Raw genomic sequence first — 116,737 nt, 5'->3', positions numbered from 1 at the left:
ACACACACATATACAGGGCGTCTCACACACACAGACAGCATGATTCAGATGGTTCCAGCATGAATAATTGTATGTGAATGACTAATGGTGTGTGAATGATCTCACTCTGATCCCTAAGAGAGGCTGGCGAGCGCCCATCAATCCGCCGCCTGCGTGGTACCTGGGTGCTGGGACGCCGCAGACACGGCGCGGCCGAACCTCCTGGAAATTGCTTTAATTGAGTGATTAAGAGCGCTGACGTCAAATGAAAGCCTGTTTTTCACCGAATGAATGTTCACTTAGCCTCCATTCACAAACCCCCCCCCCCCCTCCCGGTACGACAGTGACTCACCGGCGCTGTGGCCTTGGGCTTTTGTGCCGGTGTTGGTGTCCACGCCGCCCAAAGACGCGCTCGTAGCGGCCGATAGAAAAAAAAAAAAAAAGAGAAAAAAGAAAAGGACGCCGGTGTAGAAATCACAACAAATTGGATTACTCGATGAGTACTCCTGCCTTTTGCGCCGTCATTTGAAGCTCCCCGTTTTTTGCGTAAACATGGCCCGGGCGATTATGATTCACAAACCTCTTATCGCCCACTTTGGTGATAAGACCAAGAAAAAAAATAAAAAAACAACACATTTTCCATTGAGCTGAATATCAAGCATTTCTATCCCCACCAGTCACTTACCGTAACCCGTACCTGAACTCTGGAGGAGCCGGGAGAGTCCTGCAGGCCTGCAGCTCGCAAAGACCTGATGGACTAAGTGAGAAGATGACAGAAAGAAAAAAAAAAAACGTCCGTGAGACACAACCGATCCTCACAGCTGCAGCTGGGCTTCCATTGCTGCCGGCACGCTTGCAACATTAGCTTTGCGCTAACGGTGCTCATTTTTGCAAGTACACGAAACATACAAGTCAAGTTCCATGTTGTTTATGCGGTGCCATGATCCTGGACCACAATCTTTTAAGATGATCTATAGAAACATCTATAGATCTATAGAAACAACATTCAAAATTAACGTGGGCGGCCTTCTGCCTCGACCGGTCGGCGTAGAAAGAGAGATTGATTGATAAAAATCAAGAGTGTCGTAGAGACAGAAGGGGTTTGAGGGTCAGCAGGAACGGCCACAAATGATCACTTACTGATAACACCAGTAGTGCTAACAGTTAGCATGCTTTACATGCTGATTGGTGAAATATTCACAGAAGACATAACAATTGTTGACACCATGGCGAGACATGAGTGCAGATAGGAGAGGAGTAGCAGAGGCAGCATCACGTGAAGCTAGGCTAACGCTAAAAAAAATGAGAGGGTTTGAAGACTCTGGTTTTTCGGACAGTCTGAAAACATACCTCTTCACCAAGCACCACCCTACTAATCGCACTTAGCCCCAAACCCCCCTGGAAAAAAAAAAAAAAAAAGATTAATGATGAAATGAATGCATGAATGTTTATGGTTCTGAGATGGCAATTTGGTTGCGTGGTCACTTCTGACTTCCAACTACTGGTACTTCGGATCTTCGGTGACTGATTTGCACTTTTTGTAAGTGGCTTTGGATAAAAGCATCTACCAAATGACAGTAACGTAATATTATATGAAGACTATTCATAAACAAAGAAAGGATGCCTGCCCTGCATCTGCTGTAAATGTAAGACTGCATGACCCAGGCTCTGCTCATAACACACATTTGGGAGCGGCTTTCCCAGTTGGCAGATTTCATCCTCAGTATTTCTGTTGACAGTGTTTCTGTTCACCACGGCGGCAGTTACGGCTCTGCAAGCACCGCAGGACTAAGCATGTCCCACATGGAAAACTAAAGTTTTACCGTATCATTTTCCTGCCGCTGCAGCCAGAACTTCGGGAGCGTGCTGAGCAGCGGGCCCATTAAGCAGCACCAGCGCTTTTAATACATAACACGTGCACCATCAGCAGTCAGAAACAAAGATGACGACGCGGGGAGATTAAGAAACAATCTCCATCGTCCGTAAGTGCGAATCGGACAGGGGATGTTCATCTTCCGAGCGTCCCGAACAGCGGGGGTTCTTCAGAAGAACGGGTGTCTCTCAGCAAGCGCAGCAGCTGCAGTTCCCTAATTGGGAGGAGGTGTCACGGATTCCCCGGCGGTTTATCGCAGTGCCGTGAAGATAGAGAGGATCGCATTGTGCGGAGACAGAAACAATGGTGGAGGTGGAGCAGCTCCGCCGCCATCGGGGTGTGAATGGGTGAATGTAGTCTAATGAGGGGCTCATCTTCACAACTCCTGACCCATCACAACCATTTCTGGGCCTTTTTAAATGATGCGTTTAATTTACCATGATCGTGTTTTACAGTATTATATTACCAACAGATGATGTGAGATGGTTTAAAATCTCATCAGGCAAATGTTGGGCTCAGGTCATAAAATCACCGAGGAGAATTTAAAGGGGAAGTTGTTTGGTGATGACTAACTTTGAGCAAAGGACATTTATTTTGGTCTAAAAACAAATTTGACCTCTTACTCCATAGGTGTCAAACTGTGGCCCGCGGGCCAAATTTGGCCCGCACTGTAATTATGTTTGGCCTGCAAAGCCATACCAAATGACTATTAGAGCTAGCTCGCCGGTATAGTCTACGGTGCATGTATCGCTAATTCTACAAATCTCGGAATTTTTCTGCACGAAAATCACAACAGGACCCATAAACGCCCTCTCCTCTGTTGAGAGTAGTCATAGCGACCTTATGCTAATACTGACACCCTGCTAGTTTAGCAGAAAACGGGATTTTGCATGTGTGCAATATTAAGTTATATACCGTATAACTGTATTGTATACTGTATACTTGTACTGTATTGTACAAGCTGTGCTTGTTCCATATTTAGTTTTTAAGCAAAACTTGTTTGGGTCCATATGAAAAGGTTCATTGTTATATCTGGAGGAAGATTTTTTTCAATAAATATCAATGTTGTCTAACCGATCGATGTGTCTTTCCAGTGACATCAACTCCAGATTATTAATTATCTTTCCTCCGGACTACGTTCATCCGTTCCCGCATAGCGATGGCGGCAAAGCTGCCATGGGAGGAACTCCGAGAGGAAGATATCTCCGAGGTGAATTCTGTTTCTTCTTCCAAATAAATCTCCGGCGTTAAAATCTAGCGGTCATAGCGGTCCGCTTTTCCTCGAGGAACCCGAGCGAGGAGGCGCCGGTCAGCCGAGGTCGTCCCGCTCAGAGAGCCACCGGGTGCGAAAGTAATGTTTCATTTCTGAGAAGTCAATCGCACAAGACTGTTTGCGTGCGCGCAAACTACGTCAGCGCCGCGCCGGTGCGTCAACGGGTCCTTGAAGCATCATCTACCTGCAACAATACAGGAGCGGAGGGAAGTCGCAGGAGGACATTTTCTAAAGGGGGCGGGGAATTACTCACCGGACGACCTACTCCTCGTCTTACGCACGCATACGTAATTAAACCGCGTTCCCGCTGAGCTGCGTGAACGGAAGCGTGCCGATGCGTCCGCGGCGGAGGAGCCGGCAGCCCTCCAGCGGTGGGGGCGGCGGCGACGGCAGCCGAGCGTAACGGGGGCTCATCGTGAGTCACGGCCTGTGAGATTGTGTGGGAGTTTGAACCAGACTGTGGCTGGAGGGGAAGTGGGAGCAAGGTTCCCCACACATCAGACCACCAGGTATATTCTCTCCTACTAATTAGGCAGCGTAGCAATGCGGGCGCTCTACACATGAGACGTTCACCCGGGACAATTAGCTAAAGGTCCCCTTCATCTGACTTTATGAAGACGCATGGCAGCGGGAGGCTGTTCTTTAAAAGCTACTGCTTGAAATGATTTCCTTTAGAACATTCAGAGTCTGTGAACGGGGAAGGAATGAGCTGAATGCGCTTCCTCGGGAACCTCAGATCCTTCATGTATGTGTCGAGATGTTGGAGATCTTTTTTATCGGTCCGTCGTCTCCGGTGTCACGGACAACCCGAACCGCGCCCTCCACCTCGCGCTGGACGGACGGCGGAGCCGCTTTTCCAGCAGAACTTTACAGCTCCGAGCTTGAACGGAAAGATACAGGAAATCTTTCCTACCTCAAGCCATAACCCTACATAATATCTCAATCTAATCAGTTACTGCACTACTTCACATAACCTCTTTGCTCATAATTATTAGTTATTATTATTAAAATTATTATTGATTATTCCTGTATATTGGTAAATATGGGCACTTTTTTTTTATATATTATGCGTTATACTTTTAAATTTCAGAGTTTATTTATTTCATTATTTCTTCACATTGCCTCTTTCCTCATTATTTATTAATTATTAATATTTTTAATAAAATTTTTATTATTTATTCCTGTATATTGGTAAATATGGGGATTTTTTTTTATAGATTATGCTTTATACTTTTACATTTCAGAGTTTATTCAATTCATTATTTCTTTTCTTGTCTCTTTTCTCATTATTTATTAATTATTATTGTTATTATTGCTATTATCATTATTATTATTATTATAACTTATTCCCTTATATTGGTAAATATGATGAGTTTTTTTTTTATAGATTATGCTTTATACTTTTACATATCAGAGTTTATTTATTTAATCATTTTTTTTACTTTTCATTTTTAGCTAGCTTGTCCTAGTATGTCTTGCTGCTGCTGCTGCTGCTGCAGTTAAACAATTTCCCAAGAATGGGATCATTAAAGTTCATCTCATCTCATCTCATCTCATCTCATCTCATCTCATCTCATCTCATCTCATCTCATCTCATTCTGAGTTGTTCTGGCTGAAGTGTTTCCAGGTCTCCATGGAGACACGGGAGTTGTCACATTTCCACGCTAGAGCTGCTTTCCAGACACCTCAATGTGAACCTCAAGCAAACAATCTCCACGTTCTCACCACCTTGTGGTTTCAAACCACCAACCTTCCGATGAGAGGAATGAAGAAAACATTCGAGAAGCAAAGAAACCAGAAAAAACCAACAAACCTCGGACGTGTACAGAAACCGGAAACGGGCGGAGACAGTCGGTCCTGATCAGGACACATAGACATACCGGATCATTAGGAGAATTTGAGTCGGAATTGAGAGGACGCCGTACGCCACGTGACGAGCGGCGCCAGAGGCCGAATCCAAAACTCTCCTACTGATACCGGGAGAATCCACGCGGTGACCATCCGACGCGATAACGGATAAAAACACCCGTACTTGTTGTGAGAGCTTTTCCGATCCTCTGAGAACTTGAACCGGCAGAAACTTTCACACGGACGGTCGGTAGGTGCGAAAAGTTCGCCCGGGTCGAAGCCCACACCCGGACAGCTTCCTTCCACATGTGTGCGCCCACCATACAGATCTCCCATAACGTGTCCTCCGCGTTCACGAGCCCTCTTGGTGAGTCATGACTCCGCCACAACAACCCCCCCCTTCATAAAGACAGATGACTCAGCGACGGCGCTCGCCGCCCTGTGCCAAGCCATCAGCTTCCTCTCATCTCCCGTCCCTCCTCCTCACCGCCGTCCCTCTCCATCCACGCCGCCCGGCCACAAAAGCGCCGTGATTCATGCGCCGAACACCATCCGAGTTTTAAAAATAAGTCTTGTCATGCTGGAGGATTTGTCCGCCGTGCTCACTGTCCTATAATGACAACAACGATACAATCACTCCCGCCCCCAGACGCACCGGGAGAGAGAGATGGAGGCTCGGTTTGCGCTGGATATTGAATTTGGCTGGTGTGCCTATAGTTCTCCCGTCAGTTATGAGCTGAGAGATTATCCCTGTTATAATAGCTTAGACATGAAACCGTATTCGTCTTAATCTTTAAGGGTGGAGGGGGGGGTGTGTGAAGGGGGTGGGGGCGTCGTGTCGCCAGAAATAGCGTCGGCATTAGACTCCGTGTCCAAAAGACCAGATACAATTCCATGTGTTTCTTCATCCAGGACCCGCCGTGTTGAAGCTTTTGTTCGTTCATTCGTTGATTTATTCATTATCTTTATATCTTGTCCCGCGTTCGGGAAGGCAGGGCGAGAGGCAGGATTCTCCCTGGCGTCACATGAAGGGAAATACAACCATCCGCCCCGTAGAGGATCCGAGCTGGAAGGTCTGGAATGAACCCTCTTCCACCTTAAAAATGTGTAGATACGGTTATGTGAATGTAAATGGTCTGTATGTTTAAGGGACAAAGTCTGAAACAACGAAGATGCCTATACAGGAAAAGGCCGTCAGCACTGCGATGGTGATATTTCTTCAAATCGGAGCTTTGCGCTGTTTCCATCCTCCTCGTGAGCGGCAAAGTTCCATCGAGCGGGCGCAATGACAAACGACGGAGCGGAGCCTCCCGCTCTGCCGCTTCCTTTTTACCCACTCGTCTCCTCGCCTGCCCTCATTCTGTCTCTTGCGTGATTAGCTAACTTCATTTTAGCCCCGCGCTTTATCAGATCATCCGCGCGGCTCGTCTAGCCTTCCGAGTTTGGACATTCCTTCCTCCCCTCACCTTGTTCTGCTGGACTGTTTACTTCGCCTTGATCGCATTGATCGGTGTTTGAGCGATTGCTAAGGTACACGGAGCGGCGACGTCAGGTAGCGCGGCGCAGCGGTGAAAATGATGAATAGCCGTAAAAGCGGAGGAATAGATCATCACATCTCCTTGAAGACCTTTCCCGGTTGATTGGGACGACCTACATCCTAAACACGGCTGTCTTCTGTGATCCATCTCTTTTAGCTGTCGCGGCCCGTATCGATCTTCTATTTATTCCCGTGGCCCCAAAAGTGCCCCTCGAATCAGTGATCGATGATAACGCGTTTTAGTTGTTACCCTTTTGCTAGACGGCTGCGTCATTCTGTGGATATTCGAAAATAGCGCCCGACACGCTACGGTTGAACCGCTTGGACCGAGAGAAAATATATTTACGGCTGCACATTGTTCCCTTTTATGTAAGGGGATTCTTCTATGACCAGGGTCATTTCTCAAGTCACGACAGCCCCTATTTCAGCCAAGGAGCTTCTTTTTAGGAACAAGACTATTTTTACTGCATTAAGACAGCAGAGGAACCAGGGACCATGGAGTTCTACTCCGAGGCGGGGTCTCTTTGCGGTTCCACGGCAACTCGACAGGTGATTGGTGGAACTCATAAGCCGTGCCCATTAGCAGATACTTCCGGCGGACTGCGGAGCGCCATTTTCAAAAAACTACCGTAGTCCCTGGTCAGATGATCTCTTGGGACAAAATGGACAGAAGCAGTGAGAAATGGAGCGCCAGAGACGTCCAAGCTCTTCTGTCCCGCTCGAAATCAGAGGGGGGCGGAGCTAGCTAACGGCTAACAGGGTTCTTCACATGGCGAAGCACTGAAGGGAAAAGGTAGAAACCGAGAAACAGTGCAGGGAGAAGACAGAAACCATCTGATGGTTCATGGTTTTTCTTCCATAAACCGTGGGAGCTTCCGCCTCCATGCCGTCCGTGTCGTCTTCTTCTTTGGTGGTTTGTTTTTTGAGTGTGGAACTGAAAGGTCCAGGTCGCAGGCTTTGCGTCCCGCCAGTCCCTCACTGCACAGCTGAAAGGAGGAGGTAGTTCCTGGAACCAAATGGAAGCTGGACGGTACATAGAACCGTTCCGTCCAAATGTGGCTAATGTCGCTAACTGATTTTCTGGGAACGGAGTTTGCCTGGTACGAGCGAACGTTCCTCCTCTGCATTCCCGCGAGGCAGAAGTATGAATACAGTTCCAGATAAAATTGCATTTGGCTCGGCGAGAAATGTTTTAATTAATTAAAAAAAAAAAAAAAAAAAGCATAAATCGCCCGGCCAGGAATGCTTCTGAATGTGGAACACAACTCCGCCACCAGTCTGAAGTCAGCATCTGATGCCACCTCCTATCTTTTGCCTCTATTGATCTATGTGCCCAGAAGACCACAATGCGGCATAAAAGCATTTCAGGACAGTCGCCAAGACGTGCCCTTAAGTGCTAATGACGCACGAGGCTTTTAAAGGCCCCTGCGTTTCTGCGAGCTCACGTCCAAATGGGGAATAATCAAACAAAGCTGAGGACGGGATGATTACCGAGCACAAATCAAACACCCGAACCTGCTTCGGCTTCCCGGAGACGGCGGGGGCGGCCGTTTTCCACCGGATCACGTTCAGAAATCACACGTTTGGCTTTCATATAAATATTTATTGCAGAGGAGGTATCTTTTATGTACATGCTATCACAATATATCACAATATAAATCTACCAAATATTTCCATATATTGATGCTATAAGCTTGTCATAGAGCAATAGTTATAACAAGCACATGATACAGTGGGTTAGAGACAGAATCACTCACTATACAACTCGTAACAGTCCATAAAATCTTTTTTTTTCTTCTTTTTTTTGATCTATCAAGGGCAGTGAAACATCGGTCCTACTAATTTCTTGAATTCATGCAGAAGCCACAAGAGCAAGATTTACGACGTTAACAGCATTGAGTAGTAGTAATAGTAGTAGTAGTAGTAGTAGTAGCAATAGTAGTAGTTGTGTTTGTCATCGGGTGACTCGGTTTGGTCACGAGAGAGAAGTCGGTTTGAAGATAAAAGCTGCTAGCCAGCGGGACGCGCCGCGCTCAGGATCTGATTGGCCGACAGAGAACAGGACGTGGCGTCGAAGACGGTACGAAAAAAAAAACCAAACACAGCTTCACGTCGAACACCCGAGCGGAAGGGATGAGTTTCAAACATTCGGCGGTTCATCGGTGGGACGGAGAAAACACCATGGTCACATCCAGAAGAGACATTTAAACGCTGGGTTTTGCTCACACGGTTACAGACAGGGGTCGTTATGGGATGGCGGGACGGACGCGACAGCAAACGTGGTATTTATGAAAAGACGCACTTTAAAAAATGGCTCGAGACGACATCTGACATGACTCCGTAGCGCGGCGGTGGAATTATCGGGGGGTCACCTACAGGTACGAAGTACATCATCTAAAGTGTACTAGTAGTACAATTTACCTCATGATGCAAATGTTCCCCCGTTCATTAGTTACGCTTTTATACGCTGCTACTACTGTCTCAATCAAAAACGTTACTCAGCCGGAGTAGCCTGAGTACGTGAAACTAGTTACTTTTCCGCCTCTGGTTGCTATTAGGTACTACACTGATAATGTTTTTTTCATTTTCTGACTCCCTCGTTTCGAGATCTCATGGCGCCAACGGTTTGAATTCAGTCGGGGGAGTCGCAAAAAAACAACCTCATTCAGTCATTCATTCATTATCGACGGCCCGCAGGTCTGGGACGGCCCGGAGCCTGACCAGGCAGGGTTCGACCTGGATCCATCGCACGGCCACATTCGGAGACACCCGATCGGGACCTTGTGGCTGCGAAGAGGAAGCGCTCACCGCCGCACCACCCGTCTTAGTAGGTGGAAAGATAAACGTACGCTTAGTCTTTGTTCATCGTGTTCATTCTCTTAATTCCATTCCATGAGCTTAGTGCTGTGAGCTGGAGCTACTGACATATTTGAGATGTTGTGATACAAATATCACCTTTTTGGTTTCCCTTTTAACATTATGGACGACGTCAATACGAGTGCGCCGAGATCGCCCCCGAACATAATATACACAGAAATCCATGAAAATTGCTTTGGCACTAGAAAGACTCGAATCTTTTCTTGAAAATGCCACAAACTATTGCTTATGTCGATGCCTTCTGAGAACTAAACGTTCAAGCTCATTTCTTTCACTGTTTGGACTCGAAAGAACCGTCACGATTGAAACTCCCGCACTTAACGACACAGATTTTCCTACAAGGACGGAAAAGGTATGTTTATTTTAATAACGCGCGACGTTTTATTTGTCGCCTGTGGCAGTAAAGTCGGACGCTGCAGTGACGTCGCAGTTACAGAGCGGAGGAGGCTTTTGCATCGTCGCCGTCGCCAGGGCTGCGAACATCCACGTCCGCTAGCACGCTGCACGTGACGGACGGCGTCTAACGGCCGACTCATAAATATCGCGCGGATCCATCAAAGCGTTACAATCAATCCGTGCGTGTTGACGGCTCCTCTCCGACTCCGACTCGGGTCCGGAGGGAGCTCATAAAAGCCGAGGTTATGACCGAACCATGCTACGAGGCAAACACTCCCCGTCGGAGACGTTTGAGATATCGGAGATATCGGAGAAAAGCCCCCACGGGTCAACGGCGACGGTCGCTGCTTCGGACGGGGAGTCGGATACGAGACGCAGAATGTCGCGGTTCAACGGAATCCAACGACAGCCACGAACGCTAATCGCCGGATTCTTTTCTTTTTTTTCTTTAAATAAACGGAACGGTTGAAGACTGTGATCACATCGAGCCGCGTCGCCGATAAGAGCGGATTATTCTGAAGTTACCTCCGACAGAGCCTGTATATTTTACCACAGGGGATTCGACAGCAACCACGTGTAATTACAATTAAGTGACGACACTCAATGATACCATGTATTTCTCACGAGATACCGTTAATTACTATATATGCTGCGGTGATACATAGTTTTAGTCACGTTACGTTATTATCATCGTTTTGAGTATAGGTCGTATTATTGTCATGTTTACGCAAATCCCAGCAAATTCCCAGCACGTGATGGATAATCGGACATTTTGATACAAAACACTCAACAAATCAAAACCTTCAGAAGGTTTAGTTTTACCATTAATCGATAAACACACGACCTAGCCTAATTCTAAAACGATGGGAATCACTATTTAAATGGACTCTACCCGGACTTGCGGAAAGAATAAAACCAACCAAAACATGCAATATGCAACACTTTTAAGGAAGGAGCCGGGTCGTTGTCCCTCCGGCGGTTTCGGTCTTTGCTCCGAGCAGTTATTATCACGTTTCACTTCAAGGCGACATTTGCTACGATAAGCCTGACGAAGCTGGAAACGACCGACGGTCCAGCCAAATTCAAAACACGTTATCTACTGGGCAATCATATTTGAGATAAGGGAGGAGGTTTATCTTCCCGGGTCACTGCCAAACGAGAGAAGCCTTTCCAAAATAGCGTCGGAATAGAAAGAACACACGACCTCCGGGGTGTTGAAAGGCCAATCTCTACTGAGCCTCGATAAACGCGATCTTGTTAATATACGAATACCATTCACTTCACATATTGCACGAATGATGAAGCCTACTTCACTATGCGGCCTACTCTCAGGACGTAAGACTTGGAGAGTAAAAAAACAAAAATCTGACTCCCGCTTCGTGTTGCCTGTGACTGGCATCGAAATATTGGTAAGAATACAAAATGTATTTTATAATCGCTGATTGTGGAAACCATATTCTAGCCTCTAATGTTCCAGCAAATCCCTTAAAAAATGTTGAACAATATGCAGATGATGTGATTATATATATTTGACTATATGGACTGTATGGACTTTGTTCTGTTTTTACCCAAATCTTAGTATTTGTTTATTCATTGTACCGCATTCTATTTATAGAAAGGACATACAGACGTAAATAAGCTTCAGCTAAACCTGATATAGAGCCTTTTTCCCCCGGGATTTGGGATTCATGTTTTTGTATTTGGTCCCTTGACAAACAAACTACTGTAATTTCCGGACGATAAGCCGCGACTTTTTTCACGTAAACAACGATGCGGCTAATATATGGACTTTTTTGGGCGGGGGACGCTAACGAGCTTCACGCCGCTAAAACATTTATCCTCCTCACATCGTACCGATGAAATGACCGGGAAATTCTGAGTCCGTTCAACTCCGACACCGCAGAAGACGACTTTGACGGTTTTAGTGCGCAGGAGGAAGCCCGAGATAGCGATCGGCTAGCCGGTGCGGCTTATATTGAGGTGCGCTCAATAGTCCGGAAATTACGGTAAATGAAAACATGTGCAGTTTCCGATTAATATGTCATGCATGTACATCTCCTATTTATATCTGTTTGCAAACTCTTTTCCCGCGCATCTCACTTCTTGTGCTTGGCGCCCCTCTGTACCTTGTCATGTTGCCCCGGAACAGTCCATTTTGTGAGTATGGCTCTGTTTGTAGAAATGACTCCCTAAATCGACGACAGATACATATTTGTTTCTATCCTCCTTCGAGTTTGGAGGTGCATGAATGGAGCTGTATACTGCTCAGGAGGTTCGGTTTTGAGGGACCGTTTTGTCTTTAAAATGCTGGAATTGTACACGCGGATGCAGACGGACAGAAAGACTGGCACACGCGCACACACACACACACACACACACACACACACACACACGAGCACGCACGGTACTTGGAAAACACAAAGATGCATGCTCGGTCGACTAAAGAGACCGGGTGTAAACTCGCTCGGTCACGACGAAGTACGCGTGACCGGTTTTGAAAAGACGTTCACGTTCGGGTGGTGCCCGTTCCCTCCGTACCATCCCATAATATTCTGTGAAGTACGACAGCAGGAAAGTAAGAGTCTCCAGAATCTAAAAATCGAATATAACGTCAGTCAACATATTTGCTGCTTTAGTTGACAACCTAGCGGGGACCATAGACTCTCAGTAGCTGGCTGTGCATGCTCTTTATATCGTTCACCTTCACAAAATGCTGAAGTAGAAACTTCAGGCGCATACAAGACGACGCTAGTTTACGTAGGCACATACAGTACATATTTGCGGACTTGGAAGCGTTTCAGTCCATCCGGAACTACAATTAACAGATCTAAAGGAAAGAGAAAGATGTCTGAGTTCCACGTCCGGTGTGATGCCTTGCCGTGAGGTTGCGAGTGGTTGCGAAATCGGTCAACTGGGGTTTGCTAAAGTGCGTAAGACTAGTCTTCTTACTGGGTTTCGTCTTGGAGAATAACGTTAAACATCGAGTAACACTGACTTCTTCATCCTACGATGTCCCTATTTGCAGTTGTTCTCTCGTTCTTTGGCTTTCACTTTTGGTCTTTTAGATTTCAATTCCGCGTTTTCGGTTTTGATGTTTTCTCGACACATTTGTTGTGACGTCACACCCTAAACCCGACACAAGACGTTGATGTGCAAGGACACACACACACACACACACACACACACACAAGCGCGCACGCACACACTCACACATGCATAGACTCGAAAGAGATGGAAAGAATCATCGTAAGAATTGTTTGCTGCTGAATCGTCAACAGATGGATGGTTATTTTCTACATTGCTCGTGAAATGAGAAGGCTGAATTAAAATTTGCATAATTAGTCTAAGATTTATCTTCAGGATTTTCCTGCAATAATCTGGAATGCTGTCTTTCTTTTTTTGTAACTTTTTTTTTTCAACTTTTGTAAAATACATAAAGTAGGAACAAAACCTCGTAAAGGAAGGCAACTTGTGGAACTTAATCAACTTTTCTTCCAAGTCACCCTACTAGTAGTAGTAAAGGGCTATGAATGACGATTTCAAAGTCAAGAAGTATACATCAATAGTGGTAATTTCAGTGGTCCATTAAGGTCGAATGTCATGCCTTCTTGCTTGATGTACTATCCTCAAAGTCCCAGGGACAAACATCTGCCTTCTTTGCAGCGCTTACGAGCCCAGCTTTAGGGTTTGGACTTCCCTGTTTCGCCCCGGGAGATCTTTTGTCTGCACCTTTTTTATCCGCTGTATCCTCAAAGTCCCACGGACAGACCTCGGCCTGTTTGACACTGGACGCTCCCACATTTGCACTTTTCCTTTTCTCTACCGTCGGCGTGGTCTCCAGACCCTCCACTTCCCAGGGGCATACCTCGGCCATTTTCTGTTGGCTTGCATGTTTGTCTGACGCTTTGCTCTTGTCCTTCGCTTTAGCTCTACTTTTCTCATCATCAGTGTCTCTGGATTTCTCTTTCTCTTTCTCAACTGTTCTTACGGAAGGAGCGACCTTCTTTTGGGAAAGGGATTCCTTGGATTTGGGAACTTGAGAAAGACCCGATGCTCTCTCAGAATTTGGAGATACTGCGGTGCTGTCAAACTCCCAAGGACAGATCTCAGCTTTCAGAGCCGGCGGCTGAATGGAGCCTTCTGTTTTGCACGGATCCGAAAGGGTATTCCTCCCTTGGCCGTCCGCAGGAGAGACGCCCTTTCTTTGCTTCGTCGTACTCGGCGAACAAGCGACTTCCGTCGATTCTTCGAAGTCCCATGGGCACACCTCTGTCCGTGGGGGCTTGGAACTTTCCACCCTACAATGTGGTTGCTGGATTTTAGAAGGTTGGCACGACTGACCGGCCGTCTGCTGTTTTAAACTGTCCTCTTTACTGGTCTGACCCTGGCTTCCACCCTCCGCCGGACACGCTTCGTCTCGAGCGGCAGTCGCCCTCTGGATCTCCTTGGAATGCCTCGCACTCAGCGGGGATTGATCAGAAGCTTTCTGCTTGGGCTGCTGACATTTGCCTCCCTTGGCGCTGCCCCCGTGCACCGTTGTGGTTTCCTTTGGCGCTATGGATACGTGCTTTTGCACCTTGTTTTCAGAGGGTGTCGGAAGATCCTCGACTTCCCAGGGACACACTTCCGAGAGATCGTAGAGGTCCTTCCCCTTGACCGGGTCGGAGCAAATTGCGGGTTGGCTTCCGGCTACCGGCTGCTTAACGTGTCTCACCTTTGTCGCGCTCGTTTTGCTTTCGACCGACTGACCGCTCGTCGTTTTGGGCTGGCAGTCGTTCTCCGATTCCGCGTTCGTCCTCGTGTCTTTGCTCTTTGGCGGACACTTTTTATTGCTGTCTTCTGTACTTTGGGTCTTTCCTGTCAATCCGAGAGTCTTCTCTTTGGCACTGGCTATGACGCTAAGCGATTTTTGCAGCATGGAGGCTCTCGGATGGATGGGTTTCTTGTCGGCGGTGAGATTGTGGGCGCTGGCAGACTTGCACACCAGGGGCACCGATTCGGTGGACTCGCTCGGGGCGTTGACATTTTCGCTGGATTTCTTCTTGACCAGCTTTTTACCCATGAGGGTATCCAGGAGGGACCCCTCCGTCACGTTCACCTCTATCTTGCTGTCCGTCGCCGAGCTGTTTGACTCCTCGCTCTGGTCGCGGACATGGTCGTAGCTACTGTGGGACTTCTTCAGGGAGAAAACCTTGTTCCTCAGCGTCTCCTCCTTCGCCGGCTTGGCCGAGTGAGTCTGATCGAATGGGTTTTTCTTCAACATGCAGATGCTATTACGATTGCTGCCGTGTTCTCCAAAGTCCTTTTCTTCGCGGCTGCATTGCCGGTGCACCGATTCGGGAATCTCGGTGATGCGCCTCATCAAGGAACGGCCCAGTCCCTTCTTGGAGCTTCGCTTCTTTTGGAGATGAGGGTTGTTTGCCAACATTTTCTTCCTCTTGTAAATCTCTAACTGGGAGTACAGTTTCTTCAGCTCCTCCTAGATGTGCGGGGAAAAGACAGGGGGAAACAAAGCGGCAAGGTCTTTAGCCAAATTCTTTCTGAACAGATGTGGTTTCGGCGTTTAGCTGGACATTTCCGATGAAAAAAAACGGTGAAGCGCTGTTAAAAATGCAGACGTTCTACTGCACAATAAACATGCTGTACAAAGTCATCACACGTAACTACAAACGGCTGTTAAATGATGCACCACTGAATATCACATGCGTGCTGAACAAAAGCAAAGACAGGACAGTCTCGGACAGCGTCAAATAAGGAAAACAGCGTGTAATTCATGTTAGGTCTGAAACAGCCTCCAAGTACAGGTGTTGAATTTACGATGTTCGTGTATTTCTGTGTTTGGCCGTCCGATACGAGATTCTTCTCCGGCGGCGGGACGTCATCCCTCCCTCTAGTACATGGGCTAAAGGTGGACAAGGTGCCAGAATCGTGTGTTTGAGAGACTTCTTCAGCTCTAACAGACAAACAGAAATCTCTGCTCACGTTGGTACGTTTTTCCCAAAGACTGTCGCAAGACCTTACGCCACAGCCATTAATAGAACTGTGATGGCCCATTTCGTCTGGTGTCTGCAATAAAAAACTGCCGCTGCTCAGAATTTGCGGAGGATTAAAAAAAAACGTATCACCAGGTTGCACTTTTACAAAACAGAAGGCATCCGCGCTCACCCGAATGTCTTCGGGGTCCAGACTGTGTTCGCTCCACGCTGACGTGATGCTGCTGTTGAGATACGACCCGGAGCGACCCATGTCCAGCTCGTCCTCGTATGCCTCCGAGGCGATATCGTCTCTCATTTGTGTGCCGGCGAACAGGAACTAGGGAGATGACATTTAAATTGCTGAATGTTTGCGCAACCTCGGTTCACTAAATAGAAACATCATCGCAAAAGAAGACACGACTTTCAACTTATTGACCGATTACGCCGTGCACGAAGCGCTTAATCCTTTAGCATCCGAATAAGGTGGTGTCTTTGGCAATAATAAACAAGTGGCTCACGATTTAAATCAATATATACATGAACATATAACATTTGGCGATTGCATTAAAATAACGACTACCAAACTTCAAAATGTAGCTGCACGGGGGTAGAAAGAACACTTATTTGATTTGCAAATCATTCATTTAACAATATGAGTGATTTGTCAAAGAGGGAGATGAACCCTCCCGTAATAAGCCTTGGTGCCAAACTACAACCCGCACCTCTCGGCGGCGACTATCAAATACGGCCTCGCGATGTTCGGTCGGAAAACACAAACTCTGACTGCGTTGTCTGCGATGTTTTGCCCGGTGAAGGGTACCTTAGGCACAAGAAGAAGACCCAGTGTGACAGTAACAGTTAAGTGGGTGTGAGTGAAGAACAGCAGCAACATCCAGTCTGGATGGAGCTCAGGAGAAAGAGTGAACCTGATGGGAGGTCAGAGAGAAAACAACAGACAGACAGCAAAAGGAAATCAGACAAAGTCGACTCAAAACCGAACCATGCACCGCCGTTCATCTTCATGGTTTGTTTGATTCGTCGCCGTCTTTGTGCTCGTGTTTTTTCATAATTGTTTCCCGCATATGGAGGGCATCATTGTGACACCTTCTGAATTAGCTACTTTTGGTTTCATGTATATTTTTGTGTCTACATATTGCGTTGTTATCCGAACGCTTACGCGCCATCTGCCGAGGCGTCACCTCGGACTGATCGAACGGGGCCACCCGTGATGTTCATCGCGGGTGGTCGTTCTGCCGCCAACAACACAATACCGTCCTCCTTTTTTGGACCGGACTCACCATAAAGTGGAGTGACCTTGCTTTGGAACAGTTTGATATAGCTTAGCCTTGTTCGGCTGTGGAGTAGTACGTGTCGGACGACGAGATCTTTACTGATAAAACAACGCTGTGTTGAGAGAATCTCCAGTCTTGGCTTTACGATTGACAAACCGGCTTTCAGCGTCATGCAATTTTGTACAATGGGTGCAAAGGAATGTCTTGTCAAAGGTTCATTCCCCAACTGAGGCACCTCCTCTTCTTTTCCTTCGGGCTGCTCCCTTCAGGAGTCCCCACAGCCGATCATCTGCCTCCGTCTAACCCCCTCCTTTTCACTCACTCCAACTAACTTCCTGTCCTCGGGATGCTGAGGTTGGAGTTGCCGGTCTTCCTCTAGACCTCCTGCCGGGCAACTCCAACCTCAGCATCCTTCTACCCAGATCTCCAACATCCCTCCGCTGTCCACGTCCGAACCATCTCGATGTGACTTTATTTGCGGAGCCTCTACCGGGCGCTGGCCGCCTGATGGACTCATCCCTGGTGCTCCTCACTTCCAAAGACATCTTCATCCCTGAACGACTGGAGTGCCTCTAAATCTCATCTACGAGGCTCATTACCTCGCTGAAGTTGACAAATGTCTAATCAAGGAGCTAATGTCACTGCAGTAACATCAGAGAGGTACAAATGAAAGCTGAGGTCCAGCACATGAAATGTTCTCCAGCTTTAAAGTCTCCCCTCCATGTTTGTTTGAGATTTTCTGTGGCGGAGAGGATTTAATAACCTTGGGCTGCTCTTTCCTCCCGGCCTGCAGCACGTCACGGAAACAATTTCCATCACTCGCGTTTCAGCCTAAAGCTCCTACGTTCACTTACGTTTCTCTTTTTGACACCTGGGCCCGACCAAGATCCGATGACTAGAGCAGCGAGAAAAAGCTGAGCTTTAACGGGTCGCTATAGGATTAAAAAAGCAGCGCGTGTTTGTAGCATAAATGGATAACTGATGCCTCCGACAAGCCCTGGTGTGCACCCGGGCCCGCGGTGGGAGCCAATCAGAAGAGGCGATCACCTCACGGGGCTGAAGGGACCCATTGAATGAACGGGCGAAGCAATCAGGACGAAACCTGTTTCCGAAATGTGATTTTTTTTTTTCCCCAAACATGCCAACGGCCATCGGTTATTTTAGCGGTGGATTTTAGCGGCTGGCAACATTTGAAGCTATCTGTGCGATTTCCTTAAACAATTCCGACACGGTTGAATAGTAAATAATGTGATGGAGCTCGGCTCTCAATAACGGTGGCGGCAGCGGCTGAAACGTCTCATTTGTAAATGGCACGGTGCAACCATTTGACGTGCACGCCGGAGGGAGAGGGTGATTTCTCTACCATAAAAGACTCGCACCCCCCGCCCACGTGAACAAAAGGGTCGAGCTTTATTGATGCCTGATGGAAACTACAAACATGGAGCAGACATTCAATCTTCAATCTTTCAGGACTTTTTACTGCGCTGATGCCCCAGATCGGGTTAGGCAGCAAGTTAGGCTATGCAGTGTGTGTGTGTGTGTGTACGTTTGTGTATGTCTTTGTCAAAAAAAAAACCAACTCACTAACCCGAGCTTACTGTTCTGTATATTTCCTGTGCTTCGTGTATTTGCAAGTGTATTTGCAGTCCCTATGTCCTCTATTGTAAGTCGCTTTGGATAAAAGCGTCTGCCGAATGCAATGTAATGTAATGTAATTCAATCATTCATCAATTCGTTCATCAACATGACCCCTGCATACATAGTTACTCACTTCAAACCCCCGTCTTCTGTTTTGAGTCCCAAACATCTCCGTTTGAAATGTAGACTACCGAACGATATAGAGCAAATTGAGGAAGTTGATGCTAATCGATGGTGACTGAGTTGACAGGCAGCAGGCATCTGCTCAGCATACGGTGAATTATATCCTGTCCATTCTGGGAGGCCGGGTTTGACATAGCCAAAACAAAGAAAGGCTCACAGCTAAAGGCGCACGATTTTTCCAAACCGAGTTGACAGCGAAGAAGAGTCGTTACCTGATGATGTAGAATATGGCTGACAGCACGAGTTCGTTGTGAACGGCGATGGCCATGTAGCGTGGCTCATGGAAGGCTGAAGGCACCGTCCTGACGGCGTAGCACAAGTACACCGCCCACAGCAGGAAAAGGAATTCGGCTGTTGAGCAAGAACAACAGCGGAGTTGGGTCAAAAAGGTCGAAATATTACAGATCCACCGCGGCTCACGTCTATCACTGACCCCCCCTCCCCCAAGTAGGCGACCCCGCGCTGCGAGAACTGAACAAAACCCAGATGAAATGGGACCATTAGCTGCAAGCGCTAACACCAACCGGACCACGGTGACGATGCGATGACAGCTTGCAGGGATTGAAATACCTCAACTGAACGAAAGGAATCCAAACGGTGCGCTGGGAGTTGATCAGATTTCGATAAGTGTTTACCCAACGATTGCTCTCCGATAGAATTTGATGCGGCTGTGATTAGGGGACGAGCGAAAGCAACTGCCAAAACAGACAGAATATAGGAATAAAATAAGGTATCCGAGCCAGGAATGTGAGGACGGCCCGTGTCGTGTCATTTAACAAAAGCGCAGAGAAAAAGTCCTGCTTCAACGGCAGTTGTTTTTATGCTGTAATTATTTCTGTCTGACAGTTTGCCTTCATGTGATATTTTTAGATTGCGCTGTCATCGTATCACAAACACTGCTCCGCACCTCTTCAGTGTTTGGACCCGGTGATTAATTATTGGTTTTAAAATGAGCCGCATGGTGTTTTATGAGGGACAAAAACGAACAAACCAGACAAAACAGTGGAAAGTACCCTGATAAGATACTGCAGGGTGCGGGCTTCTGATTTGGAAATACTTACCGATTTACGTATTTCAATACAATGTTTAGTGTCTTTGGAAAGTTCACATTTGCACCGTCACTTGGACCATGATGTTTGTGTCTGTGAAGGTTCTCCATCCACTATTGTCATAGCTTCAAGTACTGGACCGAGTTTCTCTCCTTGAAGACGTTGATGAGTATGATGCTTCTACCAACCTCTGCACAAATCGATGGCCCAACACAGGATAGCCATCTCCTCAGGTCAGGACCCTATTGTCCACCTACCCCTGAAGGACAGGGTCCACCTTCTGGCCAGAGAATACAGGGGTTTGAGAGAGGAGTCAAAGAAGCCACCTTTGTCAAAGTGGATGGGCCTTCACCGACCAGGGGAGAGGGTCCTCGACACAACCTTTCCCCTGCATTCAACGCCACGAGACAGATCAACACACACACCTACAGACGCACCTGCACCCTTACAACTCACCTGGAGAGGTCAGCAACTCTCACTTGAGCCTCAACCCAGGGGAACCAACTGACTACTTTTGTTTTACACAGCAGCTTCACAATTACCTCTTCAGGTTCTACCTCAGGTGAGTCCACGGAGTTCTTAACCCAGCAGCTGCTGCTGCTGCTCCACAGCAACTCATTACCATAGCAAACCCTTTCACCTCATTTACAGGTAGAGTTCACCTCAAAAACCTCCCTTGTCTATAGACCTGGAGAACTTCTTCAAGGAGAGGAAGTAGGTCCAGTTGCCACGATGATATTTGACATTTGACTGCCCAACTCCGATCAGCATATCCTCGAGTCCAACTTGTTCGGTTAGAAATTTGAAGACTGTTTTATACGGTCCTCTCTGGGATCGAGCCAATGAAAATAAAAGGAATGGACGGACAAACCCGATCTTACGACCACTGGCCGTGTCCGAGGGAGGTAAAAAGACCTGCCAACGTAGCATCCATCTTGAAAACAGAGTTCGACTCGTCACTCATTTCTTCATCTCCGTCTCAGTGATTTGTTTCGACTCCGAGTGCCGTGAATCCCCCCGTAAAAGCCGCGCTTCGCGGCCGCTGTGAGTGTCGTGAATGTAAATGCATTCACAACACCCCGCGGAGCCGGAGGGCAGGTGCGGAAGCTTACCGACAGCCATCATGTAGTCCCAGCGATCCAGCAGACACATGCTGAACTGTAACCCGTCAGGCGTGTAGCCAATATCGATGAGAGCCAACTTCCTGTCCGGACTCTGGCACACGGCAGATGTCCACGCCACCAGGAACCAGGAGACAATGAGCAAGATGATGCCCAGCAGACGCAACACTCGCCAACTGGTCATGTAGGGGATCCTCTGGGCTGTGCGCGACAGGAAGACCTTCAGGACCCTTTGGATGAGAGATGAGAGGGACGGCGCTGAGTTCAAAGGGAAGACATCTTCGGTTGGACCCGTGTCATTACCACACAATTACACCCTGGCAATCAAAATGCCTTTTCTTGCAGGACCAGCGCGTCCTCGTCTACTCCCGTGCTGATCGACTGTCAGATTCTCAGTATGTTTTTCCCGCGCGCACGTCCCGCGACCCAGAACTGGCTCCGGAACAGACGTGAACCACATTCATGCCGACTTCCGTCCCTATCTAGGGTATGACTGCGTCTATTCTGTTTTTGTTGCACTTTTCCCTTTAATTTAACATGGTGAGTCTGTAGAGGGAAGTAGCCCTAGATCTGCCACTAAGTCTTGAAAAACAAAAGAGGAGGCAAAGAAAAAGCAGAATTTGTTATCGCTTACTGGTGCATTGCTTTCAGAAGAAGTTGCTGATCCCAGAGGACGAGGCCTATGGAGAGCCTTTCCCAACATTATACTACATATTAATATTTGTGCATCCTTTCCCTTAAAGCCAGCTTTAGTTTGCATTGTACCTGTACTGCTCCGACTACTTCCGCTACTGCAATCATTAATCATGCACCGATTTTATGCGGATAAACAAAAAGGTCGTTACCATCATAAAAGTACTCCACTCAAGCACCGAGCCAGCCCTGGCTAATATTAGGCTCTGCCCTTCATGCACATTGATGAAGTGTCCACTGCGTTCCCCGCTAATGAGCCCGCCATCAAAAATTGATCCGTGTCATATGTTAACTCGCACCTCTTAAGGTTCGCTGAACTCCGCTTGCTTTAAATTTATCTCGCCTTATAAAAAAAAAAAAAAAAAAGGCCCGGACATAAAAGCAATTCAAGTGCGTTACCTTCAATAAACTGTGTCACACCGCGACACCCCTCTGCTCTCTTTGCGGTCTCTCTCGGTGATGTCATGTCTATCTCGGTTTGTCCGACGACTATCCAGCGCAGAAGGAGATGGCAAAAACACGCCGCGGTTTCCTGATGACTATGATGTTGCCGATCTTTCTCCTACTTAATGCGGCGGCGTGACCAACCCCAGCATCAACCATGGTGAACTCACCGGACAAAGAAGCTCCACGTAAAGCAGCGTTAGCATATTTATAGCCCTTTTATTGTACAGGGTATTAAGAGCAGACGAATGTGTACTCAAATCGATAAAGGTAATACAATAACTGTTCCCAAGAACGGCTCGTGATGATGGGCGAATGGGTTTGGCGTGAAAACCCCGCGAGTGTTTGCCTTACCTGTACAACTTCAGCGTTAGCGTTCCGTACACCGTGGCGAAGCCCAGCAGTCGAACCCAGCGTAGCAGGATGCAGCGAAACACGCTCGGATGGAAATACAAAATCCCAACCTGCAGGAGAGGGGAGGGCAGCATTAAATGGAAACGTTGGCCAAAATCACCATCCAAGTTCAAGCGGAGGACACGGTGGCGTCCAAGGCAGCCTCCGCCTGAGGTACGCAATTTGGGATACAGACCAAGGGACTGGTATGACTGTGCTACGTTGTAATCTTGTTGTCAAATGTTAGCTAGCATGGGAGGCCGGTTGAACGGGCTCCAGCTGCTGTCTTTCGTTGGGTTTTCGGACTAAAAGCCAGACGGAGCCAAACTCCTCCCTGCCTCGTCATTTCTAAAGAGCAAAAACCAACGGCTCCGGCATGGACTGTCCTGAAGTTGAAATACAAAGTTCTCCTTAGGCATACAACTCAGAACTTGTTCATCACAAACTGAATATATATAAATACGGATATCTACTTTCTATTTTTATTAAGTGCATCGTTTTTCATATTTGTGTCGTCTGAAAGGGTATATTTGTATTTGAAGGAGGGTTTTATGGGCGATGCTTCTTCGTGTACTTCACCACTCTTTCACGATCCGCCGAAAAATACCGCCAAGTATTTATCCAAGAGCACAAATTAGTTAGCTGTGCCTCTTCGACGAGTTTATCCAGAATCAGCCTCAGTCGTGCCTCCTTCCTCCAGACGCATTTATAGAAATCGGGCTCTTTCATGGCGTCACGGGCAGGTGCTCTGAAAAGAGCGGACATGACGGGAGCAAAATGAGTGGCCGGCGAGAGGCCTCTGGATACGTGTCGCGCCGGCCGTTAACGCCGACGGAAAATACACCGAAGGACTTCCAAAGACATAAAACCTGCCAAAACCAGCGCGCCAGAAAGAAAGACACAAACGTCTGAGGCGCCGTGATTATCTGTCTGTTGCAGATGTGCAGAGATTTCCCCCGTGGGATTGTTAATGTTAATCGGATTAGCCGAGGCATTAATACATTCCCCCAGGCAGCAACAAGGAAGCTGGCGCGTGGATATTTTTTGCTCACTTGGTTTGAGTCAGTTAAGGGACACGTCAGGGCCCGGAGAAAAAAAAAAAAAAAAAAAAAAAGGGGGGGGGGAGGGGGACATCCCGGCGTCCTCGTCGCCCGGACGTCCAAACGCAGAAACCGGCACTTTTGCCCGGTGACTCAGCTTCCTGCTCGAGAACGGAACGACCGCGAAACGAAGAGTCATTAGTTGTTAATCTTAAATGCGCACAAGGTGTTTCGCCCTGGATTTGGTTTTACAGGGATTGGGAACTAAATCCGGCAAGGTTGTAAAAAAAAAAAAAAAAAAAAAAAGAAAAAAAGCAATGAGAAAAAAATATCGAATAATAACGCACGGCTGCTCCGCGGTGTGTTCGCAAAATAGAGGGGAGGCGGAGGAGCTAATAAAGAGATAGCGCTGAGCAACTTGCTGACGCACATTTGGGTCCGCAGGGACAGAATAGGTCACAGAGAGATGAGCAGAGATGCAACAGGGGAAGGCAGAGCTCATGTCTCCGATTTAGACCGGCTGCAAAATAGTAGACCGGTCTCGGTCGCGTTGAGTCGCGGTGCCGCTTTTGTTTTTATCGCCAGGTGTTATTCACAGCCAGGCTCCCTCAAGTCCGGCCACCTGAGCGAGTTGTCGTTAAAAAGAAGATTCACTTTCGTCTCTTCCTTAATAGCGTGATCTCACCTCCCTTTCCACGGGTCTGAAGGAGCGCAGAAGTTCTGAGATTGAGTTATCCGAGTACCAATAAGGAAAAGTCCGCGATTTATTCTGTTTCTTCACATCAGAAGAATTGGTCTTCAAGCATCTGTGAATCCTCTGAATCACATATCTTAAAAGATCAATTATACCGAAACACCTTCCCAACCTAAGCTCCTGCTGACGGAGTGCAGAAATCTGTCCTCGCGTTTGTGTTGTTTCAGCAAGAAGAGGCGGCGAGGGCTTTCTCCTTTCCCGCAAATTAGTATCTTTTATGAGTTATTTATTCATCATTATCACGGGCTTTCCGCTGTTTCCTCAGCAGCATCCGTTATCGGCGAGGTCGGACGGCTCCCGTCTCCTCACGGGCGGTGTTTTTTTGGGGGGGGATTTGTACCTCCTTCCCCTACCGTGATGGCCTCCTCTCAACCTCATGGATTAATATTTCATCCAAATGGAGCGCTGACGATTTAAGAATCTGACCTGAGACTAAAATACATTGCAAGCAAGAGTTCACATCTCTGAAAGACAGAGGCTTCTGACCTCAGACGGTCTCTCCGATAGATCTTGAAGGAGGAGTAGGACATGCTCACCAATCTCCACCGATAACGCCCTTTCACCACCTTTCCACCGGAGCGCATTCACGAATTTGCACACACCTGAGCCGCCTTGCTAAGTAGACCTTCTGGAGTATCTGAAGTTCAGCTGCCCAAAGACACGCCAGTGGTTTTCCGGACGCCTCTGTGACTTGTTGACACCCGCATTTTCATCTTTGGACACGAGAAGTAAAACATTTCCCGGGTTTTGCTCAACCTGTGGTTTTGCATACCTGAGATTTGTCGAGCTTGCGGGTCTTATCTGTGAAAGCCTGCTCTGAAAGCATCATAAGTGAGCTATGAATATAACGAGGCTCCAGTTCCGACACCAACTGTAAATCAAAGCTGGCGGCGTGCTCCCCCCGGACTCTCAGCTCTCAGCGCTTCATATGATAGGTATATCCCCGTATCGTCCTCGGCGAGGCTCGGGTAGAACGGAGGGCTCGTATTTTACATCGTAAAAACAGCCGAGACGCCGTCCTCGGGCGTCACCGTGACCCTCGGACGACGAGCGGACGGTCGTGACGCAAGAAATCAACCGCCTCGCGTCGGTGCGTTTCTGGTAAGAGACGGGATCTGTATCTCCTACGGGTTCCTCTTAAATCCTGCACAGATCGTATCGCTCCCTGCCCCTCCTCCTCTTTTGAAGCCTTTCATTAATAATCAATGCTAAGTGCCGGGAACCTTGAATTCAGCGCTGTGGGGAAGATGGGGGATCAGGTGTTGTTTGCAGTAGCTCGTACGTGTGAGGTTCAGGGCGCCGTAGAGCCGTCTAATGGACGTCATTGCCCAGAAGACAATCATCAACACACTTACTACTCCTCAGGCCTCCTCTGCCTGCATGGGTCTGCTCTCAGTTACAGCATGAGGAGAAGCTTCTGGATGCGCTGACTCAGCCAAAAACCCATGTGATTAGTGGACTATGTTGTTCTTGTGTCTTTAGACTACATTTCGCAACCGTTTGAAGGGGAATTGGCAGTGACTCTTGGCTTTTCTTGGCTTACCGTGCAGAAAATAAAAACTTTTATTTGAATACTATTTTTTGTTTTCATTCATCAACATGGAGATGATGGCCAATGGAAGGGAAGGAACTCAGTATACGTTGCTTCAGTTTGAGAAGCTGATGGCTTTAGCTCCAATGATGCTTCCTCCCATTATATTACATCTAAATCTTTAACTTCACGCTGCTCCCTGAGGAGCCACAGCCACCTGCTTCCATCTCACCCTCAGCCAATCATCTGCCTCCATCTAACCCTCAGCCAATCATCTGCCTCCATCTAACCCTAAGCCAATCATCTGCCTCCATCTAACCCTCAGCCAATCATCTGCCTCCATCTAACCCTCAACCAATCATCTGCCTCCATCTAACCCTCAGCCAATCATCTGCCTCCATCTAACTCTCAGCCAATCATCTGCCTCCATCTAACCCTAAGCCAATCATCAGCCTCCATCTAACCCTCAGCCAATCATCTGCCTCCATCTAACCCTCAGCCAATCATCTGCTTCCATCTAACCCTAAGCCAATCATCAGCCTCCATCTAACCCTCAGCCAATCATCTGCCTCCATCTAACCCTCAGCCAATCATCTGCCTCCATCTAACCCTCTCCTGTCACACTATCTACCCTCCTGTCCTCTTCCCCTCCATCCATAAACCTCTCTAGTCTTCCTCTAGACCTCTTCCTACCTCAGCATCCTTCTTCCCTGATCTTCTCCCTCCCTCCTCTGTCCATGTCCAAACCATCTCAGTGTGATTTTATCTTCAGAACATTTGCTAACCAAACGCTGTCCCTCTGAAGGAGTCCTTCCTGATCCTTTCCATCCTCTTCACTCCCAAAGAGGAACCTCAACATCTCCATCTCCGCTGCCTCCAGCTCTGCCTCCTGTCTTCTCCTTAGTGCCTCCGAAGCAGCTCCATCTTCTCCACCTTTCTTTGCATCCCAGTGATCACCCCTAACACTTTTCTCCACCCGTACCGACCTGGTCGCACACGTTTCTCCACCTCCTCTGCAGACACTCTGTTCCTCTGGTGTGTTGCCTTTCTTCCCCCCCTTGCAGCTTCAACCTTCCTCTTGGGTTCCTCCCATTCAGACACATGTATTCTGTCTTGCGGTCGCTAACCTTTATCCACTTCATTTCCAGGTCGCACCTCCACCTCCCTAGATGTTCCTCCACCAGCTCCTTGCCATCACCAAACATCACAGTGTCATCTGCGAAACATCATAGTGGTGATCCTTGTCGAACCTCACCTACCAGCATTGAGTGGTTGCCAGCTGGTTGAAAAGCGAATACTTAATCGAAGCAGATTTGAACATCCAAGATGAATTATCCATTTCTGGGTGGTTTTGTTCAGTAGCTTACATGTGAGGCCATGGCAGACAAGCCTAGTAACAACAAGATTCATACTCTTCACCCATTTACTCATCTAGTGAGCTCCCAGCTGCTGGGCTTGAAGCTATCTTTCGATGCTAATCATCCCTCCTTTCCGCAGCTTGCTCTCCTGCTAGAGAGTGTCCCTGTTGATGTTGCGGTGACGCAGGCGAGCCCAGCTGCGGTGCTGGCAGCAGCTCTCCGGGGAGCCGCTATCATGTTGGATACCTCTGCGTTTAGCATCCACGGGGTCAAAAGTGAATCTCTGGTCCTGGTTCAGTCGTCTGATTATTTCTATCCGTGAAACAAAAATGCGTCCCTGAGTTTGGCCTTACGCGTTATGAAAGAGTTTACACTAAACTCACAAAGAGCTTGCTGCCTTTGGGCCCTTGTATAATTTTGGAAATAGAAGAATAGAGGAAAATAACCAATGAGGTAAACTATCAGTAAACAGACATGCAGACCAAGCGTACATGTTGGGGAACAAATCAGTTTAAAAATGGAAAATATGTCCATCGCTGACATCGGACGACCCCAACCTTACACCGCCTTCCTTACAGCACGACACTGGGTTCTCCTTTGCACCTCAATCCAGAGATATAACATGGAAACCGGTGTTTTATTGCCCAAAAACTGATAAGTACTTGCAAAACTGCTTTGGACTGCGAGAGTGTAACAACTCTTAATGTGCTGTTTAAATGGATGCTAATCGCTGAACCAAAGACACTAAACATCTGGGCTGAGGAACATGTACGCTTCGCTCCTTGAACACTATTTGGCAAACTGTATGATCTAACACACGGGTTCCTCCCACAGTGCAAACACATGCAGAAGGTTCACTGGTGAATTACAGCAGGGTTGTCAAACTCATTTGCACAGAGGGGCTAAAGCAGCATCATGGTTGCCCTCAAAGGGCCACATGTAGCAGTAACAGTATAAATGCAACCAAATGTAATGTAAAATAAATGTAACTACTCCTTAATATTAAATAACAGACTTTATTACTCATTGAAATCCAAATGCATAGATATAAAAATGATGTTTACGAGTTGCTCTGTTCCAAAAATAGCTTTCACCGCTGCAGTGTTTTCGGTGAACACATTGTACTGCCATCGTTGTTTGGCTTTTAATTCTTGGACAATTTGTTGTTTTTCTGGAAGGCTAACTTTAGCAGACTTAGCTCCGTGTTTGATGTGAAAATGCCAATGTAGAGTGTACTCTGACAAGCGACGCTGCCTCATAACACAAAAGACATACTGCTTTTTCTCCTTGAAGCACAAACATGTATTCATCTTTCTCAAAACAACCCTCCATGTGGTTTATGGTCAATGCACACGTATGACTTGTTTATTTTAAGACAATCAGACCTTTTAAGACATTCTCGCGGGCCGCGTAAAAGGACATGGCGGGCCATATTCGGCCCGCGGGCCTTGAGTTTGACTACATGTGTACTAAAGGGTGACTAGTTGTCAGCCCTGTGGTCCTGTAATGGATCCAGGCTGAACCCCGCCTCTCATCCAATGACAGCTGCAGCATAAGTGGTAGAGATCATGAAAGCATGAAGTTTAAAAAGCAATAAACAAGCATAAAAGGGACAAATAAAACTATATGATCCTTTCATACCATTATTTTGTCTTAGTAAATAAGTTGCAGTAAGTTGCTGTTCAGTCCATCCCATGACTTATGGAATCACTCTGTCACGACCAAGCCTTTGCGCCACTTTAAATGGTCCGACAGGAAAAAGCGGCAGCTGTCACCGAGCTCCTCCTCTTCCGGTCGCCGTCTCCAGCCTTGCTTTGTCTAATTTGTGGAGCGTTTCCAGGCCGGGGCGGCGGGAGAGGGGGCGTAGTGTTGTAATAGCAATAGATCAATTTTTATATGAAAGCAGACACTCGCTGCCACCTGGGACGGGCAGCTTTCAGCAGGGAGGTAATGGTTTTTTCTTCACCCTCAGCTCCCCGAGGTTGGCCAAGTGTAAATTACATCCAGCTCGCCCTCGGCGACGTCAGGACCGCGGCGCTCCGACGAGCCGAAGCTCGCCTCACACGATTCCCTACCCTCCTCATCACCGGCTAGATCCCGAGGAGAGCTATTCCCCGTCTCGCCTTGTATCACAACCACAAGGAGCCGGGATAACCAACATGCGTGCTGTGATTCCTCCCCCTCTCCGGAGAGAGAGGGCAACAGCAGCATCAGCATCCTGAGCCTCTTTCTGCAGGAGACGCTTTAGTATCTTGCAGGAAACAAAGATACGCCGACTGCAGGGCTTGAAATGTCCACATCGGCCTCCGGGTCCCCTTTGGTCACATGGAAAGCGTCAGAAGCTCTTGGACAAAAGGCTAAACGAACAAAGGAGATGACTGGCGGAGTGGATTTCATGGCCTGAATCACATGGCGCCTCGGCGCAGCTCATCCCCCAAAATTGTACGACGCCGTAGTTCCAGAGGTTCCGGAGGTCCATTCAAGAGAAAGGTGACGAATGTGACCTCGAAGAGCAGCGGGTCCTCCTTTGAGATCTAGATGGCGGCAGTCACAGCCCTTCCCGTGATGCTACATCTACAAGGCTCCGCTGTTTTGGCCATAATAATGTCAATTTATATAGAGTTAGCATACTGGCGACATCAGGCTCAGAGATACAGAGAAGATCTTTATGCCTGCTTTGCAAAGGTTCTGGCGATCTAAACTTGTCAGAGACAGTAATGGACTGAAGACATTATGTTATCTTTTGCCCTGGTCTGAAAGCAAGGGCGTAATGAGGATAAGCGGAAGTGTGTGTGTGTGTTTGTGGGCTTACGGGCTACGTTGGATATGCTTACAACGTACGGCGTAGTAATCCGTCACTGTTATTACTGCTCACCCACGCAGGGCCCGGGTTGCAGGGTGGAGCTAATACCAGGAGTGGCTGGGCAGGAGGCGGGGCTCTCCCTGGACCGTCCAATCACGGCCACAGGCATTCACCCTCTCATTAACACATCGGGAAAAGTAATTTTTGATGACCACGGTACAAGAAACGCGATCTGATAATAAAAGTGTTCATTTCCGACGTAATCCTGTCTGTTGGAGAAGCTAACTTACTGTGTGTGAATGAGAGGATGGAGAGTTGTATGTCTCTATATGTGGGCCTGTGAGCCAATGGAGACAAAAGGGAGAAGAATTCTCCGTTCACATGTTTAAAGGCCACAACTTTCTTGGAAGCTAGATGTGGCACTATCACGGGCAGCAGCCTGCTAGGTTCACCTTTTCCTGTATAGTCTCAACTTTCATTGCTTTTGGCATCTTGGACTTTTACTTAAAGTGGTAACTACAACTATTTATAGTAGAGCAATGTGGTGTCCTGCGTTCTATCTCATATTTTTAGAGACGAGCCCGGGCTCCGTTGTTTACACCGGGGAAGAACGTACAGGACTCCAACACAACGGTGTGACTGGCGACAGACACAAAATCCCCAAAGAGCTGAAGAGGAAATATCGGGGCTGCAGAGCCAGGAGGAGACAATGGCTAAGGAAGAGGAGATACCGCCGGTATCTTCCCTCCATCATATTGGGAAACGTAAGATCACCAGCGAATAAGATGGAGGAGTTAGCAACACTCACAACGAGCAAGAGGGTGTTTCGTGAGAGCTCGGTCATGTCTCTTACGGAGACGTGGCTGTGCAACAACATCGTGGATTCAACCGTTGGTGCGAGGAGAACAGAGTTGTAACAACAGCGGCATGAAAAAGGGAGACGGAGTCGCTGTTTACATTAACAACAAGAGGTGCAAACCTGGACACATTATGGTGAAAGACACGTGTGGTGCCCGGACATCGAACTGCTAGCGGTAAGTCTCCATCTATATTATTTGCCCTGAGTGTTTTCCCAGGCCTTTATTATTGTTGTTCACATTCCTTCCATGGCAGATGTGTCGGGAGCTACCGACTCCCGACTCTGCACCCCAATGCCTCTGTAGCGATCACTGGGGATTTCACCACTTAAAACAACCCTTCCAACTTTCAAACAATTTGTAGTCTGTAAGACAAGAGAGGATAAAGCCCTGGGTCTGCTGTATGCTAACGTCAAAGAAGCATACAACTCCATTGCTCTCCTCTCCTCTCCGGGCAGGTCAGAGCACCACCTGGTCCACCTGAAGCCTCTCTATATTCCTGCAATCCGGCGGCAACCCGTGACCGCCAGATTGGTACGAAGGTGGTCGCAGGAGGCCCTACAGGGCTGCTTTGAGGTGACGGACGGAGAAGTTTTCTTCGATGCACATGGAGAGGACGGAGACAAACTTACAGATTGCATAACTGACTACATAACTTCGGCGCAGATAGTGTAAACCTCACAAAAAACATACGATGCTTCCTCAACAATAAACCATGGGTGACAAAGGGCATATAGGCAACACTGAACAGGAAAAAGGTGGCGTTCAGGAAAGGTGACAAAGAGGAATTGAAGAGGGTGCAAACTGAACTGAGGGAAAAGTTGCAGTGGGTGAGGAATCATACAGGAGGTTGAAGAGCAAACTCCAACAAGACAACATGCAGGAGGTGTGGATTGATCCGAGAACCATCACTGGCCCAAAAAAAAAAAAGAGTAGCCAGGGGATGGATGGAGACCTACAGGAGGCCAATGAGTTAAACATGTTCTTAAACAGGTTTGATGATAGGGCATCTTGACTTGTCCAGCGCTTTTAACGCCATTCGACCGGACATGCGGGTGGATGCACCGCTAGCTTCTACCTCACAGTATATGAGGCTGCAGAAGATCGTGTCTGACATGTTCATGAACAGCACGGGGGCACCACAGGGGACGGTCCTGGCTCCCTTCCTGTTCACACTCTACACCTCTGACTTCAGCTTCTGCTCACAGTCCTGCCACCTTCACAACTTCTCAGATAACTCTGCCATCGTGGGCTGAAGGCCAGGAGGCGTACAGGAGAGTGGCGGACAGGTTTGTGGAGCGCTCTGGACTAAACCAACTTCAACTCAATGTAACAAAGACGAAGGAGTTGGTGGTGGACTTTAGGAAACTGAGGACATGTCCAAACCCGATTTCCATTAATGGGACGGATGTGGACATTGTACCTGAGCGTCCATATAGACAATAAACTGGACGGCACTAAAAACACAGATGCCATACACAATAAAGGTAAGAGCCGCCTGTCCTTCCTCAGGAGACTCGGGTCTTTCAACATCTGCAGAGCCGTACCGCAGATGTTTGATCACACGGCGGTGTCCAGCGTCATCTTTTACACTGTAATGTGCTGGGACAGCTGGCTGAAGGCGGCCGACGCTAACGGACTTAATAAGCTCATCAAGAAGGCCGGCTACGTCCAGGGAGTTGAACTGGACTCGTGAAGTGGAGGTGCCTGAGAGGAGGATGCTGGAAAAGCTGCTCTGTATCAGGAACAACGCCTCTCACCCCTTGCATGCTGAACTGAAGTCCTACCAGAGCACTTTCAGGCATAAACTGAGACCACCGAGGAGCACCGGAGAACACCACAGAGGGGCTTTCTTACCCGTGGCCGTCAAACTATAGAACCCCAGACAAGAAGGAAACCTGACAACACTAAAATAGATATCATGTTCGAATGAATGTATGCAATGCTGCAGCCATCCGGCAAAAGAGTTGCCTTCGGGATAAATAAAGTTCTATTCTATTCTATTCTATTCTATATGATCCAAAATGGAACTGTAAACTCTGTGCTTCCCATTTTTGGATGATTTGCTCAACAACCACGGCAATGAAAAGCGGGTTTGGGAGGTATTTCGGCGCTGACGTTTGACCTCGTTTGAAGCGGGCGTACCTGTTGACATACGTAGCCCGGGCATGAATGGGCAATAAGAGTAGATTTGCAAATGCGGCGATGAAAGATAAGAACATGTTGAATTAACACCTCTTATGACATTTCCGCAGGACTGTGAAGCCATCAAAGAGTCCTTTGCCGAGGAATACCCAGGTGGCAGCGGCACTGATTCACTGCGACGTGTGAACGTATTACTGGCCGGACAATACCCTTGGTGGGTATCTAGGGAGGGGGCACGACTGAAAATAGCAATGCAAGCTCTTTCTCCGCCTGGTCGGCCCTTCTGCTTGCGGCAAGGAGGTCCCTGGTTGGATTCCAACCTTTCTACACGGAGACTACATGTTCTACCCAACGTGTGATTGAGAGGGTGAATGCCGTATTGGTTCAGGGTGAACCTGCCTCTTATCCAATGCCGTCCGGTAGCCGCGGCGCTGATTCTCTGCGACGCGAAGATATTACCAGCCCGACGTTACCCTCGGTGGATATCCGAATCGGGGGAAAAAAAAAAAGAAACTAATAATAGCGAGCTGGAGCTGGCGATGCAAACCGGGTCCGGCTCCTCAGAGCAGCGGCAATCAGAAGCTATACGGAGGCAAGCGCGGGGCTGGCGGGCTAATCCAGGGATCACACGCTGAATCACAAATACATATTTGCTCTCACATTCCCACCGCCAGACGGAAATAGCCACCTCTGCCACTGCCGTAATTTTGCCTCCCTCCTTCTGCACTCTCTGGTACTCCTTCATTTCCAGGCGGGGGGGCTGGAAATTATTGGATGTGACACACTCGGTTGGAGAAAAAAAAAAAGAAAAAAAAAGACATTGCAATGCTGCACAAAAGCGGAATGCCATGAGAGCGGGATGAAATGTGTCTCCTCCTCCCTAATAACAGTGGAATTATTTAAAATAGAAGCAGCGACGGCGGAATATTTCTGAATCTATATTTAGATTTGTGAGTGCGGCGTCTCGGCTCGCGCAGAATTGGCAGGAGAGACGAGTCAACGCCTCGGGCTGCAGATCGGTCTGGAGCTCCGAGCGGATCCACGCGCAAAGACGCTACGTTCACGAGACGAGACGGAGGGATATTTCGCCCGGCCCGGTCGCCACGGTGACCGCTGCTGCACAGAATTACTGAATAACATTATTGCGCAAAGGTATTTTAGCATCACTGGCTATGACGTTTTACAAGCGTATGGAATGGCGTATTTTTAGCGGCGCCGTTGCATCAAGCAAAAGACAAGAACATCATCCACTCCGCAATGACCTTTCACCCCTTCCCGTTTCACACGTTTTTAATTTCGGGACCGTATCCTCATCTAGTCGCATCGATTAGGCAACTCGAAATCGGCCGGCTGCAATGCGAGGCGTGGCTCCAGGAACAAATCCCCAAATTAGCCAAGAGGGGAGGATAAGGCGGCGGATTCGTGCGAATGATGGATTCTTGCGTGTTGAGAAGACATCAGTCAGGTGTGAAGACCGCGATGAGATGCAGGAGCTCGGAGGTTGTCAGATAACTTCAAGCTCCATGGACGTGAACGAATGAATGTGAAGTTGAAGATGACAGATTTGGAAATGATATGCTTCGATTCTTCCATCCAGCCATCCATCCATTTTCGATTCTTTTATCTGCTCCAGGGGTCACCACAGCCAATCATCTGCCTCCATCTAAATCCTCCTCTCTGGTTTTGCTCCAGACTTCCTGCCCGGCAGCTCCAACCTCAGCATCCTTCTACCGCGATCTCCACCATCCCCCCTCCGTCCAAAACCTTCTTTGATGGACTCCTTCCTGATCCTCTCAATCTTCCTCCCTCCCAAAAGAAGAACCTCGACACCTTCATCCGCTGCCTCCGGCTCTGAACCAAACACTATGGCCGCTCGAATACCAGGATCTCACAGATGAGGTGTTCATATGTAGCTGGGCCACCTCGGACGCAGACCCTGGACGGACATGCGGTCAGAAGAAGCATCGATCCCGAGGAGTAAAGTTTTACTTCTCATTGATTATTTACTCGAGCAAACTACATCCACTTCCTGAGCCACCATGGTGACCTTTCACCACCCACTCTTCTCCCCTCTGGACAGGAGCTCCAGATGGACTTTAGACCTTCTGCTGAGTTATACATAACCAGTCTGTCAAGTTGTTTGCGAGATTTATTTATATTTTTATCTGATAAGGCAGCCCGGCAGAGCAACACGTAAATACAACAAATCCTTCTAAAGCTCTCGTATAAATTCAATGGGATAGTGAGCCAACTGGGCTAAAATGAACCCTTTGATGCCCCTATTTTAAACAAGGGGAGGTTTCTGGATTTCCTCACGCAGTCCAAGAACGTGCAGGACGTTCATTGGAGACCCTGAATGTGAACGAGAATGAACGGGTGATTGGCTGTGGGTCTCTATACGTGGCGCTGGGATTGGCCGATCCCAATGAGTGAAGATCTATCGAACTCCGAAGTAAACATGTCTGTGGAGGTTCTCATTCTTGTGGAAATCTTCATGTCACGGCAACAGGACTTGAATTTCTTCACTTGAAGACGTTTCGGCCCGTCATCCGAGAGGCTTCTTCAGTTGCGAAGCCTCTTCAGCCTGTGAGATGACGGGTGAAACGTCTTCGAGTGGTGCAGCTCCGAAGTCCAGCTCCGAAGCAAAGCAAACCCTGCTGGGTTAATCACTGAGCTGTTCCAGGTCAGCGTAAACTATGTTCGTTTTAAATAAGTGAATAATAACGGGACCGTCAGCCAGGAGGAAGACCGGCTCTTCTCTGGTCGTGATGAATCTGAACGCCGTTTGTTTTGGGTGAAGGTGAACGGTCGCGGTCCACATGGGGCGGAACGAGTGGCCGCTCAGCAGATGGCGGCGCAGAGAGGCTGCCGGTTCATTGGTCCGCGGGAGGGCGGCGACCAGCCCCGGGCCAAAGCTCCTCGGCCTGCAAAAGCCTCCTCATCGCATCTCCACGCAGGTGTCCGGGAGAAACCGGCGTGATTTATGAGCCGAGTTCTGCCCGACAGGGCGAATCATGCCTCCTCCGCGGGTGCGAGTTCTCGGAGCCAACGCATGGAAGCCAACTTCTACTTGGGGAGGAGGGGGTTATCGGCAAACACATCGCGGGATAAGCGAATGAACGGCCCTGAACCTGCGTGAACCTGCGTGTGGTGGCGAGAATGTCGCACTTACCGGGAAATAGAGCAGCAGAGCTCCGCACATGATGGCCTCCAGCAGGACCAGGCCAGACGCTCGGATGCTCTGCAGAAACAACAACAAGGCAGTCAATACGCTTCTAATACATGCTCGAAAAACTCCGCGGTGGATCCTCTGGCCTCACGGCGGAGCTGATCACCTGTCTGGATACGACATGTGATTTCGTGACATATGAATCAACAGGACAGAAACGGCATCTTCGTCTCCAAAAATGAATACATGAAATGAGATTGGGCCGTCGTAATGTTCGCTGTGTAAACACAGGGCTAATTGGGGACGAGTGTGTGAGAAGCTGAATAGTTGTCTGTCGACCCTCTCAGTCATCCAGGTCATGCATTGTGTAATTTCTATGCACGGGCCAACTATGTGAACAATATGAAAATTGCAATTTAAAAATGTCAATTTTTTGGCATTTTATTTCAATTTTAAAATCATTAATAATAACATAAATGTACCGACCGAAATTATTTTGGAAAAAAAATAAAAAAGGAAAAAATACGTTTCTAAATTCAATATTGATTGAAAATACTTGTTCAAATATTCAAAGAAAATAGTTTAGCGGGCCGGATAAAAAAGATACAGCACCACCAGAACCAGCCCCTGGTAACTTCCACATGATCAGTCCATGGGATCCAACAGGTTTCTAGGGTCTAGGTCAGGGGTGGGCAATTATTTTGGCTGGCGGGCCACATTTCTTATTTAATTTTCATGCGCGGGCCAACTAGGTATCCAGTAATTTGAACAAAATGAAAATTGCAATTTGAATAATTTGGAATTTTATTTCAACTTTAATGTGCCGACATGATTTTCTATGTAATCATCCATAAAAAATTAAACAAAAGGAAAAATATGGAGTTTCGAAATTTTATATCGATCGAAAATACTTATTAAGATATTTATACAAAATTGTTTGGCGGGCCGGATAAAAAGAAAAACGGGACGGATGTTGCCCTGGGGACGTAAAATGCCCGGGTCTGGTCTTGGTCATGGTGGCGTGTTATGTGAACAGAAGAGTTGACGGGCAGAAACTAGTTCTAAGGGGGTTGTTATGCTAACGGGTATTGTACGTCGAGACAAAAAAAAACAACTTTTGTGGGATTACCTGGATTGGAATATGAAAAAGTAAAGCCAGACAAAGGAGTGGGACTTGTTGGATCACATGGACTGAGGCTCATGTGGAAGTTACATAACATAACATAACATAACATAACATAACATAACATAACATAACATAACATAACATAACATAACATGGCAAGCCACTATAACCTAGACCAGGGATGGGCAAACCACGGCCCGCGGGCCACATCCGGCCCGTTGGTCCTTTTAACCTGGCCTGCCAACGATTGGCACAGAATTCCTATTTGACGTGAATGAGTGAATGATCAGATCAATGAATGTCGGAGCTCAAACGGGAGATTATTTCAGTTTTAGAGCGGCTTCATAACACTTGAGAATTTTCCTGAGCTGAATGACACAGATTGGCTCTGTGATTTAGCCTTTTCTGTGGACATACTGACACATATGAATGGGCTGGATGTGAAGCTACGAGGGAAAAAACGGTTTGTGTGTCAAATGCGAGCAAACGTCGGAGCCTTCAAAACCAAGCTGTTATTTTTATATGTAACGTGTATTATACGTATCTTGCGCTGACCCGGCCGTCTGCCAAATTTTAAAAGTCAAAGCGGCCCCTGAGCCAAAAAGTTTGCCCACCCCTGACCTAGACCCACCAGAACCCTGGCAGTTATATTCGGAAACTCCCTCCAGGTCATTAGAATCGAAGAAGCCTCTGGGCTGAAGGCTGAAACGTCTTGAAGTGAAGAAATTCAAGTCCGGTTGCCACGACAAGAAGGATGAATGTTTTTAAGCATCTATATAACGTATGAACGCAGCCTCGACAGCGAGTTTAGCGGTATAAATAAATACCAAATGGATCGACATCATGTTATAAAGCTTATCTGGCACAGAACTGGTGATGTGATCCTTTATAATATAATTTCAACAAATACTGTTCCCCTGACATGCTCTCTGCAGGCAGTAGCTGCCGTTCTAGGATGAATGTGCAGACCCTCCTCGGCTGTTCACGAGGCGCCGTTTGCGCTCTTGGTTTTTGGCGTTCTCCCCTGGGTAACGGAGGATATTTGGCCGAGCGGCGTCGAAAGGCAGAGAAACTCAGCCTCACGCAGAGCGTCATCCATCTGAGCCGCGAAGATGTTCTCCGCTTTGAGGCGTTTTGTCGGAGCCGTGAGTCGAGCCTCGCTGACAGAACCCATCCCGCTTCTTCTATCGTTATTAATGAGTGAGTCAGAGGCACGGCTCTGTTCGCAGCCGTGCACGTCCACGTGCGTGACTTCGCAAGACGAAGCGGGAGGTTTCACATCGCGAGCTTCCCTTTCCTTTGCCGAGGGTTTCCCCTTCAGATCGTTCGAGAAAAAATAATAAAGAGAAACAACGGGAGTCTCCACGCCGGTTCTTCCAGGTTACTTTCACCGTCAGAAAACAAGCAGGAGCTTCTCTGGAGACCCTTCATCGTCCAGATGTGTGAACAAGAGCACTGTTTCCCAACCTTTTTTGAGCCACGGCGCATATTTTACATTTGAAAAATCACACGGCACACCACCAAATAAATACGTCAAAAACATTATTTAACGAATTAGAATGAAACCGTAGTCTCAATTTACTTAGTGTGAAAACTAATATATCTAATATCTGTAGATTCATCAAGTTGCAATGCAAATTTCCCACTGATGTGCAACTTTTCCAGAACACTTTTTTGCAATGTCCGACGACACGTCATCAATATGTCTGGAAATGGTATTATTTGAGAAAACTCTGGCTATTTCTTTATCAACGCCAGAGCCGAGCATTTCTTCTTCAATGATTTTTCCGGCAGGTAGTATTAATGTTTCGCTACGATGTGTGGCTGTTTGGATTTAGAGATGAGTTCACCAACTTTGTAGCAAGCTTTCACTGCTTTCTCACACATCTTGGTAGTTTTGCTGCCTGTTTGTTTACGCAAATACTTTTTATTTTAAAAATGTATCACGCAAAGCGTCACTAATCACTCTGATACACAGATGCACGGGTTAATTCACTACCCGTTGCCATCGAATGGGCACGCTGCCCACATAGACATAGGAAGACACATTATTTACGACGGATAAATAATTTTCGGACCAATCAGGTGAAAGTGGGCATTTTTCCACGGCACACCTACTGATCTCTCACGGCACACTAATGTGCCGCGGCACAGTGGTTGGGAAACACTGAACAAAAGGTTAAATAGTTGTATATCTTCACGAGCGTCCCCGTGACGGACCCAGGCGGAACCCCGCTTCTCGGCCAGAAGAAATAGCAAAAAAAAAAAAAAAATCCCATCGCGAAGAAATGAACCTGAGATGAGATGGAGTGAGACGATTGGCCGTAAAGGATTGACCGCATGTCCTTTCCTTCATCACGATAATGACCTTGAAGGATTAATCTTCCAAGGAGCATCTAATATGCAGAACGCTCCTTCTCTTTTTCCTTTCTCTCCGGTTTAATCACCGGAGCTGTTCGGTGACACCGCCAGTCCCGCCGAGGAGGCCGACATCAAACCCCTCGGCGGTCATCGTCCGTCTGCACCACCTGAGCCCTTTGGATGCTGTGAGGTTCGTACTGTGCTCACCTTTGAGGTTTTGCATCAAACATAGCACAAATGAAAAGGTCATTATTTGTGTGTATAGTTGTGTGAGATCTTCTGCTTGTAAATCATTTTAACATCATTTTATCATCTCGTCTTGTCTGATCTAATCCTATTTTATCCGGTTTTATTTTATCGCATCTCGTCTCATCTAATTCTCATCTCACGTCATCCAATCCTATCTTATCTAATCCTATTTCATCCAGTCTCACCTTTTCCCATCTAATCTAATCCCATCATGTAATCTCATCTCGTTTTATCTACTCTTATTGATGTAATACAAATGCTTATCTTTAAAACTGCATTACTGTGATACATATTTGTACCTCACCTTTAGCTGCGCATTTCTGTGATTTTAATATTATGGGTCAATTATGAGCAACCTTAACTTTTGTCTTGTATAACCTAATCCTGTCTTATCTAAGCTTATCTCAAGTCTTATCTAATTGACACTATCCTATCCGTAGATCTTACATTTTTGAAAAAAAATCCACAGCTGATTTCACATTTTCACTTCGAATGAGCGACAAATCCTTGAGCGGGGAGAAAATAATACGAACCGATCATTAAAAAAAAAAAAGAACAGGTCATTTCAAAACTGTCATACACCAAAAACACCAAGCATTGGCAGTAAGCGGAAGCCGCTAGCGTGCGGAGCCACTCCGCGGCCGGCCCACACACACACACACACACACACACCGCGGGCCAATACGTTATTTCCCAGAACGTCCAGTTCGCTCTCCTGAGAACATACATAGTTTGTTTCACACCATCGGCTGACCTTCAAACCGCACCCGATGTTCCTAAATGTGCACGCGTGTGAAAACGCCCACCTTATTCCTGCGAAAGTGGTAGATGAGCACCATGCTGACGAACACCATCAGCATGCAGAGGCACTGGAAGGAGAGCACGGCCAGGCGGAGGCCGCCGTCCTCCTGGGCCACGCAGGGGGCGTCGTCCTTGCAGTAAGCGCATCCCTGCTGGCACGGCAGGCAGTCGGCGGAGGAGCCCTCGTCCGGGTCGGGGACGCCGTCGACCGCCTTCTCCTTGGACCCTGTCGGCAACAGCGCGGACGGGTTAGGAAGAAAAATCGAGTCCGGCCGAGTACCACTTTGTGTCGCGGCATCCGTCAAAAACACCCGTCAGCGATCCGTCTATCAAATTAATCTGCAGTGAAACCTCCTGAAAGGTGAGTTATTCCATTCTTGGATCCGGCGGGGGGGGAAGAAACCGAAAGAAGCGCGACAGAGCAGAGGCGGCGGAGGGAGAAGGCCGCCTGCATTGGGCTGTCTGAGGTTTCCAACTTGCGTATGCTCCTGTATTTCCTCCTCTGTGTGATGACACGGCTGTAATTTGGTGCCGGTACGAATAAAATCTAACATTGCATTTAGAGGTTGTGAAAAACCATCAAACTTTGTATTTATTTCATGTATTTACACGTCCACAACGTGAACAGAGCCAGATTAGTAGCACTTGTGCTAATCTCACCAACATAATAATATATTAATTCCACTTTAAGCAGCTTAAGCTACTAAACGCGGCAATATGCTAACCTCCCTGCTATTGTTGTGCTGCTCGGCGTCTGAAATCCGGCATTTCTGCAATGACGATAAAAAAAAAAGACAGAACAGATCATCCGTTCATCCATCTCAAGGTTGTTCGGTTCAGCTTCGATCCGGACCTTCAGGTGACTCCACCTGAACCTCAGCCCGGGTGGACCAACGGGTTTCTTCTGTTTTACACATCAGGAAGTTTCAAGATAGGACAAGACTTAAAGGGACAATTATTTGATGCCTTTAAATGTCGGACAGGTTGTTGGAACTTCCACAGAAGAAGCACTCCGCTGTTGGAGAAGACGACGCCGATGCCCGTATGGCTGGATGGATAACAGATCGGGCTCATAAGGAGCTTCTGCGGGAGAAGAATCGTCGCAGGGATTCGGCGGGATTTCGCCTTTTTAAAGAAACCGACCTATTTTTCATTTTTCCAAAGCTCTGACTCTGCAAACCGACGATCCCCTTCAAAAAGGACTCCTTGCAGTCGTAGCGATGAGTCACATTCTCGCCGCTCGTACAGCCGCACGGCATCCGGAGAAGGCACGAGTTCACTTGCAGAGCGGCGCCCCTCTGCAGAGGGGTTGAGTGTGTCCCGTTGTGGATTTACAAGCTTGTTATTGGTCACACTGCGGCGTGGCGCTTCGCTAACTTAGCACATATTCTCCTCCACGGTGCAAACATGCACCAACACACTCAGTACAAACGTGCGCGATTCTGTGCAGCAGAAAAAGAACCAGAAATAGATATAATTTAAAACGCACATTTCTGATCTTCATCGGCGAGGGCGCTCGGCATCCCAGACAGGGCAGCGGCGCAGCTGCTTTATCGCCGCGGACGCAAAATAAAGACACGGGTATGACGTTGGTGAATTATAACGGCGAGACACCATTACGACCCGCGTGAAAACAAATGACCGGGCTGCTCCTCCGAGCCGTCTGGCACGATAAACCCGGACTTATTCTTTGGACGGCGTTGCTTGGATAACCTGCGGCGAGGATTCCATTAACCCGAGAGGCAAATCAGACCTTCATGTAGATTTAAAACGCGGACAATTAGCGACGGGCTTCTTGTTTCGTCAGCCAATTAACGGGGCAGATTTCAGGAGGAGATAATGTACGTCTGAGCCCGTCGGGCAGATTAACCGACAGCACACATTCGACCGGCACCTGAAAACGCTTGAATGTGTTCGGTGTGTGCAAAGGAGCAGAAAACAGGTGTTTTCACATTTATTCATTCATTCATTGAGTATCTATGCGGCTGCTGGAGCCTATCCCAGCTGCAGGGTTCACCCTAAACCAGTTGGACGCATGCAATCATTCACCCTCTCATTGAAATAAGAGACGTACGACCCGAGGTCGGAGTGTCCTTGGGCAAAACGCGGAACCTCCAGCTTCTCTAGATGAGCCGCTCGGCCTGCGTCACTGTGTGAATGTAAACCGCGGGGTCACGAAACCCTTTATATCTGCGTACACCATTGAGTTTGTAAGATTTTTAACTTATCGATCTCTGTTCGTTAAATATTTTATCCGACTGAATTCTTTTTGCGTTTCCCATGTTTCCTTTTTTGCTCCAGCGATGCTTCGGACAGAGCGGGGATAGCGGATCATTAGCTAGAATCCATTCGGATCCATTTCCTTCCGTTTGTGTCGAGTGTTTTGAACGCTAGCTTTAAATTTATATCCAGGATCTTTCATTTCATCCCGACATCCTTTTTGAAAACGAACCCCGATCACAATCCCAAATCACAAACAGCCGCAATACACGACATTTGTCATGGCGTCTGTCTGTCCGGAGGCTCCTTCTGAAAAACGTCCCGATGCTCTGAAGGGTTAACGGCATCACGCGTTCGTTTGGAGTGAACCTTCGGAGAAACCTCCCCAAGGCGCTGGACCAGTATGAATTCCTGCTTTGCTTATTGACCTCGAACCAATTTTATGTCGTACACTGCGCTCAAAAATCTGTCAAAATATTTTAGTGCGACTTTGGTAAGCGACAAAGCCAAACCGCTTGATTGATCGTCGGACCGTTCCCACCTGACACAGGGACGTCGTATTAAAGTCGGTCCTTGGTTGAATATACGTCGCAACATCAAAAAACGTTGGATGCTTAAAATACAACGCTGTTCCACCTTCACACTAACTTCAGGTGTCCGCTATCGCTGGCAACAATAAACCAATGAGTACGCAGTGCGTTTGCATCCGCTACTTTTTGCAATACCAGTACGTACTGTGCTTCAACACAATTTTACTGCACATTTATGTGTATGAGGATCCCCGAAAACGGCACCTGTTTAGAGACATGATTATGATACATTACGCATTGATGTTGCACCTTACAACACAGTGCACCGCAGTGTATGAAAATAGACCCGTTCATTGCGCCTTATAATGAGGTGCGCCTTATAGTGCGCAAAATATGGTAAACCAACACAGAGATTCGGTCCTACTCCCTGCAGCGCAAAGGGAGGTGGTGGACGTCACGACCAAGACAGACGTATGAGGTCTCTTGTCACCAGAAGAAGCTGGAGAGCTGGTTTTAGAATTGAGTCAACATGAGTCTACATGAGTCTACATTGAGTCTACAATGTTGGGATTCTTCTTCTTCTTCTTCTTCTTCTTCTTCTTCTTCTTCTTCTTCTTCTTCTTCTTCTTCTTCTTCTTCTTCTTCTTCTTCGGCCACAGCCAAACCTCCCTCTCATCCTCTCCTCTCACACCCACTGACCTCCTCCCATCCATCCATAAACCTCCTCTCTGGTCTTCCTCTAGACGTCCTGCCTGGCAACTCCAACCTCAGCATCCTCCTCCCCAGATCTTCACTGTGTCGAGGGTTAGACGGAGGGAGCTGATTGGCTGCGGCGACCCCTGGATGGAGGAGAAGGAGCTGCAAAGAGGAACGAGCTGACGTTTGTAACAGACTTACTTGAAAAGCCGTTGACGGCAATCCTGCTGGGGTGGTAGAATCCCTTCTTGCAGTGACACTTGTACTTGTCCAAGACAAACCCGTGACCGTGGATTGGCAGACACTGCGAACAGAACAAGGACACACACACACAAAATATGTAGTTATAGATGCTTAATTCCACATTCTCTTGTCAATAAGGTCAGCAGCCCTCCTTTGGGAATCCAACCAGGGACCGTCTTGCTAACCTCTGCACCACTGCGCCGCCATATTGTGTATCAATTCAAAAAAATATGTCAAAATTGAAGTGTCTGAACTGTCTCCTGGGATGGACCAGTGTGGAATAACTCGGCCATCGCCATATTAGATTAGCGATGCGTCTTCCCACTCGACGGAGGTCCGATAGGAAGCAGATGAAGGTCGGAGGGCGTCCTCAGCAGGCGGCGTGTGCGGCTTGCCAACTTACAAGATATCATTAATATCTAAATTAGGAACAGCCTTAATCTGCGTGATTAACAGGCAACCGTTAATTCCATTTCCCGTGGGAATGAGAATCATCTTCAGCGGCCTGAACGTCGGCGGGTCACAGCAAGAGCTCTCCCTCGTCACTCTCTCTCTCTCCCCAAACTAAAAAAAATTCTTAAGTCTTATTGTCACAGCAGAGACGATAATGACGAAGTACCCGAGAAAAGCAGGGGATCCTCGTCGACGAGGTTTTTGCGACCGTGAGATCCAGATCCAGAGACGTGGCCGGCGGCGGCATCTAAATGAAGCGCCGGTTGCCGTGATGCTCTTCGCAGCTGATTGGACACCACCGCCTTAAGAGGCAGCTATTTCTGACTTACACTGGAGGACCCTAGTGGGGTCTGAATGGGAGCGCGGGCCCTCAGTCAAAGCTCCAGGCCGGGGGGCTCATTGTGACAAAGTAATTACCAGGTTACTATTCAGCGAACAATTTTCTCAAACAAATTCCACTGAAGGCCAAATCATTTAGAGTGGCACTAAACCGAGCTGACGGATGCTTGTTTTGGAGGTGGCGACGCTGAGAAGGGGTGCATTGATCCAGGCGGTTTCCAGGAATGAGTCAGATTGGAATTATCTCAGGTATTAGTCTAACCCTCGGGTCTTAACAGGACAGAAGGGGCTAAGAGTTGCGATAACAAAATTGCCTTTTTTTTGTGCTAAGCTTCTTCACGTACATGTGTTGTTATAATTATTGTTGACAAGAATTAGCGTGTGACATGACAAAAACAATTCATCCGTTCATTTTTTTTTCTACACTGCTTCTCCTTCATTTAGGGTCGCTGGTGTGCTGAAGCCTATCCCAGCTGCCACTGGGCAAGGGTTGGGGTTCAGCCTGGACCAGACCATCTCATGGCCACATTTTTGGAGACACTTTCGCCCTCATTCTCAGGTCATATACACACCGGTCACAAGCCAATCACAGGGCTGTATATAGACACGTTCGACCATTCAGTCTCTTTCACGCCTGCACAGACTTGTATGCTTTTGGACTGAGGTTGGAAGGCGGAGAACCTGCGGGTAACCAGTGCAGGCACAGGGAGAACATGCAAGCTCCACATAGAAGAGCCCCGGTTGCCTTCGGCATTGGAACCGGAGGCCTCGCCGCCGGGTGACAGGGCAGCACCACCGAGCCACGCCAGAGTTTCTTATAATACACTTGAAAAGGACAGACTGTCCCTAAAGTACCTTCTGTCATAAGTATTTGTGTTTGCAGCTTTGTTCCTGCACGCAATCCTGTGTGCAGTGATGTGCAGCTCCTGAAACCAGCCTCCCGAACACCGTGAGAGATTGGGTTTGCACCGATGCTTTAGGGTTTTAGAAGAAGAAAACCCTTTCTTTGGTTACATTCGGTTCTACAAGCAGGACATCACTGAATTTTGACATTGAAAAATGTGCAAAATAACTAAACAACTAAACAAATGGATGATTCGACAGATAAACACTCCAAATATGGAGGAGCTTAGAAACGTGAACACCGGTGCAACACAAATCCAACAACCATCTCCAGAGGGCAGGTGGAGCCTCTTGCCGCACCCTCCATTAAAACAAACGACAGGAAAGAGCTGGAGAAGGGGGGGCGGGGGGTGCAAGTAACCCAAGCTAGCTGGATGATTGATGCAGGGGTGCGGTGGGGGGGGGGGGGGGGGCGGATGGGGTTGGTGGGGGTGCTGAAGGGGGAAGCAGCCGTTCAGCCACCCGCCGTTCATCATGTCATGTCGGCTACGAGGGCCTCGCAGGATGTATTCCGATCATGGGCCATCAAATACAGCTTTGAAGGCCCCAACTATTGCCCAACTCCCCTCTCTGAGAAGGTGCCTTTCCAGGAGAACCTTCAAAACATCTAATCCTACGGTTCCATCCATCCTTTGCTGGGATTTATGGGAAGGAAAACCAAAGTAGATTTTAATACTTTGTATTCCAATGTACTCATGTTCTCTCCATATCTGTGGGGGGATGCTTTCGTGTTCTCCGTGTTTAGTCCAAAAACATGCGAGAGGTTCATTGAAGACCCTACATTGTCCAGATGTGTGAATGAGAGGGTGAACGGTTGGATGTCTCTACAAGTCGCCCTGAGGCCCTGATGCTACATTTCAAGGCTAAAAGGTAATCTAGATAGCACTTTCCCGTGCCAAAATAATAACATCAGCCTTTCCATTTATTTGTATGTAGTCTCAATAGGCTCCGCCCCCTCCGCGCAGTCCCCGCCCTCCTCCCCCACGATGGATCGCTGTAACTCCGTTCTTTTTCGGCCTCCCAAACGAATCTGTCCGTTCGACCGTTTTTCAGTTGTTGCGGTAAAGATTCTCCGCTTGTCTATTCTTAAATGTTTTATTTCAGATCACAGATCATTGGTCGGTTTCTGAGGGACAGGAAATCAGCTAACGTCACGGTTCAGGTGAACCACAGCATTTATAAAGACATGGTTTCATTTACATTAATTAGGAAATGTAAGTTTTTGTAACTTTACTAAATAAATCAGTGTATATACAAAAACAAGCACAAACGCCTACAGAGCCGCACATTTTCCATTTGAGACAATGAATTCTCCATTGCTTTTCGAACGGCGCGCACACAGACGTTGACCTACTTTGAGATGCACGGCATATGTTGGTAATTATGTCTGATGATGTTTTGTTGATCAGGAGAAAGCATGTTATTCCTTCATTAATAAGCTGAAGGCATCAACTGATCTGCCAGAAAAATCAGATCACATTAACCGATAATTAATTCGTTCTGAGGGGCGGCACGGTGGCGCGGCGGTTAGCGCCTCTGCTCTGTTTTTAGCACCAATTCCAAATTCTACTTGAAACCTGCATGGGGAAGGTTCATTGGAGATGAATGAGAGGGTGAACGAACGGTTGCGCGTCTCGATGTGGTTTTTCAATGAAGGAATTGATCATTTTAGGTCTATAATGAGAGAGTGAGTGGTTGTATGTCTCTATATGTGGTCCTGTGATTGGTCCAGGTGGAACTCTATCGCCCAATGACAGCTAAAATAGGCACCAGCATGTTTATGTAGCATTAACAATGACTAATATTGTAGCATTTTAGTCAGGGAAAACACCCGGTTGATGGTAAAATGTCAGTTTAATAAGCAATAGCTGTTGTTGGCCACTAAAGACTCAATACAACTAACTGTTCCTGCTTAATTCCAGGTAAAAAACACCAGAATTCCCAACAACCCCAAAATGAAACAGAAAACAAGCATCAACATAAACCCCAACATTTGTGACTTGCTACAATATATAGAGGTTGTTTAGTCTCCGTTGACTGAGCGGGACACTCCTTCTGAGCGAAAGGTTAGCGGTCCGATCGCCGGACCAACCATATACTCGGATGTTTTTTGGAAAGCCTCTACCAGGGTCCCATCAGACCTGTGAGATCATAAGCTTCTGATTCCATGACTGAAACCGGAGACGGTTCAAGATGCCGTCGGTTCCCCACCGGGCCAACACTGTCTTAAAAGGTACTGATCAAACAATATAAATAATGATCCATTGATCTGCGTACGTTTCAAGATCAATACATCCACAAACAGCTCAGGCCGACGTGAGGAGAATCCAGAGGCCCCTCCTTGACAAGGACATGATCTCCTCAGCATCCAATCATGTCATTCCATCCGTCAAGGTAGAATTATACAGCCTTATGAGCTGCTGCTAACTACTGTATCTCCATACAAAACTCTGGAGACAGACAGACAGACCATAATATGCTGAATTACAACATCACGCATGATCGGGGATAAAAAACGGAAGAATCTTGTCGGTCAGCGAGAAGAGTGTGTTCCGTGTGTCGGTCAGCACCAGGTTTCCCCCTCGAGCCGCCGCTCACCGGTGTTTACATCCCAGCTGTGGCTGCTGTCAATCACGCACACTCCGACATGCTAATCGCCATGGTGATGTATGTGTCCGCGAGCGAGGGTCTTTTTATGGGCGAGCGTCATGCTGTCAGAGCAGCGACTGAGCAGGCCTCGGCGCTCGGAAATAGACAACACGCAGACACGTACACACACACACACACACACACACACACACACTCAGCCCTCTGGCTCTTGCGTGGTATCTTAAATCACGGCAGACTGCGACATGCCTCGCCGACATTTCCAATTCCAACTCCTGAATATGACGCGGTATGATTTGAGAAGAAAACAAAAGCAATCAAACGAAGTATAATGAACTCCAGGGCTGAAGAGTTGAGCTACATCCTTCATTCATTCATTCATTCATTCATTCGCTGATCAATCAGCTAGCCCGCCAGATGGTGTGTGTGTGTGTGTGCATGTGTGTGAAATACATGCCCGCTGCTAAACCAGTGTGCTTGAGATGGACTCAGATTCAAAATAAGCTTCTTGAGGCCACGTCATCGGATTCAGGAATCCATCCTGAGGGACGGCACACGCTAGATGTTCTGCAGATCAAACATGGTCTGAAATGGTTTTGGGCATTTGAAGGGTCGCTTAGAGATGTACAACTACTCAGGAATGGGTCAGACCAGTGGTCCACAAACTTCGACCCCCCAGATACGGCCCGCCTCCACATTTTGCCCGGCCCCTGAACAATACCAGAGATGCATTATCATTTTTTTTAATCATTCTGGCCATGTAAACATGACTTGTACATACATGGAATAGAACATAACAATCTTTTCCACCCTTCTGCAGTCTGTGCCTTATCTGAAACCCCTCCCTTAAAAAAAAAAAAAAATCCTAGACACACCCCTGTTAAATAACACGGAATAATGGCGAAAAGATTAGGTAAGAGAAAAATAGATTCAGAATGCAGGGAATTTAACTTGCAGCGGACAAACAATTATGTTTTTGTTCAATTCAAAGAAAAATGCTGTTTGTCTCATCTGTCAAGAGATGAGACAAAGACATTATTCATTAATAATGCTATTATTTATTTTCTGATTTTTTTTTTTCCTGTCAAGATCCCGGAAAGGGTTAATATTTGGTTATGTGTGGCTTTCTGCAAAACAATAAATGTTTATGTTTAGACATCTCTGTGATCGTCACACTTTTCGTCACAAACTGAGACGGGAAAAGTTATTTGGCCCTCGCAGGAAAAAGTTTGGGGAGCCTTGGGTTGGACTAAGATGGTTGGGCCACGGATGGCGGAGATCTGGCTGGAAGGATGCTGAGGTCGGAGCCGCCGGGCAGGAGGTCCGGAGGAAAACCGAGAAGAGGGTTCAGACGGAGGCGGGTGATTGGCTGTGGAGAAACCCTGAGGGGGGGAAGCCCCGCCTTTGCGCGTCTAAAGATTCCGCCTCTATATTTTCTACAACTACAGCCACGAATCTTCCCCGCGTGGATCCTCATCAACAAGCACAAGTTCTCTCCATCTCCAACGTGGCAGTTCACCTCCGTGACCTCTCTGCGAGAAGAAGCGAGGAACGAATCCGACGCCGGAAGTCACGGTAATTGATGCGGAGGCCAGGCGTGCTCCACCTGACCAGGAGCCCGGGAACCCGCTCGGCAATTAGGAGCTGCCGAACAATCTCTATCCGCTTGAAACGGGCGCAGGGTCCGGCGTAGAGCCTAATCAACCGCTAATGGGCCTCTGTAGATGTTTGTAATGATCCTTCAGAGTGCAACGTAAACCCAGAGGAAAGCTTATCATCCAATAATTACAGATGGAACGATAGAATGCTCAAAAAGGAGTGCGGACGGCCAGCGCTCGGCTGGGAGGCAATTTATTCCCGACACGACGCGCCGCGGGGGCGGCGGACGCAAACCGGGTTTGCGCGGCGGATGGTGAAATTCCAACTCCAGACAAGGGAAGCGGGGAAATGAGAAGATAAGCCCCGGTTTGTTTTGAGGGGAACATGCGTTCCACATGACGCATGGACCGGTGACGCCATATTTGTTTTCCTGAAGTACAGAGGAGCTTCAGGACATCTGTGCAGAATCAGCTGGCCAGGTTCATACAAGCTGTTTTGGGCCACCACTTCATTAAAGTAGACTGAGAAATGAAATGTGCATGGATGAAGGAAGAAGGTCCCTGGTTGGATTCCCACAGAGGGCCTTCCCGTCTACATGTTCTCCACGTGTCCAACTGCAGGATGAACAGTGTATTTAATGAATGAATGAGTGAATGAATGAATTGCTTATTTCCTGTCACATCCTATGGTAATTTCCCTGTGACGTGTGACAGCACTGCAGCAGCATCTGTGTTTAACTGTCTGCTCAAAGAGGGAGTGAAATAGTCAAGAGACTTTTGACGTCAGCGAAGAAGCTGCAGGCCAGTTTTGTGCCCAGGTTTTTTTTTTTTTGTTTGTTTTTTTTTTTTTGAGCTGTCAGGCAGCGAGCGGCGCTGTTCTCGGGCCAGACCTCGATTCCTGTGCACGACTCCGAGACAAAACGCGCAAAGCACCCGGAATCCCTGCGCAGCGGTCGTCGGCCGAGCCTCGGCGCTCAGAGGGACGGCTCCACAGCCGGCCCGGGCTCTAAACGAGGTCAACTAGCGGCAGCGGGCCGGGGCAGCGCCGCTACCACGGCGGCGCCTCGCTCTGGGTGAGGTCCAAAAAACCAGAGCCTCAAACACCAGCCAGATAAACAGTCCCAGAAGCCTGGAGGGAGCTCAGCATTTGCAATCAGGCTGGGACAAGTAAACACATGCAGCTTCCACATACACACACACACACACACACGCGCACGCGCTAGTGGATCACTGGTCGAGTGATCGCCATTGTGAAAACGTGCATATTCGCACCGTGCACGAACGCCGCCGCAACTCGCGACAAGCAGCCCTGCAAATGGAGCGGCTGCAGGACGACGACAAAAATGATTATGTCTGTATTTATAGAGCACTTTTCAAAATCTAATTTACCCGCTGCGTCCCGAGGCGAGCTGAACAAACAAAACCGGCAGGAGGAAAACACACACACACACACACACACACACACACACACATACACAGCGTTTTGAGGGCTAAATACAAATAAGAATAATTCAATGGTAGAAAAAAAAAGCGTTTAATAAGGCGGTTAAAAAGAAAATTTAGATTTAAGTTGTGACAGCCTGGGAAGAGGGTGCGTTTACGAGAACTAAACCTTCATCCCGATCTTCTACTTTTCCGATAAAGCACAGTCAAACTACCGTCCTCGGTCTGGTGAATCCTGATCTGCAGCTTCTCAAGGCCAAAATGAAGAGGCACCGCTCCCAACTTCAGGACCTCTGGTTATTTTACACTATAAATATAACAAGCTAGCCACTTTCTTCCAGGATGGACCGCGGTGGAGACCAGTGTGAGACATGCAGCTTCAGTTCAAAACTCCAAAAAAAAAAACGCAAAGAGGAAGACGCGGAAGAGGAGGTGGACACCACAGAGTTGGAAGCTGCCACGGCGCTCATGGAATAACAACCATGAACCATCAGATGGTTGAAATGTTTATATCTTCTCCTAACACTGCTTAGCCAGGTGAAGAACCCCATTAGCCGTTTGCTAATACCACACATATGGGCAAAAAGGTACGAGCCCTGGAAACCTAGCAGGCTTTCAAACCTTTCTCACTGCCTCCACCCATTTTGTCCCAAGAAAACATCTGACCAGTGACCATGATGGTTTTTAGGAGAAGTACCTGATAATGGTCATGAGTGGTTATGAGTTCCACCAATCACCAAGCACCAATGAGTCTATATGGAACCTTAAGAAGACTCTGCCTCTGAGTGGGAGCTGAGGTTCGTGGTTCCTGGTTTCTCGGTTGTCCCGATGCCCAAATCGACAGCCCTGTTTCCAAAAAGGTTCTGGGAGCTGCAGAAGGTTTTGTGGAAGGAGTCCAAATCCATATTTCTTGACGATACATACAATTAAAGCTGTTTATTAAAAACACGCTTCTACATGGGCACGCAGCCAGGCATGCTGGCCGTCACGTCATACCGGCGGAGCTCATCCGAAAGCCTCGTCCGAATCAGACCTGCATTGTGAGCGAGCGGCGGCCGGGATCTTTCTTCTGGCGTGAATGCGGTTGCTGTTGTTCCGTCTCTTTTGTTGTCTATTTTGGTCCTTCGCAGCCGTGAGACTGCACTCATTTCCCAGCCAATCTCACGGGTCCCTAGATAAATGTTACCTCTCCATTCCACTCATCCAATCCTCCGTGGACGGAGTGTTTGTTTTCTGCATGGGTTTTCTGCGCTCAGCCCGGGTGAAGCCGGCGTCACGCGGCAGCTCGGGAGCGGGGGGAGCATACAAGTCTTCAAAGCGTTTCCATGTAAATTCTGATTTCCAGCATTAGCCACAGAGGCCAATTAGCGGCGCGGAGGTTAAGTAGCTGCCAGGGGGCAAGAGCTAGAACCAGAAGTGCCCTTTGATCGGTCGTCCCCCCGCATTACGGATGGTATCCTTCAACGTTGATGTTTTCATCGCCAGCAGCCCCGAGGAGACGCGGGTCCATCTATCGGCGGAAGGCATCTGATGCTGCCAGCGGTGACCGGCTTCTACGGCGTCTCGGAAAAACAAAAATATAAATATTACTTGCTATTACGATGGAATAACACCTGCAAGCATTCAATTCTGTATCGTCTGCTTTATTAACCCTTTTTAGAACTTTGGGTGATATTTATAGATCCGGTCCACCAATCACAAGGTCCGAATCTATCCATGCTTTGAATAGAATGGCTTGCAGATGACACATCTGTCAGTCCTGCATGAATCAACTGAAATCCAGTGATGCTGGGCTGACTAATGTCGATCGTCGGGTCTTTATCTCGTTCAACAACGCAAATTATAAATAATAATGGCATTCCTGATTATTTGGGTAATCATGAAAATATGGATTTAATGTCCGCATCACTTGATGCCCCCTCAGTGTAAAGTTTGAGATGATTAAGGGGACAAAGGAGCTGCAGCAAGACCTAGCAGATGCATGGGTTCCTTTAAGAACAACAAAAAAAAAAGGATTCACATTTGCTTTTCTCTTTCCAGCACACAAACACACACACACACACACACACACACACACACACACACACACACACACACACACACACACACGCCATCCCATGCATCTGCAGAGCTGCAGAGGGATCCACCTCTCCACTCCAGAGATTCACTGCGTTTATTGTAAATCCGGTGGATGCACAGCGGTGTCTATCTCCGCTCAGCTCCCAAGCTGAAATGGCAGCTTTGGCGAGACGGTGATGGACATTTAGCAGCCACACACTCGTGAAGGTGCTCCGGTGGACGATGAGGACAAGGCGCGGGGTTCACGCGGACCCTTCGGCCTCGTTTTCTTCCGTGTCAACAAACAGCTGTTGCAGGTCGCTCTAAAGAATCCCTGCCCCTCTCAGAGCTGCAGGAGTACAACACGTATCCGACGATTCACGACAGGGCACGAAGACCAGCGGGCTATCGCTGCCTCGGGGACAGCTTGGACAGCTGATGTCCCGTATCCACGTCGGGATTGGTTGCGCTTACAGAGCGGCTCCTCGCCCGGGACACCAGGAGGGATGAGACGTACCCATATGTGGCCCATGAGGGGTAATTATAGCCTTCAGAGCACAGGAAGCTCACAAACTGCTCAGGTCTGATATGGAGTACGACCTGCGGTAGTTCTTGGAGCTGAATATTCCACCGTAGCGACAATCAGAAGCAATCACACATTAGATCGGCTTCGATGTGACGGGTCACGGGGGAGCAGAGGTCAGCTCCGCCCCCTCACAGCTTGCAGATCCCTGGTTGGATTCCCACAGGGGACCTTTCTGTGTGGAGTCTCCACGTTCTCCCCATGGGGGTTCTCCGGGTTCCTCCCACAGTCCAAAAACATGCAGGAGGTTCAGCGGAGACCGAACATGGTCCAGACATGTGAATGAGAGGGTGAACGCTTGGATTTTATGTCTATAATTGTCCGCGGGGAAATTTCAACTACTAGTGCAAGAGGTGTCAGAAAACAAACCAAAAAAAAACAGTGTAAACAATATATCTAAACAGGTAGGACTTGTTTAAGAAGTTGCAACTAAACAATATGTTGACGATATATAAACATATAAGCGTGCAAAAGTGGCGACTCGCAGCGAGCAACAGCAATACTTGCAGTACGATCAGTGCAAGTTGATATGAGGTGCAAATGAGAGGGTGAACAGCGTTTCGCTATGTGGTCCTGTGATCGACCAGTCCGCCTCCCGCCCAATCAGAGCTGGGATAGCTGTGCCTGAGCACCCACACGACCCTGAGCGCAGAATCAGCAGGATAACGAATGAATGAACGTTACGGGTGACTCTGCTGCAGTTGTCCTGTCGGCCTATATTCTGTGTACTGTGTTCTGAACACACTTCAAAATCACTCAAAAAGATTGCGTTTGCAGCAGCGGCGGGCCGTGCATTTCACACCTAGGCCTTCAGTAGTGCTACATTTATCAATCCACCCCTCAATAACTGCTATAAAACCCATCTTATTATATAGTTAGCGGACTGATAGTGACAGACAAATCCTTTCCTTTGCTTCAACAGGCCAGCTGGCTTTGGCATTGCCCAACCATGTCCAGCTTTTCTTGAAACGTCCATCTTGAAAATGGTCTTGACAATAAATCTGGAACCACATCCATTTCTTTTCTACCTTCAGCCGTCATGGGTTGACAAAATAGCTATTATCTCAACGCTCGCTACAGATGCGGCCAGCTAGCTCTGGCTAGTACGCTCTTTGACTATCCAATCAAAGGGCGTGTGACACACTGATGTTGTCGCAGCCTTCTAGAAGGCCTTGGTGTCACAACTCAAAATCTGATTGGTTGAAGTTTCATTGACCCTTATTTTTTGCGAGAGCGCCTGTGAATCTGATTCTTTGACTTTGACCCTGCCTGGCAACAAATTATGGCTGAAATGTGATTGGTTAAATGCTTGAGTGAGAAAATACATGTCTGGAAGCAGCACAGCCAAGGGAAAAGCCATGAAAAGAAGCGGGCAGACCATTCGCAATTATTCAATAAGTATTCATGGACAAAATATAATTGAAATCAGTCTGTTGTTCAGATATTTTTTGGGCCAGCAGAGAAGGCCTTGCAGGCCCTAACGGCCCACCACTGGTTTTCAGTATTTCTGCCGACTGGAACTCTCTTCTCCTGTCGCAGGCTCATGTATCCATCGTCTGTCTGTGAGATGTGCGTTGCGAGTCACATTTGACGTCGTCGTGCGAGTATCTTCGGTGGAACGTTCTCGTTTCCAGAAAAATACTCGAGGAAAGACAACTTCTCCTCCGACGGAACAAGGCGTGAAACCCAACAAATTTAAGAAAAAAAAAAAAAAAGGGGGGTGTTTGTTGCCTCGCTCATGACACATTGATTGATTGCTTCACGTTGGGTTTTTCCAGAGGAGTTTGGGTGGATACCGTTAATGCATCCTGCCATCCATCCCTCAATGTCACTTACAACGATTTGCTGTTGGCGGCTTGAATGTGTACATTTCACTCTGGCGGGAACCTCAAAGTGTTTGTCTCCTGCAGACACTCGCAGGCGTGTGAGATAAAGGACTTGTTAACATAGCTGCCAATGAAACGGATGGCTTCGGCTTTATCTGGCTAAGTTATGGGCTCCTGCCGCTGCAAAGATTGCGGGGTAAAGAAAAAAAAAAAAACGATGAGATGTAAATCACAACAAGCGGTGCAGGACATGAGACCAGCTTTGGGTTCAGGTCGGGTCTGCGAGCCGCGCTTCTTCTCAAATCCACCCGGTGTCTCAATACATGAACGGTTCGGTATCACAGGTCACTCGATCGGGGAATTTATCGATATCGATATTTGTGATGGAAGCAAACTGATAAACACATTTGGACAATGACAAGGCTTTATCCAACTTCTCAACTTACATTTAAGGGACATGAATGAGTAAAATGTAGCCGCGTCAGCGTACTGTTTCTGGAACCAACGCTTAGTTGCCGTTCCTGTTTGACCAAACACGAGACCCTCCGTCTAAAGTCTGTTATCAATAAAGTTATAGGTCTCCTCTGTGTTTCTCTTGATCCGAGAGACGCGGTTATTCTCGTTTCGGACGAAAAGGCGACGACGGACGTCGGTATTAAAAACAATGTCAATACAACGGGTTTATTTTCTTTTGAATTTCCTGCCTAATTTCTTGCTTTCATCAAGCAGATAAAGGGAATTCAAAAACATCCTGACTCTGTGGGTGTTTTTCTGGTTCTGAGGAGGGCCGGACCGGGTTGACGGACCAAGTTTGGGGCCTCATCGCTTCATCGCTTGCTCCGTGCAATAAGCTGACTGACCGACACGTTCATCATCATTCGCCGCCGCGTTCTTGCGCGTGAGAAAGTTCTGGACCTTTGCAAGACACCAATAGGTGAGTGGAAAATGAGGAGACCGAGCTCACCTTTTCCACGGCGAGTTAAGTCAGGATTCTAGCAAATCGTCTTCGGACTTGATCGCCGCCTGTTTAATGACGAACGCGCTTTCACGGCGCGGTTGAAATCCAATCAGTGGGGAGAATGTTTGCTCTTGGCTTACGGCGACGGCCGAGGGCTTCCGCAGAGGCGAGCTGCACCCGGGCGTGTCGCAAGAGGCTGGTATGTCTAGATCACCTTCTGGTCGTGGAAAAAAGCCACATAAATAATTTGATGTTTGTATGCTTGCCATGAAAACTGATGTCTGTAAAACAGAACTCAACATAGTTTCGGAGAAATGATCCGATCTCCGATCTAGCTTGACGTTATTAAGCGTATCTCCGTTTTATTTTGAAAATCCCGCCAACATGGCGCTAGTTCTTTTTCGAAGTGCATCTGCTCGGTCTCCTGATTAGCATCGTCGTACACCAATTAGCAGAATCAGTTGATGACATGCATTTAATGATATTTTACTCTTCCAGACAACTGGCCTGACTGAGAAGTTCTCCACAGCGACGTCTCAGGAGACAACCGCCGCTCTTTAAATGAGTAGAGGTTGGTGTTGGGTTATTGCAATATTTCCTTGTCAACAGTCCAAGCCTCATTTTGTTTTGCTTCCTCTGCTCTCTGAATCAGTCATCCATAGCATCTGCCTCTGTCTGAGGTGGACCGCCTGCATGCTCGGCTGGACACACAGCACCTCGAGACGGGGGAGGGAGGAGGAGGGGGGGGGGGCGTCTTTGTCATATCCGATCGCTGGAATGGCGCCATTTAAGAACCAGAAGGACGGGAGCGTGGATGCTGCATGGATGCATGCGGCGTGCAAACGGGAAGCATTTCAATTTCAAGACCCTTGAAATTGGTCTGGATCTAGAAAAGCTCCTGTATAGGGAAACGATATTAAACGTTCCCGGATGCACATCCCTGCTAAAACCTGCTAGCTGCAGACGCCCGCCTGCCGCCTCACCCCGCAAGTAGTACCTGGTCACGCAAGGCAGGCTGTCGCCTCGGCAGACATAAAGACAACACGCTGTAATTACTGTATGCACAAGATGACTATTATGTGAGAAGAGCTGGTGTTACCACGCCGTCCCGGTAATACACATCCCCATGAGGTAATGAGGTTGTTTTAAATCTCCGCAGCTCCATTTACAAAGTCCTACGTTTGCACCTCTCGACACGTCGCGCGGCGGATACGATGATAATGAGCACTCCGACATGCCACGCATCTCGCAAACACGCCGTGACCACACCGGCTGGAAGCGAGCGTACACACCCAACGCACACACTCCTGCACTCGCAGATCATTATTTTTGCCAGCTAGGCTAAAATCCATACCCATAACAATGTATTTCTCCCTCCATAGGGAGTTCACACACACACACACACACTACGCCAAACATCTATGTCATTGACTGTCCATAGAGAGGTGGAAGTACTCAGACAAAGAGAGTGATTAATAATTCACTGAGTCTCACTGCAATCCATTACATCACATGCATTATGAAGCAGTCTGATCTACAGCGCCTCTTCAAAATCTATTGCTCTTAATGACGGGACCGAGGCGGCAGGTGAGCGAGTATCGGGGGGACATCGACCGGGAAAGCGACGGCCGGGGGCTCGGCGGCGGCGGCGGCGGCGGCGGAGGAGCGCGGCGAGCGAAAGACCGCGGTGAAAGCGAGGGGGATGTAATGTGTGTGTTGTGATGAAGAAGAGCACTCGGCGAACAAGCTGACAGGACACGTATTACACGCCGCTGTAACCTGATAGTTGTCAACGGTTACTGTGAGAGGAGAGTCCCTTCTTGATGCTTCATCTTCTCAGCGGGTAAAACGGAGATTCCTGAGTCCGACCGACTCCGTTTACGAAACGTCTTTTTCCCAAGGAGTGATTCCTGGTGGGGTGAACAGAGCAGAGCCCACAGAACGTCCTCTCGAGGAGAACCGAGCATCCAAACAGCTGCGTTCTCTCTTCGTCAACAAGAATCTGAGTTTTGGGGATGACCACATTCCCTTGGCATTTTTCTAGATACATTGACATACCGTAATTTCCGAACTATTGAGCGCACCTCAATATAAGCCGCTAACCGGCTAGCCGATCGCTATCTCGGGCTTCCTCCTGCGCACTAAAACCGTCTTCTTCGTTGTCGGAGTTGAACGGACTCAGGATTTCCCGGTCATTTCATCGGTCCGATGTGACGAGGAGTAATGTTTTAGCGGCGTGAAGCTCGTTAGCGTCCCCCTACCAAAAAGTCCATATATTAGCCGCGTCGTTGTTTACGTGAAAAAAGTCGCGGCTTATCGTCCGGAAATTACGGTACATATCTTTCTTCTACTCCATCCCGAACTCCCTTCCTCTCCTCTTGCTCTCCATCCATGAACCTCCTCACCGGTCTTATTCTGGACTTCCCACTAGGCTTGTCCAACCTCGGCATCCTTCTACTACCTAGATCTCCTCCATCCCTCTTCTGTCCAGAACATCTACCATGTGCTGTCCCTCTGATGAACTCCTTCCTGGTCCTCTCCGCCCTCCTCGCTCCCAGAGAGGAACCCCCACATCTTCATCTTTGCTTCCCGTCTTCTCCTCGTTGTCTCCAAACCATACGGCGTGGCTGTTCTCCCCTCCGTCTTCTCCACCTTGCCGTACATACGGATAACCTCAACCGCAGATGCTACAAGTGCTTTTGAGATCCCAGTTAACTTGTATGTTGTCCGCCCGACGACAGCCCGAGGACACGTAGTTTAGACGGTGAATGAAACTCATGGAACACTATATTCGGCAGAAGTGGCGGCGGGTCACATCGGTGTCGTCAGGGAAGACTCGTACCATCATTCTAAGTGAGCTATCGAGATTTAACCCCATTTAGTGCCGGGCGGACGAGCGACCGGATTCGGCGGCACAGTTCAGACGCCCCGGACGAAATCAATCTGCCGTCTGCTCCGCGCACTCACCTCCATCGTGGTCAGGTTGCAGCGGTGGGTTCCAGCAAACCAGCCATCAGCGGAACACTGGTCGATATCAACATCCTGCAGATTGATGTCCACGCGCACCACTCCCCTGCAAGACGGAAGCAGAAGGTGGAGAAATTTAAAACCTACATGGCGTACATATATGTGCAACACAATTCAAGGTATTTCCCCCAAACTCGAAGGCTGTTCTGCGGATCATCCTCAACGCTGCGGTCGTAAACAAGTCGACGTAAAAAAAAAAAAAAAATCGGGACGATGTTTAAGTACGGATAGATCGCTATCACAGCCGCTGGAAAGAGGAGGCCGGAGTCTTCGCTCGCTCTCGGCCGGCCGAGACGAGCGGAGACTCCTAACGAGGCTGCCGAGGATTTACACTTACTTAGCTGCCTAAATCTCTATGAAGAGAAGGTCGGTCTCCCTGACGGTGAAGGTCGGCCTCTCCGATTCCCACTGTCTTTCCTGCGGCCTTTTTTTGAATTTTCTGACGGATTGTGCCGCAGGAGGACGGCCGAGGATTTGAAGGTATGGATCGGGTCTGTATGCGACACACGTTGATAAAGAAGCCTCCCCCCGCCCTCCGCCCTCCGCGCGCCCCCTCTCGACGCCCCACGTACAGGATTCCCTTCCTGGCAAATGTGCAAGTGCAAAGCAGCCCGAGGCTCTCCGTGTCTCTGAAGATCTGTCGTGACTCGAGACGCTGCGGAAGAAAATCAGCATGACATGGGAGGTTTGGGGGGGGAAGAGGGGGGAGGACAATGCTGTTCTGACCTGCCAAAATATATGAGGTTTAAAGTTGCCTTGACTTAGATAAAGCTAGGATACACTGGACCAGCGGTGCAGCGGTTGGAGCCAGGAAGTCCCTGGTTAGATTCCCACAAGGGGAATGTGGAGTCTCCATGTTCTACCTGTGTCTACGTGGGGTTCCTCAGGGTCCTCCCACAGTCCAAACACATGCAAGAGCTTCAGTGGACACCTTACATTATCCAGACGCGTGAATGGTTGTACGTCTCTATATGCAGCCCTGTGATTGGTCCAAAATGGCTCCAGCTCCCCAAAGCCCTGAGTGCAGGATAATGAATGAATGAATGAATGAATGCCATAATTTGGACTGAATAAACAAGTTATATATCAGCAGCTCTCACTACTAAAGGTGTGGAATTTGTTTTGTTTTTTTCCCCAAGCATACTCGACTGGCTCTCAAGCACAAGCTCCAGGTCCAAACCCTGCTGATGCAGCCTGATCTCCAGGCGTCCAGGAGGTGGTTTACTACACCCGGCTCCCCGTGGACGCCAGCTGAGCGCAGCGCTCTCTGTGCCTGCACCGTTATTAATAACCGCAGCTTCAGCCCTGCCTTGGGGCAAACTGACCTTGCTGTATTCCACGGCGCTGCTGGTTTGTTTTGCCCAGAAATTACCTCTGTTTCAATTCGCTGTTATGTAATAAAGAGAGGGAGACGCCACACAAAATAGGCTCCCGACGCACAAACCGCAGCGACGCCGATAGCCGGGGTTCATCAGAAAGTCTATTTGATTGGCCGGGGGCGGGGGGGGTGGAAAAAAAAATTCCTGCTTTTTTTTTCCCCCCACAATCATCTCTTTTTTTCATCAAGTTCCATCTCTCTGGGCAATCTTTAGCATCCCCGCCAATGTGGACATATGGTACATAGAATAGCTCCGGGAAGAAAAAAAAAATAAAGGAGGCAGCGTTTGGAACGGAGGTGACGACTCAATGTGTGTGTTCGGCGCAAAGACCGGGTTGCTGTTTGAAAGTGTAGGAGCCGGAGCGAAAAAGGCAGCATTATCACATTGAGCAGAAGATGGTGGCGCCCTCAGGAAACAGCGCTCTCCCCTTTCATCCTCCATTGTCGGCAGGTCTAAAGGCCAGGCTGGCGAAGACAGAACATCCCACCAGCAGCGGCCGGTGTCTTTCTCGCGGACCAGTCAGGCTTTGCTAACATTTGCGAGAACAAACTGAACTTGTATGCTTCTTGGCAAAAACAAAAAAAACAAAAAAAAAAAAAAAAAAAAAGAAGATGCATCCTCACCCATATATGTTGGAGAGAAGCCTCCAATGTCCCAGTCCAAATTCGTCTGATTGGGCTTTTTTTTTTTTTTTTTTTCTTAAAAAGGGTTTTTTTTAAAGGATGTTTTTGAAGAATTTTGAGCCATCATCACTTTGGAGACTCCGATTTTCCCACAGGGAATATCAGAGACGTTATAATCCCCTGCAGAGAGTCAATCTGCTGCGTTGTTGTGATAGCACGGTGATGTGGAGGGATGAATCCAGATTCCACGTCGCGCTCTTTGTGCAGAACGCTCCGAAGAGTTTGCGCACGAGAAGAAAAAAAGGCATCGTGGACACGGAAGACTAGATCCCTGGGAGCGCAGTACACAAGAAGCTGCAATGCATGGATTACTCTATAGATGAGGAGTCAGAACATTGGTTGAAACGCCCCTTCTTTGGGAACTTGAACAGATGGGCATCTCAATATTCCGAACCAGACGTTTCTTCTAGTGCAGGTAGCTTACCAGGACATAAACCAGCAGCTACAAGTTTGGATTGGTTAGTTAATATTGGGGACGCTCGAGAAGCACAAAGAGGATGCGTAGCGTAGCTACAGGACCCGCATACCCAGATGAACCTGGACGAGTGTTCGCTCTGCCCCGCCGTCTTTGACAAGAGCACGTTGCTGTCCTTTTTAGAAGGGCGAAGTTCACGTTTCACGTCATGAAACAAATCACGATGCAAAAAAAAAAAAAAAGAAAAAAATGCACGGCCTCCCCGAGGAAAATGTCTCTTATGTGATAGAAATGCATTAAGCTGACAGGAGGAGCAGAAGCTAATGCGAGTGTAGCTGCTGGGCAAGATGCTGCTTGTCTACCGTTTCAATGCGACCTGGGTCACTTTATTGAGTTCTGTCACTGGTCATCAAATAAGACACGGCGCCTGCGGCGGCACGGTTGTCAAAGAGAGCTAAAAAAAAAAAAATAAGCCCCGCTCCTTTGTGGCACCGGTTCATTCTGTCAGGAAGTTCAGGAATCTTGACGCATTCAAAGCCCTCGGAAAAAACAAAACACGTCCTGATATTGTCCAAATAGTTTCGGATGTCACGGGCGATCGACGCCTGCTGTTTGTAAGGGGCTGATCACAAATCAATACTTATTGCCTGATGATCAATCAATACGTATTGCATCATTATGATTAATGAATGTGTGGACTTTAATGTTTTCACATTAACTTCAGCTTATCATCTCAGGAGATATACAAGAGCAGTGGTTAGTCCTTCCAAAAACCACAACTGGGGCCTTAACATGTAGAGTCTCCATGTTCTCCTTGTGTCTGCGTGGGGTTCCTCAGGGTTCCTCCCACAGTCCAAACACATGCAGGAGGTTCATTAAGGAGCCTAAAATTTGGAGACATGGTGAATGGTTGCATGTCTATATACGTGGCCCTGTGATCGACCGATCCGGGCCGAACCTTGTCAATGGCAGCTTGGACAGGCTCCCACAAGCCCCCTGCAACCCTGACTGCAGGATGCGAGGTCTAGATGGTTCAGTCATTCATGAGGATGTTCATGATGCCATACAGAGCCAGTTCACATGCAACCCCTGGCTGCAGGATGAGCAGTACTGACTATTAACAAACCGAATAATCAATATCTTGAAATCTGGATTTGTCACACATTTAGGAAACGGTCCGATATCAGTGTTGGCTTCGGAGAGGACTTTGAAGTATTAATCCATCACGGCAGGAACGTCTTGGCGGTAAAAGCGGGGTCGGCTCTCGGCGTGTCCTCTGGCCTCACTTGCCTCGGAGTGCTCTTGACGCAGACCGGGCAAAGGATGGCGGTGGCATGCGGGTCTGAAAGCCCGGATCTTCTGAGATCCATTTCAGGTCCGCATCTGCGGCATGACTGCCCAAAATTTTCCGTCCGTATCTCCTACTGCAGCACCTCCACAAATCTTCGAGTCCCACATTTTGGTACCCAAGCAGTTAACCTCTGGCGTGTCTGCGGGCCAATAATTATTGATGCGGTGACCACACCTTAGGGAGGTGCCTGCGATCAGACATTACACATCGTAAGCCGACTCTCTTCCTGAGCACAACTGCAGTGGCACTGCTGGTTTCGCATATTGTTTTCTACTCGTGCGCCAGGATTTTTGTATACTGGAGACATCGGAGGGTAAAACGTGCAGTAAAGCCACATCTTCTGTACCCCAAATACAATCGTGACTTGTTCACTGACCATCACGCATTGCTAAAACCGCTATTTTTGCTACGTCATTCCCGGCCACCAGTTACACATTCCCCTGCACTTTCTGCACCGAGGAAGTCCGGTTCTTTAAATTTAACCTCACGACTGCTCGCGCTCCAGAGTCCGAGAGAAGACGCACTTCTAGCTCACCACTGCTCTGACGTCCCTCGCTCCACACTCCCAATGACCAGAGAGCGCCCACCTGGAGCTGCTCACCAATCAGACACCAGCTTGAGACTCCAGTTTCCCAGCTGGTCTTGTTAATTGGGATCAGCGTCGCAGTATTCCCCCCCACACCCTCCGATGTTTTCCTTGAGAATTGGACTTTGTCTGGGTTTCTGCTCACCCAAGGACACTTCTGCTCAGGCGTTTGCTTTCCGTGCTCAGACCGACTGTTTGAGAAGGTGGTGCGTAGCCGCCCTGCACTCGGGTCCAGCAAAATCCCAACAGACAGCAACCGGACCCCATTTTTGGACGAAAACAGAAAACTTCCGTGGAGTTATGGCTGAGGAAAGACTACAAAAACAATGAACTCTGACAACAGGCACGCTCACTTAGGGTGAAATCAATGGCCATGCACTGGCAGGTCGACCATAACAACAATGGTGGACCCCAGAGTATTCTGTAGTACTCCAGAGTACTTGGACTAGAGTGGCCCCCAGACTACATTCCCTTGGAATTGCTCGTCTTTGCAGTCTAGTGTCGCTCCACGCGGTAGCTGCAACTCATGGTACACCCGTACGAAAACTCGACCGCTCGCCATTGTTGATGTTTTATACTCGTAGTCGCCACGTTTGCTGGAAGTGCCGTTTCTGGAGTTTCCTCCAGTCTGGTGTGCAGGGAGATGGATTTCTAAACATCGACAGCTGCACCAGGGAACTATTTGAAAACAACATGGAACTTTGTCGAGTAAATGTAGCCTGAAGGCAATCAAAACAAACATTAGCTTCTTCATTAGCACCATCACCAGGAAAAGATCAGCATCCCCCAACCAGGGCTGGGTAGGGTTTTCTGCAACTGTGACATTTACAGGCTAAAGGTGCTCTGTCGACGAGGCCTTCTCACTGAGCAGAGAAGTCCCAGTGACATCAGCAGTCAGAGAAGCACCTCGGGGGATCCATCATCCTGCCAGGGTCGGACTCATGTCTTATGCTTTCTGATTTATCGGAAATAAGAATCGCTACCTTCACCGGGGCTTTACTAGACACACTTTCCTAGATTTGATAATAATACGCTCCCCGACTTCATCGAGGTTTTGTGAGAACGACGGTCGCCTGTAACCCCCAGAGCCGCGAGGCTTCCGTCCTGTTAATTTCTGGACCGAGCATCCTGAGCAGATGCTGGCGGATCCCCTCCCTCAGCACGGGGCCTCCCGCTCTGGGGAATGCCGCTGCAGCCGGAGCTGCCCAGACGGGGAAGAAGAGCCAAGCTCTGGCAAAGTATCTTCTGCTGGCTAATTAGAGCCAGTTTGAGGAAATGGAGAATTCGCACGCAGGAACGGATCGAAGCTTTTTTTTTTTTTTTTTTAAATGGATGCACAGATATTACAGAGGTTTCTTTCTTTCAGCGTAAACGGCACTGATATTTTTGGATTTCAGCTGCGCGGCGACCGCACGTCTACTTCGGCTCGTGTGATTTGCGACGTGTCCGACGTACCGCAGTTTTGAAGTCTGTGCAGTGTGCACGTGTGTGCCCGAAGGATCCACCAATTAAAACACTGCAATCTTTCCGAAGAATATCTCGGCCTCCAACGACAGCGCAAACACAAACACGTATACGGTCGACCCCCTATGTGCGGTCTGCGCCACCGAGCTTCCAGTGAGGCTGTGGAGGCAAAGAGATGAAGTGTGAGAGGTGCGACTTCTTGCACCTTCACACAAACAACTGGTCCATCTGTCACAAACACGTGTCCGCACACACTCCTCGCTCCGGTTTAGGCGCCGGGTTTGAGCGTCGATTTGTTTTTCGACGTGCAATCGGTGAAAATCTGTATTCAACTGCACGTACCTGACGCCTAAAACCCCGGGGGGACAAGAGTCACCTTGCTTCTTGCAGCATCATCACAACAACCAGGAAGTGGCCGAGGCATTAAAAGGATTGGAATCAAGATGGCAAACGCCGGGCTGTTGTTCTACATCTTTCATTATTAATTCATTGTCGTATTGATCGTGTATTCAACCGGAGGGGGAAACCGAGGAGAACTGATGTCTGGATGGAGGCTCCAGTTCCTCCTCGTCTCCTGTTTCTCATCTGGCAGGGTGGTGAGGCTTGGGGGGGGTTGAAGATGCAGGACTGGCACTTTGCTACATTGATATAAGCAACTAAATAATAGATGCCAAGCATCTGATTGAGAAATAGATACAGTAGAATTCAATTTTCCAACTAACTTTTCCAGCTCACAATTAGAAGTGAATTATCCTCCAAATAATGTTACATCAAACAAGTCGGAAGGTTGTGGAACAACAGTACAAACATCAAGGTTTACGTCAACGTCCTGATGCTCAAATAGTATCTGTTCACAGCAATGCTAACGGGAAGCACCCGTGGCGGTTGCACATTTTCCGCAGGTGAGCTAAAGAGTGGAGCACGTTTTGCGAAGCTAACATGATCGAATCACTCGATTAACGTTTTAAGGTTTGAATTCCTTATCCGTCAGCGTGCGATGACTCTAGCTGTATTTCGGTGCACGCATTACAAATAGGACATGTTCCGTGGAAACATAGTGTTGTCAGTGTCTGCAAGGAGGGGCAGTACTTGTATGTCTCTATCTGCTGCCCTGGGATTGACTGCATCAGGATGAACCCCTCCTCTCGGCCAACAACGGCTTAGATTGGCTCCAGCATCCCCACAGCACTGACTGCATAATGAGCCGTATAAATGATGACTTTATTTTTTACATATCTGTTTTGTATCAACAACTAGTTTCTTTCTACACTGATCAGCTCAAACCTACAATAACCCCATGGCTAACTGCTAATTAGCAGTACAGTGAAAGTGAAGCCAGTGAAGTGAAAATGACATTAGCATTTGTATAGGCAACTGCTGAAACAGTGAGGATGATGACGATGAGGTTCGGGGTGTCGGCGAACTCATTTGCGTGACGAGTTCACATGAATCCGTGCTTTGTGGAGCCACATTATCAAAAGTTTGCATAAAAAAGAGGGACAAACATATGAGAGGAGAGACGGAGAAAGGGTGGAAGACGGAGGCAAGGGTGATGAAAAACTAATGCAGGTCACAGAGGTGTTGAACGTGTCTGCAGGAGTCCCGCAGCCGCGCCTCGGCCACAGGGTATTTGTAACGGACGCTAAAAGCTGCCTTCCATTTTACAGGACGCTATGCTTCTGGATTTACCGTCAGAGCTAAACGCTGCATTTTCAAAATCAATGCTATTTGCGTTCGCCGGTCGTAAAAATGAGCCAGGGGTTAATCTCGTTGAATGCGGGAGGCCGAGGGGCCACAGAGGAGAGGCCGCGGCGGGTCGCCCCCGGAGACGGAGACCCCACACCGCGCACGCCTGACGCCAGGCTAATATTAGCATCCAGGATAAAACTAGCATTTTATCTCCATCTTTTACAAAACAGGTTTATGTTTAGGGGTGTAGGAGACCAGGATGCAAGGAGAGGTGGAAGGGACAGAGGTGAGAGTGGCCAAGGCGTCTGGTTTGGAGACACCGAGGAGAAGACAGGAGGCAGAGATGAAGACGTGGAGGTTCTGACATGATGTTAGATGATGAAGATGTTAGATGGTCTGACATGGACAGAGGAGGGATGGAGAAGATCTGGGTAGAAGGTTGGAGCTGCCAGCCAGGAGGTCTAGAGGAAGAAGACCAGACAGGAGGTTTATGGATGGACAGGACGGTGTAGGAGAGGTGGATGCGGAGGAGAGGGTCAGATGGAGAAAGATGATTGGCCGTGGACTAGATGGAGGGCGATGATTGGTTGAGGAGACCCCTGAAGGGAGCAGCCCAAAGGAAGAGAAGGTTTATTTTTCCCCGAGTCAGATGAAATTAAAAACGTGCTCATTCTTATTCTGCTGACCCGCTCTGGACGTTCTCCAGAATCCACTCCTGGTTCCTGTCACTGAGTTACATTTCGAAAGGACAAAATGCTGGAAACTGTCTGGAGGAACTTCCAGACACGGACACTCGTCCCGACCCCGCGCTCTCTATCGTCCTATAGTTCTGCAGGACATCTAGCTTCTTCACTTGCTTCCCAGAGACGCCGAGCAAAACACACACACACACACACACACACAACTGCCAAAGAGGGAGGGATTCTCCGCACAGCGGGCCACTGAGGCCACCGCACGAGTACGAGCGACTCCGGCGAATCAATTAACGATTCACCGAAGGCAACGCCAACGCGACCGGTGATCCGGAAGAAAGATTCCTTGAGAAGATGTTGGGCAGGATCCTGTCAGTAGGGGGTGGTGTGTGTGTTTGTGTGTGTGTGTGTGTGTGTGTAAGGTAGCACTAAGGACCCGAACATCTGGCCTAGCTCCTCTTCATCTGGCTGCTGCACCTTTTCCCTCTTCTCCAAATTGCCCTTCTCATCTGACTCATCTCAGATTTCGCCTCCTCCATCTCCTCCCCCTCGTCCTCCTGGAGATGTTTCCAGGTTGGCGAGGCACGCGGCTCAGCAAGTTTGAAAAATGAATCAGGCTCGTAGCCAGAGGTTTTCCGCCGAGCCGCTACGTCCAGGGTTATTTTTAGCACGCCGGAGCGTCTCCAGACCGGGGGAGACGTGCCCCCCCCTCCCCGAGGATGGCGGGAACGGGGGAGGGGGGGGAGGGTGACACGGGCGCTCCTCTCACCCCCGTCCAGACTCGGAGGGGGGGGGTGACACGGGCGGAGCCTCCTCCGGCCGCCGGCCTACCTGAACTCCGGAGCCAGGCCGGGCCTCAGGCCGTAGAAGGCCGCCGACAGGGTCAGCAGCCAGCGGGGGGCGAAGGCGCCGTCCTCGCACTCCAGGTACGGCGCTGACCACCTGACGTGGGTCTTGTCCGGGATGAAGCTCTCGCCCCTGCGCAGGGAGTTGTCCAGCGAGGCGAAGTCCTGGCTCAGCACCCTCCTGTGGAAGTCGGGGTTCTTCCGGTGCTTCACGTCGTGGTACCACGCCGTGTCGGCCGTGCGGTCGCGCAGGCGGCGGCGGGCGGCGGCGGAGAGCTCCTCCAGGACGATCTCCCCGCCGGCCCTGGTCGCCTGGAGGAGCACGGCGGGCCCTTCGGCGGCGCCGTCGAAGGTGACCACGGCGCGGTGGATCTTGGCGTCGCCCTCCAGGATGCTCCTCACCAGGGCATGGTACCACTCCATGTCCCTCCACAGGCTCTGCTCCCTGGACCTGTTGGTCTGCAGCAGCATGTTGAGGAAGTTGGTGGCGTGCAGCACCGTGTCCAGCACGCCGCCCATGGAGCGGTGCGGGGCGGCTGGTGACCTTCCCCGCGGCGCCGCCAGCTCGTACCTCCGCGAGCAGTTGGCGTGCCGCAGGGCGGCCGCGTCGCCGGTGTGCAGAAACGCCGTGACCACCCGCGGGAGAAGCCCCCCGGCCTCCCGGCGCTCCGCCCCCGGGCCGCGGGGCTCTTCGCGGCTCGATCCCATCGCGAATCCCACTTGCAGCAGCAACGCCAGCCGGAGAGCGGCCATCTCCCCGCCGCTCCTGCGGGAGAGCTGCGGGAGAGCCTCCGCGGATGTTCGGAAGACGCTGCTCGGAATCGGCGTCGACGCGCTGCGGCGCAAATTCGCGCACGAAAAAAAAAAAGCAAACAAAAAGCACGGATAGATCCTCTAGATCATGGCTCCGCCGGCCGCGCTGCCCGCCGGGGTGTCCTCCACGGAAGCCCCGCAGGAGGGGGAAGCTCAGCCCGCCCGCGTCCCCGCAGCTCGCCGCCGTCAGACGGTGTGCGCGGCGGACGCTCCGCGGCCGGGGTGCAGGCGGGATGCGGGCGGGGCGGTGCGGGATGGAGGGGAGGGGAGGAGAGAGAGGGAGGGGGGGGGGGGGGGTTACACTGGGATCCTCCGGGTAGTCGGACGGCCACGCCGCCCTCTTCCGTCCGCAGACGCGCACTGATCCACACATCCACGGAGGCCACGGATCCACGGGGAGAAAGAGGGAGGCATCCCGCTACTGGACGCCACGCACGTCAATCACGACACGGCACTCCTTTTGGTAGTGCGGGTAAAGCGTTCATCCTTCACGCACACATTCAAAGTACCGGATATCCATCAGGGTTGGAAACCACTTTGATTTAAGTTGATTTAAAATAACAAACGTGACTGAAAGTGCACGGGAAGACATTCACACACACACCCATTCATTCATTCATTATGACCCCGCAGCCAACCCCTGCTGTGATTGGACAAGAGGATTCCCCGGACTCACCCCCGACCAATCACAGGGCCTCTTATAAAGACACCCGGACATTCACCCTCTCATTCACGCCTCATATAGAGACACAAGTCGTGCGTTCATTCCAGCGTCTTTCAGAAACAGTCCTCCTCGGCGAAAACCGAACGCGGGCGGGTGTAGTCATCTGAGGCTCCTTCTCCACGGAAATTTCGTGCCACAGCTCAGCGTGCGCACACCTGTTTCATCAACGCCTCTACCGGCGCGTTATCACCTCCGAGGTATTTCTGTAATCGAGGCTGTTTCACTGTAAAGACTTACAGCTCCGTCGCAGATCCATAAGCATCTCCGTCCGGCCGGGATCCAGCCGCGCCACCTAATCCATAAGGTGATTTATCCGCCATCCGGGGTTCGAGAGGACGCCCTTCTTCCACACCCCGTCGCCGATCCGTCAGCCGTCCCGCTCCTCGGAGCCCGCCCGTCACGCCGGGCGGGCCCCGAGGCGTCTCGTCCTGGAGGAAGACAGGCGTGACGGAGGGCGACGGCACCGGGAGCCGGGGGGACGGCGGACGTGAGAACATCGGACCTGCCTGGGATCTGAGCTCCGGCCGTCCCGGAGGCGCCGCGTCCAACGGCGGGAACAACGGGAGCTGAGAGGAGCAAAGATGATGCTGGACAGAAGGTGAAGGTCACGCGACCTTCATCTCGCACGTCCTTCTGATGAACGGATGCTAAAATAGCTGTTCTCACTTGGCCGAAAACGGCGATATCTCAGCGTCACAGCCGGACCATAACCGTAGATGCACAAAACATCACTCCTCCAGGCATATTGGGTGAGAGGCAGCAGGTCCAAGACCATAAACTTTATGCCCGGTTGTTTATGAAAATGGCCGTAAATACGCACAGCTAAGTGACCGCCGTTGAGGAGGCCGCAGCTCCCCGGCCCTCGGCTCGGTCCAAACCCTGCCGCATCCCGATACTTCGGGTTACGGGTCGCAGCAGGAACAGAACAGGAGGTGACACTTTCATTGAGGTGTCCACTGCACCTCCATGCTTGGAGAGACGCCCTCATTCACAGCAGAAGATCCATGCTGCTGCGGTGACCAGGGAAAGATGTGGCTTCTAAAGCGGTGCTCCTGAACCTTTTTATCACCGCAGATCGGGGGAGTACACGTAGATTGTTTCTATGGCGACTATAATAATAAACGTGAATCCACCGTGTGATCGTATGCAACTTTATTAGCAGCTTCTTCGTAACATTGCGGCAACAACATAACATGAGTGTAATGAAGGCTTTGTTGCCTCATCGCCGTGTATTATGCAAAGCGGCTTGTTCTGTGGGAATCACCTGTTACGATAAATCCACATTTCAAGCAGAACTCCTGGTATTGTCTGGTAAAATCTTTCTTTTTCTTGTAGGTTGTAGGCTCTTCTTCCATCTCTTCACTAGCCCTTTTCCCCTTGGAAAAGAAACTTTCCGTGTGACGTTTGTTTTTTTCCCATTTCGCTAGCTTGTGGGTTACGTTTTCGGCGCTCGAGTGACTGAGCGGTCATTTTCAAAATAAAGATTGTTCAGACTCAGATAATAAATCCAACGGAAATTGTTGATTATTTCTTGGGCGGCCCAGTAACAATAGATCCGCAACCCGGGAATTGGGGACCACTGATCTAAAGCATAAACACATCTTGTAAAACTAGAAGGCAGTGCAGATGTAAACGCTTGTGCCTAAAAGCCAGAAAGTCCCTGGTTGGATTCCCTTAGGGTTCCTTCCTGTTCTGCGTGGGGTTCCTCCGGGTTCTCGGGGTTCCTCCCACAGTCCAAACACATGCAGGAGCTTCACTGGAGACCCTACGTCAGGTGTGCCAAATTCGTCGATTACGATGTACCGGTCGATCGCAAAGGTAGTGTGTGTAGATCCCTTGGCAATAAAACGTAGACGTCAGCCTGTCCTCCTCACTATGAAATTAGTCACTTGACTGACAGTCGGTCTGTCCAATCTGGCCTTTGCAGACAAAGGCATCACTGCGCATGTGCACATAACGGCACGTTCTAGCAAGCTAGCGAGTTAGCCTCCGATTTATGTCTTCTAAACTTATAGGTATAAAAATGAGTGGGGGAGCTGGACCGAGTAAAGAGACTAAAACGTATCACATCCATATGGAATGGAAGGTGGACTTTTTGTTTTTTACATGTCATTTTCAAAGTGCGGTGTCTCATCTGCCGGCCCGTCATCGCTATACCGAAAAAGGGAAATGTGGAGCGGCATTTTCAGACCGTTCATAAAAACTAGCACCGACTTCCCTCCGAAAAGTGAGCCGAGAAGGAAAAAGGTGAAGGAACTAAAATACCAGATGTCATTTTTCTCACAGCTGACTCCAACTATGCTGCTGACTCCATTCAAGTCATCAGAATAAGGTATTTGCCAAAAAAAGTACTCTGTTGTAGTGTGCCATAAGGGTTCATGCAGTTATGCAAGATCCACAAACGTTTATTATGTTAAGTATACTCAGTAGATATACAAATAAATATATATTCAGCATTTTCAGTTGAAAAGTAGCTCACGAGGCAAAAAAGTGAGGGCACCCCTGCCCTACATTGAACTTCAATTGAACCACATTGAATCCCCGTCCATTCAGGACAGGCTAAAGGCTCGGTCGGGCTCAGCGGGGCGTCCCACCTTTCGGGAGGTCGGTGGTTCAATTCCCGTCCTCCTACCGAAGTGAAACCCCCCGTTTATCTATCTGACGCGGTGTTCCCCGGAAAGGACTTCAACACCCCAATCAGCTCCAATGAATCCAGGTCGACAGAGTTCCCGCGGCACCGCAGCATTTGAACGCATGGCGTGCAAAAGCGCCATGCAAAGCGCCATTCAGAGGCAACGCTCATGGTTACACTGATTATCTCCCCCGCAATCTGAAGCTAAAAACCCTTAAAGCGCCTTCATTTGTGGGAACACAAAGAATCCCCGGCCGCCGCGTATCAAAAATCAGAGCCTGTTTGCACTTCCAACTCCCGTCAGTCAAATTTCACCCTGGAATCACACACACACACACACACACACACACGCGCGCCTCCAGCCCACTGATTAATATCCTCCAGGTGTGAAATGGATTCTCTTCCCTGCTGCCTGATGGACACGTCTGGCCCGTCGCAATCTCCTGCAGGACTCTCCGGTGATTGCGTTCACCTTGGGCCACGTCTCCGCCGAGCTTCACCGTCACCGTCACCGTCACCACCACATCCACACCTGGGCCTAATTGCAGAGCGGCCCAATCCGTTCGCCGTCCCCGCGCGGGAGAAGAAATCATTAACTACTATTTTCACTGAAGGTGTTTTTAATCAGGCCAAATATGATAGAAGTAGAACCTTCAGCTGAAAGACAAGACATGATTTATAAAGAGTACATTTAAGCGGAGCGTTCTGCTCCCGGGGTTTGGTGGTGATCAGTCAGTGTGGGGTCCGCGCCAAACCTTCTGTGTTTGGACTGCCGGTAGAAACTTCAAGAACCTGGAGGAACCTCACAGAAACATGGGGAAAATATAGAGGTTCCACACAGGAAGTGTGGGAATATAACCAGAGACCCCCTGGAAGAGGGAGAAGCTTTCACCACCATAGCAGCTATATTATAGTTTATTCTATTCTAACACTGAATCACACTATCGCAATACTGTGGCTAAAACCTGGTGGTAATTATTCTTTTTAATTTATTCATCATCTACCTATTGATATTTCATGACACAAGTCTTATCTTTATTTATTTTTTGTTTTGGTCTGATATTCCTACTGTTTCTTCACAGTAGGGAGTATCGCGCAGTATATTATGTTATATTATATTATATTATATTATATTATATTATATTATATTATATAAATAAATGAATTCTATTCATAATTTGTTCATTATCTATACCACTTATTCGGCACTCGGGGTCGCAAGGGTGCTGGTGCCTATAATTATATTAATTTATATGATATGCTATTACATTAAATGGTATTATATTATGTTTATGTATTATGCTAATATATTGTATGATGTTTTATGATCTGATATGATATGATATTAAATTACATTCTATTATATGATATTACATATCATTATATTATATTGTATGATGATTAAAAAAAAGTCCAGCTCCTGCAAATAAGATATATTTGAAAGTCACATTAACGGCTGTGCAGACGTGCCGGTCCAAACCACACAGTGAATTCAAACACAAAGTGAGGACACTGCAGCCGGCGTTCCTGGGAGAAGAACAGAGCAAGCGATCGCTGGATCTTCCTCTCAAAGCGCTCTGATGTGTTAATTTCCTCCTCTTCCCTTTTTCTATTTCTCTACTGTGAAAGCCGTTTCCATTATGCCACGGGTTCACATTAAGCGGGGGGATTGGAACGGACCGGTACCTGCAATTATCCTGGCTCACCCAGCCGTGGGCTATCCAGTGCCGAGCAGCTACACACACACACACACACACACACACACACACACACACACACACACACACACACACACGTGCACTCCTGCCTCCTCCCCCTGCAGACACTTATCCTCCCATTCCTCACATTCACCTGCCACTGCAGCCTGACTATTAATAAGGCCAATGCTCGAAGCGCAGCCGTCCACTGGAAAATGGGGAGGGGGGCAGAGATGTCCAGAGTATGTGGACCAAAGACTGAAGAAGATGTGAACGTGAGCTCCTGGGACACATTCAGGTACTGCAGTTATGAATCCTCCTTCTAGGTCACCTTGACCTCCAACCTCCAAAAACTCATGCATGGAGATCAGCAGATCATCAGATACTGGCAGTTTTCTAAAATGTGCATTTTTTAAATTGCCAGTAACAGATTCCACTGTGTGTGTGTGTGTTTGTGTGTGTGTGTGTGTGTGTGTGTGTGTGTGTGTGTGTGTGTGATTTCATGAGCCCTTCACAGAACAGTTTACCTCGCACAGCACCAAGGCCGGAGCATGCTAAGGATTCTTAACTGTTATTTTGGAAAACCCCAATACACCCTCAGGTATCTGTGACTCACACACACGCATACACACACACACACCGTGCAAGGCGCTAACCAGACCATGGGGAGCAACCGGGGTTCAGTGTCTTCTTGCCCAAGGGCACTTCTGGCTCCATCACAGCTGGGATACGCTCCAGCACCTCCATGACCACGACGCAGGATAAGTGGTGGAGATAATACATGAAGGAATATATTTAGGTTAAAAGTGCCATCAAATATTGGAAATCCACCTCCAGCCCTCTTCTGCTCAAAGACAAAAGTACGATCCCGATCGCAGCGTTATAGCAAAGTGCTTTGTCAAATCCGGCCAAAGCCTCGTCTCCCGTCGACTGCAGACTCAAGCGATCCTGGAGATCTATGGATCTTATCTCCACGCCTGCTGAGGCAGCAGCCTGCAGCCTGCAGCCGAGGACCGAAGGGACGGGGTCCGTTCCTGGCCTGCGGTTACTTTTCCGCCCCGTTTCGTCTCTGTGAGGTTGCTCGTTCATATGTGACGTCCGAATATTGACTGAATTAACATCACCATTTGATGCGGGTGGATGTTCCACACCATCCAAAGAGATGGACACCTTCTCATGTTCTCGACCCTTGGTGACTCTACATCCAAATCCAAATTCCACACACAATCTCGGGCGTGAGGCAAATGTGCTTTTACTGACTTTAGAGATGTGAGCAAAGGTATACACACACTGATGATATATACAGAATCATTAAATAACTATAATAAACGCCTCCCATCACACACATAGTAACACATGCACCTGATCATCACTTCACTACAAATCACATCTTCATCACAGTGGAAACCCTCTATCTTCTCATGTCAACACACACTGTCACTATCTACTGCTCACTGTACACACACACACACACACACACACACACGCGCGTACTGTAATTTCCTGACTATTGAGCGCACCTGAATATAAGCCGCACCAGCTAAAAATAACTGAATAAATATATGTGTATATATATATATATATATATATATATATATATATATATATATATAGGCCGCACTTGTCTAGAAGCTGCAGGTTGTAGCGTTACACAGAAACGTTACACAGAAACTTTTTTTTTTTTACTTTTAATTAAATACATACCGGTATCATCCGCAAATACAGTATGTACCGGAAATGTTTTTTTCCAGACAGTGCCTGTAACACAGCTGATGAAGAAGATGAATAATAAATAACACAAGGAAAAGTCCATCCATACATCCATTTTCTATCCCGGCTCAGGATGCATTCAAAGTCACACTTGCCCCATGGAAACCTGCAGAACCCAGAAGAGAGAGGCATGTGTTCCAAGTAGCTGAAGCACCTCAACATCTAAACTGGGTCTTGTAGGAATTATGTTGATATATACTGTGCATGTCAAAGTCCAATCCGGGGTCATTCGCGGTGAAGTTATTGATTTAGCATCACAGCGCGCCGGTTTCGACCGACAATCTTGTCATGGTGCGTCGCAGAAATACTCGAACCTGCATTTCCACGCCGAGGGTGGCCAGGAGGTAGACATCCCCATCTAGTGGGCCCATTACTCTTAGATAATGATGAATGAAATGTGGAAGAATCAATAGGCTTTAAGTCCCGCAAGAAAACAATTTAAAGCTCTATTACGGTTTAATCAGTGTGAACACGCTGTTTTTTTCTCCACCTCACAGGGTCGGACGGAAAATCAATGCAAACGCCCGGGCCGCGTCCATCACGGGCCCTCTTGAATCATTCTTATGTCCCGCTGTCTGCCGCATCTTCCTCATGCGCTTGTTGTCCCCACGTCTTTGTTATTTTTTATCTGTCATGCAATAAATGTCCTTTACATCACTTTCAGAAAGGAGTCCTGTATCAGGCCCTCCACCTGCTCCACTAGCGCGCCGTAATCTGCCGGACAAACGGCGTGTCCGCGCCCGCCGCCCCACTGGAGGCCTTCTATCATGCCTCGGTGCATTGCGGGCGAGGATGCAGCTGACCGCAGCATCTTCAGCTGCTCCAATGGATCTTTTGGGATATTTTGGACTTTTAAAGCTTTCAAAACGGCGGGGGCGAATTTCCCGTAGTGGGCGGTGGAGCAAAGCAGCGTCGGGCGGCGGCCGTCCCGCAGTCTGTCGGCCACCGCTTTGGCTACCGCGGTGTGTGTGTCCATAACGTAGCCGGTCTGCGCGTGGACACCGTGGATGGCGGCCAAGCAGTCGTCCTCGGAGCACCAGCCGGCCTGCACCTCCTGCCGCATCCTGCCGAGAACACGCCCGGGGACCTGGAAGTGCTGCTGCTTGTCTAATTGCGTGAACAGGTCCTTGACCAGACGGCTGTCGCCGTCCGAGACGTGGGAGATAAACCTCTCGAGGTTGGAGGATTTCAGGATGTCTATAGCCGGGGATTGGGACGGCGTCAGGTGCCGTCCCCTGAGATCATACCTGCCTGTGTTAATAAAGTCTGTAATGATGCGGTTCTGGTTGGACGCGCAGATGACCTTCCCTATCGGGACGCCCATTTGCTTGGCGTACACGGCGGACATGGCATTGCCGAAGTTACCGCTCGGGATGCAAACGTCGACGGGCTCTCCGAACTTCACGACCCCGTCCCTGCACAGGCTCAGGTAGGCGGAGGAATGGTACACCACCTGCACGGAGAAGCAAACACGATCAGGAAACACCGCAATCATATCCGCCGTAAAAACGTGCTAAAACCGAGTCAGGCGGTGTGACAACGCTACTAAAAAAATAAAAAAATAAAAGCAAAAACAAAACAAAATCTGCCAGTGCAAACGGTGCTCGTGAAAACGCCAGCAGGCTGACCCATGTTTAACCGTCCGCTGTCAGCTGTTACGAAACAGAAGAGATCTTACATCACAGTGGAGATCTTAGGGAAATATCTCGGTGAGGGTCCAAAGATATATTTGTGATCACGAGAAACATCTTCTCCATTCCTCTGCATGTCCAGTATATGCGGAGAAATTGAGCTGACTTTGACTTTGACTATGATATTTATGAGATCTTGCACTGTTTGGACAAACTGATCCATTTAATTCCTCCAGGAGATAGTCCATACCACAGTGTCACACATCCTATGGGGGCCCTGTGATGCAGGCACTGATGCAGGCAGTGTCACTACACTGCTGAAGATGTTTATTTATGTGCGGCTGAATCAGTGACAGGACCGACATTTACAGCACCAAGTGGGACTAAAAGCACGGTTGTCACTTTAAAGGTCAGCGTCAGGCTGAACTCTGGACTCGAGCAGTGAGGATTTAAGGACCTCCCTTCTCCTTCCTGGTCACTCAATCACAGAGAAACTCAAAACGCTCACAGTCCTTCAGGCTCCGCACCCTCCAGCTGTCTCTTTTGATCCCGAGAGAAATTGTCCGCGTCGAGTTTGCGACTCGTCGTCCTCGGGAGCAGGAACTATAGCATCACCCGGCTGCGCCAACAGTTAAAAATTGACCGCTACGGAATTTGAAACCCAATACTGACATTGATGTTTGGGCATAAACGATATATGTATTCGGTATTAGGATGTAGCTGTTTTTGACCCAAAGACACAAATGAATACTTTGCCCATTAAAAGGCCTGCAAAGAGGACGAGAAATTGACCGAGTCTCTAACCTCATCTGTCTCGGACGTCCTTTTTTTAAAAGTTCAAGCCATTATTGGCCTGGAAGAAAGTGCAACTTTCAAATAATGCAGCAGCTTGCACTTTAAGTTAAAGCGGAAGCATCATGTTGTTTTAGCGGGATGCCGAAGGCAGCTTAAAACTTGCTAAAAATATCGCGTTCATTCAATTTAATCAACATCCAAAAAGGTTCCCATGATTTGTTTATGGCTTCGAACACTTTACATTACATTATATTACATTGCATTTGGCAGACGCTTTTATCCAAAGCGACTTACAATAGAGGACATAGGGACTGCAAATACACGAAGCACAGGAAATATACAGAACAGTAAGCTTGGGTTAGTGATGTTTTTGTTTTTTTTTGACAAAGACATACACAAACGTACACACACACTGCATAGCCTGACTTGCTGCCAACCTGATCTGGGGCATCAGCGCAGTAAAAAGTCCTGAAAGAGAACAGTTTTTACCTGTTTCTTGAAGGTTGAGATAGATGATGCTAGTCTTGTTGCTTCCGGAAGTTTGTTCCACCACTGAGGTAGTAGAACTGAGAACAGTTTTGCCTGAGATCGCTTAGAGCGAGCAAAAGGTACTGCTAGTAGGTTTGTATTAGAGGTGCGTCGGTGCGTTTCCCTATTCCGACCCATGCATCTTTTACGTTTGGGAAATGGTTTGCAACCCGTTTATAAGTAGTTTCATAATTGAGACTTTTAAAGTAAATAGCAGCGCTGGAATCCATCAGATGTCTGGCCAAATATTAATGCCTTTTCAGACAGCAGTCTGCTGTAAAAGCCCCATCTGACCAAATATGTATCGCTATAAACCTGGATGCTGACGGTCGACCCACCTGAGGTAAGAGGCGCGCCCAGTTGATGGAGTTGGCCGTGCTGAGAACCGTCCCGTACTCCACGGCAAGGTGACCCGTCAGCCCCGATTCGCCGAACATCTTTTTGATGCTTCTCTGACAGAAGTCAAAGTCCGACAGGACGGCGACAGCCCTGGCGTCGCGGTCGTCGAAGCTCGTCATCTGCAGTTTCTGGATCTCGCTCACGCCTCCCTCCGGGAAAAACACCAACACGCCCGTCCTGCGTCGGTCCGCGCCACCGAGCCCGCTGAAGCCGCTGAGCACGGCGCTGCCCGTGTCTCCGGATGTGGCCACCAGGATGAGGTAATTGCACATGGGTGGGAGGCAGTGGGCAAAGAGCTGAGGCATCAGTTGCAAGGCCAGATCTTTGAATGAAGCGGTTGGGCCGTGAAAAAGCTCTTGGACGTAAATATCGTGGACCAGGTGTTTCACGGGTGCAACAGCATCACAGGAGAAGTTTGAGCCGTAAGCCTTGAACACCATCCGTCTCAGATCCGCGGCAGACACGTCCAACGGATGGATGCACTTTTCGAGAAGCACCAGCGCTTGTTCTGGGTACGACATGGCAGCCAGTCTCAGCCACTCGTTCGGATTCATCTTTGGGAATCCATTTTTAGGGACGAAAAGGCCTCCGTCCGCAGCCAGACCTTCAACCACCACATCGCCGAAGTACTTGTTTTGACCGGACGACGCTTCGCGGTCGAGCCTGGTCGACACGTAGGTCTCCTCATCGTGGTTTTGATATCTCTCTAGGGCTTTCAGCACCTTCTCTGCAACCTCCTCCGCTGTATCCCCTCTGCCGCAGAACACACGCACATCCAGCCACTTCTCATAGAACTGTTTCCTGTAGTGCAGAATGTCCCTCATGGATACCCCTGCCTCTTGGCCCACGATCCTGCCCACCTTCATCTCGGTGAGACGCCGAATGATATCCTCGCTGTCCACATCCAGGTAGACGACCACCCCGGTCTGCGCGACGCGCCGCATCGCCTCGGCGTGGAGAGGGTTGGATCCTGACAGGGAAACCACACACCCCGTAGCGGAGAGGGTACACAGAGCCCGGCCCTCTTCTTCCAGAAAACGCTCCCCGCCGACAGCAGCCAGCTTGGCGGCGACGGACATCTTCCACGCCGGCTCCAAGACGTCGTCGTCGACGTCGACGGCGGGCAGGCCCAGCCTGTGCGCCACTATCCTGCCCACTGTGGTTTTCCCGGCCCCAGGGGGACCCATGAGGATAACGTTCTGCTCTTCCAGGAGGCCAGCACCAGGAGCCACGCCGGAGAGCCATGACTTTGGGTTTGAGAAAGGACTGAGCCTGCATCGGACAGCTCTCAATGCAAGCTGCCTTACACTCAGTAAAGCCATTGACAGGGTGTGTGTGTGTGTGTCGTTATCCGTGCAGATGCATTCTTTGAGCACACTTTGAGCGCCCTGGAGGTTCTGCAGAGTCCTTTAACTCTGCACGTATTCTGCAGCATAAGTTTCTTTGGTTGTGAACACAACAACGATAAATCTATTCCTCATTTGAATAACGCACATATGTACTTCAAATCCCCTTTTTCATGCCGAAGTGGACCCCTCAGACACGCAGTCGTTGATTTTTGACGTGAAAAGTTTAAACGCTAACTCTCCTGCGGGACCCGGAACATAAACAACTACGGGTCGCCTGGAGGGACAAACTTGTCCCTGAGGACTAAAGCGCGTTGGATTTTAAATTTTTCTACCTAGAGAATAAACTTCCGATTCGGCCATAGCACGCCTGTCTCCGGGGATCATTTAGATTAATTCTAACGATAAACATAAAATATCGGCGACGTTTTAACGATAACTTCACGCCGCTTTTACGTCACAGAACAAGCTAGCTGAGCCGGCTAATGGTGCGTTCGAGGGCTCGACAACACGCCAGCTTCCTGCGAGGTAGGAGAAAAAAAATTAAAAACATTATTAAGAATATGTTTAAGTCTTGTTCATGAAACGGAGGCCCTTGAGATTTGTCGATTTTATTCAATCTTCAGACGATTAAGATGACATTCTGTTTTCCCACGTACGTCGTTACGCGAATGCAGCACTTGCCCCCCCCCTCCTCCTCCTCCCGGTTGCCTAGCAACAAAGCAGCAGTGTTGTCCAACAACTGCTCCGGGGGTAAAGCTTGGTCAAATCGGCCGATTTACTGTCCCGATCGACAGTTTTCCCAACATGTCTGGGAGTTTATACCCTCAGGAGAGCATCTACAATCTTCTACCGAAGGAGGAGGTCCACGTAGAGAAACCTCCCAGGTGAGTCTCCTTGGCAGCAGCTCCAAGCAGACAGCAGGACCGCCGAGGAATCACATCAGATGCTCGTCCATCTGCGCGTCCAAGCCGTGCAGTTGGTCTCCAGCTGATATTTAACTTTATTCCAAGGAGAAAAAAAAGAATTAACTTCATGCTTATCGTCTATTAGTGGTTTCATTTATTTCTAAGTGTAATGATTGAAAATACATAAATTGGTTAACTGTGCTTTTCCTCAAAGATATACGTCTAAGTTCAGGCCAACCGTTGTTCTTGAGAAACAGTTAACCAGAGACGCCATGAAAACGATGGGACCGGCAAAAGTGGAGGCGCCGTCCCCACAGAAATACCTGAAGAAACAATCCAAAGAGCCCAAACAGCCCAAATGTGAGTTCTACTTCCCGGTGACCTTCGACCTCCACGTCGATCCGGGTAACCGCCGTTTGGTATTTCAGGTTACCAGTGTCCGAATAACATCCATAAACCCTGCGCGTCTAAGAAGCCGGCGGTCCCGCTGAGGTCAGACCACCCGCCGATGGGCGTCTACACCAAGCGAGACCCTGCAAAGACGGCCAAGGCGGTGGCGATCAAACCGGAGCCAACCAGCGTCGACACCCACCGGGGCCACAGGGAGACGCTGGAAAACTCGGGTCGTCTCCCCAAATACATCTTGAAGAAGGTACCTTCACGTCTAGGCTGATTTCAGGGGCGGGTGCTGAGATACCCTCTCATACTTCCCGATCTCCTTCCCGGAGGATTATGGAGAAATACCTCAGTACCTGCAGCAGCGCAAAGAGGAAGAGCAACGAGCCCAGGAGGAGTACGACGAGTACGTGAGGGAGCAACGGGAGCAGGGAGCCATGACGCACCTCTCCGACGAGGAGAGGGACGCCATGCTGGAGGTACAGTCGTCCTCCATAGATGCAGTGGAACGTCACAAATGATATCGTGATATGACCTTGTGTTGGACAAAACTTGTAGAAGAATTACACGCTCACAGTCTGTGTGATTTATTGACAACCCCCTAACTGGCCATGTTTCTCTGACTCTCCTGACCCCGTCCTGAGAATCTGTCCTCCTAGTTGTCCTAACATGGACGACAATACTGTTTGCATGAATGCGTTTTAACCAAAGTTGGCAACAGCAATGAGGGTCTAGTGGGCAAAGAACCTCATGACCACCATTTAAATCTGACTTTGGGGGACGCGATTTACAACCTGCGGGAAAAATAAGGTGGAGCGTAAAGGAACCATGGTAAGCTGTGGCAGCGTTGGGGCTTCACAGCCGTGGGGTCTCCTCGGGCTGTGTGGCGCCGCGATGCCGTGATGTCACCCGCAGCCTATCTGACATCGCGGTAAAGTCACAGCGGTGAGGGCGTGATGTCGCTCGTCCGTGCTGCCAGGTGGGATCCTCGGCGGCTGGGCAGCTGTCCATAAAAGGCCACGACCTCCAGACTACCGATGTGAACAAGAGATGGTGCGTCCAAAGGAGCGTCTTCTTCGCAGCCCCATGATGATAGCCGACAGCTCCAGCTCTCCACACATAAGCGGAACTTGGAGGGGAGGGAGCGATGCGCCTCGACGATGACATGATAAGGATAGTCCTTTTGCTAAAAGGTAGCTCAGGCATACTGGGAAGGGCGCAAGCCCAAGTGTTGGGTGGACTATGAACAATTCAGAATCTTACAGGAAGGGGTGTTTGGCACAGCAAAGGTATGGCTTGTGGAAGCTACTTCGATTAGAGAAAGTCCTCCCTTACTTCCTTACTGGACTGCAAGACTCTGACCTGTCTGTCAGTGAACCTGCAGGAGCTGCTCTGGCTTTCCCTCGGCAGCGAGTCACATCAAGTCAAAGGACAACAGATTGCCCGAGTGTGTGGGCGGCCATGTTTGCCAACAGAGTGATCGGACAAACTACAGCAGCATGTTGATATGTAGTGATTCTGTCAGTCCTGGCATCCAGGGGCCAGCAACCATCTGCTCCATGAACTCCTGTCCACCAAGAGTAGAACAACATTGGAATTGGTTCTGGTTCATGGCAGAGGAGGAAGAGCAGACAAACTGGTTAAAGGTAGCTTTGGTAAAATCACGTCAGGCCGTGGAAGCCAATGTTCTGAGAGTCATTTGTATTCAGTCCAAGGGAGAGTAGAAGAATGAAATGATGTGTGGAACAACGGAGGGGGTCAAGAAGAGGTGGAGAAACGAGTGCAAGCAGGTTGGAACATGTGGAGAAAAGGGTTAGGGGTGATTGAAGAGTGGAGAAGACGGAGGGTAGAGCTGGAGATGGAGATATGGAGGTTCAGGAAGGAGTCCATCAGAAGGACAGCACATGGTAGATGTTCGAGAAATAAAGTCACATTGAGATGGTTTGGACATGGACAGAGGAGGGATGGAGAAGATCTGGGTAGAAGGACGCTGAGGTTGGAGCTGCCAGACGGGCGGTCCAGAGGAAGACTGGAGAGGATGTTTATGGATGGAGCTAAGGAGGACAGGAAGGTATGAGATGGTGTGAGAGGAGAGGGTTTGATGGAGGCAAATGATTGGCTGTGGAGACCAGTGATGGGGGGAGCCCAAAGGAGAAGGACAAAACACAAGATGTTCATGAGCCGGCCGAGGACCGGACGCACAAACCTAGTTAGTGCTGACAAACAGATCATCTGTCAAGTCTATGATCTTTGTCTACCGGATGAAAGTGGAGGACATTCTTTTAACTGGTAGGGGATGCATACTGTGCAACCAAACAACACTGAGAAGCTGTGATCTTCCTGAGAAGATCCAGTTTTTGGGGAAAACGAGACTTGGTAGAACTGCGTTCATTGTTTTTGGGTCGGTTTTCATATTATATATTGAAATGTGTTCGTCCTGCTACATTGAAACCTCGTCACACTGGAGGAATGGTAGATGTTGAGTCAGGTTGTGTCACCCCTTGCTTTGCTGGTTCCCTCAGAGCCTGAAGAAGACCTGGGATGAGCTCCACCATGAGTACCAGAGCCTCCCGCTGGTCACAGACTCCCTGTCCAGGAAGTGTCACAAGCAGCGCCTGGAAGGGGCCTTGAAGCAGCTGGAGAAAGACATCAGCCTGGTGGAGAAGTTCAAGTCCATTTACATCGCCAACAACTAGCTCACCCTCAGATACGTGATGGGATTAGTGTTAGGATCAGACTGTAGCTCTTGACTTGTTTTTTTTTCTTTGGGGCGTATTATCTCTTTTTGAATGCAAGAAGTGATCATTTCTGATAATCAGATGATGAGAAAGCAGAAAACTGAAAAGTAACCTGAACTAGCTGTTTGAGAGCAACCAGGGCATTAGCTATGCAGACTGGAGGTTGCCATGGTTGCCATGGTTGCCAGGAGAAAATAAAGGGAAGAAAATGAGGACAGAAAAAGATGGTTGCTGAATGTGTGAGCTGACGTTCACACAACTTTGACTTATTAAAGGCCTCTGAGTGTTGCTCCCACTGGTGTGCTCCATTTTGTAGTCACTCTACTAGTTGCTTTTTAAGAGTTTGTCCATAGCGCTAGTTGTGATCTGGCGGAATAAATAAACCCACTGGTCGTCAGTTTTGTTATTTCCTCCTTCCCCCCTCCGTGCAGTGGCTGCTCCCCAGCCACCAGCCAGAAGGGTCACATGAAACCAATTATCCGCTTAATCCACTTTTATTTCTCTGGAAACAAAAACGACGCTGTGCTCTTGGACGCTAACGACTCGGGCGTGATCCTTCGGCCCGAGCGGATGCCGGGACCCTTCACGTGTCCTCAGCCTCCACCGCTTCATGCCAGCAACATGATAGTTAGTGACACTTGGATTTCTAGATGAAGAAACGGTGACAAGGAACGGACTCCTTCAGCTTCAGCTTGAGACGACCACTTCCGACGTCTAGCTCTGGACCTGAGCACCTTCTGACCGCCTGAAGATGAGCAGTGACGGGAAGAGAGGAGGGATCGTGGTATGTCCAGCCTCAAGCCCGTTCATGGAAAAACATGCATGAAGATAGCCCTAAATATTCTGTGACATACTGGGTTTACCTGTGCACAGTGTGCACATTGCTAATGGTAGTTGGAGTAGATCTTTAGATCTTGAGAAGAGAACGCATCTAAAAGGAGGAGACACGGTGGAGCAGTTTTAGAGTTCCCTCCTCACACCCAGAAGATCCCTGGTTGGATTCCCACAGGAGGTCCTCCTGTGTGGAGTCCCCAAGTCTTCCCTGCATGGGGTTCCTCAGGGTTCTCCTCCCACAGTCCAAATACCCGTTTGATGTTCATTGGAGACTACATGTATATGTACTTTTAACGCCTTGGCCCTCCAGATATATGTGACCACTGCGTTTGTCCTTGCGTATCTCCAAGCCCCTTCATGTTCTGGTTACGTCCGAGGTTCTGGAGATCATGTTTGTTCCAAGCTGAACTCTTGGTTGTGTGTGGTAGATAAAGGACGACTGGCCTGGATACAGTCTGGATCTGTTCACCTACCCGGAGCACTACCACGAAGACATCGAGAACGTTTACATTCCGCACGGGGTCATCATGAACAGGTATGGAACATCTAAAACAGAAGGGTTCTTTAAAACCTCATGAATCCTTGTTGATGGTTTGGCCCAGCAGGACCGAGCGCCTGGCCTGCTACATCATGGAGGACTTTGTGGACGACAACATCATGGTGCTGTGCGTTTTGAAGGGGGGATACAAGTTCTGCGCCGACCTGGTGGAGTTCATCAAGGTTCTCGGCCGCAACTCCGACAAATACCTGGAGACCAGGGTGGAGTTCATCCGTCTGAAGAGCTACCTGGTAGGTGGAGCAACAGATAAGAACAGCAGCCCCTGAGATATGAGGCTCCCCTTGACTCACCATTTTGTAAATAATGGACGGTTGTGGAGAGGATAGCAAGTAGGTCCCTGTCGGATTCCCAGAGGGGCGCCTTCCTGTGCGGAGTCTCCCATGTTCTCCCTGGGTCTGCGTGGGGTTCCTCAGGTTCTTCGGGTTCCTCCCACAGTCTAAACACATGCAGGAGTTCATTGGAGACCTCACATTGTGCAGACGTGTGAATGAGAGGGTGAACGGTTGTTTGCCTCTTTAAGTGGCCCTGTGATTGGTCCAGGGTGAACCTTGCCTCTCGCCCAATCACAGCCTGGATAGCCTCCAGCGACCCTGACTGCAGCATAAACACTATATACACTGCTCAAAAAAATAAAGGGAACACTTAAAAAACACATCCTAGATCTAAATGAATGAAATAGTCTTATGAAATACTTTGCTCTTTACACAGTTGAATGTGCTGACAACAAAATCACACAAAAATGATCAATGGAAATCAATTGTATCAACCCATGGAGGTCTGATTAGGAATCACACTCAAAATTAAAGTGTAAAAACAAACTCCAGGCTGATACAACTTTGATGTAATGTCCTTAAAACAAGTCAAAATGAATCTGTGTTGCTTCCTGAGTGGACACTATGATTTCACAGAAGTGTGATTGACTTGGAGTTACATTGTGTTGTTCAAGTGTTCCCTTTATTTTTTTGAGCAGTATATAAGGAATGAGCGAATGAATGAATGAATGAATTAATGAATTAATTAATTAATGAATTAATGTTTTCGCAGTCACACTGGAATGTTGCTCCCACCTTCCTGTGCGGGTTGTTTTCTCTGCTCGACAGGACTGCAATATTCGGGTCAGGGAGTCAAATATACAACAACGTGACATAGAGACCTCAAACCTCCAGGTCTCCACGCTAAGGATGAGCTTCTTAGGTGATGTACGATGGAACATTTTGGCAGGGGCTTCATTGAGAGAGCAAGAAGCTCCAGGGTGACCATGTCGTCCGATGAAAAAGATCCAAATCTGTTTCAGGCACTAGATGTCACTGTTGCTCCGGTATCTCCTGGGTGAGGGCTGAAGGAGTCCCTTCACTGGAGAGCTCAGGACATGAAACCAACTGCCTCCTTCTCACCTCCTCTGCATTTTCTCCGCTCACACCAACCAGCTTCATTCCCTCCGGGGAGCTCCTCTTCCTCATGGTTTTGCACGTCACTGCACCGTTCCCCCTGGAAACTGTCACCACGGTCACTATATTATGGTGACTATATGTGCATCAAGTTCCGGGAGGAACACGGTATTTTACATTGTAAAAGGAAAAAAACGTTCAAACGTTTGTCGCAATTTGTAAGTTTTGATGTGATTTCATCCCGGGACTTTTAAGATCGTCCTCTTTCTCTCCGCACTTCTGTGTGAAGACAACAAACACAGACGCACAGTGGTTGCTATGGACACGCTCCGGTGGTCGGGTGTGTGTCGAGTCATGGCGTCGTCATGTGACAGGGATTCTCTTCACAACTGTTCAGCTTTTTTCTACGAGACACATTTATATCAGACCATCTCTGACCTCAAAGCCTGGAGTCTGAAAACCGTCTCTGGTTCATCCAACCGTTCACCCGCATTCACACGTCTGGAAAATGAAGGGTTTCAATGAATCTCCTGTAGGAGGAACCCCATGCAGACATGGGGAGAACCTGGAGACTCCATACAGGAAGCCCCCATATGGGAATCCAGCCAGGGAACTTCTTGCTGTGTAGCAGAAGTTCTCCCCGTCGCACCAGCGCCAATAGTAGACACACATCTTTTACATTACATTACATTGCATTTGGCAGACGCTTTTATCCAAAGCGACTTACAGAAGAGGACATAGGGACTGCAAATACACTTGCAAATACACGATGCACAGGAAATATACAGAACACAGTGAGTTTTTTTTTGTTTTTGTTTTTTTATTTTTTGACAAAGACATACACAAACGTACACACACACACACACACTGCATAGCCTAACTTGGTACCTAACCTGATCTGGGGCATCAGCGCAGTAAAAAGTCCTGAAAGAGAAAAGTTTTTACCTGTTTCTTGAAGGTTGAGATAGATGATGCTAGTCTTGTTGCTTCCAGAAGTTTGTTCCACCACTGAGGTAGTAGAACTGAGAACAGTTTTGCTTGAGATCGCTTAGAGCGAGCAAAAGGTACTCTGCGCATCTTGTTTTATGAACTATCTAAGAACCTCTGTACTCTAGATGCACCTTCCAGATCTTACATGCATGGAGTTCCACCTACAGAACGAACACATGAAGGACAAATTCCCTGAACCTCTTTTTCCCTACTTGTTTCTCCCCAGAACGACCAGTCAACTGAAGACCTACACATAATCGGAAGCCAAGATCTGTCCTTTCTGCGTGGAAAGGTGTGTATGTGTGTGTGTGGAAGTGAGAGGGGAAAGGAATTCTGAGGCTCCTCACCTTGGGCTTCGTCGAGGAGAACATGAACCTCACTGCGGACAAACATGTCGGGTTCAGAGTGAAGTCTCCCGGTAGGCCTCTAGAGGGCGCTGTCAGCCGAACCGCTGACGACCAGCACCTTCGACAACAACTTGGGATCAAAGTTACTCTTGACAGTAAGAATTTAACGGGTACGTGCAGGCGGTGTGAATGTGCTCCGGTGTAAAGCGCCGCCAGAGCATTTCATGCATCCAGGTTTCGTCTTCGTTGTGAAGAAGCGCACTGTGTGTCAGCGTTTTAAAGAAAATGTGAGACACTCGTGTGTTTCACAGGATTCCTTGCAGACCAAGTGCACATTTGGCTCTTCACGTTCATGAATGAAGTGTCCATGCAGGGGTGAAACTCTAGTTTCAAAAACCCAGACACACACACACACTCATACACGTACACACACACACACACACACCGTCGGGGGGGGACAGGAGGAAAGTTGTTTTTTTTTGTGTGTGTGTGTTGCTTGTAGTCACAGATGTTCATCAATTCCTAGAATTAACAGCCAAAGAGCTGGGGATACTGCCCCACGCTGTTGCCATGGAAACCCCCTGCGATCACTACCCTGCCTTTATTGGCGCCTTGGCTGAGAGTGGCGGGGAAATTACATTGGGGTTTGTTTTTTTTTTTGGTGCGTAACTAATGTTTTTCTTTTCCTTCTTTCTTCCACATCACCAAGAGCGTCCTTGTTGTTGAGGTGAGTCTGCACTGTTTTTAGTTGGTACTTATATATATGCGTGTGTGTGTGTGTGTGTGTGAGCAGAATGAATGCCCTCTGAATATTGTGGATACCATCACACTATCCTGTTTTGCTGATCATGCATGCAGATCAGCGGGGTGTGTTTAGATGTTCATCGGTCCCACCAGCTGCCCATACATCTTCTCTCGAGAAAGTACAGGGCGGACATTGACTTTTCCTTCAAACCCATGAAAAGATCTAGCTGCGTAAACGGCCACGCAGGTGGTAGAAGTGTCAGCCGGTTTTATGTTGATGAGGGTCGGCCCCAATTGATCATCGCCCCATACGGCTCGATCTTCATCCCCGCCTTTGTCCTCCTCCTCTCCAAGGCCATCGTTGACACCGGCAAGACAATGAAGGCCCTCCTGAAGCACGTGGAGACCTTTGAACCCAAGATGGTCAAGGTCGCCGGGTGAGTCCCACGAGTTTTGCCCCACGGGAGGAAACCGGATTGAGCGATTAAAGATGTTAGTGGTCTTCCGTCTCTATCCGGTGTCCACGGGAGGCTCCTGCCTGAAAGAACCGGCCGAAGCTCGTGAAGTTTGCTTTCATCCGGTCATCCGTACCCCAGTTCAGAGATTTGAATGGACAGATTCCGCTGAAATAAACAGACACATTGGTATTTGATGATCTCGCGCTGCTGTTCAAGATCCCAGTCCCACCCTGCAGACATGTTTGTGTGAATTCTTCAGTAAAAAAATCTTATCTAAGTTAATCTGCAAACATCCACATTTTTTTTTTTTTTTTTTTTTTTTCACATCACAAGATTTCTTTTCCAGACTTTGGAAATCAAATCATTCGGAGAAAAAAAATCTTCCCTTTCAAGTTATTCTGTGTGTGTGTGTTTCAGTCTGCTGCTGAAAAGGACTCCAAACATGGCTGACAGCCTGATGGACTGTGAGTATTGCTTGTCAAGATGCTTTCCATTCCACGCATAGGAGAGATACTCCTGTGTGTGTGTGTGTGTGTGTGTGTATCCTGTCCGTCCTGCACGTTGAGTGTGTGTTTTCCCCCCACAGACGTTGGATTTGAGATCCCCAACCGCTTCGTAGTGGGCTACGCCCTGGACTACAACGAGTACTTTCGTGACCTCAGTGTGAGTCCGCCGCCTGCCGACTATCTGGAGATACATAGACTGATAGATAGATGTGGAGCACAAAGCCAGACGTGATACCTTCACTTGTGAATCCAGAAGGAGGGGGATCCAGGAATGCGGGGGTTACCTTATCAGGCTCGCCTTCTTATCTCCCCTCGTCCGGCGGGAGAAATATGGCTGAATGTTCTGGTCACTCGGGGTGAGATTAATGATAGGGTCGTATCTTCTGAGATGATTTCCACAGCTTTGAAATATCTGCGGGCTTCGTCCTTCCATATCGTTGCGAAACTCTGACCTCGCCGGAAAGTCTGGGATGAATTCTTAGCAAAAAAAGTTCTCACCGCGAAGCCGGTAGTTAATGTTCATTTCAGTTTGGTCCATCATAGCATCAGATGGTGGAGCTAATTCTTCTCCGCTCCACCTCATCTCCTTGCAGCACATCTGCGTCATCAGCAAGACGGGAAAGATGAAGTACAAGGTCTGAAGACAACTATGGACTTTATGTGTCTGTGAAGGTTCTCCTTTCTCAAAAATCCTGGTCAGTCATTGTCAAATCTTGTGACGTCCACTGGACTTGGTTTCTCTCCTTGAAGATGTGGAGGATTGTGAAGACTTCTGTGTAGGTGAGACAATAAAAGCTCTGCATCAAAAAGTTTGCCAACACAAGATCAGGACTCCACGATCCAAGTACCCATGAAGGACAAGGGCCTGGACTTAAAAAACAGCAAGGTACACATCTGGGCCAGATGGTTGGAAAGAGGTGTCTAAGAAGCCATTTTTGTCAAACCTGGAGACCTTCACTGAGCAGAGGAGGGGTCATCAACGTGACCTTTCACCTGCAATCAATGCTTCAAGACAAATCCACACACACACACGTGCAGATCTGTCTCACCTGGAGAGGTCGACAACCCAAACCAGGTCCAGGTGACTCCACCTGAACCTCAGCCCAGGTGGACCCGTGGACTTCTTCTGTTTTACACATCCGTCTTACCATCAGCTGCTCAGACTCCAGGTGAGTCCGCGGTTCTTCCCAGTGTTCCCCAAACTCACCCACACACAAACAAAACAACAGACCGTGTGACACAACGAACCCGAAGCTTCGCACGCTCTGTTCAAGTCGAAGAACCTCCAGAGTAAGATGAGGAACACCATCAAGGAGAGGAACCCCCATGAGATCTGACCATGTCTGGCCTTCAAACATTCACAGATCTTTATCCCGTGTGTCTTATCTGACTCCAGCCTGGCTTTGGGTCGTGGTCTTCACCTCCTGCCCAGGTCAGGTCTAAAGTCCTGACCTTTGCTTTCCTTAACCTTCTGAAAACCCCTTTGATAAAATGCATAAAACCAAGAATCTCTGAAAGAATCTCCGTGTCGCCTGTTTGTACGTGTTGATTTGATCGGCGGTGGAGGAGGACGCCGTGACAGATGGAGGGAGATTACCAACGCTGGCATCCTCACTCAGCGGTGACGCCCACTCTGACTGGTGGAAGCCACAGTGGGCACGACCAGCAGACCTCCTTCATAGGCCCGCAGATGACCAGGAGAGCATTATTCCAAACAAACACCGATTGACCGACGCAGATAAACGCGGGTCGTCTGCTCATCGTGTATCGAGTTGTGGGTTCACAGGAGAGCGTTCAAAATGGGTACTTCGAAACCATCAGGACCTGCAGAAGACTGCCGGGGATTAAAATAGGAAGGGAAAAGAATTAACGGAAAAAGTGGATTAGTGCCTATTCTGCAACTAATCCAGGGAGAACATCTAATTAGATGGCGCAGTGGCGAGAACTTCTGGCTGTGTTCGGATTCTCCGGGTTTCTCCCGGAGGTTCATGGAGACCTTGCAGTGTCTCTCTCTATGTCCTTGTGGGTGAACCTCGGCCAATACATGATAAACAGCATAGAAAATGAATGAATGGATGGATGCAGCTTGATCGCGGTGCTGCAAACACTCCGTGATTAAAAACACCCCGAAACGCAGACCTCATGTAACAGATCTGCACGTCTGTTGCCGACATTTAGCCGACTCTGTTCGCGGGTCCATCTATCAGCGGGTGTCCGAACCGCGGAGGCCGACCGGTTCGTCTCTCACACGTCCCGGTTTTTTTTTTTTTCCACTTATCCACGACCCCTAGGTGAGATAGGAAAGCGGAGAATTTTCAAGAAACGACGCAGCTGTGTGGCCGTGCCGCCGGTGCAACCCGTACCACAAAGACCCCCATTGTGCCTCCGGCCGCGGCCCCAATGCGCTCTTATCGTAAAACATCGGTTCGTGGACGCGGCGGTTAGCTTACCCTCCGCTCTACTGCTCCCCACTCAGCCATGGGAACCCAGAAGCCATTGTCTCCTACCTGGATGCCGGAGCTCGGTGAAAGCGAGAAGGGACAAAAAGCCCGACGAGTTTCACATGCTGCGTCTTTGTGGCGCTCCGCCGGGGGAACAGAGGACGGGGGCCGAGCGCAGAAAGTAGGCTACAGGTAAACTGCACGGCGCACAAAGGGAACAAAATGGGAATTGTACATCTGAATGGACACACATCCATGAATTTGATATATGAACCCTGCGGTTACAGACACGCCGGGCAGGGTCGGGTTTCCCATCGGCCTCGACGCAGCCAGAACACGGTGAACTCTGAGAAACACTATTTTATCTTTAGTGGAAAAGTTCATTTAGGGAAATCGACTCAGAAAGAATGTTTCTCCAATCGGTCTCTTAAAGGTCTTAAATGGCAGGCCGGGGGTAACGCGTTACCTCGGATTCCAAAAAAGAAAGAATATTAAAGATTTTATCCAGAGGATGTGATGTAGAACATCTGAAAGTGATGGTATCTGGTAAAAACAAAATACGTATATGGTTATTTTGAATTATGATACAGTTGACACCGAGACTTCTTTCTTCCTCGGTGAGTCGGTCCGTAAAATGAAAACATAAGACGGACACTGAGCCGCAAACCCAAACTCAGGATGTCTTGCTTTGCGCTTTACCACCGGTCTCCGACCGAGAGATATCTAAAGCTCGGAGGAGTTAGCGAACTGGCAAATACCAACGTCCAAAAAAGACCAGACCCTCAAACCCACTCGGGTCGGACCGCTTTGGTGTCAGACCGCAGGAATGAAACTTAGTAACCTGATGGGAGCAAGAGGAAAACAAATGGTTCTGCACCTCACTATCAATCTGGATGTAGATAAATACCGCAACCTCCCGCCCCCTCCGATGTTCATTGTGTTCTTGTGTTCCAATCCCAAACTGCCCGGCCGGGGGGGGGGGGGGGGGGGGGGCTTGATAGATTGACTGCCCCCGGGTCTCAACCGGTCGTAAAACCCGGTTCCAGGTCCACTTACACAACCCGCGCCGGGGAGTTATCCTCTTAATCACTCAGCTTACATCTTACAACATGCTTTATCCGAGAAATAAATGGTATCTGGGTGTTTGTGCGTCAGTGGAGTTTGTCTGGTCCCGTCTACCTGAGCTAATCCCACCACATACTCAGTGCAAATCTGTGCTTTTTCTCAAAACATAAAATGTAATTATATATAATATAATTGGCCACATGGAGGTATGATTTATACACAGCCAGATGTTTCCGAGCAGTATTAAATGCTGCAGTGCTGTAAATGCATTCGACAAGTATCCTTGTTGTTGTCATTTTGGTTATCTATTTTTATTCTCGCTGTTATTGTTGTCACTTGTCTCTTCTATCTATATTCATATTTATTGACATTGTTATTCTTACACTGCTCTGACAAATGATTTTCTCCTCTGGGGATCAATAAAGTATTACCTTATCTCTTAGCTTATCTTAAGTCTGCACATCCAGAAGGTTGGCAGTTCGATTCCCTGTCGCTCCGGATGGTCTGGTTGGTGTCTTGCATGGCCGCCGTCAGTGTGTGTGAATGTGATCCAGAGTCACGGTGATGAAAGTGGTCTCCGCTTTTTCAACGTGGTGAATTTCTCCAATGGCTCCATGGGTTGTTTTGGATTCTTTGTAGACATTAGTGCTCCAGAGAGAGGGTGAGATGTTTGCACACATAATATTATATTTACCATCATGACAACGGAAAGTCCCATTCCACTCAAGAGCTCCTTTTTCTTCTTCTTCTTCCCAGAGTTGATATTTCTGCTTCTTCTCGCAGAATAGTACAACTATTTTTATTTTTTCAGGGTTTTTGTGACCTCATGCAAATTCACATGCAAAGCATATAGCGGAGCGGGAAACATCTCATACTTCTCTCGTTCGCTTCGACTGAAGTCGTTTTAAAAATGCCGTCGATGTTTGCATCTTGAACATATGCGGGAATGGGGTTCTTGCATGTGAAAAGATCCTCCTCTTGCAGTTACAGTGCAGAAAGCGTTCAAAGTACAAATTCCGTTCAAAGACCGCGGGCCAAAAGTTTACCCGCCCCGCTCAGCAGCGCCCAACTTACATCAGTTTAAGTTCTCCATTGTCTGAACTGGGGTGCATCAGCTCTGGAGACAATAGCTCTTCCCTAAAACCAGGGAAAGCTCACTACAGTGTAGGTCAGAACGGTCCCATTGTCCCGTCCTCTATTGTGCAGACGGAGTGAGCAGCAAACAGAACACTGTCGGCCTTTGTCTTTGCCCAGATCGGCCTTTCTTCGTGCTCCGCGGAGTCCTGTGCGGCTGCCATGCCCTATATGTCACATAATAAAGTTAAGGACACTGTTACAGTTGATACCAGATAGGCAAATACGCCTCTGCACTTGAACGTTGAATCGCTGAATGCATTCAGCATGTGTGTGAGTGTGTGTGTGTGTGTGTGCGTGCGCCTCGAGGCTTTCCCGCCGTTTTACAATGGGCTCCATGTGATTTTGTTTGCTCTCTTCAAATGTTTTAAAAGCTTCACGAAATCCGTCGTTTCGTTTCTCGACAAATCTTCGGTCGGAATCTCGGGTATTTTCCTGGACGAGTTCCTCGTCGTCTAATCGCGTATGGACCGACGAAGGAACCGTTATCCCGCCTCGCTCTTTTTTCGCCCCCCCCCCCCCCGAAATGAAATGTGAGTTTTGTCATTTCTGCTGAAACTCAGAGGGCCCTTATCTTCTGAAAAGGCCGTTTGCATTTCCTTGTTCCTTTCAGTCGCAGTGAGGAGCCTCACTTGTTTTTGCGGGCTTCGGGAGTTTGCACGCTCAAACCTGAACTCAACTTTCAAGTTATCAATCTGCACCTTCTCAACTTGTACATTCGTGAACGCAACGGTTTACATTGACATTTGCGCTCTTTCTCTTACCTTGTGAGCTAATTACATTTGTTTACACTGTTTGTGCAATAATATGCTTATTATTTATAGTTTTGTTTTGTTTGTGCTTACTATCTACATGCTAGTATAATAAAATAAGAATTTCATTGTACAGGGAAACACGTTCAAGACTATGGATAGACCGACCATAAATATTTGAATCTTGAAACTTGGATTTTTTTTTCTTACAGTGAAAATAGGAAGGGATATGTTTTCTTCAGATTGTCTGAGAATCCAACTGTTTGCCAAGTGGGATCATGTATGCATGTATATGCATGTGTTTCCCCCACTGGGGAATATTCAGAATATTATCGGACCGCCAGCGCTGACTGTTTACCTGTCACTTCTTACACTCTCCATTTGCACTTTTGGCACTATTATCTGGCACTCACTGTGGTCAGCAAAGTAAGTCTTCCATTGTGGAGGGAATCCCATATCCTTACTCTGCATATGACATAAACACTTTGCATCCTTGGAAAATGAAATCTTTTCAGTTTACTTTCCTTTTGCACTGCATTGTTCCGTAACTTTCTATTGTATTTGCCGCTGCATGTCAGAACTAAGACTCTTTGGTTCCCAATTAAGGAAAGATATAAGGAATAGAAATAGATATAAAACAAAACAGAAGTAAACAAAATAGAATAAAATAAAAATAAGTATAAATAAAAATAAAAATAAATAAATGAATATAAATAAAAAGTAAATAGATAATAATAATTATTAAAAAATAAATAAATAAGATAAAAAAATAAAAGGACAATTAGTGGAAATAGACCCAGTGACCAGGAGTGAACGGCTTCGACCGTTCATCAGAGATGTTATGTAACATGACCTCCAATTGGCTGGCTTTAAAATTCCAAATTTAAACTGTCAATCCGATTGGATGACGTCCAGCGGGAGGGGTGGCGCCAACTGAAGAGGCGGGGCTCCGGGGAGACAGGCGGGGGGCGGGGGAGAATCGTCCGTCGGTCCACGGCTTGCCGCGCCACCAACCGGGTCCACGGAGGAACACACGCCGCTTTTCGTGTCCCCGTTTGAAATCGGCGGAGCCGGGAGGGCTTCGACATGAGAGTCCAGCGGCGGCGGGCCCCCCGTCGGGCCTCCCCGGCGGAGGAATGCGCTCCGAAGGGCGTTCACCGCGGCTCTCCGAGCGTGTTTCCCCGGACAGGTAGCTGCGTCCGCGGCCGCTGAGCAGCGCCTCCGCGGCGGCTGGACGTCCCGCTTTGTGATCCGCCAGCCTCCTCCGGCTTTTTATCCCCGTTCAACCCCGCCCGGGACCGACTTCCAGCGAACGCCACCCCCCGGCATCATGGGCAAGGAGTGCGTCCGGCCGCCCGGGACTATTTCTGTGGATTTCTAACAGGTAGGAGACAAACGTTCACATCTCGACTAAACGCAACAACCTGTCGTTTGCGCGGCTCCCGCTCGGTTTGTCCTCCGCGCCGCGCCGTAGAGCCCGTAACGCACACAAACACGGGGGGGTTCCGACCAAAAGCATGTCGACAAAACAAAAACAGGCGGACACACGAGTGGACGTGTGCGGGGAAACACCGTCCCGCCTCGGTTGTGAGTTCCTAACGGCCGCTCCGGCTCCTCCAACCCCCCCGGAGCCACCGCGCCTCATTGGATATGCACGTCTCGTTTGCAGCCTTGTTCAAGCAACACAACGGGGGTGTCCCCCCCAAACACACACACACATACAAAAACAAAATAAAAACCTGTATTTTGCACTCACTTCTATCTAAGTATCTGAATGATCCCCCCCCCCCCACCCTCAGTTTGCTGGTGCACCATAGAGCTGCTGTTTGTTTACATGGCCCTGGAGGAGGTCCTGTGTCTTAGTCTCTACACACCTCATCATCTTGGTCCAAAAGTATTCGCAGGTCGCCCTGGACGCTGCGACTGTTTATGTTGATGATCGTCTCCGTGTCTTACAGGGTTTGCTCCTCTGCCGGACATGAAGAAGGAGGACGGTGTGGATTAGGATCCCTTTCTTTTTTTTTTTTTTATCGGTTCTCTTTTCCTCGCCGTGGCCTCCTCCTCACCTCGATGCGGACTCTAAAGGACTTCTTACCTCCGCAGCTTTTTGAAATGAAATGATGGCGGCGCGTTGGAGCGATTCCCAACAACAGGCTAAAGAGGAGAGTAAAAGCAGAGCCGTAACTCCATCTGCAGAGGTAGGTGTCTGGAGAGATGTTTACTCGAACCCGCAGCTGCTCTTTACCTCCAGGAGAATTGGCCGCCGACGCAGAGTTATTTTTCCAGTTTCCGTCAGAAACAGTTCAGACGAGAGTGTAAAACGTCACCCGTGGATTCAACGCTTCTAGCGGTAACCCGGACACACTTGATCAACTGTGGACTTTCCTTTTGGAGAACTTTAGACGTGCCGCACCAGAACCACAATATGTCCAGAATGGAGAGAGAGGGAGTGAGAGTGCACTGCACATCACATCTGCCAGTGTTAGGGGTGAAAGGGTTCATTTTTTTTCCCCGGCCGGGCCACTGTTTAAGTGCAAACAGCACACAAAGAGAGTTTTATACGCGCCGCGCTAATCTTCCCGGGTGTCTCGAGCGTCTGCATGCCAAACTGATAGATGGCACATTGTGGAATTCATCCTTTTCCTCCCTTGCGCGGTAGCCCCGGTGGCGGTTACATCATTCCAATCATAATCATCGCTGTCGTAGTCGGGCCGGGCTCGACGCACGGCGTTATGGCACCGCAGCGCTGGCATGTTTGGGATTAATCCATCATCAGAAAATGGCAACAGTGCGCCATGTGTGTGTGTGTGTGTGTGTGTGTGTGTGCGTGCGTGCATTTGTGTGCTGTAATCCTCTTAGTGTGTCAGAACTAGCTAAGGAGGGACGGCATAAATCTTTGGGGACGGGGAGAGGCAGCCAAAGAGTTGACTCAACGGGTGACGGTGTAAGAAGAAGAAGTTGAGAGCGCGGGTGTCTGCTGGAGCTCTCGGGCGGAGATAAAACCCCGTGAGCCGACAGAGTTTGCATCAATGGAGAAGGTCGCGTCTGCTAAAAGCGCCGCTTTCAATTTTAAGCGTCGCAGGTCGGTGGGATTGAAAGGCAGAATTAGACGACCAAATTCACATCATGTGTTCCGCGCAGGACTTCTATTTCGGCGCTTGTGTTTATCCACCTGTGGAGCTTCGGACAGCTTTTTCCCCACGAGCTGCTCCAGATGGATATAAGCTCTCAGCTTCGCTTTGAATAAGACACTTTTGGGTAAACACTATGAAAATGGTATTGCACACCTTGTTGGGGAGCTAACGCTCGCGAAGGTGCTCCGGGGAGGGAAATGACGAATAGGCGGTAGAGGGGGAAGACGTGAGAGAGAGAAAGAAAGGGAGAGGGAGGGCTCTCAAATCCTAAAACCGGGAAAAAGGGATTAAGAATAGTCCGGTTACTCCAAACAACATTGCACATACAGCTGCCGCTTCTACAAATGATGCTGTATTTACACCTAATCTGCGCCGATCGACCGCTTTGGCCGTATTCACTTCCTGCCCCTTCTCAGTTGATGTTTACGATCAAAGCGCGGCCGATTCCAGCGCCGGGGGCTGCAGGCAGGTGGAATGTGAAGTCCTCGGTGTGGCCGCAGACACTGAGTCACCTGTGAGTCAGTGTCAGCCTCGGGCCGGAGGCCGGAGACACCAGAGTGAGAGCGGCCTTTCTTTTTTTTTTTTTGGAAATCTGCTACCACACACACACACACACACATTTCTCCTCAACTTTCAAGCTTCGGTGCTTATGAGCTGCTGCTGTGGCCCATAGAGTTGAACCCCCCCCCGTTCCTCTTTGCATCATCCCGCCTCATTAACAAGGAAGACGGCGAGGGGCGTTTTCTCCAAGAGCACCCCCGCCTCCGATATTTACCGCCGCCAAAGCCGCGATGGTGCAGCTGCCCCCCCGGCGGCGCAGAGAAAAACACCCCACGTGCGCAGCGTCTGCTGCTCCCGGCGCCTCTGCCACGCTCGCACTCCCTACCTCACTTGACCTGCTGTCACACTGAAATTGGCCGGTTAGCCGAGAAGCAGCTGCGGCTCTCCAAGAAAGATGATTCGTTGCCATCTTTTGGAAAAAAAAAAAAAAAAAAAAAAAAAAAAAAAAGCTCTTCTTCTGCTCCCGCAGCTGCCGTCGTGGTAAATGTCACTAACACTGTGGACTGTCTGCGGTTCTGAGAATACAAAGAGTTTCGCTGAGCCCCGTCAATTGATTTCACTGGGGAATTCATTTTCTATGAAAGGGGACATTTCCGATATTCTAGAAAAAAAAAAAAAAGAAAAGAAATTAAAAAAAAAAAATCTCATTTTAGAATTCGTACCATCACAAAGCTCTCAATGTCCCGACAATCTCTGCCGGGACAGAGTGTAACCGTGACAACAACTCAAGCAGCGAAGAGGTCAAACGTTCACGCATTTTAACATTTTGTGAAATTTTGATAAGGGCAAGGGACAACAAGCGATCCTTTCAAGAGTGTTTATAATAATAATGATAATATTATATTAACCAGCAGTAAAGGGAAGGCGATTTCGGCTTAGTTGGTTGAGGTGAATTCCCCCCAACTGGACGGTTGGCCATCTGACCCCAGGCTTTTCTGCTTGCCCTTGGGCAAGGCACCCAGCTTGCCCCGATACGCAGACTATTGACACAATTAGAATTATAACTATGAGTTATAATAGTTTGAGTTTTATGGCTCTAGATTCTCCAGAGTGAACGTTTCACTTTTTTTGCATCATTTCTCAGCTTATTATCTGAGACTGGGGGGGGGGACAACTCTCTCACTCTCCGGTCTGCGGAAGTTATAAATAAGCCTCCGTTTCTTTCCGAAATTAAACTTTTATCCTCTCGTATCAAAGAGATAGGATAAGTAACGTGACGATAATGCAACCTGAAGCCAACCGGGCTCGTATTGATCGACGTTCCAGTTCACGGAGCGACCAATAGCTGTCCCCGGTGCTCTGATGATGCGCTCTGTTTTGCTCTAAATATAGCCCATCTCTACACTCTAAACCCACACGCCCGTCTTTTACCCGCCCTCTATTCCCTCGTGTTTTTACTGACGCTATATTTATCCCGTGGAAAGACGAGTGCCGTCGACATCATGGAGGGAAAGTGGAATGAGTGCAGCGGGACCGCCGAAACCCTCCTTTCCCCAATTCTGCTGCACGAGGGGAATATCTGAGTGTCGGTCAAGAAAGTACCAGTTTGAGGGTCTGGGAATGCGACAGCGGTCAGTCCGTGTCGTGCACGGGGTTATTTTTTTTTTCTGCCTGAAACCAGGGGGGCTGAATGTCTGCCTCACATTTTCCACACACAAACCCAGCTGGACACACTGTCAAGAGGCAGTTTCCAATGTCACATCCCAACATTAATTAAACTCGCAATGATCTCATTTTGTAAAGTCTGACCGTTTATTTCGGGCCCTCGTCGAATTAAAAACGGCCCGCACGTTTATCGGTATTTATAGCCGCGTAAGCTCTTGAGTCCGGGGGCGACGAAACCAATTTTTTGATTTGCATGCATTTGAGAAGCAAATGCGTCCCGTTTCATTTCCGGCGGACAGGACGCCGACCCGGACGTGGCCATGTCTCGGCACTCGCGCTGAAAGCATCTGGGGAACAAGGGTTAGATAAGACAAGTTTAGATTACATAAGATAGACTTTATTGATCCCATGGCGGGGGAAATTCTAATAGCAGGAATAGTCTGTGTAAAATGTATGCGATAAACTAGGAAATATAAAAGAAATAAAAGAAATGCCTCGTGCAGGGAAGATACAGTAGGAGATGAGGGAAGTAAAAATTCCTCTGTGAAAGGAGGCTTGTGCTCTCAGATGGGTCTCCTCAGCTTGGAAACATCAGATCTGTCTCACATTACTCTACAAGAGCTTTTGGCATCCCATAACAGAATCAGACTTCCCTGCTTTTGTGGCTATTTTTTTTCCTGGAAGCGATAAAAAGGGAAACCTTTACGCGTGCTGCGTTTGACACCGGGTCATCACAACCATGTGTGCATACGTGTCTTGTGTTCTCGCGAGGCGGGATGACGCTTCCTTCACATCTCAATCCCTGGTCCGCCCAAAGCCTGGCACGACCGCCGTCGCACCAGAGGCCATTATTTCCCGACTGCAATCGCGGTCGGGTGATTGATGGGTGGCTCCGCGGAAAGGGGAACGAGAGCATATGAAGGGGGTAGAGGGTGTCGGAGCGGATGACTTCCACCAGCGGGGTATGAAATACCACAATTATTACTGATGGTTTTTTTTTTTTCTTTTCCACATTTTTGTTCTTCTTGCCAATTGGCTGGATGTCATGGTCTCTGCTGCCCGGATGCGCCTGTTCATCTCTAAGATAAGGAATGGTTTAAAGAAGTGGCACAGGGCGCTGTGTGTGTATGTGTGTGTGTGTGTGTTGAGTGTGTTGCAGATGCAGGCATGCAGGCAGAGCAGAACCAGTTAGATGCTGAAAGAGGCTGGAGTGCTATCCATTACACATGCCCAAGGCATCTCCATCAACACTTGCTCCCTATCTTCTTCTGTCGGCTCAGTGACATCACTCAGTAGATGGCGTTTGTTTTAAAGGGACGGATGCATTCAGCTGCACCTCGGCCCGCTGATTTCCTTCCTTCTTCGACTTTGTTGGCAAACCGAATTCCTTTTTCCCCGTTGAAATGAACAAACCTTATTGATCCGTTCAAAACTTTAGCATATAGTCGCTCCTTCAGCCACATCAGTTACCATCAGCGTTCTGCAGGATGATACAGATGGTCGAATCAGTTGTGTCTAAGTAATTGGCAGGATCTGTAACACGAACGCTACTCGTTTAACTACGTTTAGCTACGTAAAAGCACAAAAATGGCGTATCAAGAGAACGCAACGATGAATGATGTAAACAACGCTGAGTACTGCGCACGACTGCAGCGAGGCTACATCGAAAGGCCTCCCAGGTGTTTGTGTGTTCATGCACCGCGGGCTTGTTCACAGCTCCGTTCAAAAGTGAAAATGTTGGCGGCCCGAGGTTCTTCTCTATGTATATACATCAACCGTGAACACTACTTTCAGCAATTACCCATCTAGACTCCGCGACATGCACTGAAGTGAAGGTTCTTTCGCATCCTCCAGATAACCCGCGCACTCTGAGGTTATACTGTTCTACTTGTTTGTACAAGACACTACGCGTCCCCGTGGATTACCTGGAGTACCTTGGTCATGATCTGTTGGAAGGCTCACTTCTGCGGGACTCTCAGCGGCATGTTCTGGTATTTGGAGGAACACAAACTGCATTGTGATGAGCAATCCCAGGGCGTTATCATTAAAAAACATCTGTCTGTACGCATCTGACATGGTACGCTGACGTTTGGAGCTCCGTCCAACCCTCTTCCATAATGAGGCGCTATCCGAACGCATCTCAACCCCCGGTGTTGGGACGATTTTGAGGTATTGGCCCGGAAACCGCATTATTTCCTGTCGACGTCAGTGGTGGAAATGAACGGCGGGGTGGCCCGATGAAGGAAGGATTTCATGAATCGCTGGCAGAGGAGCCACCGGGTCGTAAGAGGTCGTGTTTCAGAAGCCATGGCGTCTGTCCAACTGGATGTTGGCGCCCCTCGTGTTCAGGACTGCGTGTACTGCGGCCGCTCTAATATAAATATAAATATAAATATAAAACCCTGAAAACTGACATAACTGCCTCAGTTCAGAGGAGAGGTGAAATCCACGTGGATTCAAGTCGACCGCGAGCTGTCGGTTGGAAGGGGTGAATATCAGGTCACGGAAAGATTTGAACACATCTTCAACTTCAGACTTGAACTTTCCTTTTTCAAACCTTCCTTCTGGGGTCGACATGTTGATTCACGATGTCGTCGCAGCAGCAAGGTCTTCTCAAAACCCTCATATTTCAGCGTCATTAACCTTTACATACTGGGTAGAATCAAAGCGGCGGATGCTCTCCCCGTCAATGACGTCCAAAACGCCATTTCCAAGTCCGAGCACCCGCGTGACTCGTCCGTCCCCGACATCCGTGAGCATCCTAGTGTCTGTGAATTGATGCCGCTGCCGCTGCCGTGACAAACAGCCTGTTGTTTTGAAGAGGGCGGCACTGAGCGCCCCGTGTTTCTACAGAGCAACCTCAGATCCATAAGCGAGAATTGATTGGATTATATCAGTTTCATCGTGTGTGTGTGTGTGTGTTCACTGTTGCAGGTTTAACACATAGAGACAAAGCAGCGTGACGTCATTCATCTTTTTTTTTTTTTTTTTTTTGTGCTCGATTGTATATCTGTGTGTGTGTGTGCATGCATCTGCGCATTTAGGAAGTGTGGCTCATGCTAAGCTGATATGATATCGGAGTCAGTAATGGGCCGAGGGCGGGGCGGTGTCACATGCTGCACATCGACAGTGTTGCGTGCCACACGATTGCGCACCACTATTCTGCCACAATCTCACACTGCAGTGACAATATGTATCTTTGCAGCGAGCGGTGTGACGTGTCGCGTTTACAATTCAAACAATGTCGTGGACGCGAGTGTTTGTGAACGTCTCGGCCCGTCGCATTTTACGGTAACTTTCCCGAAAGGGGTTTTGCCTCTTGGCAGTTTTGATCTGCAGAAGCTCCAACAGTCGGAGGCAAATTCGGCTTTGTCGAATTAAGCAATTCCACGATGAGGTGTATCGCCGGTGAAAATCTGCAGAGGAGCGGGATGGTGGTGGTGATCGGCTGCCAATCTCACCAAAGTAGCAGGCCTGGCCTCTCACGCTTTTTTTTTTTTCCTCAACTGTAACAAATTATGAGTTGTTAACGCTGTAACAATGTTATTTGTGTCTTATATTACACTGGGATGAAGTACAATAAGTAATTCCGTGCTGCGCCACCTTTAACATTTCATTCCAAGTTTAAGCGCCTTCTCCAAGACGATTTCGCACTTGAATTTCCCCGATGTGAATCGATCCAGTGTTATCCTATGTGGGACTTTTGGGTGGGAGTTATCGGGAGCGAGTGCGGCTGGGCGGAGGCTGATGGCAGCATCCAGGGTGCAAATGGTGCTGTGCGGCCCAGGGCTGTTCTGTCCGCTCACGTGAGCGTCGCCCGTTTGAGGGAATCGACTCTCTCCGGTGACAGTATCTAGCTTCCAACCCCGACGTCGCTGTGTAGCTTCCGCATTTCTGTTTTGATTCTCCACCCGTCCCATATTGGGACCGACGGCTGTCAATCTGCAGCTTCTGCTGCTTCGCCTAGAGTTGTTGTGGTCTCTGATGATATCAGCATTGATTGGCAAGTTGCCTTTTCAGTTGACGTCCTGTAATTATGTGTAAGAGAGAAAAGACCAAGCCTGGAGTGGCTTGTAACTCTCAGGGGATGTGAAAATATACGAATATGCTAAACTCCCCCTCAGGCTATTCCTCACTTCTAATTGGTTGTCGTGTTTCTTTGCCGGGAAGTGAGTACATCTCACTGCAGGCTAACGGCTAATGTCGGATCACGGCTGGTGGGACGTAGATGCGCATCATCCGAAGGTTGGCGGTTCCATTCCTGGCTCCTTGTCAGATTCCGCCCTCTTTATCGGGGATCCTTTATCCTCGAAGATTTTTTTTTTTTTTTGCAGACTATGGAAATAAATAATTTTGTCTGCACAGAGTCCCGCAGTAATGCTAGAGTGAGGCATCATTCAGACTCAGCAAAGAGCCTGCACAGTTCTCCGCTCAGCTTCTCTTTTTTCGGGACAGCGTGAACAAACAGGGTCTCCTTTGACTCCATTTTTTGGCTTTAAGAATGAAGATTTAAACATCTGGCGCGACGGGCTGCACCGCGACCCTGATGTGTGATGATTGAAGAGGGGTTCTGTGGCGCACTGATGCTCCGGCTGCCTCAGCCTGGCACAGAAGCAGAGATAAGCACAGGAAGGCACAAGCCGGCTGGGGCGAGACACCAACACTAAAAGGAAGAGTGAAATCCAGGGCTTCGGAAGGCACGAAGACGGACGACAGGAAAAGTATGGGCTGCTCAGTCATGCTGCAGGGCTCCGTCTGCATTCTGACGCATAACCGTGGCGATGCGTCTCTCCTGTATCAGTAACCGGGTGGATTTTTACCTCCACGGACTGCTGCTCACTCTGTTCAGCTGCCTGCTTCACCTGCTTCTTTTTTTTTTTTTTTTTTTTTGTCCAGAGAATTGGCACTGTTTAAATGATTAAGATGTATATGCGGTGCAGCCGGAGCGGTGGACACCGGCGACAGGACCCACGCTGGACTCACAGACGACTACGGAGATGCACCCTTTGCCTTCTGGTGATGATTCCCTATTGCCCCCTCTCACCCTCTGCTCCGCCAAGGTGGCGTTAAGGGGCGTCGCCGCCGTCACGGTTCCCCGGCACCCACGGCCCGGGGCAGCTGTTTTGACGGCTTGTGTTTTCTTCAGCGCGTTGCGAAAATGGCTCATCTTAAAGTTCTGGACTGCATGATGAACAGTAACTGGAGTTTGATCTGCGATCTGTACTGTGCCTGGAACAATCAGGTCAGCTCAACACTTGTATGCTTTACAATCCACCGCGGCTTTTTCGCACAGAAACGTTACAAGTATGTTGTGATGAAGCAGGTTTTGTATTTTTTTTTTTTTTTTTTATGCACTTGTAGGATTTGATCCTCTGTCCTGAACCTTTATATGGGTCTGGTTTTATAGGTGTCCCTTATTGCTCCCCGGAGGGTTTCCAGGACATCCCTGACATCTCAAGCATTAATAGCTAGCATTCATTCAGGAGTCCAGTGTGAAATGGAGACTATGGAGTGCCTGGAATGCTGACCTCTGAGCGTCCCTTCATATGCAGATAGAGTTTCACGCTCTTTCAGCGGGCTAGATGCAAACTTGTATTTTCCAAGTCATTTCACATCAAGGGCTCCTTTCACTGAAATATATTTTTAACCTCGACTAAAGGCGGTGGTATGATCTTGATTAGGAATATATCGATATTCAGTCACCCGGCAAATATGCATGTTAACGTGCACGAGCCGTCGGACATACAGCGCTCTTTGTGATCGCGTCTCGTCGTGCATCCATTTCTGTCTATACGCACCGACGTCAACTTGGCACCCCGACTCAAAGTCATCTCTGACATGCTGTTTTGGCCTCTTCACTGGAAACTCACACAGGCTCTTCATTGTTGCATTTTTTTTTTTCCTCCTTTCCCTCTTTTCATTTTGCCAAGGAATGCCTGATGTGAGGAGCAAAGAAGCCTCGCCGTGTCGAGCGCTGCGGCGGCGCTGCTCCCCGGCCCGCCCCGTCCCCTAATTCAATTTTAGTAGCGCTGAAAATTGTTTGCGTCCCAAGTTGAACTGATAGGCCTCTGTTTCCAGAGAGCCTCCGCTGTTCGGGGCCCTGAAGCTGGCCTTTGTGTGCCAGTAGCAAACCACTGAGGCCTCATGAAATATTTACAGGCTAACACCTGGTGTGAGACGGCGAGGGAGCAGCCAGGGAGCAACAACAACAGTCCCTCTGATAACAAAGCAACCGCTCAATTAAAGTGTTGGCCGACTAAAAATATTTGTTTTGTTATCGTCCGAGCTTTAGCGTTCTTGTGAACGATAGCCATCGCTCTCGTCTCCGTAGAGCGAACAAACAATCCAGTGACTGCTGGGCCTTGACGGGGAATAACCAGGTTGAGCAAAACCAAAAACAACCAAAAAACCCCATCCTACTATGTTGGTACGGGTGTCATAGTGCATTCAGTTAAAGCACACAATGCAGAAAATAGCAACGGTTCACCTTTGGCTGTGGTGGTACTCCTTCCATGTGCCCTCGCACTCCACACTGAGTATCTTTGACACGACGCGGGGGGGTTAAACAGGAAAGTATGTCAAAGTGTGCACTGTCATGACCCTTCTCCTGTCAGAAACCTCAAGCAGCAACCAGAATCAATAATTCATAGATGAGGAAACCAATTATACGGGGCTTTTTCCAGACATCTGGCCAAGGGAAACCCCGGGGACTCTAATTGGTGCACCTGCTCTCTGTCCCCCGAGGAGCCGGCCCGACGGAAGGGCGGTGTACATGTCCTCTGTTTTGTTAGGATACCCCCGACTCCGTCGGCGTTGGGGGACGGCCTCCGCCGTGGCGCGGTGGTCGTCACCTCAGCTGACGTCTGATAATGAACCGCACCCACCCGGGTCGGGAAGGGTCCCCGCGGGGCCGGGCCCCCTGATTGCTTTGTGGTTTGCGACTAAAAGAAGCTAACACTAGAAACGGTGTGATTCCAAGTGCCGTGTCGAGCGATCGCTCAATTGCCTTTCGATGAGACATCCTTAATTAGCCCGATTACAAACCCCAACCATCTCAAATTATTCGTTTGAGAAAATATCTTCTTTGCATCGACCCCAAACATGGCGGCGAGATAATTTCGATAGGACGCGGCGCCGTCGTTGCAGTCCCACGGATGACGGCCATCCGTTGGATGAAATCCATCGGCGGGCTTTCCGGCCGTCATCCTGGCCTCTGATGTGTATCGGCTCGCAGTTGTCCGGTCTCTGCTCTCTGCTCTCCACTTCCATCTCCATTTCTTCTTTGTGGTGGAGGAATTCCAGGCTGTTAGGCCACACAATCGCCCCGTGCATTTGCATATGAAAGCGGCGAGTGAAGCGGGAAAAAGGGAGGGAAGGCGAGCCGTAAAACTTCCAGACCGGTCTGGAGCGGACACCAGAACATTAATGAGACTTATGCTTAGGGCCTGTGTCGGACACCCTCCCCGAAAAATTGTGTGTATAAAAAGAAGAGTTATGCCCTAAGTTTACTTCTTCTGCTCCAGTTAAAGCCGGCCTGTCATGCTTGATGTATGGCATTGTGGAAAAGCGATAAGCCTATCTCCCGAGCAGCCGGCTTAAACTCTCGCATTCAGTCTAATTTGTTCGAGACGGTAGATTGATATTGTCTGCTCTTTATGCGCTTCTCTCGGGCACAAGGTCAATCAATCCGGAGGATTCGGTTTTTGCCGTCTTGAGAACTTAATGTGGCGCCGAAACCCGCTTTGGAAATGTGAAGTTGACAAACGAGCAGGAGCTTTCTCTGAGTTCTGCCGCGCGAAAGGGGAGGGGGGGTAACTTTGGTCTTCCCCCGACGGGGTCAGAACCTATTTTTTTGTTATTTCAGAATGCTAAGTGGATTTAGGAGATGCGACCGACACCGAGCCGCAGGATCGGGTGAACGCGAGGGTTTCTTCACTGGAAGATAACGCGCCGCGGTGCACGGCATATCTTTGCGCGTTGTAAAAACACACTTTGAAGAAAAGTAAATATATTTCTCCGCCGTCTGTGCGGAGGAAGAAATAGACGGCCCTTGTGTTGCTTCATACAACAACAACGAACACAAGGTCTTAAACTGTCAAGTAATTCCTCCCACTGAGAGCAGGCGGTGTTTACACACAGGCCGCAGTGTGTGTGCGTGTGTGTGTGCGCGCCGCATAGTATCCTGAGACACGGACTAAAACTTCAATGTGTTTACCGGGTCGTCAAAGCCGAGACGGACGAATGCGCTCTGTCTATCAAATATCAGCATGTTGAGTGGAATCGATCAAGTTCCACGAACGAGAGTGCCGAACGCCTACAGATGGACGTCCTTGAATTAGCTCCCTCGCAGAAATAGGTCACATGTGACACCGCGGCACCGGCAGGCTCTCCTCCTTACAATACCGCCGCCGTGTCATTATGACTTTGCACAGCTGTGCGGTGCGGGGGCTTCCTCCGGTGCAGCTAACGGACACGTGAATCCGCGGCGGCGGCGGATTTACGAGCGCCGTACTCCTCGGCAGTCGGGCTCAGGTGGCGGGGGAAACGTAGTGTGAACAGAATGCTGATTCACCTCATACTGTCACAGTAACCCCTCGCTCCCCCTCCCGAGCGTTCTGCGGACACATAATCCCCCCAACATATGTGCGCCGAGCTGCGGGAAATCTACAGAGATGCTGCTCTGGTGTTGTCAAGTCAGAATGTCGGAAAAATCGCATGACACGGGACGACGCTTCCTCCCCCCCCCCCCCCCGGAGCCGTTAGCTAGGCGGCGTCGAGCGAGCGCGTCCTTGTGACGTAACCTTGGCAAAGCGGGGAACGGTCCAATTTAAAGGCATTTTGCTTTATCATTTTTGAAGCGTGCTAGTATTGATAGTGAGAAGGTGCGGGAGATGTTGGGGGATGCGGTGGGACGGCCTTTGATCGGATGAGGTAAAAGTGGCTTGGAAGAGGTGCAGCTCTCTTTGGTGCATTGCAGAGAGGAGGGGGAGGAGCTTCGCGAGTGTATGTGTGTGTGTGTGTGTGTGTGTGTGTGCGGAGGACTGCACGTGCAATGTTTTTTTTTCTGTTTTTTTTTTTTTTTTTTTTCCCCCAGTGCTGTGCTCTTGTCATCGATAGGTGTTCATAATTTATCTCTTCCATCCCGCCCGGGGCTCTCTTTCCGTGCACACTTGTAAATGTTAGGAGCGGAGTGGAAAAAAAAAAAAGGGGGTTGCTATGGCGATTTTTTTTTTTTTTTTTTTTTTCTTCATTTTTTTTTTTCCAAAACTGCCACTACAGTTATACCGGCACTGATCATGTAAACCCGATCAGCTGACCGTGAGGTGTTACATCACACAAAACGGGGTGACGAGGGGGGGGCACGAATAATCCCCGCGTTGAGCCCTGACCAACAATCTATAGCCAAGCGGAGTGTGTCGGCCACTCCCTTCCCACATCGACCCCCCCGACCCCCGACCCCCACCGCCGTGCCCTTTTCTGCCGCTCTTTTAAAGTCGGGCGTGTTTTATCTGTGCTCCTCAGGCGTCCCAGTAAAAGAGCTGTCGATTGGCTGCCTCCCCATTGCGAGCGCTTGCGATAGGCGGCAATAGAAAGGAGTGAAAGTAATCTCCTTTGTCCCGGTTGGCTGGACTGGCCGAGCGGTTCACATTTGAAATCCAGTTTCATTTTCTGTTCTAAAAGTTGGCAGCCCAAGAAGTGATTGTATTTTGTGACGATCCGTAATTATCAAATGAACCTTTCCTTTTCTGTCGCTCCCTCCAAGCCCTCGGTGATGTCTGCTCCGCGAGACAACCCACTTTATTTTATGCATGCATTATGTGCCAGGAGTCACTGGGGAATCCAATAAGAAGCCCAAAAGCTGTTCCCGGACCAAACTATGCAGATGAGATGACATAATGCTTACATTCATAACCCCCCCCCCACACACACACACACACACCTCGAGCGTTCTTGCGCAATACTTCGGACGAGTTCAGCCCCCTTTTTTTTCCAGTACATTTAATGAAATGAGCCGACGACCAATTCGACGGCGTCATGAGAGAATGCACGACCGTGTACGACTCCACAAAATCTCAAGGGGTCTTCTCTTCTCACCCGCCATTTTTAAGTCTCCGCAAATGAAATCAGTCTGTTTCTCCGCGGGTTTTATTTATTTTAGCGGGGGGGCCGGCGTTGTGCACGACGAAGACAATGCCTTCCCGCTTGACTGTTTACCGCGGTGATGGAGAACGCGGCAAACACTCCCCCCCCCCCCCCCCGTCCGTCCGTCCGTCCAAGCCCGAGGATGAATTATAAAGCACACTTTTTATTCAACTTTCGACTTTCCGCCCGAGCGTTTTAATTGTTTCTCTGTGCGGTGAGATGAGGTAATAAGAAGGGACAGGAGATGGAGTGGAAGGGGAAGAGACGAGGAGTATGCGGCTTTATCGTTTCCAGCTGGGTCCGGGTGTGGTCATCGCAGCGCCGAGACCCGCCGCGCTCAGCCGGGCGCCGTTTTCACAATCCCGGTCCAGGCTGTTAAATAACCTCTGTGTTTTGTTTTCGCATGAGGCCGAGCACGTGCTGAGTGTGACGGCGATTCCGTGCTCGAATTTAAAGCCCGAACATTTCCACGTCGCGGCAAATCCAGCCGCGGAATTTATGAGGACACATCGATGGCATTGTTCAGGTGCGGGGGGGCCTGTAGGCGGCTGCGGGGATTAGCATATTAGCACATAGCTGTGGTGTGTTTACTTAATGTTAATTGGACTTTAAGCTCTCACGTGTCTTTAGTTATGTGCCGTGTCTCCCATTTTCGGCATCTGTTAATGCATCGAAGGAAGTTAAAAGATAGCTAAATTTTTACATTTTGATATTTTCTGATTCACGTCTGACACCAGAGCGCGGCAGCTGATTTGGTCCGTTTGTCCTTTTCCCAAGAACAAACGGATACTCCTGTTTTACGTGACTGCTCTCTTCGTGCGCTACACGCAGCTCCGATGCAAAATAATTATCCTCGGTAACGTAGAGAGGTGAAACATCAGAGCAGTTGCGGGAGCCAAAAAGGCGGCCACGTGTTTCTGCAAAGGTTTCATTAGCGGTACTTAGCGTGACTTGCGTTGGCTCGTATTAGCGGAGCTGAACTTCACCCGATGCTACGCTCGCTTAGCCGCTAGCTTTCAGGACGTGGCTTTGTCAGTACATATGTGTTTTTAGTTTTGAAATCTCCTTTTGGCATGAATGAAAGATAAGCAAAGTGTTACCATAACCACAAAGCTTGTAAAAATGAAGCTAGAAAACCAAAGTATTAAACTTTAAACCGCGCCGTCCTCCCCTGGCAGGTTTTTGGTGCAGCTCTCGGCGTTGTGGTTTTTCCTCTCCTCTCATCACTTCATTATTCAATTAAGCAGTGAAACACATGTTCAGCCTAACATCCACCGACCGAGGATCCCCCGCCGGGAGGAGAACGGCCCCGATCGACCCGGAGTTCCCGTACCGCGTCCATCAGAGGCGAGGAGGCCTCCGGCCTGGATTCCATTTGAAATTCCACTGGAAGCGGATGATCCCGCGCCGCGACCGCTACCTCGTAAAATACCCCCCTGATTATGAGGTAACAGTTACGAGCCGGGGTTTCCAGGTGTGCAGGTGACGAGGCGTACGTGGGAAGGCCTGAGTATCTGCTTTCCACCGCTGGCGATGACCTTAAAAGGCGTGGCTGTTGAACTTGCAGACTCCACGAGTTTGAGTCACGTGCCGAGTCGTGACAAGACAGAGCGGCGGTTTATGGAGATTCGATTTTACGGTTTGATACGACAACCTGAAGGCGACGGACGGCTGAAGACCGCCACTCGCGATGATACCGAACACCTCTTGCGGAGTATCACATCGTAGAAATTCACACACCCCTCGGACATACTTATTTTGGGCCTTTCCACGGTCTCGACATTCCACTGGCCATATCTCATCCGAAGCCCCAACTGCTTTTAATCAGTCGGGTCACAAGGCGCTCCAGATGGGCCTCGGCATTGGGTGGGACCGCCGCGGATATGGTGGGGGGGGCGGGGGGGGGGGGGGGGGGGGGGCTTGAGCTTGTAATAGTCAACATATTTGTGCCCCCCTCTTCTCCATCCTCAGCCAACCCTCTCCTCCCAGATTTTTTTATTACGTCACCCTCCTCAGAGATCCACGCTGGACAGCTCTCGCCTTTACCGGCCTCGCTGTTTTTTTTTTTTTTTTTCGCTTTTTTATTTTTTTTCAAGGAGTGCATTTCTAACACTGACTTTTCCAACATTTTACTAGCTAACATTTTCCACTGCGGGGCCACATGCTCCGAGTGTTTTGAAAGGAGCACCGTGTGCTTTTTGGAAATGGTCGTCACAAGATGTGCTTTTTACGCTCTGAAGAAAAATGTAGGTGTTCATGAACACTTTAGGTCATTTGTTTTTACTCGGACTCCTGTAATGGCGAGGTTATGGAGTACAGAAGGTCTTGGTTGTAAACAAAAGTGTAAACGTGCATGGAATCATAGCACCTTCTAAGTAATTACCGCCGGCACCTCAGACATCTCAGAGATCGGTGAGTACGGGTCGAAAAAGACAAACAAACAAAGCAAACCAACAAAAAACGCCCGTCACACGGCGGCCAAAACAACAAGCTGCCAACGCTTTAAACATCTTCGTTTGTCTGAATGCCACAATAGCCGCCCCATATCCATTTGTCATACCGCGATGTCGCGCTTAGCCACGTTTAGTCTTGCTTTGACATTGTTTACGTCCGTTACCTGGATACCGTAAAAAGTAATCTCCCCTTTCCTTCCCGCCTTCATCACCCCCCCCCTCGTCGCTGAGGTCTCGCGTTACAGCGGCTGACGTTACCTCATTCTCGGCGCGAGCCTGTTGGGTTAGCGCTGCGAAGACGCCCGCCCTGAGAGAAGGTCACGGCACATCCGCACAACAGGAAATGTCTGGGATGGTCTCGCATAGTTTGAGAGAAATTCAATTGAACATCATCTCAGATTGTTCCTGGAAGCCCGCCTCCAACCATGTGTACTCTTAATCACGCTCCTCTAGCGAAGGATTCGAGGAGCCCAAATCTGGGAAAAGGAGAGGAAAGTTGGCGTTTGAATGGGCAGAAAAACTTATCGGCGCCTTGTTTTTCGCTCTGAAATATGCCGATTATTTCTGTACGTATTTATCGTAATGCTAAGCAGGCCAGGGGCCATCCGGCGGGGCTATGGAGGGACTCCTACTACTTCCACGGTGGAACATTCCTGTCAAAGGGATTGACCGAATACGACGCGCTCAGTTTAGCAACTGATCTCCGCGCTGCTAAAAGGATTAGCGTGGTTGCACCTCTTGGGTAGCTGCGGGGCATCCCAGCTAACGTTTGCTAACCGTATACCTGCCAAACTGGCCTGCCGTCACCAGCGGTGTGTTTTAAGTTTAGACGGCTCATCCCATGCGCTCTACATTTATCCCGCTCCCTGTTAATTCATCTCCGTGTCCTTAAACTTCTAGCCAATTCATTCAGACGTGTTACTCCTGTAAACAGAACACAGCCATCTTACTGCTGCTTATGTAATCAAGAGTAAAAGTACTCTTCAGTTTTGCACAGACTCAGCCAATCACCGGTGTTGTAGCGCTGTAGCATATTTAGAATATGTGTTTTTCTGAAATAGCTGTACGGCATCTTGACTTTCCCCCAGCATTTCTCTCTCTTCAAGTATCTATTGATGCTAAGTGTCTTCAGCTACTGACATGCAACCCCTGACCTTTAGCCTTTAAACCTAATTCCCTTTTACGTGCTAGTGAAAGCCTCATGTGTTTACGTGTGTGTGTGTGTGGAGCAGTTTATATTAGTGTTTATTCCCGCAGACTTCTGTTTTTCTGTTACAGTATCTGTTAGTGCCCCGTCCGCAGCAGAAAACATTCACAGATTAGAAGCAGATTTAATGCTTAATCGGCTGCTCTTGCTCAGTCCCGCCGCAAACCTCTGATGTCTTCCCGCACAATGCGCACAATGACACACACTCTGCGACCCCCTCCTCCCTCCCGCAGCACAGGCTGGCAGTCAATGGACGTTGCAAGTGAAGCCATCTGGCCTCTATCTAGGCCATCATCTTGCAGTGCCATCAGCGAACCTTTCTCCCTCGCACAAATAAGATGACACCCATCATATCCAGTGCAAACAACGCTCGCTGAGTCACAGAGGTTCGGCGTATCTAACGCGTCGGTTGGTATGAGAAAAGGATTACTCTGATGGTATCGCATGGATATTTATGTAAGCGCTAAACGTGGCCTGTTGCATTCCTGTTGTTCACGAATAAAAAAATGATAATTCCCCTTGTGGACAGAAGTGGATAAAATGAGCTGCTACTGTGTAACTGAAGGATGCACCGCAAGTTGCACTTTCCCCCCTCCAAATTGGTCCTAACAGCGGTGAAAGGTGCGATTTTACCAAGTTTAATGGAGATCGCCCTCTATTACTTTACATGGATGTCGTCCCTCCCA

At 48.8% G+C, this 116,737-nt stretch overlaps 5 protein-coding genes and 1 long non-coding RNA gene across 12 annotated transcripts in view; 3 read left to right on the top strand and 3 right to left on the bottom strand.

Annotated features, from left to right (window-relative positions):
- Positions 1-13,239: 13,239 nt before the first annotated feature.
- On the bottom strand, positions 13,240-70,200 carry gpr158a (G protein-coupled receptor 158a). Its single transcript, XM_086150834.1, has 12 exons — positions 69,340-70,200; positions 60,190-60,295; positions 44,413-44,515; positions 40,771-40,991; positions 36,232-36,300; positions 22,533-22,642; positions 21,033-21,271; positions 19,084-19,222; positions 16,579-16,684; positions 15,949-16,095; positions 15,766-15,849; positions 13,240-15,262 (listed from the first exon to the last, which is right to left on the bottom strand). The coding sequence occupies exons 1-12, from the start codon at positions 70,104-70,106 to the stop codon at positions 13,382-13,384; spliced, it is 3,972 nt and encodes a 1,323-aa protein (XP_086006960.1). The 5' UTR covers positions 70,107-70,200; the 3' UTR covers positions 13,240-13,381.
- A 6,760-nt stretch (positions 70,201-76,960) lies between these two features.
- Positions 76,961-81,681, bottom strand: thnsl1 (threonine synthase like 1). The gene is made up of 2 exons (XM_086150833.1): positions 80,282-81,681; positions 76,961-78,442 (listed from the first exon to the last, which is right to left on the bottom strand). Exons 1-2 carry the CDS (start codon positions 81,662-81,664, stop codon positions 77,639-77,641), a joined length of 2,187 nt encoding a protein of 728 aa, XP_086006959.1. The 5' UTR covers positions 81,665-81,681; the 3' UTR covers positions 76,961-77,638.
- A 285-nt stretch (positions 81,682-81,966) lies between these two features.
- On the top strand, positions 81,967-86,121 carry enkur (enkurin, TRPC channel interacting protein). Of its 4 annotated transcripts, none has more exons than XM_086150818.1 (6): positions 82,166-82,216; positions 82,315-82,575; positions 82,854-82,956; positions 83,025-83,248; positions 83,325-83,471; positions 85,515-86,121. In XM_086150818.1, the coding sequence occupies exons 2-6, from the start codon at positions 82,324-82,326 to the stop codon at positions 85,686-85,688; spliced, it is 900 nt and encodes a 299-aa protein (XP_086006944.1). In that variant the 5' UTR covers positions 82,166-82,216; positions 82,315-82,323; the 3' UTR covers positions 85,689-86,121. The 4 variants fall into 4 exon arrangements, with proteins under 4 accessions (XP_086006943.1, XP_086006945.1, XP_086006944.1 ...); XM_086150820.1 differs by having other exon boundaries at positions 82,190-82,216; positions 82,366-82,575; positions 82,811-82,956; XM_086150817.1 differs by having other exon boundaries at positions 81,967-82,575.
- A 149-nt stretch (positions 86,122-86,270) lies between these two features.
- Positions 86,271-93,074, top strand: prtfdc1a (phosphoribosyl transferase domain containing 1a). Of its 2 annotated transcripts, none has more exons than XM_086150822.1 (9): positions 86,271-86,514; positions 86,993-87,099; positions 87,170-87,353; positions 89,728-89,793; positions 90,558-90,575; positions 90,947-91,029; positions 91,468-91,514; positions 91,637-91,713; positions 92,150-93,074. In XM_086150822.1, exons 1-9 carry the CDS (start codon positions 86,482-86,484, stop codon positions 92,195-92,197), a joined length of 663 nt encoding a protein of 220 aa, XP_086006948.1. In that variant the 5' UTR covers positions 86,271-86,481; the 3' UTR covers positions 92,198-93,074. The 2 variants fall into 2 exon arrangements, with proteins under 2 accessions (XP_086006948.1, XP_086006947.1); XM_086150821.1 differs by having other exon boundaries at positions 87,167-87,353.
- A 4,861-nt stretch (positions 93,075-97,935) lies between these two features.
- The window catches only part of arhgap21a (Rho GTPase activating protein 21a), a 77,264-nt gene continuing 58,462 nt past the window's right edge, over positions 97,936-116,737 (top strand). For 2 of the 3 annotated variants that reach the window (XM_086150829.1, XM_086150827.1), the window contains exon 1: positions 107,114-107,490. In XM_086150829.1, the coding sequence (XP_086006955.1) occupies positions 107,407-107,490 (84 nt within the window). In that variant the 5' untranslated portion in view covers positions 107,114-107,406. Of the gene's footprint in view, positions 98,333-98,906; positions 99,147-107,113; positions 107,491-116,737 lie in introns of those variants that run through there. The other variant, XM_086150828.1, reaches the window with a different exon arrangement.
- LOC147231761 (uncharacterized) lies at positions 98,960-101,337 on the bottom strand. Its single transcript, XR_015106493.1, has 2 exons — positions 99,194-101,337; positions 98,960-99,102 (listed from the first exon to the last, which is right to left on the bottom strand). It is a non-coding gene; the product is annotated as an uncharacterized LOC147231761 (long non-coding RNA).

This window comes from Fistularia commersonii, chromosome 8 (genome assembly GCF_037954325.1).
Source record: "Fistularia commersonii isolate RoL2024-O1a breed Wild chromosome 8, RoL_Fcom_v1.0, whole genome shotgun sequence".
In the NCBI taxonomy this organism is placed as follows: Eukaryota; Metazoa; Chordata; class Actinopteri; order Syngnathiformes; family Fistulariidae; genus Fistularia; species Fistularia commersonii.
The sequence above is the reverse complement of the archived record's forward strand: the minus strand, read 5'-3'. Positions and strand labels throughout refer to the sequence as shown.

Excerpts from the sequence above, each read along its gene's own strand:
- enkur (XM_086150817.1), top strand. The coding sequence starts at position 82,324 with ATGACATTCTGTTTTCCCACGTACGTCGTTACGCGAATGCAGCACTTG. Across the intron at positions 82,576-82,853 it reads CACGTAGAGAAACCTCCCAG|TTAACCAGAGACGCCATGAA; the intron begins GTGAGTCTCCTT and ends CTTGAGAAACAG. Across the intron at positions 83,249-83,324 it reads CCAAATACATCTTGAAGAAG|GATTATGGAGAAATACCTCA; the intron begins GTACCTTCACGT and ends TCCTTCCCGGAG.
- thnsl1 (XM_086150833.1), bottom strand. The coding sequence starts at position 81,664 with ATGGCTTTACTGAGTGTAAGGCAGCTTGCATTGAGAGCTGTCCGATGC. Across the intron at positions 78,443-80,281 it reads GGGCGCGCCTCTTACCTCAG|GTGGTGTACCATTCCTCCGC; the intron begins GTGGGTCGACCG and ends TTCTCCGTGCAG.
- gpr158a (XM_086150834.1), bottom strand. The coding sequence starts at position 70,106 with ATGGCCGCTCTCCGGCTGGCGTTGCTGCTGCAAGTGGGATTCGCGATG. Across the intron at positions 40,992-44,412 it reads TGCCGTCAACGGCTTTTCAA|GGTCCAAGGAGAAGGCGGTC; the intron begins GTAAGTCTGTTA and ends TGTTGCCGACAG. Across the intron at positions 19,223-21,032 it reads GGACTACATGATGGCTGTCG|CCGAATTCCTTTTCCTGCTG; the intron begins GTAAGCTTCCGC and ends CTTGCTCAACAG.
- prtfdc1a (XM_086150821.1), top strand. The coding sequence starts at position 86,482 with ATGAGCAGTGACGGGAAGAGAGGAGGGATCGTG. Across the intron at positions 86,515-86,992 it reads GGAAGAGAGGAGGGATCGTG|ATAAAGGACGACTGGCCTGG; the intron begins GTATGTCCAGCC and ends TGTGTGTGGTAG. Across the intron at positions 87,100-87,166 it reads CACGGGGTCATCATGAACAG|CAGGACCGAGCGCCTGGCCT; the intron begins GTATGGAACATC and ends GGTTTGGCCCAG.